The sequence below is a fragment of the Saimiri boliviensis genome, chromosome 9 (assembly GCF_048565385.1).
Source record: "Saimiri boliviensis isolate mSaiBol1 chromosome 9, mSaiBol1.pri, whole genome shotgun sequence".
Taxonomy (NCBI): Eukaryota; Metazoa; Chordata; class Mammalia; order Primates; family Cebidae; genus Saimiri; species Saimiri boliviensis.
In genome coordinates, this window is record NC_133457.1 from 68,245,526 (window position 1) to 68,374,366 (window position 128,841).

The 128,841-nt window shown below is 51.5% G+C and overlaps 2 protein-coding genes and 1 long non-coding RNA gene across 5 annotated transcripts; 1 reads left to right on the plus strand and 2 right to left on the minus strand.

Moving 5' to 3' along the window:
* Positions 1 to 19,368: 19,368 nt before the first annotated feature.
* Positions 19,369 to 66,564, plus strand: MUC4 (mucin 4, cell surface associated). Of its 2 annotated transcripts, XM_074406124.1 has the most exons (25): positions 19,369 to 19,512; positions 34,331 to 42,067; positions 42,717 to 42,869; positions 43,957 to 44,090; positions 45,047 to 45,211; positions 45,952 to 46,107; positions 47,144 to 47,274; positions 48,823 to 48,911; positions 50,154 to 50,333; positions 50,482 to 50,610; positions 51,313 to 51,432; positions 51,770 to 51,978; positions 52,439 to 52,529; positions 52,756 to 52,923; positions 53,287 to 53,388; positions 53,808 to 54,041; positions 55,091 to 55,228; positions 57,296 to 57,477; positions 59,855 to 60,014; positions 60,918 to 61,097; positions 61,472 to 61,545; positions 62,122 to 62,186; positions 62,270 to 62,496; positions 64,614 to 64,776; positions 65,762 to 66,564. In XM_074406124.1, exons 1-25 carry the CDS (start codon positions 19,431 to 19,433, stop codon positions 65,955 to 65,957), a joined length of 11,265 nt encoding a protein of 3,754 aa, XP_074262225.1. In that variant the 5' UTR covers positions 19,369 to 19,430; the 3' UTR covers positions 65,958 to 66,564. The 2 variants fall into 2 exon arrangements, with proteins under 2 accessions (XP_074262225.1, XP_074262226.1); XM_074406125.1 differs by lacking the exons at positions 61,472 to 61,545; positions 62,122 to 62,186; positions 62,270 to 62,496; positions 64,614 to 64,776; positions 65,762 to 66,564 and having other exon boundaries at positions 60,730 to 61,058.
* A 5,404-nt stretch (positions 66,565 to 71,968) lies between these two features.
* MUC20 (mucin 20, cell surface associated) lies at positions 71,969 to 89,869 on the minus strand. Of its 2 annotated transcripts, XR_012519277.1 has the most exons (5): positions 89,669 to 89,869; positions 86,852 to 88,156; positions 83,481 to 83,572; positions 75,688 to 80,820; positions 71,969 to 74,840 (listed from the first exon to the last, which is right to left on the minus strand). XR_012519277.1 is itself a non-coding variant. In XM_010341430.3 (4 exons), exons 1-4 carry the CDS (start codon positions 89,742 to 89,744, stop codon positions 80,752 to 80,754), a joined length of 1,542 nt encoding a protein of 513 aa, XP_010339732.3. In that variant the 5' UTR covers positions 89,745 to 89,869; the 3' UTR covers positions 75,210 to 80,751. The 2 variants fall into 2 exon arrangements, 1 of the variants encoding a protein (XP_010339732.3); XM_010341430.3 differs by lacking the exon at positions 71,969 to 74,840 and having other exon boundaries at positions 75,210 to 80,820.
* An 11,524-nt stretch (positions 89,870 to 101,393) lies between these two features.
* Positions 101,394 to 104,195, minus strand: LOC101036322 (uncharacterized). Its single transcript, XR_745265.1, has 3 exons — positions 104,061 to 104,195; positions 103,499 to 103,593; positions 101,394 to 101,682 (listed from the first exon to the last, which is right to left on the minus strand). It is a non-coding gene; the product is annotated as an uncharacterized LOC101036322 (long non-coding RNA).
* Between the last annotated feature and the right edge of the window lie 24,646 nt (positions 104,196 to 128,841).

Consider the following 128,841-nt stretch of genomic DNA (forward strand, 5'->3'; position numbering starts at 1 on the left):
GTGACCGACCCGCCCGACTTCATTTCACAGACGAGGAAACTGAGCGGCGGAGTGGGGAGGAGCCAGCAAAGGCCGCGCGGCAGTGAGACCGTGCACGTTTGGGGATCGAGGCCGCGCGGCAGTGAGACCTTGCAGGTTTGGGGATCTCCGTGACCTCCCCGACCCGAAGCAGCACCCACGATACAAATCAAAGGTCAAGTCATCCAGCCTCCTGCCTCTAGGTGGTGGATGACAGCTGCCCTTACCCTCCGCTGTGTTCAGGGACCACCCAGCCTCCCAGGCTGCCCACGGGCGAGTCCCACCCTTCCTCCCGGGCCCCCAGCTCCGACAGCACGCTCTCAGACTTTAGATAGGTCATGGGGTAAATGCATCACCTGCACGAGCATCAGGGAAAGGGGAAGAACTTCCCATACACGCCTCTCACAGGGTGTTGCCAAGCCAAAATGAGATTCGGAGGCAGACGTGTAGGCTGCAGGGCCCCACAGGGTTGTGGGGTGTCCCTTATGCTGTGCTGAGGTGCAGGATCTGAGAAGGAAAGAGGACACTGAAGAACTGGGGAAGGGCATCTGGACTCGGGAGGCCACGCCAGCTGTGGGCAGAGATCAGCGAGAGCCCCCAGTGCCCAGAAGCGTCTGTATTTATTAGGTACAAGCAGGGGGCAAGGTCCTGAGTGAGGTCATCATCTATAGGCTTAGTGACAGGGCATACATAATCACGTGAGTCACAAGTGAGGGGACCACCCCATTATGTCACCTGGGCAGAGGGGTGGGCCGTGCGCAGTAGGGGGCCGTGCCCTGCGCCGTAGTAGAGGGTCGTGTACAGAAAAGTGTCCACCCCCATTAGGTCACTGAGGCAAGGAGGTGGGCTGTGTGCAGCAGGTGTCGTGCGCAACACTTCTAATCTGGGGCTGCAGACTTCAGAGGATTTCTAATAGAAGGATATCGTAAGCCAATGCAGTGGGAGCCGACAGACCTGTGCCCTTCTCTAAGGTATTTATGGGAGGATGATTTGAGCTAGCACAGAAATGAGAAAAGACTGACAGGGTGTCCAGCCGCCGTTACTGGTCGCACCAGAGGGTTCTTCTCCCTCGGTTACTTCCAGGATCTCAGGCCCGAGGCCGACTTTCCACAGGAACTGGATGCAAGGCGCTACAGCTCCTTTATCAGGAGGAGAGGCTCTTGCTCCAAGCCTGCCATACAGCGTACGCCCTTTCAGGCAGGGATGCGACCACCTGGGTCTTGGGTTCTTGTCCTGGTCTGGCTGTTTTCCCATGTACTGCTTCTGTTCTGTGACTGCTCCAGGCATTCCTCCTACTATGAACTACTATATGGTTATATAGAAGGATTCTATAAATCAGCATTGAATGTGTCGGTACAGCTCCAACTACAATACCTGTATGATTATATAGAAAGATTATATAGAACTAAGTATGCTAGATATAAGTACTAAGTATGATTATATAAGCTGGATATATGTAAGCAGTGTTATGCTTCAGGCACTACTTCTATAAACTAGTATACGATTATATATAAAGATTATTTAAAGGAAATAGCTGAGTAGTAACACCATAAACTAAGATATCCTTTAGGCACTAATTGTGCCCAATATCTGGACAGTTCTCCTTCTTCGGTGCCCATGGGGGTGTCACCCACACAGACGCACTTGGGGAGGGGCCCGCCAGCCTCTGCTAATGCGAAGGGAAAGGGAGCCTCGTCACACACATCACTGGCTCTGCTCAGGCTGCCGGCTCTGGGGCCACCTTGCCCCATGTGGGCTCTGGCGTTGCTGACCCCAGTGCACTCGTTCCTCTGGCCCTCAGTGCACTCGTCTGACAGAGGGTCTGATGTGCCATCTTTAAGGAAGAGATGGCGGCCTGCTGGCTTGGAGTCAGACCAAGGGGGTCCAAATCCTGCCTGCGCCAGTCTGCTGAATGGCTTTGGGTGCAATCGCTTCTCCTTCCTTAGAAAAAGGCCCAGACCCTTCAGACGGCCAGTAGGACCCCTGAAGTGCCCTCGTCCGGCCACCTGCCTTGGTACCGCTTGGGGAAACAGGTCCCAGCACAGACTTACAGGCTGAGGCTCCGTGGAGGGCGGGGCCCGCCCCATGGCCTGTGCTGAAATCAGCTTCCTCAGGAGATTCCGGTGCCCAGGGAGCTTGGAAACCCGAAGAACCCGACTCTGCCCGGCTGTCCAAGCGTGCCTCACTCATCCTACTGCCTCTGCCCCAATCCCTCTGGACTTCTGTCAGATCCCTGGATGGGCAGAGTGTCTCTCCACCTCAGGCCCTGGCACATGCCACCCTCTGCCCACAGCAGCCGTGCCAGCCTCTGCCTGGCTAACCTCATGCTCCTCCTTTGGCCCCTGGTCAGGCGTCCCTCTGCCAGCCTCTTGCCACCAGCTAAGTCAGTGTCCCTGCTGCATGTCCCTAGATTGTCCCTGCTCTCCCTTCATAATGCTTACCATGTGTTATCTGCTTCCAGACCAGGCTGGTGGCAGCAGGACCTTCCTCCTCACAGCCTTTATTTATGCTTTTAGCTCCACCACCCCCCAGCCCCCCCCGCACAGAAGGCACTTAATAGACATTGTTTCAACAAAAAATGAGCCTTTTAGTTTAATTTTCTCATCTGTGAAACAGGATGTTAACATCTACTTTGTAACGATTCAGGCCAGGCGCAGGGGCTCACGCCTGTAATCCCAGCCTGACAACATGGTGAAACCCTATCTCTAATACGAATACAGAATTCACTGGGTGTGGTGGTGTGTGCCTGTAGTCTCAGCTACTTGGGAGGCTGAGGCAGGAGAATCACTTGAACCCAGGAGGCAGAGGTTGCAGTGAGCCAAGATCGCGCCATTGGACTCCAGCCTGGGCAACAAGAGTGAGACTCTGTCTCAGAAATAAATAAATAAAGTTTCAATGAGTAGAGATAATATATATTTTTTAACCGCTGTAACTTTTTAAAAATTATTTTTTAAAGCCGGGCGCGGTGGCTCAAGCCTGTAATCCCAGCACTTTGGGAGGCCGAGGTGGGTGGATCACGAGGTCGAGAGATCGAGACCATCCTGGTCAACATGGTGAAACCCCGTCTCTACTAAAAGTGCAAAAAATTAGCTGGACATGGTGGCACGTGCCTGTAATCCCAGCTACTCAGGAGGCTGAGGCAGGAGAATTGCCTGAGCCCGGGAGGCGGAGGTTGCGGTGAGCCAAGATCGCGCCATTGCACTCCAGCCTGGGTAACAAGGGCGAAACTCCGTCTCAAAAAAAAAAAAAAAAAAAAAAAAAAAAAATTATTTTTTAATTGACCGAGATGATCTATATTTATAGCATACAACATGGTAGATTTTCTCAAATTTTTAAAATTTTTGTCTGTTTATGAGAGAAACGGGCCTCACTATGCTACCCAGGCTGGTTTTGAACTCCTGGCTTCAAGCAGTCCTCCCACCCTGACCTCCCAAAGTGTTGGGATTATAGGCATGAGCCACCATGCCGGCCAACACGGTGTTGATATATGTGTACATTGTAAAATGACTAAATCAAGCTACTGAACACAGGCATTACCTTTCAAATTTATGGTTTGTGTGTGTGTGGTGAGAACTCTTAAAATCTACTCTGTTAGCCATTTTCAAGTGCATGATATACGAACCATAGTCACCATGAGGTACAATAGACTTTTCAACGGATTCTTCCAGTTTAACTGAAATTCTGTGTCCTTTGACCAACGTCCCCCCAATCCCTCCAGCTTCCAGTGACCAACGTTTTACTCTGTTTCTACTGAGTCTGACATTTTAACATTCTGCATATAAATGAGAACATTTGTTATTTATCACTTAACGTAATGTCCGCCAGTGTTAAAGGCTCAATAGTATTCTATTGTATATCTATTCCATATTTTCTTTATCCACTGATTCACTGATGGACAGTTAGACTGATTCCATATCCTGGCTATTGTGAGTATTACTCCAGTGGACATCGAAGTGCAGATATGTCTTTGACATACTGATTTTAGCTTGTTTATTTTTCTATTGCTGCTGAACAAATTAATGTTTTATTTTGTTTTTAGGGGCAGAATCTTGTCTGTCACCAAGGCAGAAATGCAGTGGTATGATCATAGCTCACTGCAGCCTCGGACTCCTGGGCTCAAGTGATCCACCTACTTCAGCCTCTGAGTAGCTGGGACCACAGGCATGCATCACCACATCTGGTTAATTTTTTTTCTTTTTTTCTTTTTTTTTGAGCCAGAGTCTCGCTCTGTTGCCCAGGCTGGAGTGCAGTGGCACTATCTCGGCTCACTGCGACCTCCGCCTCCCAGGTTCAAGCAATTCTCCTGCCTTAGCTTCCCAAGTGGCTGGGATTACAGGCGCCCACGACCATGCCTACCTAATATTTTGCATTTTAGTAGAGATGGGATTTCACTGTGTTACTCAGGCTGGTGGTGAACTCCCGAGCTCAAGTGATCCTCCTGACTTGTCTTCCCAAAGGGCTGGGATTACAGGTGTGAGCCACTGCACTCAGCCGACCGCTGTTTCTATATACTTCAGATTCCACCATGTAGTGGGGTTGCTGGATCATATGTTTGTTCTATTTTTAATATTTTGAGGAACCTTCAAACTTTGCCATAACAGCTGTGCTGATGTGTACAAGGGTTCTTCTCTCTTCCCCGCCTCACTTTTCTTTCTGTGAAAAGCCATTCTAACAGGAGTGAGATGATATCTCATTGTGGTTTCTCGTTTGTTTGTTTTTTCTTTTCTTTCCTGTAAAATCAAAAGCAATCCTTGTGGTTTCAATTTGCATTTCCCTGATGGTTGGTGATATGGAGCGTTTTCTCATAAACCTGCTGGCCTTTGTATTTCTTCTTTCGAAAACATCCATTCAAGTCCTTTAGACATTTTTAAATTGAGTAATTTGTCTTCTTGCTATGGAGAGTTGTTTGCACTCCTTACACATTTTGGAAATTAATCTCTTGTCAGAAGCACGGTTTGCAAACACTTTTCTCCCTTTCTGCAGGGGTCTCTTCATTGCTCCCTTGGCTGCGCAGAAGCTTTTTAGTTGATGTCATCCCATTTGTCTGTTTTTGTTGCCTGTGCTTTTGGGGTCTTGTCCAAAAAATTAACTGCCCAGACCAACGTCACGGAGTTTTCTGCTGTGTTTTCTTCTAGTAGTTTTACAGTTTCAGGTCCTACGTTGTCGTTAATGCATTTCTAGCTTGCTTCCGTGTATGGTGTGAGATGAGAGCCTCGTTCATTCTTCCACCTGTGGGTATCTTTTCCCAGCAGTACTTCTCACCGAGGCTGCCCTTTCCTCTTTGTGTGTTTGACATCTTCGTTGACAATCAATCGACCGTAAATGCGTGTATTTATTTCTGGATTCTCCATTCTGTTCCATTGGTCGATGTGTCTGTTTCGATTATATCGTTCGTAGCAGATTTTGAGAAAGAGAGAGAGCTAATATATTAAGATGCCAAACACGAGAGATGCTCGATGGATGGAAACTTTAAAAGTAACAACAAAGTGACATGACAAGTGAAGCACGTGGCGTGGAAGTCCCTGACCGAGTTCGACGTAGCAAGTGATGGCTCCGGCTCCTGCCCTGAGGCATTCTGGAAGCCTGGACGGGGCCAGCGGGGTCGGAGGTCCACAGGTTCCCAGGCTGCCTGCTGGAGCCACATGTCCTGACTGGGAGCCGGCCTGGAGGAGCAGCGGGGCGGGCGGCAGGCAGGGGCCGTGCAGGGAGGCCGGCTCCTCTCAGCTCACGGCCACAGTAAGTGTCAGCCCCAGGCCAGTTCTCATGGGCACCACGGCTTAGTGGCAACCCACATGACCTGGGCCAACTTGCCTCACCCCACCCGTCGGGGGGCTCCCCAAGGCAGGGGGCTGGGCCTTTTTATTCCTTGGGTGTCTCTGCTGCACCCAGCACAGTGCTGAGAACACTGAAATGAACCTATGGGTTAATGAATAAGCAAAATGGCCTGGCTTGGTGCCTCGGTCCTAGGGTGGGGTTCATATTTTAACGGACCAGGTGGCCTGGGTGTGGGGAGGGTGTCCTCAGAAGAGGCAGGGGCTCCACACTTAGTGGTAGAGGGGGTTAAGGAACTGGGGGTGGGGATGGGGAGGCAGGCCTGGACTTGGGGTGACATGGTGGCTGCCTCCCAACGTCTGAGCTGCTGCCCCAGAGACGGGGTGTGGGGAGCTGGCTGGGCGCGGCAAGGAGCCAAAGCTTGTTAAATAAAAGGAAAAAACGCCTGACAGTTTGTATTGCTAAGAAACATCATAATGTTCGGGAGTGCTCGAGTTCTCCATCACTAGAAGGGCTCAGCCAGGGCTGGGCAGTGTTTGGCGGGGGCTCCCGTAGAGTCGTATTTCACAACTTTTTTTTCAACTACAACTCATATAAAAATACATTTCAGGCTGGGGCACGCCGGCTCATGCCTGTAATCCCAGCACTTTGGGAGGCCGAGGCGGGCGGATCACGAGGTCAAGAGATCGAGACCATCCTGGTCAACATGGTGAAACCCCGTCCTAACTGAAAATACAAAAATTAGCTGGGCATGGTGGCGCATGCCTGTAATCCCAACTCGGGAGGCTGAGGCAGGAGAATTGCTTGAACACAGGAGATGGAGATCACGTCATTGCACTCCAGCCTGGGTAACAAGAGCTAAACTCCGTCTCAAAAAAAAAAAAAAAAAAAAAAAGAGAGAATACAGGATATAATACATAGACCAAATATGTGTTAATTAACTCTTTACCTCACCAGCAAGGTTTTGGTCAACAGTAGGCTATTAGTAGTTAAGTTTTTGGGGAGTCAAAGGTTATATATGGATTTTCAGCTGCATGGGGTGTTGGTGCCCTTTAACCCCTGTATTGCCCAAGGGTCAAGTGTATGCTTCCACAAGATCAGTTTATTTACTATTTATTGTTATGATTATTATTTGGGACAGGGTCTCCCTCTGTCACCCAGGCTGGAGTGCAGGGGTGCGATCTCCACTCACTGCAACCTCTGCCTCTGGGGCTCCAGAGATCCTTCCACCTCAGCCTCCTGAGTAGCTGGGATTATAGGCTTGCACCACCAAGTCCGGATAATTTTTGTGTTTTTAGTAGAGACGGGGTTTCACCGTGTTGACTAGGCTGGTCTCGAACTCCTGTCTTGGCCTCCCAAAGTGCTGGGATTACAGACACGAGCTGCCACTCCTGGCCACCCACAAGATCATTTGTAATGAATATCATATATTCCATTGCACGGATGTGTCACAATAATCAAACTCCAATAGTCGGCCACCAGGCAGGTTCCAATTGTTGCCATGTGCATACATTTTTTATACTTGGCTGTGTATTTCCTTTGAGTAAATTCTTAGAGCAAATTTTAAGGAGTAGACGTAAAATCTTAAGACTTTCACCACGTCGTGGCCAGTGCAGTGGCTCACCCCTATAATCCCAGCATTTTGGGGGGCCAACATGAGCAGATCACTTGAGGTCAGGAGATTCAGACCAACCCGGCCAAAACGGTGAAACCCCATCTCTATGAGAAATACAAAAATTAGCCAGGTGTGGTGGCTTGTGTGTGCAGTCCCAGCTACTCCGGAGGCTGAGGCAGGAGAATGGCTTGAACCCAGGAGACGGAGGTTGCAGTGAGCCAAGATAGTGCCATTGCACTCCAGTCTGGGCAACAGCGTGAAACTCCATCTAAAAAAAAAAAAAGACTTTCACTGTGTGTTAGCAAATTACTTTCCAGAAATGTACCAATTTATAATCCCAAGAGCAATGTGAATGTTCATTTCCCACATGCTCATTAATTCTAGGTGTCATTTATTTCAGATCTTCAGAAATTTGATCTTTAAAAATGGCTGCTTGTTTTAATATGCATTTCTTTTTTTTTTTTTTTTTTTTTTTTGAGACGGAGTTTCGCTCTTGTTACCCAGACTGGAGTGCAATGGCTCGGCTCACCGCAACCTCCGCCTCCTGGGTTCAGGCGATTCTCCTGCCTCAGCCTCCTGAGTAGCTGGGATTACAGGCACACGTCACCATGCCCAGCTGATTTTTTGTATTTTTAGTAGAGACGGGGTTTCACCATGTCGACCAGGATGGTCTCGAACTCTCGACCTCGTGATCCACCCGCCTCGGCCTCCCAAAGTGCTGGGATTACAGGCTTGAGCCACCGCGCCCGGCTAATATGCATTTCTTTAAATACTAGTGAGATTGAAAACTTCTTTGTATTTATGTACTTTGCCCCCACTTTTACTTTGTCTTAAAGTGTTGACATTACTATCTTGTAAATGCTCATTATATATTAAAAGACATGATGTTTTAAAAATACGTTGCATATATGTTTTCTTGGTTATTTAAAATTGTCATTCACGTTAACTTAACGCTATGTTGAACAGACAAAGTTAACTGCCTTTTGAAATCTTGCCAAATACATTCAGAAGTCAAAAATGTTCTGATTTTGGGTGTTACTTTCCCTCCTCACTGTCCTCTCTGCCTCCTCCATTCCTACTATGCACACTTCAGGAGAGTTCTTTTTTAAATTTTTATTTATTTGTTTGTTTGTTTGTTTTGAGACAGAGTCTTGCTGTGTCACCCAGGCTGGAGTGCAGGGGCACAATCTCAGCTCACTGCAACTTCCGCCTCGTGGGTCCAAAATTCTCCTGCCTCAGCCTCCTGGGTAGCTGGGATTACAGGTGCGTACCACCATGCCTGGCTAACTTTTGTATTTTTAGTAGAGATGGGGTTTCACTATATTGGCCAGGTTGGTCGTGAACTCCTGACTTCAAGTGATCTGCCCACCTCCGCCTCCCAAAGTGCTAGGATGACAGGCGTGAGTCACCGCCACTGACCTCTTTTTTATTTTTATTTCTTTGAAAGAGGGTCACCTAGGCCAGAGAGCAGTGGTGCACACACAGCTCAGTGCAGCCTGGAATTCCTGGGCTCAAGCGACCCTCTTCCCTCAGCCTCCTGAGTACCTGGGGCCACAGGTGTGCCACCACACCTAACTAATGTTAAAAAGTTGTTTTCTGAAGACAGTGTCTTGGTATGTTACCCAGACCGGTCTCACACGCCTGGCCTCAGGCGATTGTCTGTCTTGCCTTGGCCTCCCAGAGTGCTGGGACTACAAGCCTGAGCCCCAGTGCTCGGCTGACCAGGGAGGGTTCCTGTGATTAGTGAGGCTTATCCTATTTTCCAGTCTCTTATTTTCTTTGCCCATCTTCAGGTCGGAGTAAGGGTTATGTAGTTAAACAGAACGGTGCTGGGCGAAAAGCCAAGCCTGGACACAGGACATTCCTCTCCTAAAAACTGGAAACCACACCGACGCCCACACTTCTGCCCTGCCAACTCTGCCTGGCACGGGACAGAGGGGTGCTGGTGGCCTGGGAGGACTCTCACGTGCCTCCTGGTGTCCCCGCCCCCACCCGGCCATGGAGGAGCGTCTCAGGAGCCTCCAGAGTGGAAAGACACGTGGAAGGTCCCAGTCCATCACTGCACTTCCCCTCCGCAGATGCGATCTTTCACAACAAACCTCCAAACCCTAGCCAGCTGCCTTCGGGCCTGGGCCTCCCCGGCGGCACACGCTCTTTCAGTCTGTGAAGTTGCTTTTCCCCGTGGGGAGTGGTAGGGGTGAAGGGGCTGTGAGAAAGACGGAGCCGCGCTCTGGTTCAAGCCGTGCCTGCCAGTGGCAGGTTCCGTACGGGAGACTACCTCAGAGCTCCCAGCACACATGGCTGGGTATCCGCACGAAAAGAATTAACTCCCAGGCCGGGTGCAGTGGCTCATGCCTGTAACCCCAGCACTTGGGGAGGCCGAAGCAGGCAGATCAACCTGAGGTCAGGAGTTCGAGACCAGCCTGACTAAAAGGGTGAAACCCCATCTCTACTAAAAAATACAAAAATTAGTGGGGCGTAGTGGCGGATGCCTGTGATCCTAGCTACTTAGGAGGCTGAGGCCCGAGAATCGCTTGAACCCGGGAGGCGGAGGTTGCAGTGAGCTGAGATCGCGCCATGCACTCCAGCCTGGGGAACAGAGCGAGACTGTTTCAAAAAAAATTAAAATTAAAAAATACAGAAATTAGCTGGCGGTAGTGGTGGATGCCTATAATCTCAGCTACTCAGGGGACTGAGGCAGGTGAATCACTTGAACCTGGGAGGTGGAGGTTTCAGTAAGCGGAGATCACACCACTGCACTCAAGCCTGGGGAACAGAGCAAGACTCTGTCTCGAAGAAAAAAAATAATAAATTAGCTCCCATATATGACAAAGAACACTGTTAGCTGCTGTCAATGAACAAAAGCAAAAACAGGATTTTTTTAAAGAGGGAGGAGAGAAAGAGTAGTCCAGGAAGAGTAATTTCGGTTTTTACATTTTTTTTAGCCAACAGGTGGGCGGCTGGGCAAGGGGCCCCGAGGCAGTGTGCCTTGAGCAGGCTGGCGGGGTCATGGGAGGCAGCACTTTCCTTCTGGATCCTCTGGGAAGCCTGGAGAGCTCAGCCACGCAGTCTCTCAGAGTCCCTTTCTTCGGCCACAGCCCCTCACCGGGTGGGTCCTCAGCATCCCTCCGGAGAATGGCTCCCAGTAACTCCCTCCTGGGGTGATGACCGTGAACAGTACACGTTCCAATATTGCTCCACATCAGAACACTGCAGGCTTCTGCTATGACTCTTGTTTCAGAAACACTAGTTTGTCCCAATGCAATTGGCAGAATAGGGAACAATTGGAGCAAAGCGTAAATTTTGCAATGATTTATGAGCAATTTCATTTTCGGTGAAAGAAGAAATCTGTACCCGGCTGAATCAAGCCCCACAGGAATACGAAAAACCCTGCACGTGTATGTTCCTCAGGAATTTAGTTCAGGCTGGGCAAACATGGCCCGAGCTTTGTTTAGGGGCCAGGCACTGTGCTGGCCATGAAGGCCTGGGCCATGGGGGTGGATACACCCAGGACAAAACCTGCACCTGGTGGGCTGGGCTCGCTGTGGCCCCTGCGCCTGGTGGGCTGGGCTCGCTGTGGCTCTCAGCTGTCGGGAGACAAGTCTTCATTGGTTCCCCACATTTCTGCAAATCTCGGGAGCAGCTGTACTGACGGCCTTTTGCTCTGGACTCTCTGGTCAAGGGCGTTTATCCAGCGAAAGGCTTGGCGGATGGCGACAGCGTCTCCCTCTGGGGCAGAAGGAGATCTGCTTGCCGTTCTGTGGAATGAAGACATCTCCCACCAGGAGAAAGAAAGGTTGGGCAGGTTTGCCTCGCAGCCCCTGCTGAGAGACCACCTCGGCGGTGAGGCAAGCCCCCCACATCACTCAAGCCACGTAGCTGCCTCTGCGCGGCCCCGTGGGGTTTGAGGAGCGAAGGGCACTGAGGTGAAGAGGAAGTTCATTCGAACTGAACGCATGTGCCGTGAGTGCTGGAGCCCTCGGCCCTGGCCCGGGGTATCTTGTCTTCTGCCAGCGTCCACGCAACCGTGGCAGGTTCGCTTGAGAGCTAGCAGGCGGGGAAAGCTCGGGCCTTCCCAGATCTTGATAACAGGAGGTGGACGGTGAAGCGATGGTGTTCAGGCTGACCCAGGAGGGAGCTGCAGGGGAGGCGAGGCTGGGCCCCAGGCTCCCATAGGTCTGTGCAGGAAAACCCAGGGCAGGAAGGCAGGTAAGGAAGTCAAGGTTTGCCCGGCTTAGAAACAGCCCCGACAACTCCCCGAGCAAGAGTCTCCTCTTCTCGGAAGAAGGAAACCTTGAGGAGGAATCCCTGGAGCAATGTGAGGAGGGGCCTCCTCTGGGCAAGCAGGTGCCTCCAGGGCTTCCTGAGGGGCAGGAAGGTGACAGCGAGCCTGGCAAGGCAGGGCTTGATCTCGAGAGGAATCTCTGGGGGCCAGAGGGAAGCTGGAAGTGTCTGGCCAAGGGCCAAGGCTGCTCCTGCAGAAGCCCCTCTCCCGGGACAAGAACTTGCCCTTCTGCTTCCTACTCACCTCGCTCATTCCCCATCAACTCAAGGTCCCCATTTCAAGTAGAAAACAGCTGTCCCCAGAAAACCCCCAAACACAAGAGCCTCTGCACAGCTCCTCCATACCCACCACCCAGCCCGCGAGATGGGGGCCCTGCACTCTTCTCAGGAACATTCCTCTTTCCCAAGGCCGCCCTAGCAGCACCTGGACTCCAGCCACGTTCCCAAAGGACTCCAGCCACGTACCCAAAGGACTCCAGCCACGTTCCCAAAGGACTCCAGCCACGTTCCCAAAGGACTCCAGCCACGTTCCCAAAGGACTCCAGACACGTTCCCTGGAATTCTGGTGAGTCAGCACCAGCACGTGTCACCGTGCTCACAGCGCCGTGCAGGGTGGCTCACTGAACATGCGCCCTGCCAAAGGGACCCTGGTTTCACAGCTTCATTTATTCTTGTTACTGTGCCCTCCATGCCCTGGCCTGGGCTGAGTTCACGGCTGCAAGCTCCTGTCTGCCTCATGGAGGCAGGTGTGGCCCGCACCACCTGGACTCTGCTTTTCTGCTTTCTCTACTTTTCTGTGGCCCTCCTGGGCCGAGGAGAGGATGGTCTCAGCATGGGCCTGATGAAGCCCAGCTGGGGGCTCCTTGGGCCACCCTCTGCCCAGGAAAACCATCTTCCCATTCCCTGGGGGCTCCTGGGGCCGCCCTCTGCCCAGGACAACCATCTTCCCGTTCCCTGGGGGCTCCTGGGGCCACCCTCTGCCCAGGACAACTATCTTCCGGTTCGCGGGGGGCTCTGCGCTCTCCATGGTTTCTGAGTCCCAGGTCTGGCCCGCACTCCTAGACCCCGCTGTACACTCGCTCAGCACTTCCCTCCAGCCCTCCCCACCTCCTACTCGCCTTCTTCACCCTCTGTCGGCATCTGATGAAGGACCATACCTCGGGTCCTGAGAAGGGTAAAGGAAGTCACTGCTTTTAAATGCATTGATCATTTTATGTAGAAACACAGACTCATAGACACAGATAAAAACACGTGAGTTTTCGTTTTGCCTCCTGCTTCTGCAGAGGCTTGAATCAAAGAGCAAGAATTTGGGTTTCATGTTTCTAATACCTTAGGCAAAGTACAGTGATCTTTACTCTGGCAGCATAGGAGGTGGGGTGTCTTTCCCACACCAGGTTCCTCTGAAAGCTGGGTTTATGGGCTGAATGTCAACATCTTGTTTCTTTGGAGAGCCGCACTCAGGCCCCTCTGCTGGTTAGGGCCGGTCTCCCGGCAGAGGGGCCAGAGTAACTGAGGGTAGGTGGTCTCATTGTCATCACGTGACCAGGGGTTTGGGGGTTAGTGGCCCATGCAACGTTAAAGGGCATCAGACATTCAGGGACTCCCCAGGCAATGACGGCTTATGAATGTCTTCAAAGCATTTTTTTTGAAAGTGAATCTCAGCCGGGGCAGTGGCTCACACCTGTAATCCTAGTACTTTGAGAGGCCAAGGCGGCTGAATCACTTGAGGTCAGGAGTTTGAGATCAGCCTGGCCAACATGGTGAAACCTCACCTCTACTAAAAATGCAAAAATGAGCTGGGTGTGGTGGCGCCTGCCTGTAACTTCAGGTACTCGAGAGGCTGAGGCAGGAGAATTGCTTGAACCCAGGAGGCAGAGAGATTGTTCCACTGCACTCCAGCCTGGGCAACAGAGCAAGACTCTATCTCAAAAAATTAAAAATAAATAAATAAATAAAAAGACCAGCCTAGGCAACAAAGTGAGATCCTATCTCTATAAGAAATAAAATAATTGTTTTTAAAAAGTGAATCTCACACTTAGATAAGGCTAATACAGTAACTGTGTTGTATGTAATAAATGCTATGATATAACATCACAATATATTGATCATGAGGTACTAGGTATCAATTACTATCATGTAGATATTGGAGCCCACGTTTAACTCTTCCCACGCAGTCAGCCTGCATGCGGGTCTGCAGGCTTTGACAACCTGGAGAGCATCGGAGTATTTGGAAAGCCCTCCAACCCAGGACCCTGCTTCTTTGCCCTGATGTGTCACGCTCGGCAGTGGCTGATTCAACCTCATTGCTTCTGCTTCTGAAAACCGCATTCCCTCAAACAGGCTTGTCTCCTCATCTGGAAACCACAGGGCTTGAAGAACTTACCACCTTCGAGAACTGCTGCATGAAACAACTCACCTGTGAGAAACACCAGCTCACCTGATGCAGCCAGTTTGCGAGGACCCTTGAGGGGACAGCAGCCTCCTGAGCCTTGTGGCCAGACCAACCCCCTCACTCCGTCTCCCTTCCAGAATCACTCACTCAGCCAGAATCAGTGACCTGGCCTTCCACCCAGAACAACCCCAAGACTCTCCTTCCAAATAGTTTGTTTCTCTTCCCATGCCCACGTTCCCGGGCGGAGGCGGGGGAGGGAAGAACTAACATTTGCTGAGAACCCATGATGCACTAAGCTAATAGGAATTGCATCCCCTCTCCCAGCTGTGCAGATGTGGAGACTGAGGCTCAGCTAGGAAGGGCTTCCTCCCCGCAGTAACTCCAAAGCTCCTGCCCTTCCCCCAGCACCCACCCTGCCTCCTACAGCTCAGCAGCAGCCCCTGTCACACCTGCTCCTCCAGCAGGACCAGGGGAACCAGGTGAGACGCTGCCCAAAGGCTCGCCTCCTGGGCCTCGCCAGATCCTGGCAGCCTATGCTGCCCCTGGCCCCTTGGAAGCAAAACCGTCTCCGGATCCCGGAAGCTGAGCTTTCATTTCATGGCAATGTCCATGCAGCCTTATTCATCATCATCCTCCTGCCCCCTCCTCCAGCTCCAGGAAGTATGCGTGAGAACTGGGGGCAGAGGAGTGAGAACATTCCAGGTGCACCTGCGGAAGCAGGTTCAAGCGGGTGGGGCTTGGGAAGAAGTCCCTTTTCCGCTAAAGGGAGAGTCTGGCATGGTCCGGGCTGAAGAAGTGTCCAGGTCTAGTTCCTCCCCACCTGGAGGGCATGCGGGGGTCACAGGCAGGTGAGGAGCGGGCGGACACACCTGTCCGTGGAATGCTTGAGGTGGAGGTGGGGTACATCTATTTTTAGATATACTGTCCTCTCTCCCTCCCCCCTCCCACCCTTACCCTCTTCTCTGGTTACAGAAGGAAACTAGGGAGTGTGATGTCTTCCAGTCGGTAGCAAGTTCACCTTTAAGAGAGCAGGGCTGAGATCATGGAGGCAGGTGTGGCCAGCACTGCCTGGGACCTGATCTCCTGCCCTGTGGGCAGAGGAGCTGTGGTCTCAACGTGGGCCTGATGAGGCGCAGCTGGGGGCTCCTGAGGCTGCCATCTGCCCAGCTTCATGACCTAGAGAGTTAGATTGAGGGATAGTCAAGCTGGTCCCTTGGTCACACAGCCTGGCTCCTGACTCAGTGGGACGAGAGCAGAGATTTGGGGCATTTCCAGGCCAGCCCAGGGCGACATGGGCTCACCTGCTGGTCCTCTCAAGTGGGTCATCATTCGGCAAGAAGCATCTGTTGTAATGACCCATACACCTACCCTTCCCCAAATTTTCTTCAAGGAGGTTGTACTGGGGTGAATAAGTGTCCCCCAAGATTCACGTCCCTCAGACATGATGAGGTTATTAGTTCAGTTAAACTGAGGCAGAGCCTAATCCAGTGACTGGCATCCTTGTAAGAGAAGACGGAGACACTCCCACAGGGGAGAAGGCCACGCGACGTGATGAGTGGGGAGGGGAGACGGCCTGTTTCCCCACCCACCTATAGGATCCTTAATCTACCCATCATTTTTAGGCCACCTGAGTAATTATTCCGTTCTGTTGTGGGCTTTGCCTCCACCATTAGACCATCAACATTAAAAGAGTAATTGACCACAAGTGTCCAAAAAAGTGCCCAACATTCTGGACAGAGCGAGCTCATGTTCATGGACTTTCGACTGTAGGATAAGGAGGGTCAGAGCTGCCGATCAGAACACACCTCCCCTGCTTCCAGGTCCAGGAAATGAGCCTAAACACAGAGGGCACTTTGGGTACAAAGCCTCTCATCTGGGCGTTACCTGTAGCAGGGGTGACCGCGAATAACTGTGTCCGAGTGAGTTCAGATACAATGGCTGTCGGTGGAATATCACGTGGCCTTTAGAGAAGTGCGAATACAGCCGGGCGCGGTGGCTCACGCCTGTAATCCCAGCACTTTGGGGGGCTGAGGCGGGCAGATCACAAAGTCAGGAGTTCGAGACCAGCCTGACCAACATGGTGAAACCCTATCTCTACTAAAAATACAAAAAAAATTAGCCAGGTGTGGTGGCACATGCCTGTAATCCCAGCTACTCGGGAGGCTGAGGCAGGAGAATTGCTTGAACCTGGGAGGCGGAGGTTGCAGTGAGCTGAGATCGTGCCATTGCACTCCAGCCTGGGTGACAGAGTGAGACTCCGTCTCAAAAAAGAGAAAAAAAGGCAGAGCAGCAAGGCCGAGAGGGTGTCGTGAGCGCTCCGCCCAGGTGACTGCCCTGCCTTTGCTTTGGGGCCAGGCAGAACAGAGCTGAAGTTCCAGCTTTGCGGTTTATCGTGTGGCCCGGAAAACTGTGACTGGGGAGTCAGCACTCTCGTTTCCCTGGATCACCCAACCTGCCCGTGACTCAGGGCGACAGGCGCCCCTGTTCATCTCCTGGAACCTCAGGTGCTCACGTGTGAGGTGGGCAGTTCTTCGGAATTCATGGGGTCCTGGCACTCCAGTGACCTACTTCATGCTGGGTCACCGACTAGAGAACCCACAGGCCTTTTCAGTCCAGACTTTGTAAGCATCCAGCTTCCTGCCCCATCTCAGCCTAGTTGTTCTACGTCGGACCAGATTGAACTTTATTCACAGCACAAGGCAAAAATGATACGGAGGTAAGCAATTTTAGGGGACCCGGAAAGCTAGGGTCTCCCGCTTGGGTAGCTTAGAAAGGGAACCTCCCTTGGAGATCCTGGCTTTGCTGCGCCAGCCCCAGGGGTCTGTTCCAGCCCAGCATGGGAAAAACTCGTGATCCTGTCCCCGCTCCAGTCTGCTCACACCGCACCTCCACACAGAGCTGCTTCTGCCTCCCACGGAATATAACTCACGCCTGACTTCAGATTCATGCCCCCAGGCAGAGCCGGCAGTATGTGGGCCTGGGAGGTTTTCCAGCCACGTGGAACTAGAGAAGCCACTCATGTTGCTCCCCCCATTCACCCCACTCTGTCCCCATCAGATGCCTTGGGAAGGGAGAAGGAAGGACAAATGGGTGTCCTGTGAGCCAACCCAGAGGAGGGAGAATCATTTATCACAGAGACCGAGACGCAACCTCACTCTGGAAAATGGGCCAAGGGAGGGGAGCTGGAAGGCAGAAGACGTGGGCAGGGAAGAGGTGAACAGGAGTACACACGCCCAAATCGCCAGGATCTCACGCTCCTAATCGGGATCCTGTAAAACTCAAAGGGGATGCAGGAAAGACCTGGGCCTGGAAATTCACTTCCCGACGCCCCCTCGTCCCTGGCTTGCCTCATTTGCATCTCCCACGTTCCTCCACAGGTGTCCTGGCACTCCCGGAACACCTCAGCACCTGTAAGGCATTATTATCCCCATTTCACAGATGAACGAGGAAAGCTCAGCTCGACGAGGCTGTGACTTTGTGACTTGACTCAGTGGCAGATATGGGATCGAGCACACCGGGAGTCTCGGTCGTCACTGCGGCCTCCGGAGACCGCTCTGCGCCTCTGGCCCTCCTTGCACTGGAAAGTGCTCAGCTGCCTGTGTTTCGGTCAATACAATGTCCAGCTCCTGGTTTGGTCTCACCTGGAATGCTTCTTTCTCCCCATAGATGGAAAATCGTAGTTTGAAAGCGTCACCAGACAAAACATACGGAAAGGTAATGGGGGACCATGAGCAAGAGCTGACAGAAAAATGATCATGAGCCAGGCGTGGTGGCTCATACCTGTAATCCCAGCATTGTGGGAGGCCGAGGGGGGCAGATTGCCTGAGATCAGGAGTTCGAGACCAGTCTGGCCAACATGGTGAAACCCCGTCTCTACTAAAAATACAAGAAACATGAGCCAGGCATGGTGGTGGGTGCCTGTAATCCCAGCTACTCGGGAGGCTGAGGCGGGGAATCGCTTGGCCCCCAGAGGCAGAGGTTGCGGTGAGCCAAGATTGTGCCATTGCACTCCAACCTCAGTGACAGAGCAAGATGACATCTCCAAAACAAAACAGAGGCCACGCTGGCCTGGGTCTGCAAACTCCCTTCAGCAGTGCCCTCCTGCCGCCCTGCCAGGTGCCCACAGGATGCGCCACACCCCTCTTTACGACTAGAGCAGGGTCAGCTCATCCATCAAGAGCTGGAGGGACGGACGGGGACCATGCACCTCTCCACAGTGTCCGCATTGTTCCGGCCCAGGCTTCGACCTCGGAAAGTGGTCACAGGACCTCCACGACCCTTGGAGACGGCACCACAGTGTCCGCTGGGGACTCTCACTGACGAGGCTGGCTCTTCCTGGGAATGCAGAAACCCTGAGTGCTCATCCTGGGTTCCACGGTGTCTGAGAGCCTAAGGTCCCTGCTCTGGGACCAGTCACTCCACAGACACCCCACATTCAGGAATCAAGTCTTGAGGAACCAGAAGCAGAGATTCACACTGGCAAAGAGGGGTGTAGGCGGACTCCCTGTTTGCTTTCAGAGAGCTACATTAACGGCTCTCTTTGCCTTTACAACCCTGCTTGGGGTCCCTGCCCCTCCTTGCCTGTGCCTCTGAGTTCCAACAGGTCAAACCGGGTGAGCAGAGCCCCTGGGTCTCCAGGAGCAGCTCCACTTCCTCGTCGGTGACAGCTGCTCCCTCCAACCACTGCCCAGGCCAGATCCCTCTGGCTACTCTCCCAGAGGGTCCCAGGCTCCCTGCACCCCAGCTTTGGCTCCCTGCACCCCGGCTTTGGCTCCCTGCACCCCGGCTTTGGCTCCCTGTCCTGGAAAGAACTCCGCTGTTTGGTTGGGGTCGACCATGTGTCTGCGCTGAGCAGATCTTCTAGGCACACCCCCTTCCTGCCCCTCACCTGAACCGTTCCGTTCCGGCTTCCCTGTTCCCCGGGGTCTCCTTAAATCTCACTCTCTCCCCCATTCATACACCCCCAATGTTGCTCCCTCTGGGGCCCTTTCTTCCCCATTCTCCCCAGCAGCCCAAATGTCTGGGGGGACGGGGCAGCCCCTGGGAGGAAGGAGAGGGCCCCGCAGGAGGGTGGCCCACCGTTTCCCGTGTGCCTGTTCCCACTCCCGTGTCGTCTCCTGCCCCTCCCCCCACTTGGCTCAGGCCGATGAGGAGCAGAGCAATGGGTGTATTGGTGTTTTCTTTCCTGGTGGGGAGTGGGGTGGGGCTGAGGAAAGAAAGGGTGACTGGCGTGGGGCCCCGCCCTCTTTTGTCCTCTCCCCAGGTCCTCTGGCCCCTTCAGGGAAATGCACCTCGTTCTGGCCGCGGAGGGGACAGGCTCCTTCTGCTCGTCACACCACAGCTCCGGCCATGGGGCTTCCCTGCTGGAGGAGGGTCCCCTGGGTGTCCCTGAGTTGCCTGTGTCTCTGCCTCCTTCCGCACGTGGTCCTGGGTAAGTGACAGAGGGGGCAGGGGAGGCTGGCTGCTGGGACCCCATGGGGGAGCTGGGGGCTGTCAGAGAGAGAGGCCTGGAGAGAGAAGAGCAGAAAGGGAGACGGAGAAGAGGAAGAGAAGAGACAGGAAAAGAGGGAGAGAGAGATGAACAGGGCGAGATGGGGAGAAGGGGGAGACCCAGAGGGAGAGAAGAGGAAGAGAGGAGGGAGAGAGAGCGAAGGCGGGGGGAGAGAACGAAGTGGGGGGAGAGAGAACGAAGGAGGGGCGAGAGAACGAAAAGGGCGGGAGAGAGAACAAAGAGGGTGCGCGTCGGGGCTCACACCTGCAATCCCAGCATTTTGGGAGGCCGAGGCGGGTGTAGTCAGGAGGTCAGGAGTTCAAGACCAGCCTGGCCAACGTGGTGAAACCCCATCTTTACTAAAAATACAAAAATTAGCCGGGGGTGGTGACACACGTCTGTAGTCCCAGCTACTCGGGAGGCTGGGAGCATCTTTGCGGAATTTCTTGGGAGTGAGTGAGAAGGTGAATGCCCTTTGACGGCAGCAGGAGAAGCAAGGCTGGTGAAATGGGACGTTCCACCTTGAGGTTCTTCAGGACTTGGCTAAGCGCAAAGGGAACTACCGCCACCCCCCCACCCCAGCCCAGCCGCATGCCCCCGAGTGGATGCTCATCACGTGGTGAGGAGGTGGAGGCCAGAAGGAGCCACCACACACCCTCGCCCTGCGGTGGATGAAGGGGTCTCCATGGGAATCACGGCTCCCACAGGAAGGCTGGGGGTTGGGGTGCCAGGCAGGCGGCTTGGATTTAGGAGCCCCGGTGCCAAGTCCTTGCCATGAACTGTTCTGGCCCCTGTGACCAGGCCCTGCCCTGAGACTCCCCAGGCCCCTGGTCCCCAGTGTAAAAAAGCAGTGGTGAGCCAGGCAAGGTGCCTCACACCTGTAATCCCAGCACTTTGGGAGGCCAAGGCAGGCAGATCTCGATGTCAGGAGTTCAAGACCAGCCTGACCAACAAGGTGAAACCCCATCTCTACTAAAAATACTGAAAAATTAGCTGGTTGTGGTGACATGCACCTGTAATCCCAGCTACTTGGGAAGCTGAGGCAGGAGAATCTCGAACCCCGGAGGTGGAGGTTGCAGTGAGCCGAGATCGTGCCACTGCACTCCAGCCTGGATGACAGAATGGGACTCTGTCTCAAAAAAAAAGAAAGAAAAACAGTGGTGAATGGCTTGACCTCCTGACTCCTACGTTTTTGAGTTTCAGAATCCGTGATTTCAAGCTGACCCCAAATGTGTTAGGTGCCAGCTGGACACTCAGCCCCATGTGAGGGTCATCAAACTCCGCAGGAGCCAGGCAGCAGGGTCTGCAGCTAGGAGCCCAGAGGGGCAAGTCCTGGGGTGGGTGTGGAAAGCACAGGGCGGGGAAGGGGGTATGACCTGGAGAAGGTGTGAAGGACTCTAAATGTGCAAGGGCATCTCCGTGACAACCCGAAGAAGCTACAGGCAGGCCCCGGAGTGCGGAGTCCTTCGCGTTAAGGGGCCCAAGTGGAGCTGGGCCAGGGGCGGAGGTGGTGTGGCTGGGAGGTGGCACCTATACATCTGACGGGGCATTACCAGGTCCTTGGCAGGAAAAGCAGTCACCAAGGGTGGACGGGCAGCCCCCACCCCTCAGGGCAGCTTCTAGGGGATCGGCAGCCCCCACCCCTCAAGGCAGCTTCTGTAGACGGGCAGCCGCCGGCCCCGTCACGTCTGGCTCCCTGAGGCTGGCAGATGGTCTCCCTGTATTTAAGTCTCGGATCTGTTTGCAGGCTTGCTGGCAGGACCCTCACCCAGGCTGGGTCACACTGAAGCCCAAGGCAGAGGGAAAGCCCAGGGTTTCCACAAAGCAGCTGCCACAATGAGGGCTTCCTTAAGGAACAGCCCTGGCTCTCAAGGGTTAAAGGATCAGGCGCAGCAGGACAGAGGCTGGACAAGGACAGAAGGAACTTGGTGTCTACTGGTTGCTGGAGGCCGGAATGACTCAGAGGGAAGCCTGGCTGTCCTGATTCCACACCCCAGGCAAAGGCAGCATGGTTGAAATAAGCCTGGGTCTCCAATACTATCAGTGGCACAGTAACCCAGGGGCCACGGCCCCTGCAGCCACGGGGAGGTGACAGGACTGAGCAAGTGCAGAGCAGGGGAGGAGACGTGGCCACAGCGCACCTTGAGGGGAAGGGTTTCTAGGGGCTCCTCCTTGGAGAACCCCCAGTCTGTCTGCCAGTCTGGGAGAGGCCACCTCCACTTGCCACCAAGGACACCAAACTCTCCACAGACCCCTCTGCCCCTCCGGGAAACCCACTGTGCTCCAGGACACTGAGAAGGAAAGGATCCCTGGGCAAGAGGTCCCGCTAAGAAAATCAGCCAAATTCCGCCAAGGACCAGCAAGGAGCAAAGTGAGGAGCGGGGGCCGGACGGGGGAACCCAGCGGCGGACATCCCTTCGGCTCTGGAGTCTCAGGCTCTTCACCGGCAAGCTCAGCCCAAGAGGAAGGTTGTCATGAGAATGAAACGAGGCAGCATCTGGTGTGAAGTAGAAAAGCCGTAAGGGGCCGGGCGCGGCGGCTCACGTCTGTCATCTCAGCTCTTTGGGAGGCCAAGGCGGGCGGATCACCTGAGGTCAGGGGTTCGAGAGCAGCCTGGCCAATGTGGTGAAACCCCTCTCTACTAAAAATACAAAAATTAGCTGGGTGTGGTGTCAGGCGCTGTAATCCCAGCTGCTCAGGAGGTTGAGGCAGGAGAATCACTTGAACCCAGGAGGCAGCGGTTTCAGCCAGCAGAGATGGTGCCTCTGCACTCCAGCCTGGGATGAGAGTTAGGAATGGAGGCAGAGAGGGAGGGAGGGAAGAAAAAAGAAGGAAGGAGGAAAAATAGAAAGAAAGGAAAAGAAAAAAGGAAAGAGAAAAGCGAATCCATGCCATGAAGACGTGTTTGAGAGACAGGCCTGGGAAGATGGGGAAGGAGCGTGGTGGAACCCTGGTTGGCGTGGGCACTGGTGTGGGCGCAGGGTACATTCCTTCATCTAAGGATTCGTGTGCCTCTAAAAAGCCACCCCGTGCCTCCTGTGGGTGTATAAGGGCTGGCTAGGTGTATTCAGAATGTGGCTTACTGCATGAACTGACCCCCGAATGCCAGTCTTGGCCACGGAGCAGGGGCTCGCTGCAGCTGAGGGCACACTCCACTGCTCCCTGCCTGTCAACCCCTCCACGCCCTTGGTTCTGGGCTCAGCTATGGAGACAGAGCCTGGCCTGGCAACGTTTGGCATGCGAGTGATTTGTGTCTTCATTGCCAAGACAGGACAAGGAGTGGCTGGCCTGTTACATGTTCAAATGGGTGGTTTTGCTACGGCATCTGTTTTCTGGTTTCACGGTGCTGTTAAATGCTTAAAATCTGCACACAGTGTAGCTCCCAGAGTCACTCCTCCGAAGCCAGGAGGAGACCCGACAGCCTAACCCTCCCTCTCGATTCAACCTTTTACCTCAAATATACATCTTTCTATTAGGCTGAGCTCATGCCCCAGCGTGTTCCGAGAAATAGAGTCAAAATGAACTGGATCTGCTGGCACTTACAGAGGGTTTTGTTGTTGTTGTTTGCTTTTGGGGTTTGTGTGTGTGTTTGTTTTTTGAGTCACAGTCTCACTCTGTCACCCAGGCTGGAGTACAGTAGCATGATCTCAGCTCACTGCAGCCTCTGCCTCCCGGGTTCAAGTGATTCTCCTGCCTCAGCCTCCTGAGTAGCTGGGGTTACAGGCACCCGCCACCACGCCCGGCTAATTTTTGTATTTTTGGTAGAGATGGGGTTTTACCACGCTGGTCAGGCTGGTCTCAAACTCCTGGCCTCAAGTGATCTGCCCACCTCAGCCCCCAAAGTGCTGGGATTACAGGCGTGAATCATGGCATCCGGGCCTGCTTCACAGAGGTTTAAATACTTTTTCACCCTTTTCCGTGAGACTCTGAAGAGGCCTCAGGAACGGGCATTTGTGTTGTACACGAGGCCCTGCCACGGCAGCCCTGCTCAGAGGAAGGGCACTGGCCCGTGTTGTAGGCAGCTCCAGCCCCATGTGTGCACATTTAAGGACCAAAGAGACATCTCCTCTCTGAATAGATAACCCCTACCCTGCCCAGGTCGCACCGCAGTTTGGGTTCCAAAGTCCAGTTGCCAGTGGGTTTGGGGGAATTTGGAACAAGAAAGAGCCTAGACTTTAGAGTTATGCGTTCACTTGCAGAATGTCTACTCATGCCAGCTGCTCTGGACACGAAGATGACTAAGACAAGGTCCCTGCTTTTCAAAGCTCTCTAAGTTAAGTGACTTGTTTAAGGTCATAGAACCCATCAGTGAGGCAGCCGGGACTAGAATCCAGTCTCCTGACTCCCTGTAGCCATCTTCAAACTGCCGGGCCCACCAATGGAAGGAAGAACAGAAGCACTCACACACCCTGCTGAGACAGTCATTCATTCATTCACTCATTCTTTCATACATACATTTATTAAACAACCACTTAGGAAATGCCTACCTTGAGTTCCTGGCATTGTTCTAGGGCAGTGCTGGATGTGCACAGTGAAGAATGAAACAGACGTGGCCCAGTCTCTCGGCGCTGAAATCCTGGTGCAGACAGACATTAAGTAATTGCAGAAATGTTCCCAACTGCGTATGTGTAAATGCAACGTGGAAAAGCACAGGAGGTGGCAGCTGCATTTGGACTAGAGAGGAGGGGCTGCATGTGGATGGACGAGTCAGCAAGGCCTCTGTGAGGTGCTGTGCCAGCGAGTGAGGCTGAGGCTGAGGAGAGCCAGGTGGAGAAGGTGCCAGGTGGAAAAGGTGCCAGGCCTGAGCAGGCGGACGAGGTGCACACGGAGAGGCAGGGAAGAGACAGGCAGGTGTGAGATTGTACAGGGCCTTGCAAGCTGTGGAATAGATTATGGAGTTTATTCTATTTTATTTATGTTTTTGAGACAGAGTCTCACTGTGTCACCCAGGCTGGAGTGCAGTGGTGTGATCTCGGCTCACTGCAACCTCCAGCTTCCAGGTTCAAGAGGTTCTCCTGCCTCAGACTCCCAAGTGGCTGGGATTACAGGCATGCACCGCCATGCTCTAATTTTTTTATTTTTAGTAGAGATGGGGTTTCGCCATGTTGGCCAGGTTGGTCTCGAACTCCTGACTTCATGTGATCTGCCCACTTCAGCCTCCCAAAGTGCTGGGATTGCAGGCATGAGCCACTGCACCTGGCCCAGATTATGGATTTTGAGTAACTAAAATGGACAGACAAGGCCAGGTGTTGTGGCTCAAGCCTGTAATCCCAGCACTCTGGGAAGCTGAGGTGGGCAGATCACTTGAGGTCAGGAGTTTGAGACCAGCCTGGCCAACATGGTGAAACCCCATCTCTACTAAAAATAAAAAAATTAGCCGGGCGTAGTGGCATGTGCCTGTGATCCCAGTTGGAATCAGGCGATTCTCCTGCCTCAGTGTCCTGAGTAGCTGGAATTTCGGGCGTGAACCACCACATCCAGCTTCAGGTTGCCTGTTCTCCTGTGACTGTCACGGAAGTTCTGGGGCCAGGAGAGGCCAAAGCAATGGCTGTAGCCTGAGGGGTGTAAGCAGCACTGTGGCAGAGATCCTCACGTTCCTGAGGACAGCCCTAGGCTAGGAGGGTGTGGCTGCCTCAGGGGGAGCCAGGAGAGACGGGCGCCAACACCAGGATGGCGGAGCCTGGAGATGGAAGTTCCGAGAAGGAGGCACTGGGGAAAGACAGTTGAGCTGGGCTGCTGTGCTGTGGTCAAAGCCGGGTTTTGGTGCTTCCTGGCTTGGTGTTGGAGCTTCTGTGGCAATCACCAGAGTGGCTGGGTGCTGCCACCCCAGGTGCTGACAGAAATGAGGTCAAGTGACCTGTGGGGATATCCATGGTGAAGAAGTGCCTGGTGACAGGCATTGTTTGGGGCGTGACTTCGGTGGGCATAGTTTGAAAGAACAGATGAAGTTCTTGCCTTGGAGTCTGAAGGGTCTGAACCCGGGAGACGGAGGCTGCAGTGAGCTGAGATGGTGCCACTGCACTGCAGCCTGGGCAAGACAGCGCGACTCCGTCTCAAAAACGAAAAAGAAACAGGCAGCCTCACCCTCTCTCCAGCCTCAGCTGAAGAAACCGAAGGCAGGGACGGGGGCGCTCAGGAGTTCACGCGTTCCACGGAGGTTTGTGAAGTCATTCCTATACGCCAGGCCTCCTTTCAGGCGCTGGGGGTAACACGAGATCAGTGATTCCAAGCATTTGAGCTAGTGTCTCCTCATCTTGAATTCTAGGAAAAACACGCAGCGGGCACAACACGGGTCACAGTTGGTTCTGAGGCTGATACACAGTACTGCCGTCTCCCCACCTCGGGCAGCGGGACTGGGATTCTGCCTCGGTCCCGCGTCTGCACACCTCCGGGCGCCCACGGTCCGGGTGGGGGTGAGTGCTCTCCTCAAGGCGGTCCTTACGGCTGGGCGCCTCCCTTGGGCTTACACGGCCCGAGGCAGCCGGGCAAGGGGCCCGACCAGCCAGGAAGTAATGCCAGGAAAGTGGAGGGCTGTGGGCGACACAGTTTGTGGGTTCCTCACCTCCCGTTCCAGAAAAGACTCAAAACAAACAGACCAGATGCCAGGAGCGAGCCTCAGCCCACAAGGCCTGCAGAGCTGCAGGCCTGTTGCTTCTTCAGGGAGTGCCACTACCCACCTCGGGATGTGTCCTCCGCCATCGCCGCTCATGCTGCCACCACTCCTTCTCCCGAGCCAGCAGCACACCTGTCGCCTTGCCACACCTGCGGAGTCGCCGGGGGCCACCTGCTGTCCGTCCTTGACATCCCTGGAGCCCTAAGAGACGTGAGGCAGCTGGGGACATCTCCTGCCGGACACGGATCAGGAGGGAAAACAATGACCGTGGTGGGAGGTCTCCGGCTGACCTGAGGCCGACTCGATGCAGAGTCCGAGGACTCAGGTGTGAGGAGGGTCCCTGCCTCAGCACCCTCCGCGTCCCTGGACGGAGCCTCCTCCTCTGAGAGAACGTCTTAAAAACTATCCATTTTACTCGATGTCACACTGTGTCTTCTCACAGTGATCTTGTCACCTAAAGGGGTCAACAGCCTTCACAGCTCTCTCTGACACCATCCCAAAAGGAGAAACCAGGAGCACTGGCAGAAATATGCCAGCGTGGGCGGGCACGGGGCTCACGCCTGTAATCCCAGCACTTTGGGAGGCCGAGGCGGGTGGATCACGAGGTCAAGAGATTGAGGCCGTCCTGGTCAACATGGTGAAACCCCATCTCTACTAAAAATACAAAAAATTAGCTGGGCATGGTGGCGCGTGCCTGTAATCCCAGCTACTCAGCAGGCTGAGGCAGGAGAATTGCTTGTACCCAGGAGGTGGAGGTTGCGCGGTGAGCTGAGATCACGCCATTGCACTCCAGCCTGGGTAACGAGCAAAACTCAGTCTCAAAAAAAAAAAAAAAAAAAACCATAAAAATTAGCTGGGCGTGGTGGCCGACACCTGTGGTCCCACCTACTCGGGAGGCTGAGGCAGGAGAATCGCTTGAACCTGGGAGAAGGAGACTGCAATGAGCCAAGATCACACCAGTGCACTCGGGTGACAGAGTGAGACTCCATCTCAAAAAAAAAAAAAAAAAGAAATCCCAGTGTCGCCGCGTTCACCCCGAGAATGTGCCTGACCTGGCCTCAGGCTCAGGTCCCTCTGCATGCGGCAGTCCAGGAATTCTGGGCAGGTCAGTCCCCAACTCACCATTGCAGCCTCAGCTCTCCGTCCAAGCTCACAGCCTCACAGTGGAGGCTCTCACCTTGACCCCCACCCTGGGGCTTCCAGGGTGTAAAATATCGCTCGGTCTCTTCAAATCTCAATTTCCTCACCTGTGAAATGAGACCACTATTAACAAGGTAAGCTATAAAGCCCCGTACAAATACAGCTATGAAGATGTTTATTATCCGTCGAGTCACAGCCTGCCTACGAGAGAAGCAGAAAAGGAATCCCGCGTCTCTGGGTCTGTTCGTCACAAGTCAGCGGACACTCGGCCACCTGACGCCAAACGCAGCACGGATCCGGAGTCCCGCTGCTTGCGGAGTTTAATTAACAAGGTCTGGTCGGAAGAAAGTGAATTCGTTAGCCAAAACCAGTAAAGGCGAAGCAGCCAGATTTCCACTTAAAGTCGCCGCTTTGATTTTCAGAGGGGAAAGCACGGGTTTCAAAGGAAAGCCTCAGTAAGGAAGGCAGGTAGGAGTCAGGCTGAGTCCTGTGCCCACGTGTTGGGCTCTGGCGGCTCTTTTGGGTCCCGGCCCCATCCGGACCTCAGGCTGACATTATTTTAATAATGGCTGGATTTGACTGAGCTGTGTGGAAGTAATTTCTGGAATATCGCAGCTGGATTTCCAGATGTGGTTTGTCTCTTTCAAGACCAGCCCCTGAAACTTTTGGGAAGATACGTAATTATCTCCTCGCGTCCAGTCAGACGAATGGAAGGGAGAGTTTACGTACGGCGAGAAGAGGGAGGTGCGTGGCATGTATTTTAAGGCTGAGGAAAAAGGCCTTTGCAGTTGCCTTAAGGTTGTATTTAGAAACCCAAGAGAAAGGGGAAAAAGTTTAAAATGAATGTTGAAGTTAAGCTGCCGGCCACAAACCTGAAGACGATGTCTCCCACAGACACTGTAGAAATCCCGTGGCATGGCCGTTTCTTGTGGCAGAAGCTGTCCTGTGAGCAGACAGACGCGCTGGAAGGACTCTCTGCTCCGTCACAACCGGAGGAAGGTCGTGCTTGCCCAGTGGCCTCCCTCTGAGGACGCACGCCTCAGGACTCTGGCATCCATGTCACAGTGGCAGTGCCAGTCACCCGCCTCCAGCGACGAGACCCATGTCCCAGGACCTACGCAGGCACCTTCCAGGGCAGGCAATGCAGGACGCTTTCCAAAGCAATTCAAGCAGGAAGACAACAGCAGAAACTCTCCCTCTGGGTCCCCACAGGGGTGCGTTGGAGGCTGAGAGCAGGGCCGTGGAGCCAGAGTCCGCAGGAGCAGTGGAGGCGGCAGCAGACATCGGACTGATGGGGAGGACGTGACAGGGTAAACCCTTGGGAGGAACGCAACTACTTCCAACGACGACACTGGGGACAGAAGGAGAAAGGAATCGAGGGGGACCCAGAGCTCCGTGGCCTGGATGTCTGGGGCTGCTGATAGAACTGACGGTAGGAAGGCTGCAGGGAAAGTTCGGCTTGGACATGCTGCTCGGTGTAAGCGAGGCAGGAACCCCTGGGGAGGGAAGTCAGGGAGAAGGCAGAAAAGCGGATGCAGTGTGGCCAGAGAGGGAAAGGGCTGGAGGCGATGCCGCCTGGGCACGGAGTGGGGAGAGAGGCAGGGTGGGGCGTGGAGGGCCAGGGAACGTGGACAGTGGAGCAGGACCCTTCAGCTCAGTGAGGAAGAGGCTGGGTGACGGACGGCATGGGGCTGCTGGCCGGGGGAGAACATGGGGGTGGGTGCTCGATACACATCTGTCCAGTACGTGAGTGATAAATGGATGGGGCTGAAGTTACGGGAGAACGTTGTTTTTGCGCTTGGGAAGGACATTCTGGTGGCTCTGAGGAAATACTTGAGCAAAGTGACCGAGGTGGGGCGGAGCGCGCGGTGTGGGGAGAAGAGGCAGTGGTTGACAGCCTAGCAGAGGTCTGACAGTTGAATGAGTGAAGAAATGAATTTTTTTTTTTTTTTTTAAAGACGGGGTTTCACCATGTTGGTCACGCTGGTCTTGAACTCCCGACCTCAGGTGATCCGCCCGCCTTGGCCTCCAAAGTGCTGGGATTACAGGCGTGAGCCACAGCGCCCTGGGGGTGGGGGGGCAAAACCAATGACCGGGACGAGGAGGACACAAGACGGACAAGAGACTTGTTTTAGGCCCGGAGACGCCTGAACACATTCACAGGCGAAAGCGAAGGAGAAAGGCAGAGAGAGCACCTGAGACAGACGCCCAGGAGTGAGCCGCCCAGGAGGAGGGAGCACCGGGCCCTGGGGAGGGGCGGAGAAGGTTCTGGACGGCGAAGGAGGGCAGTGGCATGGCTTTGGTCCTTTCAGTGACGTAGAAAATGGAGTGTCATGGGGAGAGCGGAGAGAGGAGAGAGCCGTTTCTCTCCAGTACCAAGTCTTTACACTTAGAGCTCCAGCTGTCTGCTCTGCAAGTTTAAGCGTTTGGCCCCAGTGAGAACAGGAAGTCTCAGTTGTCTTGACTGTCTGATGGAACCCGAGGGGCGGGACCTGCATGCTGGTAAAAGTCAAGGTCAGTTCATTCTACCCCACACTTGAGCAGCAAGAACAAGGCTTGAATACGTTTTAGAATAAAACTTGCTCTAGGCTCCACATTTCTATGCCTTACAACTTCAGCAAGATTCTTAATCCTGAGTTCTAATTTGATTGCACTGTGGTCTGAGAGACTGTTATGATTTCAGTTCTTTTGCATTTGCTGAGAACCACCCGCCTCGGCCTCCTAATGTGCTGGGATTACAGGTGTGAGCCCCTGTGTCTGACCTGAAAATTCTTTTCTTTTAAGAATGTTGCGTGTTGGCCCACACTCTCTTCTGGCTTGTAGGGTTTCTTCTGAGAGATCTGCTGTTAGTTTTATGGGCTTCCCTTTGTAGGTGGCCTGGCCTTTCTCTCTGGCTGCGCTTAACATTTTTTCCTTTATTTCGACCTTGGAGAATCTGATGATTATGTGTCTTGGGTTGATCTTCTCATGGAGTATCTTAGTGGGGTTCTCTGCATTTCCTGAATTTGAACGTTGGCCTGTCTTGCCAGGTTGAGGAAGTTCTCCTGGATAATATCCTGACGTGTTTTCCAACTTGGTTCCATTCTCCCTGTCCCTTTCAGTTACTCCGATCAGTCATAGGTCTTTTTATATAGTCCCATATTTCTCGGAGGTTTTATTCATTCCTTTTCATTCTTTTTTCTCTAATCTCGTCTGCCTGCCTTATTTCAGCAAGATAGTATTCCATCTCTGACATTCTTTCTTCCACTTGATTGATTTGGCTATTGATACTTGTGTATGCTTCACGAAGCTCTCGTGCTCTGTTTTTCAGTTCCATTAGGTCATTTATGTTCCTCTATAAACATATTCTAGTTAGCAGCTCCTGTATCCTTTTATCAAGGTTCTTAGCTTCTCTGCATTGGGGTAGAACATTCTCCTTTACCTAAGCAAAATTGGTTATTACCCACCTTCTGAAGCCTACTTCTGTCAATTCATCTGTCTCGTCCTCCGTCTGGTTCTGCGCCCTTGCCGAACAGGTGCTGCCATCATTTGGAGGAGAAAAGGCACTCTGGCCTTCTGGGTTTGCAGGCTTCGTTGCTGTTGACTCTTTCTCAACGTCATGAGTTTGTCGCATTTAGATCTCTGAGGCTGCTGACCTTTGGATGAGGTTTTTGTGGGGCTTTTTTTGTCGATGCTGTTGTCATTGCTTTCTGTTTGTTTTTCTTTCAGTAGTCAGGTCCCTCTCCTGTAGGGCTGCTGCAGTTTGCGGGGGTTCGCTCTCCTGCCTCTGACGATGTCACTTGAGGAGGCTGGAAAACAGTAAAATGGGTGCTTCCTCCTTCCTCTGGGATCTCTGACCTTGAGGGGCACTGAGCTGATGCCAGTAGAAACACTCCTGTATAGGGTGTCTGACAACTCCTGTTGGGGGCTGTCACCCAGTTGAGTAGCACGGGAAGCAGGACCCGTTTAACCAGGCGCTTTGGCTGTGCCTTGGTGGAGGGGGTGTGCTGTGCTGGAGCCCACCCATCTGGGCTGCCCAGATTCCCTAGAGGTAGCAGGAGGAAAGACTAATCTGCTGGTCCACGGAGACTGTGACTGTCTTTTTTTTTTTTTTTTTTTTTTTTTTTTGAGACAAAGTTTCGCTCTTGTTGCCTAGGCTGGAGTGCTGGAGGGCACTGGCGTGATCTTGGCTCACAGCAACCTCCGCCTCCCAGGTTCAAGTGATTCTCCTGCCTCGGCCTCCCGAGTAGCTGGGCATGTGCCACTATGCCCAGCTAAATTTTTGTAAGTTTAGTAGAGACAGGGTTTCTCCAAGTTGGTCAGGCTGGTCTTGAACTCCTGACCTCAGGTGATCTGCCCGCTTCGACCTCTCAAAGTGCTGGAATTACAGGCGTGAGCTACCGCACCAGCGAGACTGTCTTATTCTTTATTGCAGAATCTTTTCTTCAAGCTTTCCTCCAGGCAACTCTCTAAACCACTGACCTGGAGCAGGTTTTATTGACCAGACCTGACCCTGGGGCTCATGTAGCAGCCATGTTAACTGGCCACCCTGATGCAGGCTGTGCCATGAGTCTGAATGTTTCCTTCCCTGCAGGTACTATTTCATCTCCACGGCAGGGACACTGCCTTCATCTTTTTGTACCTCTCAGGGCTGTTTTAAGGAGAGAAGTATTTGGCAACTTGAGCAAGAAAGAGTGGCCACTTCAAATCACATCAAATATATGAAAACTCAATTTTATTTCTAAATTCCTTGAAAACAGATTGATGGCACCTTTTCATTTGAAAAGGACATCCACGTTACAGGATTTTAAAAACAACTAATTTATGTCATTGACAGATTTACTTTTGAGGTCCTGAAGCTGTACAACACAGCCCTCCACCAGAGGGCTGGTAACTCTGCAGACCTGACTTTGTCGCCCAGGCTGGAGTGCAGTAGTGCGAACTCAGCTCACTGCATCCTCCACCTCCTGGGCTCAAGCCATCCTCCCACCTCGGCCTCCCTAGTAGCTGGGACCACAGGCACGAACCACTGTTGTATATTTTTTTGGAAGAGATGGGGTTTCATCACGTTGTCTAGGCTAGTCTCAAACTCTGGGACTCAGGCGGCCCACCCACCTCAGCCTCCAAAAGTGCTGAGATTACAGGAATAAGCCACCATACCCAGTCAGCTCTGTCATTTTTTAATAAACATTTTACTGTTTGTGGACAAACTTCACAAAAAGCTAAAAGTTTTTGTGGAAAAACTTCAATATGAACTGCCCAATCTAAAGTAAAATATAAAATGAAACTAGATTGTTATCCATGAATCTCTGTTGTGCCTATCTCCTTATCAATGTGCCTAGACTCTTGTTCAGACCATCTGGCAAAAGGGCCACCTTCTGACTTTCACAGGCCCTACACACTTACGTCTTCCTGGGCCCCTCCCTCTGTAAAAGAAAAACATTAAAAATTATGCTATGACTGCAAAGACTAACAATCAAGGCTGAATTCATTATTACTCAGATTTTTTTTCTTGTAATTGTAAAAGAAATTACATGAAAACATTTTCTGGGCTCTAACGAGTACCGGGGGTCACTATCCCTGTGGCCTCTGGGACTTGCCACTCCATCAGCCCTGCTGGCCATGACAAAGCGGGGCACCCTGAGAAGCTGCTCCCCAATGCTTGTCCTGAGCTCAGCCACCATCCTCCCCACGTGATTTTGAAAGCAGAACAGAATTCACTCACTTCAGTTAAAAAGAAAAAGGGATGCAGGAAGAAGTTCTGCATTGTAAGTAGAGGGAACCAGCAAGCAGCAAAGAGCCCCGCAAAGACCATCCACAGGGAAACCAAAATGCAAGACAAATAATTACATGTGTGAACGTAAGGCAGGGACTCTTCTGCCCCACCTCCCCCACCAAAAATAACATTATTCCAGAGGAGAGGGAGTGTCACTTTCACTTGAGTCTTCATCAATTCTCTTCCATAATTGGGCATGCGCTCCCCATTACTTTACGCAGAATGAACAAACGTGCTTGAGCAAATGCCAACAGGACATGGATTCAGGCAGGCAGCACGTGCACATACACAAGCTCACAGCTCTTCCTTCTCTCTGTCCTGCTGGGGCAGCAACGTTCCTGGGCTTTTCAGGTGGGAAAGAGAGAGAGAGGAGGGGGAAAAGGAGAATCACAAGTAAAAAACTTGAGAGGATGGGATTAGGAGATGGGTTGAGAAGAAAAACTTACAGGAGTGAGCACAGGACTAAGGAGAAGAAAAGATGGCAATGAAAAAGGAATCGGGCTACTCATCCGCTGGGCAGTGTTTGGAAAATATGTGTATAGGACATAAGGGTAATTTCATTTTTTTAAATGCATGATATGTGTGTATTTTAGTTAAACATTTTTGTGAGACTGAAACACGTGAATCTTGGCTTTTAAGCTTCATAAGGAGAAAGTACAAGGTGCACTCAATCAGTAATTCCATTATAGTTCTTCCAGAATAGGCTGGGAATGGTGGTTCATGCCTCTAATCCCGGAACCTTGGGAGGCTGAGGCGGGAGGATTCCTTGAGCCCTGGAGTTCAAGACCAACCTGGGCAACATAGCAAGACCTCATCTCTACAAAAGAGGATTAGCTGCGCATGATGGCACATGCTTGTGGTCCTAGCTACTTGGGAGGCTGAGTTGTGAGGACTGCTTGAGTCCTATAGGTCAAGGCTGCAGTGAGCCCTGAGCACACCACTGCACTTCAGCCTGGGTGGCAGAGCAAGACCCTATCTCAAAAAACAAAACAAAACAAAATCTTTGGAGGCAAACATCATGGAGGCAAAATATTGGCATATGTTATTTATTGCAATATTCACTATCAGTAGGTGCCTGCATATGCAGGCAAAATTCTTAGCTATGGTTAAATAAATAAATGTTTACATTCATCATTTTGTCACCTGGTGACACGGAGTGCTCTGGGTAAAAAATAGTTGTATAATAAAACCTTCAATTTCACTGAGCTTAAACTCTCATCTCATGAAGTTTTTCCGTCTTCTATTCAAAGGAACGACAGAACTGCTTCCCTCATCCTTTTCAAGTAGACATAGTTCTACAAAGAGCAATCCTTACGAGACATCTCCTTCAGGTGAAGCAACCACCTCACCCCATTCCAGTGTGAGAAGCACATTCTTGATGACATCACGGGTGCCACAAGTGACAACGTCCACAGACTCCACTCCAGGAACCACAGAGGAAACATCAACACCTGGAAGGGAAAACACGGCCCTCATCCCCTCAGCAGGCTCAGTAACAGCTACGCTAGCGGGACAATCAACAGCAACTTCTTTGAGAACCTCTAATCAGGAAATATCAGCTTCATCTCAGAACCACCAGACTCATGGCATGGAGACCAGCAGAGAAGCTCAAACCACCACCCTCACACAGATGTCCACATCACCTCTTTCATCTCCCCCAAGTGTACACAATGTGACAGCAGCTGTTTCTCAGGAGACAGCACCTCCAGGTGAAATAACCTCCTCATCCCCTGCCAGTGTCACCAACACGCCCGTGATGACACCAGAGGTGACAAGCTTCACAGACTCCACTCTTGGAAACATAGGGGAGACATCAACACCTGTTACTGAAAGTCTCAGGCCAGTCACTTCAGCAGTCTCAGTAACAGGTGAGTCAGAAGGACAATCGGCAGAAACTTCCTCAAGGTCTTCTATCCAGGGCACAACAGCTTTTTCTCAGAACCAGCAGAATCAGAGCACAGAGACCACCAGAGAGTCTCAAACCAGTACCCTCACACAGATGATTACATCAACTCTTTCCTCCTCCCCACGAGTACACAGTGTGACAGGGACTGTTGCTCAGGAGACATCCCCTCCAGCTGAAAAAACCACCTCATCTCTTTTCAGTGTCAGCAACACACCCATGATATCAAAGACTAGGATAATGACAACCTTTACAGAGTCCACTTTTAATAACACCGAGGAGACATCAACACCTGGAACTGTAAGTTCTACCCCAGTCCCCTCAGCAGCCTCAATAACAGCTGAGCCAGAAGGACAATCCACAGCAACTGCTTCAAGGACCTCTACTCTGGACACATCATCATTTTCTCAGAACCACCAGACTCAGAGCATGGAGACCACCAGAGACGCTCAAACCAGCACCCTCTCACAGAGAACTACATCAACTCCTTCCTTTTCCCCAAGTGTACTGAATGTGACAGACACTGTTTCTCAGGAGACATCCCCTCCAGATGAAAAGACCACGTCATTCCCCTTCAGTGGCAGCAACACACCCATATTGACATCAAAGATTATAACAATGACAACCTTTGCAGAGTCCACTTTTCATAATACTGAGGAGACAACACCTGTTACTGAAGGTTTTAGGCCAGTCACTTCAGCAGTCTCAATAAAAGGTGAGCCAGAAGGACAATCACCAGAAAATTCCTCAAGATCCACTATCCAGGGCACAACGGCTTTTTCTCAGAACCACCAGACTCAGAGCACGGAGACCACCAGAGAATCTCTAACCACCACCCTCACACAGATGCCCCCATCCACTCCGTTTTACTCCCCAAGAGAACATAATGCGACAGGGACTGTTTCTCAGGAGACATCTACTCCAGCAGAAACAACAACCTCATCACCCTCCAGTTTCAGCAACACGCCCGTGATGACATCAAAGCATGTAACAATGACAACCTCCACAGACTCCACCCTCGGAAACACAGGGGAGACATCAGCACCGCTTCCTGGGAGTTTTATGCCAGCCACCTCAGTAGTCTCAATAACAGCTGAGCCAGAAGGACAATCATCAGCAACTTCCTTAAGGACCTCTGCTCAGGACACATCAGCTTTTTCTCAGAACCACCAGTCTCAGAGCACGGAGACCACCAGAGACGCTCAAGCCAGCACCCTCTCACAGAGAACTATGCCAACTCTTTCCTCTTCCCCAAGTGTACTGAATGTGACAGACACTGTTCCTCAGGAGACATCCCCTCCGGAGGAAGTGACCACCTCATTCCCCTCTAGCGTCAGCAACACACTCATAATGAAATCAAAGACTGTCACAGTGACAACCCTTACAGAGTCCACTTGTAATATCACTGAGGAGACATCGGCCCCTGGAACTAGAAGTCCTACCCCAGTCCCTTCAGCAGCCTCCATAACGGCTGAGCCAGAAGGACAATCAGCAGCGGCTTCCTCGAGGACCTCTATCTGGGACACGTCAGCTTCTTCTCAGAACTACCAGACTCAGAGCACAGAGACCACCAGGGAATCTCAAACTAGCATCCTCACACAGATGATCACATCAGCTCCTTCCTTCTCCCCAAGTGCACACAATGTGACAGGGACTGTTTCTCAGGACACATCTCCTCCAGGTGAAACAGCTACCTCATCCCTCTCTAGCGTCACCAACATACCCATGATGATATCAAAGACTATAACAATGACAACCTTCACAAACTCCACTCTTGGAAACACAGCAGAGACATCAACACCGCTTCCCGAAACTCTTACGCCAGTCACCTCAGCATCCTCAATAACAGCTGAGCCAGGACAGTCACTAACAACTTCCTCAAGGACCTTTCACCAGGACACAACAGCTTTTTCTCAGAACCACCAGAATCAAAACATGGAGACCACCAGAGATGCTCCAACCAGCACCCTCCCGCAGAGAACCACACCGACTCCTTCCTCCTCCACAAGTGTATCTAATGTGGCAGGAACTGTTGCTGAGGAGACATCCCTGTCAGGTGAAAAAACCACCTCGTCTTCCTCCAGTGTCAGCAACACATCCATGATGACATCAAAGGCTATGACAATGACAACCTTTACAGAGGCCACTCCTAAAAACACTGAGGAGATAGCAACACCTGGAACTAAAAGTCCTACCCCAGTCCCCTCAGCAGCCTCAGTAACAGCTGAGCCAGAAGGACAATCACCAGCAACTTCCTCCAGGATCTCTGCCTCGGACACTACAGATTTTTCTCAGAACCCTCAGAGTCAGAGCATGGAGACCACCATAGCATCTGATACCGACACCCTCACACAGAAGCCTACGTTAAGTCTTTCCTCCTCCCCAGGTGTACTGGATGTGACAGAGACTGGGTCTTGGGAGACATCCCCTCCAGATGAAATGGCCACCTCATCCCCAGACAGTGTCAGCAACACACTCATGATGACATCAACAATGCCATCCTCCACAGAGTCTACTCTTAAAAGCACAGAGGAGATATCAACACCTGGAACTAAACTTCCTTCTCTAATCATCTCAGCAGCCTCCATAACAGCTGAGCCAGAAGGGCAATCACCAGCGACTGCCTCAACGTTCTCCACCCGGGACCCAGCAGCTTTTTCTCAGAACCACCAGACTCAGAGCATGGAGTCCACCAGAGAATCTCAAACCAGTGCCCTCACACAGAGAACCACATCAACTCTTTCCCCTTCCCCAAGGGTACTCAATGTGACAGAGAGTGTTTCTTGGGAGACATCCCCTCCAGATGAAATGGCCACCTCATCCCCATACAGTGTCACCAACACGCCCATGATGACATCCAAGACCATAACAATGACAACCTCCACAGACTCCACTCTTGGAAACCCAGAGGAGACGTCAACACCTGGAACTAAAAGTCCTGCCCCAGTCACCTCAGCGGCCTCAATAACAGCTGAACCAGAAGGACAATCAATAGCAAGTTCGTCCAAGGCCTCTACTCAGGACATACCAGCGTTTTCTCAGAATCATCAGACTCAGAGCATGGACACCACCAGAGAATCTCAAACCACGACCGTCACAGGAGTGGTGACATCAGCTCCTTTAACCTCACCACGTAGACACACTCCGACAGGAAGCTTCTCTCAGGAGACAGCCCATCCAGATGAAATGGCCACCGCCTCCCTCTCTAGTTTCAGCAACACGCCAATGATGGCATCCAAAGTTGTAAGGAGGACAACCTCCACACGCTCCACTCTTGAAAACACAGGGGAGGCATCCGCACCCGTTACAGGAAGTCTCATGCCAGTCACCTCAGTAGCCTCAATGACAGCTGAACCAGAAGGAGAATCACCTGCAACTTTCTCAGGGACTTCTACTCAGCACACGGCAGCTTTTCCTCAGAACCAGCAGACTCACGGCATGGGGACCACCGGAGTATCTCAAATCAACACCCTCACGCTGGTTGCATCGACTGTTTTATCCTCGCCAAGTGGACTCAATCTGAGTGGAACAGTTTCTCAGGAGACCCTCCCTTCTGGCGGAACAACCACCTCGTCCCCTTCCAGTGACAGCAGCACATTCCCGGCAGCGTCGGAGGTGTCCGGAACGCCAGCCTCCACAGAGTCCACTCTTGGAAACACAGAGGAGACATCACTATCCGTAAGTGGATCCATCTCTGCCATCACTTCTAAAGTTTCGACCGTATGGTGGTCAGACGCACTGTCAACGGCACTGTCCCCCACGTCTTTACCTCCAGAACTATCCACAGCTCTCCACACCCACCTGAGTGAAGGTGCAGAGACCACAGGACGGCCTCACGAGAGCAGCTCAGTCTCTCCAAGCGCGTCTCAGGAGACGTTTACTCCACGTGAAGCAACATGGACTTCTTCACTCTCCAGTGAAGGCAGCACGACTTGGTTACCAAAAGAGCTGCCCTCAACACCACCAAGTGCTGCCACTGTGCTTGTCACAGGAAGTCCAGCTACGTGGACAGCTGGCACTATTCCAAGAGTCCCTTCTGAGGTCTCAACAACAGGGGAACCAGGACAGCCCGCCACACGCCCCTCCCATAGCACAACTCTCCCAGAAACGACAGGGGCAGGTGCCCAGACACAATGGACACAAGAAACAGGGACCACTGGAGAGGTTCGTGTCCACAGCCCAAGATACGGTGTGACCCAGATGACAGAGGCAGCCACATCCCCATCTTCCTCACCTATGCTGGATGGACACACACAACAAATTACGATGGCACCATCGACGTATCGTTCAACAATACACCCCGTAAGCACCTCTCCTCAGAGATCATCGGCTGTTTCCCAGAGTGGTCACACTCCAGCCTCGAAGACCACACGGGAATCCCAAACCACGAGGTCCATCTCCCCCGTGACTGACGGCTTCCAGACAGCCACCACCCCAGCTTCTTCCTTCACAGCCAGCCAACACCCGCCCTCAGAAATGGCTCCTCAGGACGCATCCACCATAAGTGCAGCAACAACCTTCACCCCAGCGCCCACCAGGGACGGTCACACAACCCAGGCCCGAACCACAGCACTGCAGGCGGCACCCAGCAGCCCCGACGCCACCCTGGGGCCCTCAGGAAGGACATCGCCTTCCATCACAGGGGCCATTCCTCCGGCCACCTCTGTGGTGTCAACACCAGTGGGCGCAGAGGGACGGTGGACAGCAGCCTCTGCCAGCGCATCACCCAACACAGCGCCAGCTATGACCCAAACCCACCAGGCTCGGGGCACAGAGGCCTCTGGAGGAACACAGACCAGCCAACCAGCCTCCTCAGGGTCAGGCACCATCGCGGCTGGCTCGGCCACCCCTTCCTCATCCAGGACGAGTGGCACAACACCTTCAGGAAGCCACGGAATGTCCACCTCAGGCGAGACCACGTGGTTCTCACCAAGACCGTCCAGGGACACTCACACCCCCCAGTCAACAAGTGGATTGCCGTCCCCCTCAGCCAGTCATGGTGTCACCCCAGAAAGCACGGGAACGGGGTCCCCCTCAGCCAGTCCTGACGCCACCCCGGCAAGCACGGGAACGGGGTCCCCCTCGGCCAGTCCTGACGTCACCCCGGCAAGCACGGGAACGGGGTCCCCCTCGGCCAGTCCTGATGCCGCCCCGGCAAGCACGGGAACGGGGTCCCCCTCGGCCAGTCCTGACGCCACCCCGGCAAGCACGGGAACGGGGTCCCCCTCATCCAGTCCTGACGCCACCCCGGCAAGCACGGGAACGGGGTGCCCCTCGGCCAGTCCTGACGCCACCCCGGCAAGCACGGGAACGGGGTCCCCCTCGGCCAGTCCTGACGCCACCCCGGCAAGCACGGGAACGGGGTCCCCCTCGGCCAGTCCTGACGCCACCCCGGCAAGCACGGGAACGGGGTCCCCCTCGGCCAGTCCTGACGTCACCCCGGCAAGCACGGGAACGGGGTCCCCCTCGGCCAGTCCTGACGTCACCCCGGCAAGCACGGGAACGGGGTCCCCCTCGGCCAGTCCTGACGCCACCCCGACAAGCACGGGAACGGGGTCCCCCTCGGCCAGTCCTGACGCCACCCCGACAAGCACGGGAACGGGGTCCCCCTCGGCCAGTCCTGACGCCACCCCAGAAAGCATGGGAACGGGGTCCCCCTCGGCCATTCCTGATGCCACCCCAGAAAGCATGGGAACGGGGTCTCCCTCGGCCATTCCTGATGCCACCCCAGAAAGCATGGGAACGGGGTCTCCCTCAGCCAGTCCTGACGCCACCCCAGAAAGCATGGGAATGGGGTCCCCCTCAGCCAGTCCTGACGCCACCCCAGAAAGCATGGGAATGGGGTCCCCCTCAGCCAGTCCTGATGCCACCTCAGAAAGCATGGGAACGGGGTCCCCCTCAGCCAGTCCTGATGCCACCCCAGAAAGCATGGGAATGGGGTCCCCCTCAGCCAGTCATGACACCACCCCGGCAAGCACAGGAACGGGGTCCCCCTCAGCCAGTCCTGATGCCACCCCAGAAAGCATGGGAACGGGGTCCCCCTCAGCCAGTCCTGATGCCACCCCGGCAAGCACGGGAATGGGGTCACCCTCAGCCAGTCATGACGCCACCCCAGGAAGTGGGGGAACGGGGTCCACCATGGTCCCCTTTTCTCCCACCCTCTCTCCGGTCCCCACCGCAGGGAGACCCCCAGGAGAGGCCAGCCTCACCTCTCCCAGCCCAGTCTCCTGGGCGGTGCAGACTCGGGGGACAGGAGACGGCCGCGGTTCCCCGGCGACCCCCGGCTCCTCCACGCCCACAGCCGTGCCTCCACGGTTCGCATTCAGTGGGCAGACATCGCCACAGCCCGAGGCCCGCACTGGGTCCCCTTCATGGTCCCGCAGAACCCTCAGCACGGCCCTCGTGGGCGACAGCCGCGGCCCGTGGACAGCAGGACCAGCCCAGTCCCCTGAGGCCAGTCCTAGCACCCTGCGCGATGTCACCCCTCCTGCTCCCTCCACAGTGGTCTCCAGCAGGGAGGGCCTTGCGGCCACCAGCCGGAGCTGGGTCATCCGTGAGACTGCAGGGGTGGCAGTCCTGACCCCGGTCCACGCCGGCCACGGCGCCCTGACCATGGCCACGTGGGCGCCTGCCTTGTCGGGGGGCGTCTCAGGCATGCCCAGCCCTGAGCACCCTCCAGCCACTCAAGGGGGGGCCCCCGCGACCAATCCCACCGCCAGATCCACGCATAGGAGCTCCACACGTGATTACAGTGACGCAGCACGTGCCACGCCGACTCCGTCAGTGTCCCCAGTCCAGACCACTCCAGAAGCTTCCTCGGCATCTCAGCACCCTGAGAGCGCAGATCCCACTCCACCGCCATCCGGAGACGTGGCCCCCTCCAGTCACACAAGCCCAGCTCGGACCACACCGGGTTTCTCTCCCTCCGGCAGCCACTCCTCATTCTCTCCAGCAGCCCCTGGCCCTGCTGCCACGCCCAGCTCCGCCACCCGGTTCACAGGCCACGCCACCCCGCTTCCTGTGACCAGCACCTCCTCGGCATCCACAGTGTCCTCGGGGCCAGCTCTGATGACGGAAACACCTGGTAGCTGCCCCCTTCCTTGCCTTGGTCTCTCCCAGTGACCCCCTGGGTTCAGGGGAAGGCACCAAGGAGTCTCAGCCTTGAGAGCATTGGTGAATTACCTGGTGGGGCTGAGTTAGGTCCCACAGAGGAGGCAGCCATGGGTGTGGTGGGCGACAGGCCACCCTCCTCCCTGCCCCCATAGAAAAGTGCTTGTGTCACAGGCCAGGCGTGGTGGCTCATGCCTGTAATCCCAGCACTTTGGGAGGCCAAGGTGGGTGGATCACGAGGTCAGGAGTTCAAGACCAGCCTGGCCAACATGGTGAAACCCTGTCTTCACTAAAGACTCAAAAAATTAGCTGGGCGTGGTGGCTCACACCTGTAATCCCAGCTACTCAGGAGGCTGAGGCAGGAGATTTGCTTGAACCCAGAAGGCAGAGGGTACAGTGAGTGGAGATTGCACCATTGCACTCCAGCCTGGGTGACAGGGCAAGACTCCACCTCGAAGAAAGAAAAACCTCTTACGTGGAGAGTGGTTTGGATATGACCAGTAGGTAGATAGACAAGGAGGTTTCTAGCTCTCTCTTCCAGCTCCTGATTTCTTTGAATCTCTCTGACTCTGCTGTTCTCTGACTGTAAGAACCACCCCTGTCTTCTCTGTTCACATGTCCAGGAATGACGACACCCTCCCTTAAGACAGACAGTGGGAGGAACACAGCCGCATCACTGCCCCCAACAACCTCCCGAACCATCACCTCCGCCATTCCCAACACTTCCACAGACACCCGATCCACAGCTGCCCCCGTCCCCATCCCATCTGGGAAAGGTGAGTCATGCCGTGGAGGTGTGCCCCATGCCTTTTGAGGGGTGACATAACTAAAGGTTCCTTCTCAGCCTGCTGGCCCATGGTCTCTGCTCTCTTGGGTGGGAAGGGCCTTTCCCGAGGACAGGGAGACTGCATCAGAGTCGCTGTGTAGGCGGGCTTTGTGCATGGAGCTGGAGACAGAGAAATGAGCCCAGTGCCATTCAGCAAGGGACAGATCACTATCTGGTAGAGGCAGTTAGAGGATTAGTCCTGGGATATAAGCACACACAATGGAAAATGCCTCAGGGACGTGGACCAGGGGCCGGGAGGAGGGTGGGAACAGCTGGAACAAAGGTGTGAAAGGTATGGCAGTGAAAAGTACTCCCTGCCCTGCATGGGGAGGGGAGCCCCGAGCCTTTGGGGTTGCTGAAGATGAGAAGAAGAGGAGCCAAGTGCGGCTGGCATGCGGGAATCCTGTGGGTCAGGAGAGCCAGGGAGGACTCGGTTAGATTTGCATTTTACAAACCGCACCCATGGCTGGACTGGTCAGATTGACGGGGAGTGAGGAGGCCAGGAAAGCCTGCCGGATTCCAAGCAGGACCAGGGGAGGGCCCCAAGGAGTCAGCAGCTGTGAGAATCGTTTGGGACAAGGTTTCTCAAACGGGAGCCTAAGGGCCTCTAGGGCGGTCTAGGCTAAATTGGAGGGGTCTTCAAGTTTCTCTGGAGAAATGCCATCTTAGGAAACAAGTGTCACTTCCTGAAAAGGACATGCAGTTGCTCAGCTTCCCTGGGTTGGGCTTTTGTCTTTTAACCCTGAAAAGGATCGGGACTGCTGTAAGAGACTGAGAATCGTTGCTGGCATTCTGACAGCAGGACCCGTTTTTCTCCAGGCTGGGGAAGGATACCAGGCACAGTGTAGGGAGCAAAATGACGCGTTCAACGCGGGTGGAGAGGGAGCAAGAACCCTTGACGGCTGGCAGGGCCTCTGGGGCACCGGGGAACAGAGGGCAGGTGCAGGGCAGCCTGGGGGGAGTCTCTGGGATCCCTTCCAGCCCTAAAGAAGGCCCAGGCCCACCTGGACTTCCTGCTCTTCTTTGTCCTGGCCCAGGAGTTTCCCTCCTCCCCTACGGGTCGGGCGCTGGGGACCTGGAGTTCGTCAGGAGGACTGTGGACTTCGCCTCCCCGCTCTTCAAGCCCCTGACTGGCTTTCCCCTCGGCTCCTCTCTCCGGGATTCCCTCTACGTGAGTTTGCCACTGCCACCGCGCAGCCTGAGCTCCCTGGGCCCGCTTCTCTCTCCAGCTTCACGATGGAACCCAGGAACTGGCAGTGGAAGCAGCCCTGGCTGGGCCCCTGGTTCAGTTCACCTCCTCCAGCCGAGCAGCCGGGAGCCGGGAGCCAGGCGAAGGCTGCCCGCCCATGTGCCCTGCCCCCAGCTCGCCGCTCCTTCTGCGGGGCCTTCTTCTAAGCAAAAAACCTGCACTTGGGAAACTTGAATTCCTGTCGTCCCCATGTTCTGTGATTAGTCTCTGGCCCCTGGGTCCCTGTCTCCTGGAGCAGAGTTGGAAGGGCAGTCCTGGCTCCTTCACCTCTGAGAGGAGTGAATACACCATCAGAGGGTGACTCAGCGATGGAGAGAGGGCTGCACCCCCACCAAGGGATGAGTCATAGAGAGAGCTCTCCACCCCCTGAGCAAAGGAGACAGAGTTCTCTACCCCTTGAGAGATGGAGAGACATCTCCACCCTCTGAGTGATGGAGAGAGAAAGAGATCTCCACCCTCTGAGCGATGGCGAGAGACATCTCCACCCCCTGAGCAGTGGAGAGAGGTCTCCACCCCATGAGTGATGGAGAGAGGTTTCTACCCCCTGAGAGATGGGGAGGGGGTCTCCACCCTCGAGCATCACCTGATGTGTCACAAGCTTCAGGATGAGGCCCAGAGGACTGGCCAAGAGAGGTGTGCCTGTGAGGGGCTGGTCCACACCAGGGGTCTGCACTGAAACAGGACCAAGCCCATCACCTGAGGACCCAAGGGACGACCCATTCGGAAAGGTCTCTCCCGAAGTCAGGACATAGGACATGACTTCAGGGGTTGTTATAGTCCCTAACGCTCTACCCAGAGAGGCCCCTGGGGGTCGGCTTCTGAGGACGTTTCCTTCCCACCTCCCTCCCTGAATGCTCTCACAAAACCCTTGTGCTCAGTTCACAGACAACGGCCAGATCATCTTCCCAGAGTCAGACTACCAGATTTTCTCCTACCCAAACCCGCTCCCAACAGGCTTCACAGGCTGGGACCCTGTGGCCCTGGTGGCCCCGTTCTGGGATGATGCTGATTTCTCCAATGGTCAGGGGACCATATTTTACCGGGTGAGCCTTTCAAAGCCTGGCAGTCAGGATCCCCCAGCAGCTGGCAGGGGAGGCAAAGAGCTGTGTGGAAGGCATTGCCAGAGTTACTGCTGCCACAGCCAGGGCCCCTGCAGGCAGAGGACTGAGGCTTAAATATGGGTGTGGAAGGAGGCAGGCAAGGGATATTAAGCTGATTCTGGAATACCCCAACCCAATCATGAGAAGACCTGCAGCTGTCAGGGGTGGGGGCTAACAGTGCAACACTTGATTGTAAAATAAGGCTGTAGGTGTCGACCCTAACAGGAGGGGGTCCGGCAGGGCCCCTCCTGTGCTCCTGGACTGGGTTAATAACGCCAATCAGAGGAAGCCTGTGAGGAGGGCTGCTGCAGCAGTGTGGACAGGGCAGTGCAGAGACTCCGAGGTGGAGAGAACCGCGCCTGTCCTCAGGCAGCTCAGATTAGGCACGGGAGGCAGAGGAGGGCCCGAGTGGCTGTGCCCTCTGAGACAGTTTGAGCTCAAGTGCAGAGGTCTTGGACGTCGTGGCTAGGACCCTGCACCCCGCACCCCGCAGGCCTTCCTGCAGCCCAGGTTTGAATTGAACTTTGCTTCAGAAAAGCTGATGGTAAAAACGCAGGCCTGGGACAGGGGAGGGAAGGCCACGTGGGTGGGCTAAAGTGGGCAGGATCCCCAGGCCGAAGGCAGGAGCCCATGGTGGGAGTGGGACCCTCGCTGGCTTGTTCTCATCCACTCTCCTTTCCCAGGAATACGAGACGCTGTACGGTGAACACAACCCGCTAGTCCTGCAGACCGAGTCTTGGATTAGAAAGATCACAAGCAACGGGGACTATGAGGCCAGGTGGACCCTAAAGGTCACGTGGGTCGGCGCCCATGCCTATCCTGCCCAGTGGAGCCTCGGGGTGAGTGGGCCCATGGACAGCTCCCTGGGAGCCATCTGGGACTCAGACAGCCTCCAATCCTAGGCAGGGGCTACTCTTCCAAGGCCCGCTCCTGCTCCAGGAAAGATTGCTAGTCATAGCAAGCCCGCCCCACCCGCCCACTGCACCGCTGTTGGCTGAGCACTTGGCCCTTTGCCTATTTGCCTCCCAGCAAACCAGGTGTTATTAGGTTGAAACATAGCAAGTGGCATTTCTGTAAGTCAAAAATGTCTGGCTATCGGCAGTTTCATGTGGCTCCATCTGGTATTATTATCCACATTTTAGGGATGAGGCAGATGGTGGTTAGAGAGATTAGTAACTTGCTCAGTCACGAAGCCGGCAAATGGCTATGCCAGGCCTGGAGTGGAGGCTCTTCTGACTCCAGCCTCTGGCTCTTAAGCACAAGGCCATTCAACTTTGACATGGGGCTCATGGCGCCCTCTCCTCTGTCCTCCCTCTCAGGACCCCGCTCTTGTAGTCACAAAGTTCTTCCTCATGCCTGGTCTAAAGTCACTCATTTCTTCACTCAACAAAAGTTCACTGGTCACCTCCTGTGGACAAGGCGTGTGCCTTCAGCAAACCCCAGTGTCACCTGATTCAGTCATCCACGCTGTTCAGGTGGAGGGGACAATTTGGGCCATGTCCTTAAATATCTCCCAGGGAGCTGATTAAGTCCCCTCTCGAGCTCTCTGGTATCTTGGCTCAGCTCTCAGGTGCTGGTACCTTTCCCTTACAAACACTTATCTAACTGAATTACAACCCAGAACCCTTTATCTCCCCTCCTGGAAGACAGTCACAAAAAGGCAAATACACGGTGGTAAGTGCTTTCATACCAGGCGGAAGCTGCCCGAACTGACCTGAAACTTGCCAGCCTTTTGGGGCCCATGCCTTTGCTGTGGGCAGACCAGAACAGGTGATGTGCACGTCAAAGCAGGGCTGTGGGATGGGTGGGAGGACGGAAGAGAGGAGACCCCCGCTCACTCACGGGCACCCTGTGTTTGCTTCCACCCACCCCCAGACCAACACCTACCAGGCTGTCCTCTCCACGGACGGGAGCAGGTCCTATGCCCTGTTTCTCTACCAGAGCGGTGGGATGCAGTGGGACGCGGCCCGGCAGGCAGGCAGCCCGGTGCTCACGGGCTTCTCCAGGTAGGATGTCAGGAGGGTGCCGAGGGGTCTCACTGCACACACACTCCCTCCCGGCTGATGCTTCCGACTCACACGGGCGCCAGCTCCCACTGGGGCCGGGCATCTGGCTGCTTCACATGAAAAGATCACCCATTTGTCCACACTCCCTTTCCCATCCCAGTCCTCGTCGTTGTAATAATTCCCAGAGCTCTGGCTGCCCTGATTTCCACTGACTTCAGCCTGCCTCTCTTCTCCACTATCACGATCACGGCATCCAAGGCTGACTGCACTCACACTTCATGCACATTGTTGCGTTTGATTATCATGGCCACCCGCGAGGCAGATCCTGTGTATTATCCCCACTCTATGGATCGGGCCACGGAGATACAGGTAGACCAGCAATTTGCCTCAAGTCCCAGGGCTGGGAAGGGGCAACGTAGAGGTTCGAACCCAGACATCTGAGGCTAGAATCTGCCCTCCTGAGAATTACTCACGAACCCAGGGGGCACCCGAAAGCTTAAGTGAAGCCGGAGGTGAAGGGAGAGAAGAGGCAGGGGCTGTGGGTGGTTGAAATGAGGATTCCCCTGTCGCGTGGAGGAGGCTCTTTCCGCCGTGACAGCGCCCCGCTTCTGTTCCCAGAAGCTGGTGTGTGGCAATCAGTGCGAGGGTCACATGTCTCTTGTTCTTGATAATTGCACACGGTCTTCCCTTACGTCAGGTGTGTTCAGGTTACCCCTTTAATCACACTGCTTTCGCTAGTTTTTTGGTGTGCTATGAAGGAGTAAGGACTGGAAGTACCCAACTACCTAGCAATGTCACACGGTCCAAGTGCGCCCGAGGGAGGTGCCACGCAGGGGGGCATCATCCCGCTGCGTCAGGGAGGAGGAAAAGCCCAGGCACCTGGAGTGCAGCTGCAGGCGGCCGCTCCAGGCTTTCCTCCTTCCCGAGCCGTGCTCAGACCCCACACCTGCAGACGGTGATGGAGATGGTGGTGGTGCTGGCAGCACCTGTTGTATTGAGGCCCCACTCAGTTCTGAGCAACTCGCAGGTGTTACTGCATTTAATCCTCACAATACTGCAAGGTAGGTGCTACTGTAATCCCTTTACACAGATGTGAAAACTAAGACTCAGAGAGGGTCAGTAACTTGCCCGTGGTCACCAGGCTAGCTGAATCCGTCACTGTCTAACTCCAGAGACTGGCTCTTAGCATCACAATACACTATCCCTACAGACTGTCCCTCTCCAATCTCTCTGTTTAAGGGAAACAAGCAGAACGGAGGCCTGAACTCTGCTGTTTCCACACTCATGACCAAGCTGACCTGCCACTTCCTTGCAGCTAGCTATCAGATGTGGCATCGGTTAGAGCCTCCCAACTCTGCCCATCCCTCTTGTCTCCTCTCCTGCTCAGTGCTGGGACTCAACGATGGGGGTCAGATGACCAGCTGCCCCACCGACTGCCTAGCCGGTTGACCAGCTGCTGACTGGCTAGCAGAGTGAATGGCTGCCTTGCAACCGAGAGGCAGGAGCCTATGTCTGGCAGAGGCCTGAGCGTCTTTCCTTTGCCTGCAGCGGAGATGGCTCTTTCGAAAATAGCCCACTGATGTTCCAGCCAGTGTGGGAGAAGTATCGCCCTGACAGGCTCCTGAATTCCAACTTAGGTAAAAGTGCCACCTTACCACACCTGAGCTGGTCTCGAGGCCTCGTTTGTCCTCCAGCCCAGATGCCATCGCAGTCCTAGGGGGCAGCTCCCTGGTATCACCACCATCTTGAAGGGCATCCCCCACACAGTCCAACCTCCTAGAAGTCTAAGTGGGACATGGCACTGCCCAGGGAGCAGCTGGCACCTTCTGCACCCCTGGATGCAGCACAGTCTCAGAGGGGGCTGCATCTCCTCCCTCGGATGTACCAACCCAAGGGGGCTCTCAGGGGGGCCCAGCTCCTGGAAGTGAGGGCAGGGTCTTGTGGGAGGTGGGATATAAATGGGTAGAATGGACAATACTCCCAAGTGTCCTGTCCAGAGCTGGAATGAGAACCGAGGGGAGATCCCTTAAAATCTACTGCTGGGCAAGGTGGCTCATGCCTGTAATCCCAGCACTTTGGGAGGTTGAGGTGGCAGATCACTTGAGGTCAGGAGTTCGAGACCAGCCTGGGCAACAGGGTGAAACCCTGTCTCTACTAAAAACACAAAAATTAGCCAGGTGTTGTGGTGCACACCTGTAATCCCAGCTACTCAGGAAGTTGAGGCAGGAGAATCGTTTGAACCTGGGAGGGGGAGGTTGCAGTGAGCCGAGATCTCATTACTGCACTCCAGGCTGGGTGGGTGACAGAGCAGGACTCTATCGCAAAAAGAAGATCTACCAAGGAGAGTCCAGAGGTCTGAGGTTCATTATCGTCATTTACTGAGCACCTGCCGTGTGGTAGACACTGTGCTAACAGCCAGAAACATTTTTAAAAGGAAAAAGACCAACTATGTCTGCTCTCAAAGAGCTTTCATGCAGGTAAAAAGACAGGTGTCAGGAGGCAAAGGATGGCGCCTTCTCCATGACTCAGTGTCACGTCCAGAGGCCACAATGGGAAAGAAATCAGTTTTCAAAATGGGATAGGACAAAGGACATTTTAGCCCTAGGAACCAGCCACGTGAATGGTGACGTGTAAATCCAGTTCTATTTGTTCCGTGGCAACCACTTTGGTAATCAGAAACAGACACTAAGTCAGTGGTGGGCGTTGGGAGGAATCGTTGCCCATCTGAATTGGGTCCCATCCCTTGAAGGTGTCCAAAGAGGTGAGAAGTGGCACAGGGGGTGCATTCGTGAGTTTTGGTTGACCCTAAAGCTAAGACAGGGCCTGCAGCCCCAAGCCCTGGGATAAGCCCTTTTTTCCTCCCCATCCCCCAACCCCAGGCCTCCGAGGGCTGCAGTTCTACAGGCTACACAGGGAAGAAAGGCCCAACTACCGTCTCATGTGCCTGCAATGGTTGCGGAGCCAGCCTCAGCGGCCCAGCTGGGGCTGGAACCAGGTCTCCTGCCCTTGTTCCTGGCAGCAGGGACGATGGGACTTACGATTCCGACCCGTCAGCATAGGTGACACCTTCTTCCCGTCCCCCACAAGCCCACCCACCATCCTCTCTGCTCATGCCCTCAGCCTCTCCCCAGAAACAGCCCCCTGCCTGTTCCCGGCCCACCCCCGGCAGCCCCGGCCTGGGGCTGAGCGCGGCTGGACTTGTTTCAGGTCGGTGGGCCCCCGGCAGCAGGCAGCTCTGCAGCTTCACCTCCTGGCGAGGGGGCGTGTGCTGTAGCTACGGGCCCTGGGGAGAGCTTCTTGAAGGCTGGCATGTGCAGAGTCCTCAGCAGTTCGGTGGTGAGTCCACACAGCTCTCAACCCCACCTTCCCAGCCAAGCAGGGACCCTCAGGGTGAAGCCTCTGTCCTCATTCCTTCCCAGGCCCTTCCCCATCTGGGCCTCCATTTCCTGATCTTGTAAAGTGAGGAAGATTCCAACATCCCCACCAGCTAACATTTGGGGATGAAGGAGCTGAGTGCCTCTTCCCCATCTCCACCTGGCCCTGTAGCCCCAGGCCAGAGTGGAGGCAGCTTTCCAGGCAAGAAGAGAGCGCCTAGCCTGACCCCATCCCTGTCGACCCAGATGAGCAGGCTGTTTGGGGGAAGACTGAGTCAGCTCCCGCAGAGACCCTCCAACAGCTGGAGAACACAGGGACCGGGGGTCACGGTGGTCTGTGTCCTCTCGTTCTCTCCCCCGTCCCACGGCAGTTTCCACAGTTCCCGGACTGTCAGCCACACCCTCGCCACTCCCGGTATTTCTTGGCTCTCCACCCTCAAGAAAGGAGATTTGCTTAGCTCCTACCATGTGCTCTGCTGCACAGTCCCCTAGTGCCTGCCAAAGAGACAGCACCCTGTCCGCCGTGCAAGGGCTATGAGAAGGGCCGTGCTGGATTCCAAGGCCATGCTCTTGCCAGTAACACGTCCCGCCCTGCCACGCTCTCCAGCTGGGATCTCCAGGTCCTCGGCCTCCCGGCCTCCCGACTCACTGCTCTTCTCCGCAGCCCAGGAACTGGAGCCGCAGAGCTGGTGCTGCCGCTGGAATGACAAGCCGTACCTCTGTGCCCTGTACCAGCAGAGGCGGCCCCGAGTAGGCTGCGCTGCGCACAGGCCCCCGCGGCCCGGTGAGGGTCAGGTCCAGGCTCAGGCAGAGCATCTGGGGAGGGGAGCTTCTGGGCCTCCGGGACGACGTCTGGAGGAGGAGTAGGGGCAGAGCTGTGGCCACAAGGGAAGACGGAGAGGCTGCCAGTGATGGGGCTGATGGCAAATGGAGGCCCTTTGTACCTGGTGCTGGGGAAGGAGTGAGAAGGGGGGCACGAAGGGGCCTTGAGGGGAGGATTCTATGAGAACATCTCCCCAGCTGGAGCCCACCTGGACAAGTGCCCTAGCCAACTGCAGCAGGGAATCTCAGCCCGACCCATGGTGTGTCATGCTGATGTGCTACCTCTTTTTTCCTTCCAGCCTGGATGTTCGGGGACCCCCACATCACCACCTTGGACGGTGTGAATTACACCTTCAATGGACTGGGGGACTTCCTGCTGGTCCAGGCCCAGGACGGGAACTCCTCCTTCCAGCTGCAGGGCCGCACCGCCCAGACGGGCTCAGCCCAGGCCACCAACTTCATCGCCTTTGCCGCTCAGTACCGCTCCAGCAGCCTGGAACCCGTCACGGTGCGTGAGGGAGCCTGGGACCTCCTGCATCTCACCACAGGCACCTTCAGCCGGATACTGAGGCCCAGGAGAAGGAAGAGGAGAAAGAAGGGGAAGCCGGGCAGGACGGAGGGAGGTCACGTTCCACCCTCGCAGCTGTCCCGGAGTAAATCCTGGGGATGGCGGGATGAGGGCTCTGGCGCCACGGTCTCCCAGCTGTTTGGTTTCAAAGAAACTACTTGGTTTCTTCTAGTAGGAATGGGGATAATAACATTACCTGCCTCGCAGGCTGCTGTGGGAGTTGAAGGAGATCATCTGAAAACTGTGCCTGGCACAGAGCCTGGCCCTGCAGAGCACGCGGTGGGCGTTGGTGGGCACCACCTCCGGCCGAGCCTCCAGCACCTTCCTCCCAGCCCCTCTGCTTCCCTGGGCATCTGCTGCACCTGCGGGTCGGGCTCAGATCCCCTCCCGTCCCCTGCAGGTTCAGTGGCTCCTTGAGCCTCACGACAGAATCCGTGTTCTGCTTGATAACCGGAATGTGACATTTGAACCTGACCACGAAGACGATGGAGGTAGGGCGGGAGTGGGGCTGGAACGGAGCAGCGAGCCGTGCGGGGAGCCGTGGCCGACAGCCTTTCCCGGGAACGGGCTCTGAGCTCCGGCCTCCCTTCCCCGCCTCCAGTGCGGGGCCCTCCCTGTGTCAGCTCCGGCGAGGCAGGTGGTGGAGCCCGGCTGGCAGGTGTCTGTCGGGTCCGCGGGTGGATCTGGCTTCCTCTTGGCTGCCTCCCTGTGTTCCAGGCCCGGAGACGTTCAGCGCCCCCGGAGTCCTCCTGAGCCGCAGCGGCCCCGGGGTCTCGGCCAGCTTCGATGGCTCTGCCGCGGTCTCAGTGACCGCGCTCTCCGGCGTCCTCCACGCGGCCGCCAGCCTCCCGCCGGGGTACCGGGGCCGCACCGCGGGCCTCCTGGGTGAGGCGGCTCAGACCGGCCCCGCGCGCTCGGCTTCCCTGTCCCCGCCTCCCGCAGCACCGAGCGGGCCTTGGGGGGGACTCCTCCCGCCTCCGCGGAGGCTCCTTCCTGCCCCCATCCCGCCCTAAGGGAGCCTCAGGGGTGCGCCCCGGCGAGGCGGGGTGGGGGTTCCTGCGTCCTCCTCCTTCCTCCCTGCCCCCTACGTCCCTCCCGTCCCCGGCATCTGCCCGCATTCCCTGCAGACCCAGCAGGTGCAGAGGCAGAGGCCGCCGGTCCCTGGCCGCTCCTCCCTGCGTCCCCCGATGCTCCAGGAAGGGGACAGCCGCGAGCCCAGCGTGGCCGACCTCCCACTCTGTCCCTCAGGGATCTGGAATAACAACCCGGAGGACGACTTCAGGATGCCCAATGGCTCCACCATTCCCCCAAGCAGCTCTGAGGCCATGCTTTTCCACTATGGAATGACCTGTGAGTCTGGGCAGAGTCCTGGGGCAGGTGGGGCAGATGGGGCAGGTGGGGCAGGTGGGGCAGGTGGGGCAGGTGGGGCAGGTGGGGCAGGCCAGGCTGAGGGGAGCTGGCATGTTCCTGTCATCTCCCTGGGGCCTGTAGGAAGCAGACCGTCTTTCGCAAGGTCTGAGGAATCTGTGCTACCCAGGCCTGTCCCCTCCACGGCCAACCCACCTGCGCCTCTCCACCTGGAGGAGGGAAGGGCGGCTGGAGGGGCCTCTCCCGTTGCAGCAGGCGTTTCCAGACTCAAGCTGGAAGCCGCTCTGGGCCTGCACTCCCACAGCCGCAAGCCACGTAAAGCGAGGGGTAGGGGTGGACACGGACAAAATGAGGCTGAGTGCCACACCTGATACCCGACCGTCGAGCCCTGTGTGTTACAGGGAAGATCAACGGGACAGGCCTCCTGGGCAAGAGGAATGACCAGCTGCCCTCCAACTTCACCCCTGCTTTCTACGACCAGCTGCAAACAAACAGCTCCTGGGATGAAGACTTGATCTCCAGCTGCAGCGGAGACAGATCCTGCATCTACGACGCCCTTGCCACGCGCAACGCAAGCATCGGACTTCACACGCTGGCGCTCCGTAACACCTACGAGCGGGTGAACGCCACCCTCAGTAAGTGGCCCGAGGCCCCAGGAGGCCTCTTCAGAGCCGGGAGCCGATGAGGAGCAGCCTTCCCTGACCCTGCATGACCCTGCGCATCTGCATTCACCAAGCAGATTCTTCCTCTGCTCAAATCCTCCAGTGACTTCCCGGCTCTCTCCATCCTTACGGTGGCCTTAGGCCTGTTCAGTCTGGTCCCGCCGCTTCCCAGAGATCTTCTCCTCCTGCTACACCCCTTCCCAGCTCCCTCCACTCCAGCCCCGAGGGCTCCTCTGTGTTCTTCAGACACACCGGACTTCAGACATGCTGCTCTCTCACCTGGACAGTCACATGCTTGCCCCCTCCCACCTCCTTTACGCCAATGTCCCCTCCCCAGCAAGGCCTCTCTTGGCCACCCTAAAATGTCACATTCACCCACACTTCCTGTTTGCCTTCCCCGCTTTAGTCTTTTCTCTTTAGCATTTATAATTACTCAACATATTTTATAATTTTCACAGGTATCTTTTTTATGACTCACTAATGACTGTACCCTCACTACCCAGACAGTGCCAGCCACTTAGCTCAATAAATCTTAGTTAAATGACTGAATGGTTGAATGGGTGAGCAAACTGAAATGGAAATGGCAGGGCTCCAAGAAACAGGCCCAAGAAAGGGTTTCCGGACCGCTGTATTTCTGGACAAATGCAATGTCCGTGTAGACGGTCCCCGCCAGGCTCTCAGCCCTTTGCCAAAGGCACAGCTCTGTGATGGTCTAAACAATTGCTCTGCAATTCACTTTTTGTCACACCCCAGCACAGCACTGTGTTCAGGAAAGATTATGAAAGGAAACTTTTTGAGGAGGTGTGGGACAGAAGGAGAACTAAAAATTTGGCTAGGTGGGCAGCACAGTCCCAACCTGCTGTGTTTCGGTCTGAGAGCAGGTACACAGAATAGTTCCTTCTTCCCGAGCTGGGTCCCAGTCCTGGGAACGCCTCACGTAGACTGTAGCTGAGAAAGAGACGAGGCTGATGAAGCAGGAGACTGTCCTGCCTTGGAACCCCCATCCCCTCTTTGTGTTTCAGATCAGTACCCACCCTCCATCAAGGGCAGCCGTGTGGTTGAAGCGTACAAGGGGCAGACCGTGCTGATTCAGTACACCAGCAATGCTGAGGATGTCACCTTCATGCTCAGAGACAATTGTACTGACTTGAAGCTCTTCAGTAAGAATGTTTGACTGGGGAAAGTGGGGAGGTGGGTAGGGGATGAGGTCAGAATCAGACTTTGGGATTTTTGCATCACTATACCCAGCAAAACTTCCTGTCACTCTTTCATTTGAATATCCAGGACTGGCATTTCTTTGGAACGACACCTATAACTCAAATAGGTGCCCTCCAGGCCAGGTGCAGTGGCTCACACCTGCAATCCCGCACTTTGGGAGGCTGAGGCAGGTGGATCACCTGAGGTCAGGAGTTTGAGACCAGCCTGGCCAACATAGTGAAACCCTGTCTCTACTAAAAATACAAAAATTAGCCAGACATGGTGGTGCATGCCTGTAATCTCAGCTGCTTGGGAGGCTGAGACAGGAGAATCGCTTGAACCTGGGAAGTGGAGGTTATGGTGAGCCAAGATCGTGCCATTGCACTCCAGCCTGGGCAACAAGAATGAGACTCCATCTCAAAAAAAAAAAAAAAAAAAATAGGTGGCCCCCAGTAAGTAGTAATGACGGGCTTATGGTGAATTTGGCCAGATAGCTAGAGTGACTCTGGGCACACAGAACAGATTCAAGGCTGGGCGTGGTACCTCTCAGACCTGTCATCCCAGCACTTTGGGAGGCCAAGGTGGGCAGATCACCTGAGGTCAGGAGTCCCAGACCAGCCTGGCCAACATAGTGAAATCCCTTCTGTACTAAAAATATAAAAGATAGCCAGGCATGGTGGCAGGCACCTGTAATCCCAGCTACCTGGGAGGCTGAGGCAGGAGAATCACTTGAGCCCACGAGGCAGATGTTGCAGTGAGCTGAGATCGAGTCACTGTACTCCAACCTGAGCAACAGAGCAAGACTCCACCTCAACAAAAAAGGAACTGATTCAAAGATTGTCTCATCTCAATCTGATCATATGCAGTCGTCTTTAATTACTATGCATTCACCAAATTATTAGAAAATCAAGTGCAACAGTTTAAAAGTACCAATTACAACATTTTTATACCTATTAAAGGAAGCATCTAATATAGGACAAAATTTAAAGAAATATAAAAAATACTTTTGTTTACTACCTTTCTTGCTCTTTTTATGTGTGGTAACCATGTTTACGCAGCTGTGTCTCCTCGTCTGGTTTCCTGGACTAGGGCCCGGTAAGGCGTCGTGGGTCCCTCTCTGTAAAGGTGTGAGAGACTCCGAGGCCTGCATCCATGATCAGGGCCAAAGGGTCAAAGCACAGGGGACGCCGCTGTCTGTCTGTTGCCAGCACTAATTCTGCGGGGGCTGTTCTTGGCCAAACCAAAGCCCCCAGGGAGCGTGTTCTGCATTCCCTTTGCCTCTGCCTGAGTTTCTTTCTCTCCGTGTGTCAGAAGGGACCGCTGTGCCTGCACCCCCTTTGCCCACGTGTGTCCTCCCAGGTGTAAGACAATGGCACTGGGAGATTTTCTTCTCCACCGGGCTCCACCCTTGAAGAATGAGGGTCTGGAAATTACGTTCGTCTGTCACTTCCTTTCAATCTGCTGTTTTAAGGAGACTTTCCTATTTTCTTGAAAAATATAAGTTTGATCAGAAGATGTGTCGCCGTGTTTCCCTCTAGTCCGGTGTCTGAAGCGGGTGTCTGGTCAAAGGTCCAGGAAGTGGGGGTGGGTGAGAAATCAGGGCGAAGGCTGGGGCCGCTGTGACACTGAAGCCAGTCTGACTGGCAGCGTAGCCTGGGGAGGTGTCTGGAGGATCCTGGCCTTATCCTGCATCCCCTGGATGGCCCATCCTAGTGCAAGCCCAGGCGGGGCTGCCCTTTGGGGTTTCTTCAGGGGAGAACTGCTCTCCCCTCTGTGGCGTCCCCTGCTACAATCAGTAAGTTGGGCTGGTGCGACCTCCTTCCAGCTGGGGGTGTGACCAGCATTACCCCTGCATACCAGCCTTGCTCAAAGAAAATGACCAGTGAGATCTGTCTGGGGCAGGGGGAGGGTGATCTGAGAGGGGTGGGGGAAGCCCGCATCAGCAATCGGGGTGTTAGATGCCAGGAGGCATCAGACCGCAGAGCAGAGGAGTCTCCCAGCTCTCAACGATCTCATTTTCCCCGGGGCAGAGAATGGGACATTGCTGTGGACACCCAAGTCGCTGAAGCCATTCTCTCTGGAGATTCTAGCAAGAAGCGCCAAGACCAACCTGTCGTCTGCTCTCCAGCCCAGGACCACGGTCTGCCACTGCACTGCGAAGAGCCAGTGTTTGTACAACCAGACCAGCAGGGTGGGCGGCTCCTCCCTGGAGGTGAGCGTCGGGAGGAGGGCGGAGGAGCTTCTGTGCTGAGGGGCGAGGAAACGGGAGGTGAAGGGACGCTGTGTTTCCGCCTCTCCTGGGCATGTCTGTGCTGGGAGGTGGCTGGAGCTGTGGTAGATGCGTAGAGTGGATACGGGTCTTAGGCCATAAACTCACCTGGGAAGAAAGAGAATCTTTTTTTTCTTTGAGACAGGGTTTTGGTCTTGTCGCCTAGGCTGGAGTGCAATGGCACAATCTCGGCTCACTGCAACCTCCGCTTCCTGGGTTCAAGCGATTCTCCTTTCTCAGCCTCTTGCGTAGCTGGGACCACAGGCACCCGCCACTATGCCCGCTAATTTTTGGTATATTTAGTAGAGACGGGGTTTCCCCGTGTTGTGTTGACCAGGCTGGTCTCGAACTCCTGGCCTCAGGTGATCCGCCCGCCTCAGCCTCTCAAGTGCTGGGATTGCAGGGGTGTAGCCACCGCCTCCGTCCTAGAGATCTTTCTTTATTGCTCATAGTTGAACTGAATGTTTATCTCCCACCTCCCATTCTGCTAGGTTGGCAGGAAACTTCCACCTCCATCTTTCTCACAGTGCCCAGTGGTTCCCAGTTCCACAGTTCTGCGGCCAAGCCCAGCAGAGCGCCCTGAGGTGTGAGGTGGGAGGTGGGCATGGGTCCCTGGGCATGAGTCCACAAGGTTTCCATCACAGCTCTGCCCTCCCTCCGTCTCCCCTTCAGACCCAGGGAGATGCTTTGCCCTTCTGCGCCTTGCTCAGACACAGGAAACCATTTACGAGGCCGCTCGTGGTCCCGTCTGCCTAGAAGCCCCTCACAGCATTTCTCCCTGGATACCATCATCGCGGTGCTGGGGAGAGAGCTGCGGGTCCCCTCTCTCCTGGCAGCTCCAAGCCCCTTTGCTTTTTCTTTCACTCTCTCCTTTCAGCTAAAAGAAACATCTTTTCCAGTTTGGAGACATTACTTTTCCATGTTTCCAGCCAAGATACTTGGCCTCATTCCGCAACTCTTGTCCTATCTGCGTTTTTATTTTTGTTTTTGGTTGTAAAGAAAGAGCCAGAAAGGAAAGTGTTTATCTGGCAACACAAGCCACCTCCTTCACCCCTTACACACACACACACACACCCTACCCCCTTCTGAAGCATGAGCAGAGAATGAGCACTTGAAAGGGATAGAGGCAGGGAGGGTTGGCGAGTAAACTACACAGTGGGAAAAAGAGAGATTGAGATCCATATGCTATTCTCTATGTCCCCAAATAGCCACTCTTGGGAGTAGAACGTGTTAGAGGTTCCACTTTAGGGAGATTCCCTGAGTCATTTCAGTAAGGGAGTTAGAAACGGGGTCAGGGAGCTTGGGGGAACCACATACAGCCTTTGCTGGGCTATTGTTCTGGTTGCTGCGTTTTCTTACGGTGCTTAGCAGGGAGGCTCTGTTTTCCTGGCTTGGGAGTCAGCAAAGGAGGTCAAAACTTCAGCTTATATGAAATCCAGTTTGCAGGCCACATGGGAGGCTGAGGCAGGCAGACTGCTTGAGCTCAGGACTTAACCAGCCTGGGCAATATGGCCAGACCCCATGTCTACTAAAAATCAAAAAATTAGCTGGGCCTGGTGGCACATGCCTGTAATCCCAGCTTTTCGGGAGGCTGAGGCACAAGAATTGCTTTCATTCGGGAGGTGGACATTGCAGTGAGCCGAGACTGAGACACTACACTCCAGCTGGGCAACAGAATGAGACTCTGCCTCATTAAAAAAAAAAAAAAAGAGAGAGAGAGAGAGAAATACAAAAAGTGGGCATGATAGCACACGCCTGTAGTCCCAGCCCCTCCCTAGTGGGAGGCTGGGAGGTGGGAGGACAGCTTTTGAGCCTGGAGGTGGAGGTTGCAGTGAGCAGAGATCGAGACACTGCCCTCCAACCTGGGTGACAGACTGAGACACTGTCTCAAAATAAATAAATAAATTAGGAATCCAGTTTTCAGGCAATAGTAGAGCATACATGCATACATACACACACGCACACACTCATTTCAGTCACGCATTCAATCATTCATTCATCCCCTGTCTTACTCTAGAAAGGATTTCAGGCAAGGACCTAGAGTGCGAGAGGGAAGAGGCCGAGCTCCTGGTGCAGGACCAGGCAGGGGTCAGGGTGAACAATGACCCAGGGAGGCCCACTGGGCAGCGCTACCGTGTGGCTTCAGGCAGGGCCCTGCAGCCCCCAGGCGTGGTCAAGACGGTGCTCAGTAGGGGCTGGCGGAGCTGAGACATGACTCAGGGTCCACAGGTTCTCAAGCCAGAGGGATCCGTCAGAAACGCCCAGAAGCCCTTACTAGTTTGGTTTCCTGGCCGCCCTGTGATCAGCAACCTTTCTCCAGGTGGCTGGCTGCAAGTGTGACAGGGGCACCTTCGGCCGGTACTGCGAGCGCTCTGCGGACGCCTGTGAGGAGCCCTGCTTTCTGAATGTCAGCTGCATTCCCGGGAAGGGCTGCGAGGCCTGCCCTCCAGGCCTGACTGGGGATGGGCGGCACTGTGCTGGTGAGCTGGGAACAGGGCCTGGAGGAGGGGCTTCGGCGACAGCTGGTAGCTCAGTGTGGAGATCGCCAAAGGCTGTCCCTTTCTCTCCCTTTTCCAGTACGCTCAGAATGCTCAGGCTAGGTAGGTATGGGAAATGTAGGCAGGCTTGGAAAGGGGGTGGCAGATGGTGTGGGGCTGAAGGAGAAGAGGTTGTACAGGCACAGGGGCGGGGACAGCACTCAGCATCCCTGAGACATTGATGGGGAAAAGACTGAAGATGGTCTGGTGAAGAGAGGGGACTTCAGCGGCCAGCGAACCGGGAAAGCTGGGTCCTTGGGCTCCCTAGGCGTCTTCAGAGACGGGAGGCCCAGGTCTCTGCATCTCACAAATCAGGACATTTGGGGGTGCTGGCATGGGGACCCAGCAGTAAGGTGCCTGATTTTCCCTTTGAGTCCTCCCCGCCATCTGTCCCTCCCGCTCTGAGCCACCATAGTCTGATGAGGGAGATCAAGTGAGGCCTTTACCCAGCCCCCTAAGGCACCCACATAAAATCTAGAGATCACTGTGTCTTCAGATCCAAGGCCAGAGTGGGTGGGGCTGCAGCTTTGATAAAGGCAGAAAAGGAGACAGAAGTGAGGGGGAGAGTGTGAGGACAGCCGACTGGGCCCCTCCTCTGCCAGCCTTTGGGGTCCTTTCTGAAGCAGAGGGTCTGAGAAACACTCCACTCCCGCTGCAGAAGTGGAAGAACACCTGCCTGGCCGAGGAAGAGTGTTTCCCTGCAGAGAAATGCCTGGAAAAGGGGAGGAGGAGGGTTTGGGGTTCCGAGTGGCCCACGGCAGAACATGGCAGGAAAGAAGCCAGGCCTGTCCCAGAGCGCGTTCCCTCTGCCGCCCGCTGCTGCTGACCTCCCTGCTCCTTCTGCAGCTCTGGGCAGCTCTTCCCTCTGTCGGAACCAGTCCTGCCCCATGAATTATTGCCACAATCAAGGCCACTGCTACATCTCCGAGGCTCTGGGCTGCCGGCCCTCCTGCACCTGCCCCCCAGCCTTCACCGATGGCCACTGCCTCCTGGCTGGAAACAACTTCACTCCGACCGTCAGCCCAGGTACCACCGGATGCCCTGCCATCCCCGCCTTTGGGGAAGATGGGGAAGCTCTGGGGTCACAGCACAGAGCTCCGGGTTTCTCTGGGATGCTGTAAGGTGTGGGCTGCGGGAGCTGGTGAGGGCCGCTGTCACGGCGAGGACCATGGGCCTGTGGACCTACTGAGGAAGGGTGGAGGCAGAGACCTCATAGCTGGCTCAGGGAGGCCCTGACCAGAATGGAATGAGCACTAGGGTGAGGATCACTTCTCCCGATTTCTTCAGTGACCTTCTGTCACTGTGGAGTGGAGTAGTCTCCCTGGGCTGGCCCAACAAACTTCTTGGGTAAGTCTGGGTAAACCATGGGGTGATGATGAATTTCCTTCTCCCATCTCCAGAACCTCCCTTAAGAGTCATCCAGCTCTTGCTCAGCGAAGAGGAAAATGCCTCCATGGCAGACGTCAACGCCTCGGTCAGTGCTGCAGGCTTCGCTCGGGGTGGCAAGGAGAGCTTGGGGGTTCAGGCCGGGGCCGAGCCATCGCCTGGCATCCTTCATCTTGTCATCTATCTGGATTCAACTGCCAGAGGAGGCCGGAGCCTCTTGCCCCATGGGAGGTGCAGGTGGTTAGGAAGTGAGGAAGGGCCGGGCGTGGTGGCTCAAGCCTGTAATCCCAGCACTTTGGGAGGCCGAGGCGGGTGGATCACGAGGTCGAGAGATCGAGACCATCCCGGTCAACATAGTGAAACCCCGTCTCTACTAAAAATACAAAAAATTAGCTGGGCATGGTGGCACGTGCCTGTAATCCCAGCTACTCGGGAGGCTGAGGCAGGAGAATTGCCTGAACCCAGGAGGCGGAGGTTGCGGTGAGCCGAGATCGCGCCATTGCACTCCAGCCTGGGTAACAAGAGCGAAACTCTGTCTCAAAAAAAAAAAAAAAGGAAGTGAGGAAGGCCCAGGACAGAAACCTCAGAAGGGGCTGGAGTCACCAACTCGTCATGAGCAGAGGCCGGGGTGCCAAGTCACCCGTTCCCTCGTCCTCTGCCCTAGGTGTCATACAGACTGCGGACCCTGCGCGTGCGGGCCTTTCTCTACAACAGCGAAGTGAACCGAATGTAAGTGGGACGGTGACCCCTGAGCCCCCAGGTCTTCTTCCTCACCGGCCCCCGGCCCCCCTCACCGTGGCCCTCCCGTGCAGCGATTCCCCGGCACCGGCCTCGGGAAGCCCCGTTCGATACTGGACGGTCACGTCGCAGTTCCAGTACCGCCCTGGGGGCCCTGTCATCCACTTCCTGAACGACCAGCTGCTGGCCGCGGTGGTGGAGGCGTTCTTACACCAGCGCGTCCCGCGCAGGAGTGAGGAGCCCAGGAACGACGTGGTCTTCCAGCCCCTCTCCAGGGAAGACGTGAGCGACGTGACCGCCCGTGAGTCAGTCCAACTGGGGACAGTGTGGGACAGCGTGGGGGGCGGGGAACCGAGCGTGCCTCAGCCCACGCATACACGTCAGTTTAGGTTTTGTTTGTTTGGTTTTGAGAGAAAACGCGAACATTTTATCCAGTTGCTTTTTAGATTCAAGAGCAGCAGCGCCCAGCGCTGCTGAGGCAGCCATGTGCATACGGCTCCCGCGGAGCGAGCACTCCAGCCCCAGCCCTGCTGATGGCGGCTGCTCAGGAAACAGCAGCAATTCATTTTCATAAAATTGCTGCTGGTTTTCTTAAAGTGCCATTGCACTTAAACAGGCACAAGGGCATCCCATCGTCTCTGCCCTCCAGCTGGAGGACATGAAGCTGGAGACTGGCCAGGGAAGGGTGTGCAAGCACTTACCCCAGGCCAGGCCTCAGTACCCCTGCTGAAAATGAGGTGGGATTTCGGAGCCGCCTTTCAGTGCTGACAGTCCAGCCCCTGTTCTCCGGGAACAGGGATAAGTTGGCGAGCTTGTCAGAGAAAGAAAAGAATAACGCACCTTATTTTCTGGATGGGGCAGAGAACAGAGCAGTGGCCATCCCAAACACAACAGAAACTGCTGTTTGACAAGAGCTTCTTCTAGAATCCAGGTTAAGCCCCCTCTCTTCTGGAGGAATAAGATGAAATCCCTCAGAACTACTATACGTTGGCGAGTTGGGGTAGGAGGAGCAGGAAGGAAGCTCTGATTGTGCTATTAAAGAAAACCTTGGCCAGGCACGGTGGCTCACGCCTGTAACCCCAGCACTTTGGGAGGCCAAGGCGGGTGGATCACCTGAGATCAGGCGTTTGAGACCAGCATGGCCAACATGGTGAAACCCTGTCTCTACTAAAAATACAAAAATTAGCCAGGCATGGTGGCACGCAGCTATAATCCCAGCTACTCAGGAGGCTGAGGTGAGAGAATAACTTGAACCCGGGAGGCGAAGGTCGTGGTGAGCTGAGATTGTGCCACCGCACTCCAACCTGGCAACAGAGTGAGACTCTGTCACAAAAAAAAAAAAAAAAAAAAAAGATAACCTGTAATTTTTTTTTTTTCTTGAGACAGAGTTTCCCTCTTCACCCAGGCTGGAGTGAAGTGGCATAATCTTGGCTCACTGCAAACTCCACCCCCCAGGTTCAAGTGATTCCCCTGCCTCAGCCTCCTGAGTAGCTGGGATTATAGGTGCATACCACCATGCCCAGCTAATTTTTGTATTTTTAGTAGAGGCTGGGTTTCACCATGTTGGCCAGACTGGTCTTGAACTCCTGACCTAAGGTGATCCACCCGCCTTGGCCTCCTAAAGTACTAGGATTACAGGCATGAGTCACCGTGCCTGGCTGAAAACCTAAAATTTTTATTATATAAGTATCATATGTTTATTGCAGAAACTTTAGGAAACATACATTTAACAAAAAGAAGAGAGAAGATAGAAAAACCTGTAATTCCAATCCCCAGAGACAATATTTTGTACATATCCTTCTGAACTTTCTTTTATGCCTAGGAACCTTCACACACTGGTTTTTTATTGAAGGATCAAATCGTTCCTAATGTTTGATAACCTCCTCCTTAAACAGTTGTGAACAGAGTATCTCATATATTGTGTCCATATTCCCATTGGACATATTGCCTTATAATGGTATGTATGAATATAGTGGCATATTTTAAAATGTGTTATAATAGTCATTTCCATTTTTTGAGTGTTTACTGTGTGTTGGGCAGTGTACTAAGTATTGTGGATATATTATCTCATTTAAATCTCACAGCAGCGTAAGTTCCTATGCTTTTAAACATAAGGAAACTGAGACTGCACGAGGTAAGGAATGTTCCCTGAATCACACAACTAGTTACGAGCAGAGTTTGAGTTTCGACTCCGGTCTGGCCACCTTCAAAGCATTTTCCATAGGAAACTGTCATCCCTTGGTAGCGATATGCAGTAGTTTATTTAACCAGACCCCACTTCTGAAACGTTCTCACCATTCTCCAGCGCGCTGATCGGAATGTCCAGGGACGTATGTATCTGCATGTCTCTGGTCGTTCCTCAGGAGGATTTCCTGTTCACCGGCTGCTCTCTGTGTTCACCTGTGTTCCTCCTGACAGTGAGCGTGAGCATGCTGAGGGCTTACTTCACATGCAGTGGCTATGAGGGCTACGACCTGGTTTACGACCCCCAGAGCGGCTTCACCTGTGTGTCCCCGTGCAGTAGGGGCTACTGTGACCATGGAGGCCAGTGCCAGCACCTGCCCAGTGGGCCCCGCTGCAGGTGCGTAGGGCCACGGCCAGGAGGTGGATGAGTGCTGGGGAGCCCAAGCTGGGCCAGACCCTGCAAGGGCCCAGGAATTAGGATGGCTCCCTTTGAGATCGGAGAGAAATCGGAGACCAGGGAAGAGGGGACAGTGGAAGAAAGGAGGGTTGTGAGTGCCTGCTTTGTGTGGAGAAGAAAGGCACTATACCACCTCTGAGACCCAAAGGAGCCACAGTGGGGCACTAGAACCATTTCCAAGATGAGAACATGGCAGCTGAGAGCTGGGAAGGAAACTACCCGAGGGCCCAGTAGGTTAAGAGCAGGGTATGGTTTCTAAAGCCAAACTTTTTTTTTGTTTTTTGAGACTGAGTATCTCTCTGTCACCCAGGCTGGAGTGCAGTGGTGTGTTCTCAGCTCACTGCAACCTCTGCCTCCCGGGTTCAAGTGATTCTCCTGCCTCCACCTCCCCAGTAGCTGGGATTACAGGTGCGTGCCACCACGCCTAATTTTTGTATTTTTGTTTTTTGTTTTTTGTTTTTTTGTTTTTAGTAGAAACGGGGTTTCACCATGTTGACCAGGATGGTCTTGATCTCTTGACCTCGTGATCCACCCGCCTCGGCCTCCCAAAGTGCTGGGATTACAGGCTTGAGCCACCACGCCTGGCCTTAATTTTTGTATTTTTAGTAGAGATGGGGATTTCACCATGGTGGTTCAGGCTGGTCTTGAACTCCCAACCTCAGGTGATCCACCCGCCTTGGCCTCCCAACGTGCTGGGATTACAGGCGGGAACCACCATGCCCGGCCTAGGCCCATGTTTTAAAGCCTACACCTGCCTCCTTTGCCCAGTGGTCTCTTCAGCATGACGTCAGGGCTGACTCAGTCTCTCTCCAGAGAGTGGGGCGAGCTCAGCCTCTCCTGGAGAACCTCCTCTGCCCCAGCAGAAGAAGAGAGGCTGGGAGGCTGAACACCGCCGTGACCACACTGTCTCTCTCTCCGTCCCCAGCTGTGTGTCCTTCTCCATCTACACGGCCTGGGGTGAGCGCTGTGAGCACCTCAGCATGAAACTCGAAGCGTTCTTCGGGATCTTCTTCGGGGCCCTCGGGGCCCTCTTGCTGCTGGGGATCGGGATGTGTGTGGTCCTGCATTTCTGGGGCTGCTCCAGGACCAGATTCTCCTATCCTCTGGACACGGAAAGCTGAGGCCTCGCCTTGAAGGGGCAGCTGTGGCCTAGGGTACCTCAAGACCCACCCCATCCTCACCACACACCTAAGACGCCATTGCTTTTGGGAGACTGGAAAAGGGAAGGTGACTGAAGACTACTGGGATTCTTCAAGGAGAATGAATACTGGGCCTCAAGACAAGACTATGCCTTGTGGGTAGGCGCAGGGGCACATGGGGAGGCCATAAGGACCAAACGTGCATGATGGGTCCTCACACAGACACACCCACACCCACAGGAGGACACTGGCCTGTGCCACACACACGCATGCACACACCTACACACACACACATACATGCACATGCACACACACGCATGCATGCACACACCTACACACACATACATGCACACACACACGTGCACACAAACACGTGTGTGCATGGATACACACGTGTGCACACGCACACATACATGCACATGTGTGCACACACAAACACATGTACACACACGGACACACGTGTGCACACACGCACACATGCACACACGCATGCCAGGTTTCATCATGCAGGGATGGCTCTAAGTTAACCAAAAGGCTTCTGCACACAAAACTCTCTGGTTTACTTCTAATTAAAGTCTATTTAAATAAAGTCCCTCTGACTTTCTTTGGTCTTCAAACGCAGGGATTCTACTCCTGATTTTCTTCTGGTGGCCAAAGGGCTGAACACAGGCTTCTCCCAACCATCTGAGGGCACAGGGTGTGGAGGTGGCGTGCTGGGCAGGTGGTAGAGGAGTGGGGGCAGCTGGTCCAGCCCTGGTCAGCCATTGGTTACCCATGTTGGAAATCCTCCGCTGCTCCCCAACCTTGCCTTATGCTCCACATTACCTGCTTCTTCCCCCACCCAACACAGGCCAGAGTTTCACCCTCTAAGGAGGACAGAGATACCCCAAGATGGAGTGCCCCAGACTCTCTGTCCTGGGACCCCTCCCTGCCTGCTTGTCCATCAATCTCACAAAACTGTAAAAGGGATAAATGCAGTGTCTTTTCCTGTCTGGTGGCTGTCCCCACACCCATGTGTCATGGAAGAGGGATTAGACCATTTTGGCTCCCTGTCCAGGAACCAACTCAAGAAACGTGCCCCTACCCACCTTTAGATCTGGAGGACCTGATCCCTAATAGACCTCCTCCGTCCTTTCCGGGACCCCAGATGGAGTGCTCTGAGGTTCTGCATCCCACAGCCCCTCAGCCCTACCCTGCCTCTAGTCCCCAGCAACCTGATCAGCTCCCACATAATACTCTCAGCAGGCAGGACTCTTAAACCTATCTGGTGTAGCAACTCCAACACAGTTGGTCCGCAATTCCTGCAAAACCTCAATTCCAACTTTATGCAGAAACTAGGTAGCTACCTCTTAGTTCTAAATTCCAAATCCCTGAAGAGAGAATCTGGTTGGTCCAATTTACATCAATTGTTTATGCCTGGTCCAATAAAATGCAACCATGGGGTGAGAAAGGGGGTCACGTGGTGCAAAGTCGATGTTCAAGCTCACTCTTGTAGGTGCGTAAGTGGTGTGAAGGAAGCACCCAGAGATATATGATCTTGATTGGGTGCGGTGGCTCACGCCTGTAATCCCAGCACTTTGGGAGGCCAAGGCAGGCGGATCACTTGAGGCCAAGAGTTTGAGACCAGCCTGGCCAACATGGTGAAACCCTGTCTCTACTAAAATACAAAAATTAGCCAGGCATGGTGGTGCATGCCTATAATCCCAGCTACTGAGGAGGCTGAGGCAGGAGAATCTCTTGAATCTGGGAGGTAGAGTTTGCAGTGAGCTAAGATCATGCCACTGCACTCCAGCCTGGGTGACAGAGCTCGCCTCTCTCTCTCCATATGTGTGTGTGTGTGTGTGTGTGTGTGTGTGTGTGTGTATATATATATAAAACCTCTGTACTAGGGTTCTCTAGAGGGACAGAACTAATAGATGTGTATACGAAGGAGAGTTTATGAAGGAGTGTTGACTCACATGATCACAAGGTGAAGTTCCACAACAGGCCGTCTGCAAGCTAAGAAGTAAGGAAGCTAGTCTGAATCCCAAGACCTCAGAAGGAGGGAAGCCGATGGTGCAGCCTTCAGTCTGCAGCCAAGGGCCCGAGGGCCCAGGGCAAACCACTGTGTCAGTGCACGAGTCCAACAGCTGAAGAACCTGGAGTCCGACATTTGAGGGCCGGAAGCACCCAGCGAGGGAGAAAGATGAGGTTGGAAGACTCAGCAAGTCTAATCCTTCCATGTTCCTCTGCCTGCCTTGCTCTGGGCATGCTGGCAGCTGATTAGATTGTGCCTACCCGGATTCAGGGTGGGTCTGCCTCCTCTGGTCCACTGACTCAAATATTAGCCTCCGTTGGCAACACCCTCACAGACACACCAGGAACAGTACTTCGCATCCTCAGTCCAATCAAGTTGACACTCACTATTTGCCATCGCAGTCTTTGATCTGAGCAGACCCCAAACTGTCCGCTCTATATGGAGAATGACTTCTCCCAGTAGTCGAAGCCACTGTCTTACGTACAGAGCTGTAGCTTTACCATCAGACTCCTCAAAGTGTAACGTAATGAAGTCTCCATACAAAACTACAGTCACAGCATTCATTTACCAAGAATTAAGCACACAACACAGAGGGGTTCGCTGGTGAATTATACCAAATATTTAAGGAGAAAATAATACCTATTTTCTGCAATCTTTTCCAGAAGACAGAAGCAGGACTACTCCCTAAGTCATTTGTCACTCTAATACCAAAACCAAAGACATCACCAGAAGACTACAGACCAGTACCTCTCACAAAGATGCAAAAATTAGCAACAAAATACTAGCAAATCAAGTTCAACAATATGTAAAAAGAATTATAGGCCATGACGGCCGGGCGCAGTGGCTCACAGCTGAAATCCCAGCACTTTGGGAGGCCAAGGCGGGCAGATCATGAGGTCAGGAGATTGAAACCATCCTGGCCAACATGGTGAAAAATACAAAATTATCTGGGTGTGGTGTGGCATGCCTGTCATCTCAGCTACTCCAGAGGCTGAAGCAGGAGAATCACTTGAACTTGGGAGGCGGAGGTTGCAGCGAGCCGGTATCATGCCACTGCACTCCAGCCTGGTGACAGAGCATGACTCTGTTTCAAAAAAAAAAAAAAGATTGTAGGCCATGACCAAGAGGGATTTATCCCAGGTGTGCAACTGGTTCAATATTCAAAAATCAGCTAATACATCAACGGGCAAGAAGAAAAATTACATGATCGTATCAGTAGATGTAGGAAAAGCATTTGACAAAATCCAACCCCTGTTCATGATAAAAATTCTCAGTAAATTAGAAATAAGAACTTCCTCAACTTGATAAAGATTATCTACAAAAGCCTACAGCTAACATCATCCTTAATGGTGAGAAACTAGATGCTTTCCCCTAAGATTAGGAAGCAGGCAAGGATGTCCCCTGTCACTATCGCTTTTCAACATCACACGGAGGTCTTGGCCAGTGCAACAAGGCAAAAAAGGGAACTCAAAGGCTTATAGAATAAAAAGGAGGAGATAAAACTGTTTTTGTTCACAGATGTCACAGTCATCTACGTAAAAGAATCTAAGAGCTGACAGAAGGAAAAAACCCTAGAACAAAGAAACAATTTCAGCCAAGTTTCATGATGTAAGGATAGTGTCCCAGCGTTAACAGATTTCTTGTGTGCCAGCAAAGAACAATTGGAATTTAGAATTTAAAATATTTGAGCAAGACAGGAAACAAAAAAAAAAGAAAAAAGAAAAGAAAATTTAAAATACATTACCATTTACATTAGCATCCCCCAAAATGAAATACTGAGACATAAATGTAACAAAATATGTACAAGATCTATATGAGGAAAACTACAAAACTCTGATGAGTATCAAGGAAGAATTTCATAAATAGGAAGATATTCTATGTTCATGAATAAGAAGACTCAACTTTTTTTTTTGAGACAGAGTCTCCCTCTGTCACCCAGGCTGGAGCGCAGTGGCACCATCTCAGCTCACTGCAATCTCCGCCTCCCAAGTTCAAGTGATTCTCCTGCCTCAACCTCCCAAGTAGCTGGAATTGCAGGTGCCCACTATCACACCTGGCTAATTGTTTTGTATTTATAGTAGAGACAGGGTTTTGACATTTTAGCCAGGCTGGTCTCAAACTCCTGACCTCAGGTGATCCAACCACCTCTGCCTCCCAAAGTGTTGGGATTACAGGTATGAGCCGCTGCACCAGGCCAAAAGACTGAACGTTATCAAGACAGCAGTTCTCAACATTAAGACAGCAGCAGATCAAGATAGCTAACTTGATCTACAGATTCTACATAATAACACAATCTTCATCAAAATCCCAGAAAGTTATTTGTGGATATTAGTAAACTGGGTCTAAGTTTATGTGGAGAGGTAAAAGATCTAAAACAGTCAACTCAATATTGATGGCGAACAGTCACAGGACTAGCACACCTGACTTCAAAGCTTACTCTAAAGCTGTAATAATGAAAACAGCATGATACTGGCAAAAGAATAGACAGATAGATCATTGGAACAGGATAAAGAGCCCAGAGTATTAAAAGTAATATTTCTAATAGACCTATATAAAATGTGTCAACTGATCTTTGACAAAGGAGCAGAGGCCACACAATGGAGCACAGTGTTTTCAACAAATAGATGCTGGGACCACTGGACATCAACACACGAAAAAAAAATCTAGACACAGACCTTACACATTTCATAAAAATGCAAAATGAATCATAAACCTCAGTAAAATGCAAAACTGTAAGACTCCAGGAAGATAACAGGAGAAAACCTAAATGACCTTGGGTATGGTAATGGCTTTTTAGATACGATAGCAAAGGCGTGATCCACGAAGGAAATAATTGATGAGCTGAACTTCATTAACATTGAAACCTTCTTCTCTGTGAAAGGCAATGGCTAGAGAATGAGAAGACTAGTTGCAGACTGGGAGAAAATGTTTGCAAAAGTCACATCTGATAAAAGACTGTTATCTAAAATATACAAAGAGCCGGGTGCAATGACTCACACCTGAAATCCCAGCACTTTGGGAGGCCGAGGGGGGTGGATCACTTGAGATCAGAAGTTCAAGACCAGCGTGGACGATATGGTGAAACCCTGTTTCAACTAAAAATACAAAAATTAGCTGTGTGTGGAGGCACCCGCCTGTAATCCCAGCTACTTGGGAGGCTGAGGCAGGTGAATTGTTTGAACCCAGGAGGTGGAGATTGCAGTGAGCCGAGACCATGCCACTGTACTCCAGCCTGGGTGACAGAGCAAGACTTTGTCTCAAATAATTAATCAATTATACAAATAACTCTTACAACTCAACAATAAGAAAATGAACAACTCAGTTTTTTTAATGGGCAAAAAAAAAAACCCTGAACATACATGTCACCAAAGAAGATATTCACATGGCACATGAGCATCTAAAAAGATGGTCAGCATCATATGTCATTAGGGGATGGCAGACTGCACGATGCCAATACATGCCTATTAGAATGACCAAAATCGCCAGGCACAGTGGCCCACACCTATGTTCCCAACACTTTGGGAGGCTGAAGCAGGAGAATCACTTGAGCCCAGGAGTTTGAGACCAGCCTGGGCAACAAAGCAAGACCCCATGTCTACAAAAAATTTAAAAATGATATGGGCATGATAGCACATGACTGCGGTCCCAGCTACCCTGGAGGCTGAGGTGGGAGGATTGCTTCAGCCCAGGAGGTTGAGGCTGCAGTGAGCTGTGATCACACCACGGCACTCCAGCCAGGGCAACACAGTGAGACCCTCAAAAGAAAAAGAAAAGAATGACCAAAATGCATAGCACTGAAAACTTCAAATGCTGGTCAGGATATGGAGCAACATGAACACCCCTTCTTTGCTGGCAGGAGGGCAAAATTCTACAACCACTCTGGAAGACAAGTTGGCAGTTTCTTACAAAATTAAACCACACTCTTACTATACAGTCTAGCAATCACACTCCATGGTATTTAACAAAAGGGACGGAAAACTTTTTTGTCCACACAAAAACCTGTACATGGATGTTGGTAGCAGCTTTATTCATAATTGCCAAAACTTGGAAGCAATCAAGATGTCCTTTAGCAGCAGGTCTACAGAACATTCAGACAATGTGATATTATTCAGTGCTAAAGTGAAATGAACTATACAGCCATGAAATCCATACAGAAAACTTAAATGCATGTTACTATGTGAAAGAAGGCAATCTGAAAAGGCTACTTACCTTATGATTCCCATTATATGACATTCTGGAAAGGGCAAAATTATGGAGACAGTAACAAGATCCGTGGTTGCCAGGGGTTGGGCTGAGCAGGTGGAGCAGGCTGAACAGAGGAGTTTTAGGGCCCTGAAAATACTTGTTATTCTGTATGACACTACAACGGCAGAAACATATTTTATTTTATTTTTTGAGATGCAGCCTTGCTCTGTCGCCCAGGCTGGAGTGCAGTGGCGTGACCTTGGCTCACTGCAACCTCTGCCTCCTGGGTTCAAGTGATTCTCCTGCCTCAGCCTCCCAAGTAGCTGGGATTACAGGCACACAACACCATGCTCAGCTAAATTTTGTATTTTTATAGAGTTTCACCATGTTGCCCAGGCTGTTCTTGAACTCCTGACCTCAAGACATCTGCCTACCTCAACCTCCCAAAGTGCTGGGATTACAGGCATGAGCCACTGCGCCCGGCCAGCAGATACACTGCTGAGTGGAGAATGTCCGACACCAAAAGTGAATTGTAGACTCTGGACTTTGAGTGATGAGGATGTGCTGCTGTGGACGCGTCGGCCGTCACAAACGTACCGCTCTGGCCGGGATGCTGATGGCGGGGGAGGCTGTGCGTTTGTAGATGATGTGTGGCAGGGGTACACGGGAAATTTCTGTATTTCCCACTCAGGAAAATTTTGCTGTGAACCTAAAACTGCTCTAAAAAAGTAAACTTTATTATTTGAAAGATGATTTTTAAATTAACATATTTAAATTTTTTAAAGGATTAAGCACACACGGCACTAAGGGAGCAGCTTGGGAGCCAACCACCCGTTCGTTTCGAGGAAGGGAGACGCCCTCACCCGGCCACCAGAATCCCAAGTCCACGAGGGCTTTGTCATGCGACTCAAGGTCAGAGACAGCAGAAGGTCCAAATGTTACAATTCATCCAATATCCCCAAAGACCGTTGGCAAAGGACTCACCCATGCACGGTTAGACGTGTGACTGCTGTAGGCACTGTGTGCCATCAACCGTGGAGAAGGGAACCCAGGAAGAGCAGAAGCAACGTGGCAAGTAGGAAGCAGGCCCGCCCCGAACCCAAGGCTCCTCCTCCCCATCCATCTTCAGACACTGAGCTTCCCCTGCTCCACTGAGCCATGGAGGAAGCGGGAGGACAGAGTTCATGTGTTTTCCCGAAGCAGACAAGAGATCCAGTGCCAGGGAGAATGATGGGGGCTTGCTACCACTGAAGAAGCCCTGCAGATTGGAGAGAAGAGAGGAGGTGGGGACCCTGGTGGGAGAGGATACATGAAAAGAAGGGCTTTCCGGGCCAGGCGAGGTGGCTCACGCCTGTAATCCCAGCACTTTGGGAGACCGAGGCAGGTGTTTGAGACCAGACTGACCAACATGGTGAAACCCCATCTCCACCAAAAATATAAAAAATTAGCCAGGGGTGGTGGCGCATGCCTGTAGTCCCAGCCACTCAGGCGGCTGAGACAGGAGAATCCCTTGACCCCGGGAGGCAGAGGTTGCAGTGAGCCGAGATGGTGCCACTACACTCCAGCCTGGGCGAGAGTGAGACTCCGTCAAAAAAAATAAACTCATAAAAGTAAGGCTGTCTGATTTAGTAAATGAAAATACAGGAAGGCCAGCTTAAATTTCAGATGAATCACAAATAATTGGTTTACTATAAAGATATCCCATGAACCATTTGGACATTCTTGTGTTTTTAAGTGTTCGTCATTTATCCAAGGTTCTAATTTAACTGGACGTCCTCTGTTTTCTTGGTGAGCCCAGTCAAAGCTACTGAGGCCCTGACTGCGAGGGAGGAAGAGACGTCACAGGAAAGGAGAGGGCGCCTGGGGACACCCTTCTCTAGCTGCACAGGGAGCTGCCCCTTCATGAGTGGGACAGTTAGAGGACAAGGGTGCACCACGCGTCTTCCTCAGCTTACTCCCTGGCTCTGAGTGGTCTGGGTTCTGTCCCTTTGGGCCTGGAATAAAAGAACTGACCAGCTCTTCTCCAGGGTGCCAGGTATGAGTCTACTTGGCAGAGAGAAGGACGCAGACCCCTGTCCCCTGCTGGTGGCAGGCAGCTGGAACACCTTCAGTGGGCTCAGGAGTGGCAAAGGGAGCTATCTGGGACAAAGCTTGGCCAGAGACAGAGATTCCCCTGCCCATTCTTCCCTGCTCTTGAAGGAGCCTTTCAGAAACTCCCCGCCGGCCTGAAGTAAGTGATGACCAGGATGATGGGTAATAGATAACTGGCATGATATGCCCCTTTAAGCATTTACTGGCCCCAGAAGGTGGTATGCTGCCCACTCATGAAGGTGCGGGGCATGCCCATGGAATTGGCGTCCATTCACTGCTTTGCATGATTTGGCGGCCGGTCCCCTCCCAAAGGATGAAGGCAGGACTGGCTGTGGCAGAAGCTTCCGATGAGCTGTCTGGGCAGAAAAGTCCCACCTCATGCTGTCTTCATAACTGCTGTGGAGTTTCACCGACTCAGAGTCCACGCAGAGTCGCAGGGGATGTTGGACGGGCTGTCCAGTTTAGGGCTGCGCTTCCCTTCGTCTTTATAAAACACGCGACAGTTTCAGCTCACACGCACATGCCTTTAGGATCAGAAGTCGCTGGAGAGTTTTCTCCGGTGCTTTTGGCTCCTGTTGGTTTGGTAATATAACTCCTGCTAAGTTTGATCATCTCCAGGAACACACACACAAACACACACACAGACACACAGACACAGACACACACACAGACACACAAACACACACACACAGACACACACACACAGACACACACACAGACACACACACACAGACACAGACACACAAAAACACACACATTCTCTCTTTCTTCCTCTTTATTGTCCCTTCTCAACATGCAATCATAATTATACACTTTAGTTCCCAAATGCTTCTGATTTGTTTTGTTGTTGCTGTTTTTGTGTGAGACAGGGTCTCGCTCAGTTGCCCAGGCTGGAGTGCAGTGGTGTGATCTCAGCTCACTGCAACCTCTGCCTCCCGGGTTCAGGCAATTCTCCTGCCTCAGCCTCCCAAGTAGTTGGGACTACAGGCGTGCACCACCATGCCCGGCTAATTTTTCTATTTTTAGTAGGGATGGGGTTTCACCATGTTGCCCAGGTTGGTCTCAAACTCCTGGCCTCAAGCAATGTGCCCCCCTCAGCCTCTCCAAGTGCTGGGATCACACTCAGCCTCTAATTTCTATATTCCTTATTTTACAGATTTTTAAAGGTTGTCAAATGTCACAGATTTTTGACTTCCAAAAATAACGATAATCAGCGTTGTATGCACATGCGTGTTCTCATATGCAGTAATTAAGGTGACATGAACCACTGTATTAGGTACCACCAATTTGAGGGGGTACAAAGCAAGAGAAGAACCAAGAATTGGGTTCATGTAACAGTGGTGGTGTCACTCCTGCAAACTGCTCTCCATTCAGACCTGATCATAGTGCAGCTTCATGACAATTCATCATTCAACTTACATCTTGTTTGACTTCAATACTGAATTCCGTTTTCTTAACTTTCAGAGCTCACTGCAAGTTTTGGGGTCACCTGCTCACATGGCCCGCTGTGCGTCTGTCACTCAGCCAAGACCTCGGCGCCCTCACGTGGAGGGCTCCATGGCACCTTCCGTGAAGACCGGCGAATGTAACAAACTTGTAAATAAAATAAGCACATTGTAACACAGCACGTTCAGTGTTATAACAGAAACACAAGTAAAAAGATCAGGAAATCCGCACCTCTGCGGGGAATCTGACAAAGTCATGGAGAGGTGCCATCTGAACTGGGCTTTGAGGAGTGAATAGGAGTTTTCCAGGGGAAGGGACAAGGGGGACGAATCATGGCGGGCAGAAACTCCAGATGAAAGGAGGTGTGCGTGGGGTTAGCGAGATGCCCCCTGTGGAAGGAGCACAGGATATGGAAGATGGGGTCACAGAGCCTGGAGCTAATGAAGCTGGCTGAGGCCAAACCTTGAGGGCCCTTGCACACCAAGGTGGGGATTTCATCCTGGAGGTGGGAACAGGAGTAGCTTTGATTTGGGAGAGAAAAGCTCTAGACATAGTGTAAAAGGTAGCTTGGAGTTTAAAAACATTTAAGTTCCATTTTAAGAAAATAAGAGAAGATAAAATAACATTTCATGAACTTCTTTCCATCTTAATAGACACGTTTCCACACGACTTCTATAGACTGCGTAAAATAACACTGTATGTTTAACCAAAGTGTTATATGGGGGGATTTTAGGTGAACTGTGTTTCATTTTGTCTTTTTCATCTACTGGTTGTTATAAACAGGCACAGATTATTAATTATTTCCTTAAGGTAAACCAGTAATGAAACTTCGGAATTAAAGGTATGTATATTTGTCGGGCTTTAAATAAATCAGTTAAATTGTCCTCCAGAAAGGCTGCACCAATTTCCTTCCTACTAGGCATGTTTGAGATGCCCCTTCGCCCAGCACCCAGCTGGATCGGCACGAGACACACAGTAAGCACTGTCTCACTGTATTCCCTGACCTGTTTCTGCTGAAGTCAAACGTTCTTTCTCATGGTGGGGTGGTGGCAGGAGGAGAGGATGCTTGTATTTCTTCTTTTGTGAATTGCCTGCTGCTGTTTATCCATTTTTCTGCTGGTGTGTCTGCCTTTTCTTCCCTTGCTCTGTAAGAGTTCTCTATATATTAAAGGCAACCTGTTGCTGCTATAATGCGGTGTAAGTAACTTTCAGTTTGTCATTTCTGTACATGTCTAACTCTAATCCCTGGCAGAAGAAACAGATTTGAATCCTCCGAGGCACACAGCTCAGTCTCTCTTCTGCGGCAGGCACTCAACAGACGTGCCAAGATGAGTGGATTATTTCTGTCCAAGCTACTTTATGAAACCCCTTCTGCCCTACTCCAGAACATTCACACCCCCTGTGCTCACAGCAATGTCAATGTTGTCTCATTGTTTCTTTCATCCATCCAACGAATGTTTACTGAGCCCCTGATATGTGCCAGGTGCCATTCTGGGCACTAGGGTTACCATAATGGGCAAAATCTTTCATTCTGGTTGGGGGACTCAGATAATAAAGAAAACAAATAAAACATGTATGATGTTCAATTGTGATCAGCACTATAATGTACATCAAAATACAGAAGGGGAGGCCCGTGGCTCATGGCTGTAAAACCAGCACTTTGGGAGGCCAAGGCGGGTGGATCATCAGGCCAGGAGATCGAGACCAGCCTGGACAACATAGTGAAACCCCGTTTCTGCTAAAAATACAAAAAATTAGCCAGGCATGGTGGCAGGCGCCTGTAATCCCAGCTACTCGGGAGGCTGAGACATAATTGCTTGAACCAAGGAGGCAGAAGTTGCAGTGAGCCAAGATCGTGCCATTGCACTCCAGCCAGGGTGACAGAGCAAGACTCCATGTCAAAAATAATAATAATAATACAGGAGTGGAGACTGAATCTGTAAGCAGTATGGTCACGGTGGACCTCACTGAGAAGGGAAATGAAGGTGGGCATAGAGGGTTGGCCCAGTGGATATCTAGAGGAGAAGGCTTCTGAGCAGAATGAACAATGTGCAGAAAGGTCCCAAGGCAAGAGCAGGCTCGGTGCATTCAAGGACAGGAAAGGCATTGGTGTGGCTGCAGCACAGACAGCGAAGGAGGCAGGGAGGGTGCAGGTCACGCACTGCTTTGCAGCCCTTATCAGAACTCTGCTTTCCTTCTGAGTGAAATGGGAGGACTCGAGCAAAGATGTGGTGTGGTCTGCTTATGTTGTAGAAGGACAGCCCGGTTACACACTGGGACTAGACTGGGGAGGAGGCAGAGGTGGAGACAGGGAGCCTGGCAGTGGTCCAGGTGAGAGATGCCGGCATCGTGGACCATCTCGGTGGTCTAGGTGGGAGATGCCGGCACCGTGGACGATCTCAGGGGTCCAGGTGAGAGATGCCGGCATCGTGGACCATCTCGGTGGCAGCAGTGGTGATGCTGAGGAGGGGCCACATTCTGGGTACAGTTTGATGGAGGTCAAGCCAACAGAATTTCCCAGTGCAAAATGTGAGAGAAAGAGGAATGAAGAACAGTGCCGAGGATGTCAGCTTGAGCAGCTGAAGGACACAACCGACATTATCTGAAATGGTGAAGACGCAGGTGGGGCAGGTGCAGAGGAAAAGGTCAGAACTTCGATTTTAGAAATGTGGAGGCCGGCTGGGCGCAGTGGCTCACGCCCGTAATCCCAGCACTTTGGGAGACCGAGGTGGGTGGATCACCAGGTCAGGAGCTCAAGACCAGCCTGGCCAAGATGGTGAAACCCTGTCTCTATTAAAAATACAAAAAAAAAAAAAAATAGCTGGGCGTGGTGGTGGGCACCTGTAATCCCAGCTACTCGGGAGGCTGAGGCAGAGAATTGCTTGAACTCAGGAGGCAGAAGCTGCAGTGAGCCAAGATTGCACCACTGCACTCTAGCCTGGGTGACAGAGGGAGACTCTGTCTCAAAAAAAAAAAAAATAGTGACTGTAAGATATGCATTTTATTAACATCCAAGTGGAGAGATTGAGTAAGATTTGAATACACAGTATACACTAACAATAGCTGTATCTAAGGCTGGGCACAGTGGCTCATGCCTGTAATCCCAGCACTTTGGGAGGCTGAGGCGGGAGGGTTCTTTGAACTCAACAGATCCAGACAAACCTGGGCAACATGGTAAAGCCCCATCTCAATGAAAAAAGACAAAAGGCAGCCAGGTGTGGTCCCAGCTACTCGGGAGGGTCACTGAGCCTGGGAGGTCGAGGCTGCAGTTTGAGTGACAGAGTGAGGCCCTGTCTCAATTTAAATTGTTGGCCAGGCACAGTGGCTTACGCCGGTAATCTCAGCACTTTGGGAGGCCAAGGCAGGCGGATCACCTGAGGTCAAGGGTTCGAGACCATCCTGACCAACATGGAGAAACCCCATCTCTACTAAAAGTAAAAAAATTAGCTGGATGTGATGGTGCATGCCTGTAGTCCCAGCTACTCGGGAGGCTGAGGCAGAAGAATTGCTTGAATTGGGGAGGTGGACGTTGCCGTGACCCGAGATCACGCCATTGCACTCCAGTCTGGGCAACAAGAGCGAAACTTCCACTCAAAAAATAATAATAATGCCGGGCGCGGTGGCTCAAGCCTGTAATCCCAGCACTTTGGGAGGCCGAGGCGGGTGGATCACAAGGTCAAGAGATCGAGACCATCCCGGTCAACATGGTGAAACCCCGTCTCTACTAAAAATACAAAAAATTAGCTGGGCATGGTGGTGTGCGCCTGTAATCCCAGCTACTCAGGAGGCTGAGGCAGGAGAATTGCCTGAACCCAGGAGGTGGAGGTTGCGGTGAGCCGAGATCATGCCATTGCACTCCAGCCTAGGTAACAAGAGCGAAACTCCTCCTCAAAATAAATAAATAAATAAATAATAATAAAATAAAGTAAACTGTTGTATATAAGAGGTGGGATTATAGACAACTCTTTCTTTCTCTTCTTCCTACTTCTTACTTTGCTTGGTCTTTGAAATTTTTTTAAATTTTGAAATCATAAGCAAGTTTTACTTTTCATCTTTATTCATTTATTTTTTGGGTCTCACCTTGTCACCAGAGTGCAGAGGCGTGATCTCAGCTGACTGCAATCTCCATCTCCCGGGTTCAAGTGATCCTCCCGCCTCAGTCGCAGAGCACCTGGGATACAGGTGTGCACCATTACAGCCCGCTAATTTGTGTATTTTTGTAGAGACGGAGTTTCACCATGTTACCCAGGCCAGTCTCAGACTCCTGAGCTCAAGCGATCCCCACACCTCAGCCTTCCAAAGTGCTGGGATGACAGGCACGAGCCACTGCACCTGGCCAAGTTTTACTTTTATAATAAAAAGTAAAACACATTTAATTTTAAAACATAATAACATGTAAGTTATAAGACATGCGAGGAATAATTGAGTATTGTAGACTTTCTTTTAAATCTGCTTGTGTCCAGAACTTGAAATTCAGGTCAATTCCACATTCTCTGCATCCTCACCACAGCCTCGATGCCCTGCTAGCTCAGGGGACACTGAGATGAACAGAGGTGGCCTCTGCCCTCCTGTCACTCACCATCCCACCGGCTGCAGGCCAGTCTCAGTAAATGCTTAATCAAAGTCCAGAGCAAGACCTGGGGCAGTGGACGGAAGGAGGGAGCCGTGGGCACATACACGGCCCCTAGACTGCAAAGACGGCGAGAGCACACAGCTCAACAGACAGCCTCTGGGCCATACTGAGTGAAGTTTAAGTGGAAGCACAGGTGGGTGATCAGGTCTCTCTTTACTGAAACACAGAACATGTTCCCTCTGGGAACAGGTGAAGCCCCCTCCCCACACATATACTCCAGTACACAGGAGCTAGGGTCCTGCTGCCACATCTCGGGTGAGGGGCTTGGGCCGGCTGCCCTTCATGAGAAACTTCTGGGTACCTCTCCACACAGCAACGCAGCTCCAGTCTGCTGGTGGGGGCCCAGGCCATGGGCAGCCCCCTCTTTTGGTATATGCAACATGCCTGGTTGCAGCCGATGTCCGCTAGCCTCTCCTGACGCGCAGTAAGGAGACTTGGAGGAGAGGCACGTGGGCGTGGAGTTCACGGCGGACCTGGAGAGCAAGGGAGCCGGTGGTCCTTTCCGCCCATCTGGCCCGTGAGCTCACCACAGGCAGCGGACAGGAAGGGACAGTGGGGCAGAGCGCATGAGGAGGACGGCAGGGTCCCAGCCCGCGTGTTCCCACCATCTCACCAGCAAGAGTGACCATGTCCCAGCCAGTGTGCTCCCACCATCTGACCAGCAACCCTTCCCGGGCCTCCCACATGCTAGACTCCGGCCAGGGGCTTCACACGCGATGTCATCTAAACTTCACAGCAACCGTACAAAGCAGGTGTTACGATCCTCACATTGTAAGGGATGAAAGTCACACGGGATCACTCATGCAGGACCACACAGTTAGGAACCAGAATTCACACCCAGATCTGGCTGGTTCCAAAGTCCATTGTCTAATCCCTGAGCCCAAACTGTCAGCTGTACCCGGACAAGAACTGGCGCCAACCCCCATATGGCCTGGTGCCTGCGCCTCAGCTGCCCGACCTGTTCCAGTGTCTTTCCGATTCCTGAAATCATTTCCTGTTTGGGGGTTCAGACCTCACAGTCAAACCTGGCTCCCTGGCCGGGCACGGGGGGCTCACGCCCATAATCCCATCACTTTGGGAGGCTGAGGCAGGTGAATTACCTGAGGTCAGGAGTTCAAGACCAGCCTGGCCAACATGGCAAACCCGTCTCTACTAAAATTACAAAATTATCCAGGTGTGGTGGTGGGCACCTCTAATCCCAGCTACTCAGGAGGCCGAGGCAGGAGAATCACTTGAAGCCAGGAGACGGAGGCTGCGGTGAGCCAAGATCACGCCATCGCACTTCAGCCTGGACAACAGAGCGAGACTCTGTCTCCAAACAATGAATAAAAGGAAACAAAACCAGCCTCCCTCTTCAACAAGGATCCACACCTGCTCCTTTGACTACCATGTGCCGAGGGCATCTGTCACTTATTTGGCCATGTGGCATCAAATCCCCGTGCCGTGTTCAGGGAACCCCTCACAGTGGGAGTCGTTGCCATTGAGAGAACGTCAAGGACGCAGATAACCCTTTCCCATCCCCTGAGAACTAGGTGTGTGCTGTGGGAGCACAGAGCTAAGCTCCGCCTATCGAATGTTCCCACTCAGGACTGTGGTTCTGACAGGTGACCCCGAGACAAAAAGGCAGAAGAACCCATGTGAAATGTGTGCGTAGGCAGCATGAGGCCCATCAGCTGTGGCAGCATCCAATAGTGACCGACCAACAAGAGCGACCCTGTCCCAGCCAGGGTGTTCCCGCCATCTGACCGGCAAGAGCGACCATGTCCCAGCCCGTATGTTCCCACCGTCTGGCCCCCAGAGCCCCTGGGGTCCTGCTGCCTTTCCCCAAGCCTGCTGTCCTGACATTCCTTTGATTCTGGGCACTCAGACCCTGCCAGCAAATCCCCCTTTTACTCATGACAGACAGAGGTTTTCTTTTGCCTGCAGCAAAGGGTCCCACTCTGAATGGACATACCTTGCTTCTGCCTGCTAAGGGCGATCGTTTCACTGTCCAGCCTGGCTATGAACTCTGCACCTGGCATAAGACCCCCCCCCCGCCACTGCCCCAGCATCTCTGCTAGGGTTTCCTGCAAAGGATGGCAGTAAGGCTGAGCCACTGATAAGCAGTGTGGCACCCATGGACTGAGAGGTGCTAAACGCAAGCTCCAGGTATTGGCAAGTGCGCATCGAACAGGCGACCCCCGTCACGCTGTGTCCTGGGCTGCTTTCCCTGGTCACACCTGCAGAGCTCAGGCTCCATCGGCCACTTTGTCCCGCACGGTGGGAGAACCATCCACGCCTGAGAGGCCAGGCCCATGAAATCCACACTGCGCTAGCCGAGTCCAACCCTCCAGCAAGCCACGCCGTCCCCAGATGCCCTGATGCCCGAATTTCACCATTGGAAGTCCTGTCCAATGGGTTTTAGGAGAATTTTCCCAACTTGCACCACCACTCCCCAATCTCGGTCCCCACCTGGAGTGCACACCTGTGGGTCTTTTCTTCTGCCTCGCCTCCCACGTTCCCTGGGGCTCGTCCTTCCTCTACGGGACCCGGATTGGGTTGTCAGTCACGGTGGCCCTTCCAGGCTAAGGAGACCTGTCCTTCCCCGGATGACATGAAAATTTGGGGAGGGAAGTGCCTTGTGAATCTAGGGCTAACAAGGCCGCGTTTTCATACGTATGAAGAAAGACTGAAGAATGAAGGACGTACAGCTAAGGCAGGCAGAGAAAGAAACCCCATGGCCACGTCTGAGCTGCAGGGTCCAGCTGTAACTGAAGGTAGAAGCCGTAACTGAAGCTTCTAGGTTTCTCAGACCCTGCCTGTTGTTTCTATAAAATGCTATAACGTGGGTTTCTGCCATTTGCAACCAAGAGTCCTGCCTACCCTCCCTCCATGTCACTGACCTTCTTCTCAGGGGCCAGAAGGCCAGGTTTCTGAGGACCGGAAGGAATTGGGGTTGTGAGAGTCGTGTGTTTACATTGCCAAGAAGGAAATGCGGGGCTCGGAGAAGGCCAGCTAGGCCAGCCAGGCAGGGGCCTCCGACCCAACCCTCATTCTCTGTGAGAACCAGACGCCCTTCCAAGTGCAGCGGCTGCTCCCCTGTGCCTGGCACATCTTTCCTGCACCCCTGCGAACCTCACACCTTCCTACTCACCTCCTGCACCAGCCTCTCTGCCACTCTGGGGTCGGTGAGGTCTTCCAGGGAGGCCACACTCAGCCTCAGGAGAAGGAAACCTGCATTTTCACCTGCAAATGGAGGACAGTAAGATGAAATCGGGGCCAGGTGTGGTGGCTCACACCTGTTATGCAGCTACTCAGGAGGCTCAGGTGGGAGGATCACCTGAGCCCTGGAAGTGGAGGCTGCCGTGAGCCGAGATTGCGTCAGGCTATTCAGCTCCAGCCTGGGTGACAGAGCAAGACTCTGCCTCTAAAGAAAAAAAAGAAAAGAAAGATGAAAATTGGTCGGGTCAGTTTAGGGATCAAGACAACTTCATCCTGCTGAGGTCCCCACCCTCACCGCTCACACGGCATTCTCGGGCATGAATGTGTCTGTATTCCTACAGATTCTACATTTACTTGCTATAAAAAGAAAAGGATTCCTCTAGGACCTTTAGGGCCACCATAGCATCCCCCCAAGAAGAGGGAAAGAAATAGTGGCTTAGGACACCACTTACATTTAGAGAATTCAAAAGAGCAGTGTGAGGAAGGGGAAATGAACGTGGATCTAGAATGTTCTCAAGGCCGGGAGGTCCTAGATGGAGCTGTGGGAAAAGAGCCCAGCCACAGAGGGTGCCGGAGAGAGGCTGGCTCTCCGAGGGGTGCCCTCGGCCAGCGTGAAGTTGGTGGGGGCTGAAGAGGTCTAAACCAGCTGTCCTGGATCAGCAGCTCTGCAAGAAACTTCTGCCACTGAAGCCAGATCTGCTCGGCTCCACCTGCACCTTGAAGTCATTTCTTCCTATCACAATACTATTAGCATTGATCAAGCAACCGCACTTCTGGAAGCGTATTCTACAGAAAACGACACTCACTAAGAAGGGTACTATTTGCTGCAGTGCTGTTAGTCATCAGGAAATGCCAGAAACAACGTTAAGAGCCCATCCATACAGAACTGGTTACGTAAGTGACGGTAAAACAGAATGGAATCAAGAAAGAAGAGCTCTGGGAAAGACAGGGAGACGAAGGCGCTGTCCAGGGGATAAAATTTCAGTGACGCAGGATGAGTCAGTGCTGTGCCCTGCGTCCAACATGGGGCCTGGAGGATTGTTACAATCCTGGATTGCAGCAGTTAAGAGGGCAGATCTCTAGGCCAGGCGCGGTGGCTCACACCTGTAATCCCAGCACTTTGGGAGGCCGAGGCGGGTGGATCACGAGGTCAAGAGATCGAGACCATCCCGGTCAACATGGTGAAACCCCGTCTCTACTAAAAATACAAAACAGCTGGGCATGGTGGTGCGTGCCTGTAATCCCAGCTACTCAGAAGGCTGAGGCAGGAGAATTGCTTGAACCTGGGAGGCGGAGGCTGCAGTGAGCCGAGATCACGCCATTGCACTCTAGACTGGGCAACTGAGAGAGACTCCGTCTCAAAAAAATAAATTAATTAATAAAAAATAAATAAGAGAATAAAATCAGTTGAAGAGACAAAACACGAGGCCATAAATATGGACTTAAAATACAAAGTAAATGAAAACCTTTTCTTCTGAGTTTGTCATTTGCTCCACTGGCACAAAAAATGAGGATGAGACAGACACATTTCATGGGCAGAAAATTACATACAAGAAAGAGTCCCAGCTGGGCGTGGTGGCTCACGCCTGTAATCCCAGCACTTTGAGAAGCCGAGGCGGGTGGATCACCTAAGGTCAGGAGTTTGAGACCAGCCTGACCAACATAGTGAAACCCCATCTCTACTAAAAATAAAAAAAATCAGCCAGGCATGGTAGTGCATGCCTGTAATCCCAGCTGCTCGGGAGGCTGGGGCACAAGAATTGCTTGAAACGGGGAGGCAGAGGTTGCAGTGAGCCAAGGTCATGCCACTGCACTCCAGCCTGGGCAACAAGAGTGAAACTCCGTCTCAAAACAAAACAAGAAAAAGAAAAAGAAAGAATCCCACAGGTTACATGTGTGAAGAGAACTGGGTGGGGGCTAGCCAGGGGAGGAAGACATTTTATGGTGTACCTTTTGGTACCTCTCAATTTCACATGTGAACATGTTATCTAATCAACATATAACAGAGGAAAGTACTTTTCTTCCCAGAGCAGTTTAGCTGCCATCTCTAACCCTGTCGGATGGGGTCGTGTTGCCCACCTCATACGGCTGTTTGAAGGTTAAACAGAGGACACAGCATATGCAGAGCTGGCGGCATGCTGCCTGGCATCAGAGAACATTCAGCTGGTGCCAAGGCTCACTGGGTGTGAGACATTTTTATGTCACCCTGCCTACAGCACTATAGACACTCAACAATATCTTTATTTATTGGGTGGTTGTCATTAATATTTGTATTCCCACCTCCTCCAGAAAGGTGGGAGCAGCTGTGGGTACACAGAGGTGAGGCCCAAGGACAGAGTGACAGGAGGGGGAGGGCTGGCCGGAGGCTGGGCTGACCAGGCAGCCTCTGGCACGAGTTCTCACTGAGGAGTCCCCGTTGCCTCAGAGATACAGCTTTCAACTCCCATGACTTAACCGTATTTATTTGTTTTATTATTATTATTTGAGATGGAGTTTCACTCTTGTCACTCAGGCTGGAGTGCAGTGGTGTGATCTCAGCTCACTGCAACCTCCACCTCCTGGATTCAAGCGATTCCCCTGCCTCAGCCTCCTAAGTAGCTGGAATTACAGGCATGCACGCTACACCCGGCTAATTTTCGTATTTTTAATACAGACAGTGTTTCGCCATGTTGGCCAAGCTGGTCTCAAACTCCTGACCTCAGGTGGTCCATCCTCCTCGGCCTCCCAAAGTGCTGAGATCACAGGCATGAGCCACCGCGCCCAGCCGTATTTATTTTTTAAGTCGCTATCTATGGCATAAATCCTAGGAAATGAATCCAGAGGGCCCCACTCTCATGGGGTCCCAGCCCGTCAGAGAGCAGCAGCTTCGGCCTGATGCCTGCATGCTGCTCCTCTGTGGGGCTGCGGCTGGAATAGAAGCTTCCAGAACTGCTCAACAGTGAACTTCATAGAAGTTCAGAGCGGAAAAGGACTTCAGTGCCCATCCCAAGCCTCTCCTACTACAGGTGGGGAAACTGAGGCCCAGAGAGGGAGACGGACTTGGCCGAGGCCACTCGGGCCATCGGAGGCAGAACTGAGACGGCAAACCGTTTCTCCAGACTTCCGTCTCCACGCTCTCCATACAACCCTCCATCTGCCTTTTCCTGATTTCGCCAAGAACCACTGGAAGACCACGAAGAGGCGACGTCAGGGGCCCTCCAAATGGGCCCTGACCCTCCCTTCCTCTCCGCTCCCCAAGCTCGGAGATGTCCTGGAAACGCCGCATCCCAGGTCCCCGAAGATCACCGTGCGGGAGCCACTTACCTGTGCTGACGTCTGTGGTCTGCCCCAGCGGAGCGGTGCGGGACGTGGCTGCTAGGGGCTCCCGCGGGGTCTCGGCTGAGGTGCTGTTGGTTCCTGGGCTGCTGCCGGCTGCAGTCAGAGGGACAGAAGGAAGAGGGTCTCTGCTGCCGGGGGAGGGCCGCGTGGCTGTGAAGTCCGTGGTGGCCTCTGAAGGGGTGAAGTTCTGGGTGGTGGCTGCTGCTGAGGGGCTGTCGGCTGAAGCGGAGGCCCCAGCAAAGGATGTTGTTCTGTCCACGGCTGACCCGGCCTCTGTGGACGCCGAAGCTGCCCCGGAGACTCCGACATAACCAGGTGTCTCAGCAGAGAGGGCTGAGGGCTCTTCCAAGGGGCTCCCGCGGACGGTCGCCAGAGTCCCACCGAGCGTCGAGGCCCTGGGTGCCGTCACGTCTCCTTCTGCGGAACTGTGGGTGGGGAGTGGGGTCTTCACTGTGGCATCAGGTGTGGCTGACTCTGTGGCGCTGGCTGTTGACGGGGTCTCAGCAGAGGCCGTGGCCTCCGTGACGTGTGGTTCTGTGGCAGTGGAGTCGGGCAGAGCTGGCAGATGGGAGGTGGGCGAGGCCTTCACTGCTGCTGTGGGGCTGTGGTCTATGTCTGAGGCCCTGGGGATGATGGCAGTGGCTGTTTCTATTTCCACGATGCTGCAGTTGACAACCTCCACGTGGGTGACGGTCACCAGCGCTTCGGTGAGGACAGTGACGTCAGATGCCCGGGTCTGTGAGGTGGTAATGACTGGCGGGAAGCCGTGGGAAGAGGCTCTGCTCCCCGAGGACCGGCCCTCTGCTTCCGTGGAGGTGCGAGCCAGCGGCAACAGGGCACCAGTGAGTGTCTCTGCCTCTTCAGAGCTGTGGGTGCAGAGGGTGTCAAAGACGGGGTCCTCAGGGTCACCGCCTGTGACGGTCTCAAGGGTGGTCGTTCCAGCTCCTGCGGGGCTGCCGCTGGTGACTGATGTCCCCATGGAGGTGGCGATCACCACCACGACGTCGGGAGGTATGATTTTTGTGACGATCCTGGTCTCTGTTGCAGGGGAAATGGTCTTGATTGCCCTGGTCTCTGCTACTGGAATGGGGCCAGCTGGGACTGAGGTCCTAGAAGAGGTCTCAGTGCTCAACGTGTGAGTTTCCCAAGCAGCGTGGCCGGGTGCTGAGGTCTCGGTAAGGCCAGGGGTGTGGAGCGCTCCCTCTGAGCTGGTCCCGGCGCCTGGAGTCATCGCAGGCACTTCTGTGGCGTCTGCTGTCACCGCAGTTTCTGGTCTGCTGGTGCCAGGGCCTGTGGTGGTTAAGAGTGACTCGGTGAAGCTGAGTTCCAGCAGCCTTCACGCAAGCTACTGCGTTTATACCCCGGGGCACCTCTGGGAGGAGGGTGGGGACGGGCGGTGCTGTTACCTCGTTTTTCATCTGCGTAAGCAAAGGAGGAGGCAGTCCTGGGAGGCCCAGGCCCGTGCGGCAGCCATGGAGCCGGCGCTGCCCTGCCTGGCGCCCTCCGAAGCCCTGACAACCCGCTTGGGGCCAGCAAGCCCTGGGATCCTGTGGCTCCTGGCCTGCGGCTTTGAGAAGGGACGTGTGGGGCCAGCGTCCACCTTCCAGGGTGAGCCAAGAAGACAGGGCAGTGGCCAGGACTCGAGGAGCTTCTGAACCTGTGTCCCCTTCCTGGGATACTTTCCCCATCTACCACACGCCTCCCCACGGAAGCAGAGTGAGGGGAGGAGCCTCCAGAGGCAGCCACGGAGCAGGCAGGGTCCTTGGGGCTCCAGCAAGGGAAGCAGAGCCCTCCCCGCCCGGCCGAGGGCCGAGAACCACAGAAACTGGCCAGGCATTTCCCACACGACACGGGGCCAGCTCAGGCAAAACCTAACTTTTCATTTATTTTTTATTTTTTCAAGATGAAGTGTCACTCTTTTTGCCCAGGCTGGAGTGCAGTGGCGCAATCTTGACTCACCGCAACCTCCGCCTCCCGGGTTCAAGTGATTCTCCTGCCTCAGCCTCCCAAGTCGCTGGCATTACAGGCATACGCCACCACGCCCAGCTAATTTTTGCATTTGCAGTAGAGACGGGGTTTCACCATGCTGGTCAGACTGGTCTCGAACTCCAGACCTCAGGTGATCCACATGCCCCAGCCTCCAAAGGTGCTGGGATTACAAGCGTTAGCCTCTGCCCCTGACCAAAACCTAACATTTTAGAAAGGGGCTGCTGGCACTTCTGCCTAGAGCAGAGGCCTGTTCCCTTAACTGGCCCTCAGGTCACAGGAATGGAGGGCTCTTTTTTTAAAAATGTATGTGATTAGTTTGGCACAACTATTAGTGACAGATCAATGCTAGTTCCTGTCTTTCTCAAAAGCCCTGCCTCTCAGCACCCACCCTTCCAAAGCAGTTTGTGACAGCCGACCTCTTCACACGAAATCTGTATTGTGAAGGAGATCCATGCTAGGGAATAAACTTACAGAAGTCAGAATCTTGTTAAGCCGCATTCTTCAGCTTTCTGCAAAATGATCGCCAGCCGGCCCCTCCCTGCACCCCGCTTCCCCGCCAGACCTGCCCTCCCACATTCACAAACACGAGCTCACAGTGGCGGTGCCGCGGTTTATCTGCGTGTACTGCAGTGCCCTGCACGCTTACACTGACACACACCATTATTTGCACACTCCGTGAGCAATAAAAGCCCTTCACGTGGTTCATTCCAATCAACCCGAGAGCCTACCCTGCCCATGAAAGGCTGCCCATACTGAAATTCACTCCCGGACCCCACTAGGGAAGAAGCCCACCGGGACGTCTGGCCTCCTTACCTGCAGCGCTCCCAGAGACCCCAGCCTCCCAGCAGAAAAAGAAAAGGGGCAGAACCAGACCCCAGAGAGAGCCCATCCCGGCCGGGCGACACCACTGCTCCGCAGACCTGTCTCCGCAGACGGCCGCCTTTTCCTGCTTCCTTAAACCGGAGAGGAGGGGCCGCCTCCCGCCCAGGCGTGCAACTGCAGAGTTTCTGAGGTGCAGCCAGGTGATCACAGACGTGCAGGCTGAGCGTGGCAGGTTGGGGCTGTCAGCACGCTGACCCCGCTGCCTTCCTTGCCCAGTAATTTCTCCTCCGAAATTTGATTTGAAGATAGGAAATCACTAAGTTCTTGTTGTTTTTGTTTTTGGTGGTTTTTTCTGAGATGGAGTCGCGCTCTGTCGCCCAGGCTGGAGTGCACCTGGAGCTTGGGTCCCCTAACCCTAGGCATGATCAGCTCTATAACCCAGGGCAAATTAAAGAGCCATTCCAAACCTTAATTTCCTGCTCTGTGAAATGGACCATCCCTACCTCACTAGGCTTTGTTGTGAAGATTACATGAGATAGTAAAACTCTTACACAGGGCCTGCAACACAACTGATGCTCATCAAAAATACGCACCCCTTAGGTGCTCAGTGCATGAGCGAGACCCTTCACGTCCACTCCGATCCTCAGGCACTGGGGAGAAGAGGCGGCTCCCCACTGTGGAACAAGACTCCAGTTTCTAACACCCTTCCATCTTCCTCATCCTTTGATTCTGTATCCCAGCCAGAGCCAGGAACATGTTCGTCCCCTGGCCAGGCTGAAGGTACAGGGGTGCGGAGGGGACCGGCCAGGAAGAGGGAAAAGGCGGGCGTGCTCATTGGAGTCTCAGGGCCTAGGAAGAGAGGACGCGGGGAGGGGGTGACGGCTCAGCAAAGCTAGAGATTCAGCCATGAGAAGGGAAATGACGTTCCCGAACGTATTTCCAAACACCCTAGGGAAGAATCTTACCCCCTCAGTGTGCCGAGGACATGAACGATTATGGCCCCTGGCAAGTGGCCAGACAAGACAGCTTGAGAATTTCAGGGCAGGAGGCCTGAAGAAAGCAGCTCTGGGGTAGAAGAAAGCCTGTTGTAGCTGCCTCAGAGAATCACATCTCAGAACTGGAAAAAACTTTAAAACCAGGCTGGGCACAGTGGCTCACGCCTGTAATCCCAGCACTTTGGGAGGCCAAAGTGGGCAGATCACCTGAGGCCAGGAGTTCAAGACCGGTCTGGCCAACATGCCAAAATCCCATCTCTATTAAAAACATAAAAAGTAGCTGGACGTGGTGGTGTGGGCCTGTAATCATTGCTACCTGGGAGGCTGAGGCAGGAGAATTGCTTCAACTTGGGAGGCGGAGGTTTCAGTGAGCTGAGATGGTTCCACTGTACTTCAGCCCGGGCGACAGAGCAAGACTCTGTCTCAAAAAAGAAAAGAAAAAGAAATGGGAAGGTCCAGGTTCCATTTCCAGCTGTCTCCTTCACACTGACCCGGGAGCTGTGTGAACACACAGGTTATTTGCCCTCTCTGGGCAAATATGAACTGCACGGTCCTTTTGGCCCCGTGATCCGCGATTCTGCACTGGGCCTGTGACTTTGTCTTCCAGAAATTTCCCCTGCCCTAGGCTGTGCTGCTGGGAAGAAGTGGGCCGTGGGAGGAGGAAGACTCCCCAGAAGAGGCTGAGGGGATCCACAGGGCACAAAACCCAGCACTTGGGGTCACGATCTTGGACACCATTGATCTGCGGGCTGAGCACCCGCCACGCAGCCCCAGCTCTTGGCTTATCAAATGAGACAAGGACTCCCTCGGGAGGTGCCGGGTGTGGGGGGAGGCGGGGACCACAGCAGGGACTGCATCCTCTAGGCCAGGCGTCCCCAGACTTTTTACACAGGGGGCCAGTTCACTGTCCCTCAGACCGTTGGAGGGCCGCCACATACTGTGCTCCTCTCACTGACCATCAATGAAAGAGGTGCCCCTTCCTGAAGTGTGGCGGGGGGCCGGATAAATGGCCTCAGGGGGCCGCGGGCTGTAGTTTGGGGACGCATCCTCTAGGCCCTATCTAGTGGCTGTGACCCAGGGTGAGGCTTACCCCAAGAGAAGGTGGAGAAGGGGACCAGCAAGAATGCAGCTCCTTTCAGCCACTCCGAGCCCTCTCCGCCCCACCCCACAGAGATGCGGGCTTCCTCATTCCAGCAGCAGAAAAGTCCCCAGGCCAAGGTGAATCTGCAGCCGGAGCCATTCAGGTTGTCTTTTTCACCCCAACTGGGACTCGCCCCTCCATTTCCTTTTTCTTTTTGTCATTGGAATGATCAATAGCATCACTCCAGCCTGTTGCAGATGAGGAAGCCTGGCTGAAAGCGTCCCTGGATTTGCTGAATTTTGTCTGGACCATTTTCCTCGATATTTGGGGACATTTCCAAGACTGTTGTCGGTGGGGGGCGTAACAGTCTTATGCTGAAAGTTCCTGAACCATAGTTTCAGCCAAACTCAGCTCCCACCCTGCTTGAGCATAGGAGGCTAGTTCATTGATGAGCACACACGTATGGAATACCTTCTATATGCCAGACACTGCTCCAGGCACGTGGAATATGTCACTCAGTAAAGGAGATCCCGGCCTTCACAGAACACTTTCCTAGTGAAGAGGGACAGCAATGTGAACCCTGAATAGCTGAGGCAGGTTTCAGTTAATTTAGAAAGTTTACCTTGCCAAGGTTGGGGACTCGCACCCATGACACTGCCTCAGAAGGTCCTGGCAACATGTGCCCAGGGTAGCCAAAGCATAGCGTGGTTTTATACATTTTAGGGAGACAGGAGACATCGATCAGCATATGTAAGGTGAACACTGGTTCAGTCTGGAAAGGCGGGACAGCTCAAAGCGAAGCAGGGAACGGCTTCTGGGTCACAGGCAGGTAAGAGAAAAATGGTTGGACTCTTTTGAGTTTCTGGTTAGCCTCTCCAGAGTTGGAACTCTATGCAGCTATCTCAGCGAGCAGAGGGGTGACTTTGAATAGAATGGGAGGCACGTGTGCCCTAAGCAGTTCCCAGCTTGACGTTTCCCTTTAGCTTAGTTGATTTTGGGGGCCCCAAGACATCTTCCTTTCGTATTTCCACCGTTTTCTTTTCCAAAATCTTTTGGAGAAAGCGTTTTAGGAGAAAAGAGCCTCTCATCTCAGGTTTCGTCTGATCTCTGTGGTTAGGATAGTTCATTCCTAGACCACTAGGTCCCAAGTACTTAGGGAAGCTCATATTTAGAAGGTTGTGAAGTCTCATGTCCTATGAAGAGAAAATGCGGGAAGGAAGAGAGAAAACAAACAAACAAAAGAACCATCCTGGAAAATGATACGGGCCGCGTTACTGAGGTCCATACATGGGTAGGCAGGTATGAAAGTGGTACATGCATGTAAACAGGTTGCTTTTATTTCTTCTGAAGTTTAAGCAGGCACGCTTCGGTTCACAGGGCTTTACAAAAGCACAGCTTAGTTTTCAGTGACTCCAAATTAAGAAACACGAGGAAAAACAAATTTAAAAAAAATTGAAAAGATTATTTTGAAGACTTGTAGCCAAACAAATTAAAAATTTGGTTCAAACCGTAGAAAATAATAAATTTTTTTAAAAATTAGTTAAGATTCGGATCTTAACAACAGGGGTAATTTCTTGTGAATATTTGGCCAATCGTTAGTGACAAAATTAAGTTTCAACATTCCCTGCCCAAGAGGACCCTGAAGACCTAGACCAGCACGTTCCCTGCACGTTTCCCAGCGAGCTGCTATTGTCCCACCGGGGACCCTGGGTGGGAAATCTCTGATCCGCTGTCGGAACGTTTTGGGTGGGGTCACGTTCCTGGGCTCCCACAGCAGCTCAACGGATCATAACTCCTTCTTCCCCAGAAGAGGGGAAAGGGAAGTTCTGAATATCTCTTTTTTTTTTTTGGCTGTATCTAGCGTTTTCCCCATTTTTAGGGTAAGGCTCAATTTCCCTTACCGGCAATTTCTCACCTCCCCTACTACTGGAGGTTTAATCCCCCCACCCAATGAAGATGTCTCACCTCTTTTTAACCTCCAAGCCACCCCGACTAAGGAATACTTCACCGCCGCCCCCAAAGGCTTTCCTTGCCTTGGTATATGCTGACCAAGGAATGACTGACTGCCCCCCGCCTGGCTGTTCTCACCTCGGTCCCCACCACCAAGGAAATAACTTTACCGGCTCCCTCGGTGTCTTTTCTCGGTCTGCGCACAGAGCTTCTTCCCTGCCCGGCATGCGTGTTTTGTTTTGTTTTTCCGAGTTGCTGAGAGGCTTGTTCCTCCTATCGGGTGGGTCTCGATCCCTTACCGACGAGGCTGCGATGAAGCAGCAGGACGCGCCTCCTCCCGAGAGACGGCCCCAGACCACCCGGGGCAGAAGGACGAACCCCAGGCAAGCCCCCAGAATTGTTAGAAGTAAAATTTCCGTGCCACAAAAGAAGTAGCCCTTGAAGATAAATCCTCTCAGCAAGGCCGTTGACTTCTATAGAAAGGTGCTGGGTGAGGGACGGAGCAACGGTGGCTGCACACTTGGATCAGGGTGGGGGAAGGGGTACTTATGCCTGACAGGGGTCACCCCTACTGCTGTGTTGTTCCCCTATTGGTTAGGGTTAGACCACACAAGCTAGACTAATCCCAGCTGGCTATTTTCAAGAGAGCAGGGGTCTGAGCTGGAGTGGCAGGGTGGGTGTTTTGGTGGGAAGGACGGTTATGCGTGGGTCAGAGCAGGTAGTGAGGGGCGGCCTAGGTCAAAGAAGGTGATCAGAGCACGTCATTGGAGCAGGTAACCAGGATGAGTCAAGATAGAGCTGGGGCCAGGGGAACAGATGTGAACTACTTATTAGAACTGGTGGAGAAGTTGTTTACTGGAACTACAAGGAAGTTAAACTTTAAAATAGAGAATTGAAGAATAAGAGAGCTGAACATACTGACATGCTGATTCTCTGAAGAGAAACTTGGGGTTCACTACAACATTTTGGTTTGGGTTTTTTTTCCCCCTTCTTTTGCAGCTGCAAGGACTTTTACCCAAATTAGAGAGTCTTTGTTACTCGTAATTTGGAATTCTCATTTGGATTTGACCAAGTCAGGTAGAGTTGGTCAAACCTGACTGTAAGCTCTGACTGTGCCAAGGATGGTATGGTGACCCCTCTGACCCCCATGTACGCCTCTGGGGGGCCTTCCAGAATCAGAAAACCTGAAGTTGCTGGAAAATCATGAAAAACAGCAGGACGATCAACTCCTGCAGCGCCTACGGAACCTGAGACCTTCTCTCCTGTTTCTTGTTCCGGCTTCAGTTGACAAGGCCATTGGACCTTGTAACCAATCTTGGCCCAACCTTGTGACTCCACACGCTATGACCCCCTCCCAGCTTGCAAAAAACCTCCCCAGACTGTAACTTCTATAACTTGCCTTCCCCACAACCTATAAATCCAACTCCTATCCCACGGCCCTTCTTCTCTTCTCGGACTCAGCCCACCCACGTCCAGGTGAATAAACAACCGTGTTGCTCATGCAAAGCCTGTTTGAGGGTCTCTTCATTCAGAGCACACTGATGGGAGAAAGACCAGAACAAACAACAGATAAAAACCAACAATGTGATCACCGAGTGTGCTCATGGTAAGGAGAAATTAAGACCAACTGGTGTTAAACTTCAGACAAGACAAAACCACAATTCAGCTACTTACCTCGGGATGAGTCTCAGGCTGAAGGCTGCTCTCTACCATCCTAGAAGCAGGAAAAAACATCAACTTTTCTTTCCTGCTGGGAGGTTCAAGCTGAAGCTCCATAAAGGAGTTGCTGCCTTCCATCATCATGGGCGCAGGAAATCTTGCCTTCTTTGCTGGAAGCAAGTAAGACTCCAAAAACGGGGAGTTGTACAGCAAAATAAACTTTAGATCACGACCAGATTTTGGGAGATCAGGGATTCTTTGGAAGGGGTGCTCCCGGACCTCAGCCATTGTCCCATTGGTTTGAGCCCTAAGGTTAGCTCGTGCAGGTACCAAGCACCAATAGATTTGCCCAAGGGCAGGGGCATCTCCAGGCAGAATCCCTTCACGGTCACCAAAATGTGAACCCCAAATGTCTGAGACAGGTCTCAGTCCATTTAGAAACTTATTTTGCCAAGGTTGAGGACGCACACCCGTGATGCAGCCTCAGGAGGTCCTGGCGACGTGCGCCCAAGGTAGGCGGGGCACAGCCTGGGTTCATACGTTGTAGGAAAACACGAGACATCAATATATGTAAGAGGAACATAGGTTCAGCCTGGAAAAGGTGGGACAGCTGGAGGCCAGTAGCAGGCTTCCAGGCCACAGGCAGAGAAGAGACACAGGGCTGAGTGCTTCTGAGTTTCTGATCAGCCTCTCCAAAGGAGGCAACTCAACATGTGTTACCTCAGTGAGCAGAGGGGAGACTCTGGACAGAACAGGAGGTGGGTCTGCCCGAAGCAGTTCCCAGCTGGACTTTTCCCTTCAGCTTAGTGACTTTGGGGCCCCAAGATTTATTTTCCTTTCACAAAACAATAAATGTCATAAATCAGTGAATTATTGAAAGGTGAAAACTATGGAAAAAAAAAAAAGAAAACGGGAGAAAGAATCATGAACACTGACGTGAGATTTTTCCTCTGAGCAGCTTCGAGTCATCGCTCAAATCTCATGCCAATACATAAAACCCCAAGTCAAGGGTCAGACGGGGTGCTTGGATCGCTCAGCTTGCCCACGTGACTCTCTTCCAAATGTGCTTCCTTTCATGCCTGCTCTAAAATGTTGTGTATGTATTTATTTGTTTATTTATTTTTGAGACAGAGTCTTGCTGTATCGCCAAGGCTGGAGTGCAGTGCTGCAATCCCAGTTCACTGCAGCCTCTGTCTCTGGGAGTCAAGCGATTCTCCTGCCTTAGCCTCCCAAGCAGCTGAGATTACAGGTGCTGCCACCATGCCTGGCTAATTTTTTTTTTTTTTTTTTTTTTGTATTTTTAGTAAAGATGGGGTTTCACCATGTTGGCCAAGCTGGTCCTGAACTTCTGACCTCAGGTGATCGGCCCACCTTGGCCTCCCAAAGTGCTGGGATTATAGGTGTGAGCCACCTGGCCCGGACCCAGACAACTTCTTAACCCACTTCCACTTCTGCTCTAAAACATGCTTGGTCTCCCACTTGGCCTTAAACCCTCGGACACATTCCTTCCTTCCTGGAGGCAAGAACTGAGTTGCTGCAGACCCACAGGGATACCCTGCTGCTCACAGTTTCAGAAGGATCTCCCTGGCTGCTGTGTTGAAAATAGAGGAAGCAGGGCTTAGGAGGCGTTTGCCCTTGTTTAAGTGAGAGAAGGAGGTGGCTCTGACTGTGGGGTAACAAAGAAGCCGGTAAGAAGTGGTCTGATTCTGGATGTATTTTGAAAGAAGAACTGACACGATATCTTTCCAAATCAACATGAGGTGCCAAAGAAAGAGAGGAATAAAGAACTACAAACTTTACAGCCTGAGCACCTGGAAGGGGAGCTGTCCCTAGCTCTGCCTGGGCCCTGCAATCCCACAGGTGTTTGGAAGAGCCCCCTCCTCACTCCTGTCCCATGAAACCAGGGCGTGTGGTAGGGACAAATCTGACTGCTGGAGACAGGGGTGTGGAGTAAAGCCCAGAGCACTGGCCTGCTCAGGCCCGGGTAGAATTGTTGCTTGTATAAACAAAACATACAATTCAAAGGCCCCCAACCCCAACCATCTGAATGGACAACCCCCTCGGCCAGGGCACTCCAAATGTAACCTGAAAGATTGGTTCCGGCCATGATGGGAAGCAGCCCTGGTAGGGCGTGGGCCCACCGCCCTTTGGGAACGCAGGAAAAGTCACCAGCATTTCACATTAACACAGACCTGAAGTCTTATAAGAAACATTTACAGTCTTTCCTCTCTGAGGCCTGCTACCTGGAGGCCTCATCTGCATGATAAAACCTTGGTCTCCACAACTTCTTATCATAACCCAGACACTCCTTTCTATTGATAATAACTTTCAGCCAATTGCCAATCAGAAAATCTTAAGTCTGCCTGCAACCTGGAAGCCCCCGCTTTGAGCTGTCCCACCTTTCTGGACTGAACTAGCGTGTATCTTACATGTATTTGATTGGTGTCTCTCTAAAATATATAAACCCCAGATGTGCCCTGACCCCCCTGGACACATGTTCTCAGGACCTGCTGAGGGCTGTGTCACAGGCTGTGGTCACTCACGTTTGGTTCAGAACAAATCTCTTCATATATTTTACAGAGTTTGACTCTGTTCATTGAGACTTGGTAAAATGTCCCTGAAATACAAGGTTATGGATCTGCTATACCTTAGCTCCTCGGGCCACCACAAAGGCGCTCTGGATTCACTGAGTGGAAAACCTTCTTCCTCTTTCAACCTGGGCCCAGTGCTTGGAGGCCTGCAGATTAGCTGAGACAAAATAGATTAACAGGAGGGAGGACTGACCGTATTTACACATGGTGAGAGGTGTTCTGTAATGAGCAACTCACTGAGTACCCAGAAATAAAGGGTTGTTTACCAAACTCCACACCAGGGAAGGGTTAGGGCTTCAGTGGGAACGTGCGGAAGGTTGCACTGGGCTTTCTGGTGCTAACCGCAATGGCCAGTGTGTCTCCAAGGCAGCGGAACTGGCAGGGAACTGCCTTGGCCTCTGCGTTTTGGGGAGGCTCTGCTTTAGTCAGGAAAGAAAAATTCAGACAAGATTTCTTCCTGCATCTTCTGTAGCTCAAATGTTTTCACATTTATTTATTTGTTTGTTTATTTAAGACAAAGTCTCACTCTGTTGCCCAAGCTGGAGTGCAATGGCTCAGTCTTGGCTCAGTGCAACCTCCGCTTCCTGGATTCAAGTGATTCTTCTGCCTCAGCCTCTCAAGCAGCTGGGATTACAAATCTGTATCACCACACCTGGCTAATTTATGTTTATAGTAGAGACAGGGTTTCACCATGTTGGCCAGGCTGGTCTCGAACTCCTGGCCTCAAGTGATCCACCCACCTCGGCCTCCCAAAGTGCTGGGATTACAGGCGTGAGCCACCGCACCTGGCTGGTTTTCACTTTAAAATGATCTTTAATACCAACTCTTGGGTCTGAATGGGCCCCCACTCGTTTCAAATGTTGAGCATGCACAGATTATGTGGATGAGAACTGGCCAGGCGGGATTACAGACGCTGACTTGGTAAGAATCACCTAAGTCAGCCAGGTGCCATGGCTCACATCTGTAATCCCAGCACTTTGGGAGGCTGAGGCGGATGGATCGCCTGAGGTTAGGAGTTCGAGACCAGCCTGGCCAACATAGTAAAACCCTATCTCGGCCGGGCGTGATGGCTCATACCTGTAATCCAAGCACTTTGGAGGCCAAGGCGGGCGGATCACCTGAGGTCAGGAGTTGAAGACCAGCCTGACCAACATGATGAAACCCCGTCTTGGAAAAAAACAAAAAGAAACTCTATCTCTACTAAAAATACAAAAAAAAAAACAAAAAACAAAAAACAGCTGGGCATGGTGGCAGGTACCTGTAATCCCAGCCAGTTGGGAGGCTGAGGCAGGAGAATCACTGGAACCTGGGAGGTGGAGGTTGCAGAGAGCTGAGTGAGATTGCACCGTTGCACTCCAGCCTGGCGACAGAGTGAGACTCCACCTCAAAAAAAAAAAAAGAATCACCTAAATTTGCAAGGCCCTGATGACAGGTGCTCTCCACACCGAGGCTCATTTCCATGGGTTGCAGAAGAGGAAGCTTCACTCACTTCTTGTGTTGTGTGTAACCCACATGCTATAAACCATGTCCCTCTGAAGTAGCGTATAGCCTCATGAATGTTTTCATCTGTAATGTGTAGATGCCCAGGATGTATCCGACACTCAGGTCAGGATTTAGAATGTGCTCAGCGCCTCAACGGTTCCCTCGCGTTCCCTTCCAGTCAGGCCCCACTTGCTGCTACAGAACGGAACAATCATTTTTGGTTTTTAGAGAAAGGGTCTGGCTCTGTGTCCGAAGCTGGAGTGCAGTGAGTGGTGCCATCACGGTTCACTGAGGCCTCTGCCTCCCGAGTTCGAGCAACCCTCCCGTTTCAGTGTAACCACTGTTCTTACCTCTATCACCACAGATGAGTTCTGCCTGTCTCTGAATTTCATGTAAACGGAATCGTGCACTTATATGCTCTTTTGTGTCTGGATTCTTTGTTGACACTATGTCTGCCAGACTCAGCCATGTGCTGTTGAACTATTTTACTTCATCCGTTTTTGTTGTTGGGTAGTGTTCCGTTGCATAAATATAACACGATTTATTTCTCCATTTTCCTATTGCTGGGCATTTGGATTATTTTGTTTTTCACTATTTGAATAAAGCTGCTATGAACATTCTTGCTTATGTCTTGGGTATACAGATGGTCCCAATTTACAGTGATTTGACTTAAAATTTTTTGACTTTATGATGGGCTTGTCAGAGTATTAAATGTTTCTGACTTACAGTATTTTTGACTTATCACTTGTTATCGGGACAGAATCCCTTCCTAAGACGAAGAACCGAGGAACATCTGTATGTACCAGAATCCTGTGGAGCAGCTTGTAACTCATGAGGAGTGGGAGCCGACAGATTCACTCCCAGGACAGATAGTTCTCAGACACGTCTCATGAAGCTTCTTAGAAGATGGTACAGGATCAAGCAACCAGCCAGCCACAGCAGGGCCAACCGGAGACGCATCTTTGCACGGGCGCTCCCTCTGTCCCTGTCTCACCTCTCCTTTTCCTAACCTTGCTCTTTGAGACTATGTTCCAAAATAAATTATTCAGAGAAATGGAGCTAAAGCTGACCCATTAGCCAACAGCTGGGTCCCGCGCTAACAGGGCTTCTGTGCTGGAAACGTTTACTGAGGAACCAGTGTTCCCTCTCGGATAATGGTCGTTCCATTCAGATGCAGCATAGGAAGGGGGTGGGGCAGGGGTTAGCAGGAGACAAGACCAGAAGTGTGCCCCGGGGCCCTGCTCATGACTCTTTGCGCCAAGCGTTGGCGTTAGCCTTTATTCTGTAGGTGACGGGAAGCCAGTTCCGGCTCGGGGTTTGAGCAGGGAAACAGCAGTGCCAGAGCTCTGCTTGGGCGGAGGCCAGGAAGGGAAGAGTTAGGTCAAGAGGACCAGGTAGGAGGCTGTGACCTAGGACTTCAGCAGTGGGACTAGAAAGGGGATGGATATGAATGATATTGCAGAGTAAAACTAGAGAGACTTGGCAACTTGCAGAGAGAAGCAAAAGATGACTCTGAGGTCTGGAGTCCAGGAAGCCAAGGACAGGGAAGCCATCCACAGAAACAGGCAAGGGCAGGTGTGGAAGGGAAAGTGATTGGTTCATCAGACCCCACAGCCCCTGGCAGCCCCCTCCTCGATCTCAGAAATCCTGTGCACCCCAGGAGACTCCCAGAGGCCCACTGGGCTCACTGGAGAAAGGCCGGCCGCCTCTCCTTTCATCGCTGGGAGAGGAAGCCTGAACCATAAGGCCTGGACTACGGGCTCAGACCAGAATATTTCCAGACTTAAGGGCAGTAATGTGGAGCCCAGGAAGGAATATTGAGGAGACAGCACAAATTCCTTAGCTAAAGGGATGCTGGGTTTTTATTTTCTACTTTCAAGAAATGTTTGCTATAGTAATGACAACCATCACAAAGCAATGAATGATACCGTGAGCCAAACAGGTTTCATAGCTTCTCACTGATTCGACGCACATTTAAACGTGTTCATGACAACTGTAGATTTCAGTTTTGCTCTGGCTAAACCAATGTGAAAGTATACAGGATGTGAGCTGAGAGACAAGCACCCCTGGCCCAGCAGTTCTGGCCTCAGCCGGCCACGCTGGGGACAGATGACCTCTGCTCCATGGATCCTGCTGGCTCGGGGTGGGGAAGGGGCCTCAGGAGAGGAGTCAGGCTTTCTTCTTGATCCCCTCTATGGCCATGGAGAATGGTATTCCTGGGAGGCTGGTTTGGAGAAGCCGCTGAACCTAAGAGAGCAGGAAGTGAAGCTCTGTTCCCACCTGTGCTGTGTTTCCAAACCACAGCTGCCTCGTGGGGACACTCACCAGGAGCCAGGCCCCCTCCACGCCTGACCTCAATCAATCCTCCCTCGTGGGGACACTCACCAGGAGCCAGGCCTCCTCCACGCCTGACCTCAATCAATCCTCCCTCATGGGGACACTCACTAGGAGCCAGGCCCTCTCCACGCCTGATCCCTATCAATCCTCCCTCGTGGGAACATTCACCAGGAACCAGGCCCCCTCCACGCCTGATCCCTATCAATCCTCCCTCATGGGGACACTCACTAGGAGCCAGGCCCCCTCCACGCCTGATCCCTATCAATCCTCCCTCGTGGGGACACTCACTAGGAGCCAGGCCCCCTCCACGCCTGATCCCTATCAATCCTCCCTCGTGGGGACACTCACCAGGAGCCAGGCCCTCTCCATGCCTGAGCTCAATCAATCCTCCCTATGGCCCTATCAGGCAAGCTCTAGGATACACATGAGGAAACTGAGGCTCAGAAAGGCTGAGAAAGTGGCTTGAGGTCACCCAGGCAGTAAGTGGTAGAGCTAGGAGTTGAACTCAAATCCATCTGACTATCAAGCCCACTCTCTTTCCATTGCACTATCTGCTTTTCTTTCTGCCCAAAGCCATAATATGCCAGGAAGTGGGCCAAGGCCTCTCCTCCAGTGCTGGGCAGAGGGCTCTGGACAGCCTGAAGCCAAGATGTTATCCAGTGTAATGCCTACGTGACCTCGGCGAATATCTACCCTGCCCGAACTCTGTTTATCTTTAGGAAACGGAATGCCTGAGGTCAGAACTTCTCCTTAGCTGGTGATCAAACCAGCTAAGACTGGTGGAATCCAAGATGGTGGCTCACTTGACCTCTAACTTCATTATAATCTAATTTCCATGCTAAATCACACTTCCACTAGCACCACAACAGTAATCAACCACCATGACAATGCTGGGGGGGCAAAAACATAAAAAAAACAAACAGGAAGGTGGCACTCTGGTTTTGAAAACTTCTCCACCCAGACCCAGAAAACACAATTCCTCCCTTTGCTTTTTTTTATTTTTATGTTTGTAGAGATGAGGGTCTCATTATGTTGACCAGGCTGGTCTCGAACTCCTGGTCTCAAGCAATCCTCTCATCTTGGCCTCCCAACGTGTTGCATTTATAGCAGTAAGCCGTTTGGCACCTGGCCACTCCTCCTCTTGCTTTTAATGCTCAGCCCCTTTTCTATATCTGTGACTTCCAGAGTCTCACAAGCAGAAATGTTGATTTGCGAGCCAAGCTCTCACTTCTCAGTTCCATGGCCACCAAATAAAGCCTGCCCTGCTTGACACTCATTTTCGATTTTGCATATTGGCTTCATGGCACCAAACGGGGAAAGACCTCATTTCAGGGGGAGTGGCTTTGTCAGTAACAAGGACACAGAAGGAAAGCAGAGAATGGAGGATGACTCATGGCAGAGGTCAGCAAACTGCAGTCTATGGGGCAAATCTGGCCACTGCCTGTTTCTGTACAACTCATAGGCTAAGAATGGTTTCTGTATTTTTAGATGGTAGGAGAAAAACATAAAAGAATAATGTTTTGTGACACATGAAAAGTATATGAGATTCAAATTTCAGTGTCCGCAGACAGCAATCCTGGCTCCTACCCCAAACCGATCATCACAGTGGAGCTCTGCTAAGGCCCCTTTCTCCCTCTGGTTCCCTGACTTTGGGGTCTAGAGGCCACAAAGGCAAGGAGCAGGCCGCCATCCACACCCCTTCTTGGAGAACTTCCAGGGAGCTCACCGTGCTCTGCACCCAGTCTAGATGGCTCCTAGCAGGGCTGGGTGGGTTCTCCATCTTCAGCACCATCTGCAGCCCCATCTTGGTCATCTGAGAAGCTGAGAGAAACACAGGTGAAAGCTCCTGTCATCATCTCTGCCTCCCACACCCACTGCTGCTGCCCTACATCCACAGCATCTCTCTGCAGACTCCTGTCTCCCCTCAAAAGTCTACCTGCACTGGTCAAGAGACATCCACACTGCAAGAGAGAGCGTTAAGTGGGACCCAGCCACCTCTTTCTCCTCCTCATCTCTACCACAGACAGCTTAACCTCTCTCTGTGGAACCTGAAAAAGTAGCTCAGAGAGGAGTAGCAGGTGGCAAGGAACATCAGGAAACAAAGCTAGAAGGAACATGTAGGCACCTTTGACCTGAAATAGGATGCAAGATCTCAGGATTGTCAGGGACCTTAGGAACCATCCAGGGTATGTCCTGGCTTTGGCCTGACATGCAGGCAAAGGACTCGCCTCTGCCAACCACAGCATCCAGCTTTGCTGTGGGTGGAAACAAGCCTACATGTGAGTTACCAGGGTTGCAGAGGACACTGTGGTCTGGGCAGCAGTCTGGTACCACATGGCAGAATTCATCACAGTAGCAACCTCCCCTCTTGCAGTGGTGATCTGTTCCAAGACAGCAAAGGCGCTGGGGTTGGGAGCAGCTGCCTGGAGAAAAAGGAATATTTTTTTAAAAATAGATTAAAATTAGCCAGGTGTGGTGGTGCATGCCTATAGTCCCAGCTACCCAGGGGGCTGAGGTAGGAGGAGCACTTGAGCCTGGAAGCTGAACTGAGCCATGATCGCACCACTGCACTTCAGCCTAAGTGACAGAGCAAGACACTGTCTCAAAAAAAAAAAAAAAAAAAAAAAAAAAAGAAAAGAAAAAAAGAAACAAAGAAAGAAAGAAAAAGAAACAAAGAAAAGAAAAGGTAGATTTAACAAATGGTGATTGGTCAGCTGGATAAGCACATGCAAGAGAATGCATTTGGACCCCTGCCTCACACCATATACAAATATTAACTTGAAATGTACCAAAGACCTAAATGTAACAGCTGAAACTGGCCAGGCATGGTGGCTCACACCTGTAATCTTAATACTTTGAGCCAAGATTGCACAACTGCACTCCAGTCTGGACAACAGAGCAAGACTCTTTCAAAAAAATAAAAATAAAGGGGGGTAGCTGGCAAGATGGCCAAACAGGAACAGCTACAGCCTGTAGCTCCCAGCAAGATCAACACAGAAGACAGGTGATTTCTGCATTTCCAGCTGAGGTACCCAACTCATCTCACTGGGACTGGTTAGACAGTGGGAGCAGCCCATGGAGGGCAAGCCAAAGCAGGGTGGGGTGTCACCTCACCCCAGAAGTGTAAGGGGTAGGGAACTCCCTCCCCTAGCCAAGGGAAGCCATGAGGGACTGTGCCACGAGGAACAGTGCACTACAGCCCAGATACTATGCTTTTACCATGGTCTTCACCACTCGCAAACCAGGAGATTCCCTCAGGTGCATACGCCACCAGTGCCCTGGGTTTCAAGCACAAAACTGGGTGGCCGTTTGGGCAGACACTGATCCAGCTGCAGGAGTTTCCTTTCATACCCCAGTGGCACCTGGAATGCCAGCAAGACAGAACCGTTCACTTTCCTGGAAAGGGGGCCGAAGCCAGGGAGCCAAGTGTTCTAGCTCAGCAATCCCATCCCCACAGAGCCCAGAGAGCTAAGACACTCTGGCTTGAAATCCTTGCTGCCGGCACAGAAGTCTGAAGTCGACCTGGGATGCTCAGGCTTGGTGCAGGGAGGGGCATCTGCCATCACTGAGGATTGAGTAGGCGCTTTTCCCCTCACAGTGTAAACAAAACCGTGGGAAGTTTGAACTGGGTGGAGTCCATCACAGCACCTCAAAGCCATTGTAGCCAGACTGCCTCTCTAGATTCCTTTTTTCTGGGTAGGGCTTCTCTGAAAGAAAGGCAGCAGCCCCAGTCATGGGCTTATAGATAAAATTCCCATCTCCCTGAGACAGAGCACCTGGGAAGGGGCAGGTATGGACACAGCTTCAGCAGACTTAAACGTTCCATGGCTCTGAAGACAGCAGTGGATCTCCCAGCACAGCACTCAAGCTCTGCTAAGGAATAGACTGCCTCCTCAAGTAGGTCCCTGAGTCCCATGCCTCCTGACTGGGAGACACCTCCCAGCCGGGGTCAACAGACACCTCATACAAGAGAGCTCCAGCTGTCATCTGGTGGGTGGGCCCCCCAGAGGGGGACAAACCTTCCAGAAGAAGGGACAGGCAGCAATCTTTGCTGTTCTGCAGCCTCTGCTGGTGATACCCAGGCAAACAGGGTCTGGAGTGGACCTTCAGCAAACTCCAGCAGACCTGCAGCAGAGAGGCCTGACCGTCAGAAGGAAAACTTACAAACAAAAAGGAATAGCATCAACATCAACCAAAAGGACGTCCACACAGAAACTCCATCCAGAGGTCACCAACATCAAAGACAAAGGTAGATAAATCCACAAAGATGTGAAAACACCAGCACAAGATGACTGAAAATTCCTAAAACCAGAACACCTCTTCTACAAAGGATCACAACTTCTCACCAGCAAGGGAACAAAACTGGACGGAGAATGAATTTTATGAACTGACAGAAGTAGGCCTCAGAAGATGAGTAATAACAAACTCCTCTGAGCTAAAGGAGCATGGGTTCTAACCCAGCGCTAAAAACCTTCAAAAAAGGTTAGAGGAATTGCTAACTAGAATAATCAGTTTACAGAAGAACATAAATGACCTGATGGAGCACACAGAACAAGAACTTCATGAAGCTACAACAGTATCAGTAGGCGAATAGATCAAGTGGGATAAAGGATTTCAGAGACTGGGGATCAACTTAATGAAATAAAGCATGAAGACAAGATTAGAGAAAAAAGAGGGAAAAGAAATGAACAAAGCCTTGAAGAAATATGGGACTATGTGAAAAGACCAAACCTACGTTTGATTGGTGTACGTGAAAGTGACAGGAGAATGGAGCCTGGAAAACGTCCTTCAGGACATTATCTAGGAGAACTTCTCCAACCTAGCAAGACAGGCCAACATTCAAATTCATGAAATACAGAGAACACCACAAAGATACTCCTTGAGAAGAGAAACCCCAAGATACTTAATTGTCAGATTCACCAGGGTTGAAATGAAGGAAAACCTGCTAAGGGCAGCCAGAGAGAAAAGTCGGGTTGCCCACAAAGGGAAGCCCATCAGACTGACAGTGGACCTCTTGGCAGAAACCCTACAAGCCAGAAGAGAGTGGAGGCCAATGTTCAACATTCTTAATGAAAATAATTTTCAACCCAGAATTTCATATCCAGCCAAACTAAGTTTCATAAGCAACAGAGAAATAAAATTATTTACGGACAAGCAAATGCCAAGAGATTTTGTCACCACCCGGCCTGCCTTACAAGAGCTCCTGAAGGAAGCACTAAACATGGAAAGGAAAAACTCTTACCAACCACTGCAAAAACATATCAAATTGTAAAGACCAATGACACTATGAAGAAACCACATCAACTAACAAGCAAAGTAACCAAGTATCATCATAATGATAGGATCAAATTCACACATAACAATACTAACCTTAAATGTAAATGGGCTAAATGCCCCAATTAAAAGACAGACTGGCAAATTGAATAAAGAGTCAAGACCCTGGCTGGGCGCAGTGGCTCACACCTGTAATCCCAGCACTTTGGGAGGCCGAGGCGGGTGGATCACGAGGTCAAGAGATCGAGGCCATCCTGGTCAACACAGTGAAACCCTGTCTCTACTAAAAATACAAAAAGTTAGCTGGGCATGGTGGCGCGTGCCTGTAATCCCAGCTACTCAGGAGGCTGAGGCAGGAGAATTGCCTGAACCCAGGAGGCAGAGGTTGTGGTGAGCCGAGATCATGCCATTGCACTCCAGCCTAGGTAACAAGAGCGAAACTCCATCTCAAAAAAAAAAAAAAAAAAAAAGTCAAGACCTGTCGGTGTGCCATATTCAGGAGACCCATCTCACCTGCAAAGACACACATAAGCTCAAAATAAAGGGATAAAGGAAAATTTACCAAGCAAATGGCAAGGAAAAAAAAGCAGTGGTTGCAATTCTAGTCTCTGATAAAACAGACTTTAAACCAACAAAGATCAAAAAAGACAAAGAAGATCATTACATAATGGTAAAGGGATCAATGTAACAAGAGCTAACTATCCTAGATATACATGTACCTAATACAGGAGAACCCAGATTCATAAAGCAAGTTCTTAGAGACCTACAAAGAGACTTAGACTCCCACACAATAACAGTGGGACACTTTAACACCCCACTGTCAATATTATATCAACAAGACAGAAAATTAACAAGGATGTTCAGGATTTGAACTCAGCTCTGGACCAAGTGGACCTAATAGACATTTACAAAACTCTCCACCCCAAATCAACAAAATACACATTTTTCTCAGCACATCACACTTATTCTACAATTGACCACATAATTGGAAGTAAAACACTCCTCAGCAAATGCAAAAGGATGGAAATCATAACAAACAGTCTCTCAGACCATACTGCAATCAAATTAGAACTCAGGATTAAGAAACTCACCCAAAATTGCACAACTGCATGGAAACTGAGCAACCTGCTCCTGGATGACTACTGGGGAAATAACAAAATTAAGGCAGAAATAAATAAGTTCTTTGAAACCAATGAGAACAAAGACACAATGTACCAGAATCTCTGGGGCACAGCTGAAGCAGTGTTTAGAGGGAAATTTGTAGCACTAAATGCCAACAGGAGAAAGCAGGAAAGATCTCAAATGAACACTCTAACATCGCAATTAAAAGAACTGGAGAAGCAAGAACAACCCAATTCAAAAGCTAACAGAAGACCAGAAATAACAAAGATCAGAGCAGAACTGAAGGAGCTAGAGATACAAAAAGCCTTTCAAAAAAATCAATAAATCCAGGAGCTGGGTTTTTTTTGTTTGTTTGTTTGTTTGTTTGTTTTTAAGATTAACAAAATAGGTAGACCACTAGCCAGACTAACAGAGAAGAAAAGAGAGAAGACTCAAATAGACACAATTTAAAAAAATGATAAAGGGGATATCACCAGTGACCCCACAGAAATGCAAACATCAGAGAATATTGTAAACACTTCTACACAAATAAACTAGAAAATCTAGAAAAAAAAAAATGGATAAATTCCTTGACACATACACCTTCCCAAGGTTACACCAGGAAGAAGTCAAATCCCTGAATAGATCAATAACAAGTTCTGAAATTGAGGCAGTAATTAATAGCCTACCAACCAATAAAAGCCCAGGACCAGGTGGATTCACAGCCAAATTCTACCAGAGGTACAAAGAGGAGCTGGTATCATTCCTTCTGAAACTATTCTAAACAATAGAAAAAGAGGGAATCCTCCCTAACTCATTTTATGAGGCCAGCATCATCCTGATACTAAAACCTGGCAGAGACTCACACAAAAAAAGAAAATTTCAGGCCAATGTCCCTGATGAACATCAATGCAAAAATCCTCAGTAAAATACTGGCAAGCCAAATCCAGCAGCACATCAAAAATCTTATCCACCACAATCAAGTTGGCCTCATCCCTGGGATGCAAGGCTGGTTCAACATACGCAAATCAATAAATGTAATCCATCACATAAACAGAACCAATGACGGAAGCCACATGATTATCTCAATAGAAGCAGAAAAGGCCTTTGATAAAGTTAAATACTCCTTCATGCTAAAAACTCTCAACAAATTAAGTATTGATAGAACATATCTCAAAATAGTAAGAGCGATTTATGACAAACCCACAGCCAATATCATACTGAATGGGCAAGAGCTGGAAACATTCCCTTAGAAAACTAGCACAAGGCAAGGATGCCCTCTCTCACCACTTCTATTCAACATAGTATTGGAAGTTCTGGCCAGGGCAATCAGGCAAGAGAAAGAAAGAAATAAAGCATATTCAAATAGGAAAAGGGGAAGTCAAACTGTCTCTGTTTGCAGATGACATGACTGTGTATTTAGAAAACCCCATCATCTCAGCACAAAATCTCCTTAAGTCAGCAATAATAGACAAACGGAGAGCCAAATCCTGAGTGAGCAATGCTACAAAGAGAATAAAATACCTAGGAATACAACTTACAAGGGACGTGAAGGACCTCTTCAAGGAGAACTACAAACCACTGCTCAAGGAGATAATAGGAGACACTAGTGAATGGGAAAACCTTCCACGCTCATGGATAAGAAAAATCAATATTGTGAAAAAGGCCATACTGCCCAAAATAATTTATAGATTCAATGCTATCATCATCAAGCTATCATTGACTGTCTTCACAGAATTAGAAAAAAAAAACTACTTTGTATTTTATGTGGAACCAAAAAGACCCTGAATAGCCAAGACAATCCTAAGCAAAAAGAACAAAGCAGGAGGCATCACACTACCTGACTTCAAACTATACTACAAGGCTACAGTAACCAAAACAACATGGTGCTGGTACCAAAAGAGAGATATAGACCAATGAAAGAGAACAGAGGCCTCAAAAAATAACGCCACACATTTACAACCATCTGATCTTTGACAAACCTGACAAAAACAAGTAATGGGGAAAGGATTCCCTGTTTAATAAATGGTGCTAGGAAAACTGGCTAGCCATATGCAAAAAATTGAAACTGAGCCCCTTCCTTACACCTTATACAAAAATTAACTCAAGATGGATTAAAGACTTAAACATAAAACCTAAAACCACAAAAAGACCTAAAACCATAAAAACCCTAGAAGAAAACCCAGGCAATACCATTCAGGAAACAGGCATTGACAAAGATTTCATGACTAAAACACCAAAAGCATTGGCAACAAAAGCCAAAATTGACAAATGGCATCTAATTAAAGTCAAAAGCTTCTGTACAGCAAAAGAAACTATCATCGGAGTGAACAGGCAACCTACAGAATGGGAGAAAATTTTTGCAATCTATCCATCTGACAAAGGGATAATATCCAGAATCTAGAAAGAACTTAAATTTGCAAGAAAAAAACAAACAGCCAGGCACAGTGGCTCATGCCAGTAATCCCAACATTTTGGGAGGCCAAGGTGGGTGGATTACAAAGTCAGGAGTTTCAGACCAGCCTGGCCAATATGGGGAAACCCCATCTATACTAAGAATACAAAGATTAGCCGGGAGTGGTGGTGGGCACCTGTAGTCTCAGCTACTTGGGAGGTGAAGAATCTCTTGAACCCAAGAGGCAGAGATTGCAGCGAGCCGAGGTTGCACCATTGCACTCAGCCTGGGTGACAAAGCAAGACTCTGTCTCAAAAAAAAAAAAAAAAAAAAATCAAAAAGTGGACAATGGATATAACACACTTCTCAAAAGAAGACATTTATGTGGCCAATAAACATATGAAAAAAAGCTCATTACCACTACTCATTAGAGAAATGCATATCAAAACCACAATGAGATACTTTCTCACATCAGTTAGAATGGCAATCTTTAAAAAGTCAGGAAACAACAGATGCCGGAGAGGCCATGGAGAAATAGGAACGCTTTTACACTGTGGTGGGAGTGTAAATTAGTTCAACCACTGTGGAAGACAGTGTGGCGATTCCTCAAGGACCTAGAAATAGAAATACCATTTGACCCAGCAATCCTTTACTGGGTATATACCCACAGAATTATAAATCGTTCTATTATAAAGACACACGCACATGTGTGTTTACTGCTGCACTCTTCACAATAGCCAAGACTTGAAACCATCCCAAATGCCCATCAGTGATAGAGTGGATAAAGAAAATGTGGCCTATATACACCATGAAAATACTTTGCAGCCATAAAAAAGGATGAGTTCTTGTCCTTTGCAGGAACATGGATGAATCTGGAAGCCATCATTCTCAGCAAACTAACACAGGAACAGAAAACCAAACACTGCATGTTCTCACTCATAAGTGGGTGTTGAACAATGAGAACACATAGACACAGGGTGGGGAACATCACACACTGGGGCCTGTTGGTGAGTGGGGGGTTGGGGGAGAGACAGCATTAGGAGAAATACCTAATGTAGATGACAGGTTGATGGGTGCAGCAAACCATCATGGCAGGTGTATACCCATGTAACAAACCTGCACATTCTGCACATGTACCCCAGAACTTAAAGTATAATAAAGTAGTAATAATAACTAAAATTAAAATAAGTCAACCAAATTTAAAACTAGACAAAGGATTTAAATAGACATTTCTCCAGAGAAGATATACAAGCGGCCAGTAAGCATGAAAGATGCTCACCATCCTTAATCACAAGGAAATGCAAATCCAGATCACAGTGAGATACCACCTCACATCCGTTAGGATGGCTAAGATAAAAAATAAAATGCAAGTGTTGATGAGAATGTGAGAAATTGGAAACCTCATACACTACTGGTGGAACTGCAAAATGGTACAGCCACTTTGAAAAACCATTTGGGGAAGTGAGGTGGCCGCAGAAGAGAACAAAAAAAAAAAAAAGAGAGAGAGAGAGAAAAAGAAAAACAATTTGACCGTTTCTCAGAACGTTAAACACAGAGTTGCCACAGGACCCAGCAGCCCTACCTCTGAGTATATATTTAGGAAAATTTAAAACACATGTTCACAGGAAAACCTATAAATGAATGTTCATAGCCGTGTTATTCGTAATAGACAAATAGCAGAAACAATTCAAATGTATCTCAACTGATGAATTGATAGAATCTGGTATATCCATGCAATGGAATATTATTCAGCCATAAAAAGGAATGAAATACAGATCTATGCTACAGCAACAATGAAACTTGAAAACATGCTAAGTGACAGAAGCCACTCACAAAAGGCCATGTATCTATTATTTCATTTATATGAAATGTTTAGAATAGATAAATTAATCAAGATAGAAAGTATATTAGCGGTTGCCAGAGGCTGGTGAGATGTGGGGAACAGGAGTGCCTGCTCATTGGCACACAGTTTATTTGGGGAGTGACAAACATGTTCTGAAATTAGACACAGGAGGTTGGGTGTGGTGGCTCACACCTGTTATCCCAGCATTTTGGGAGGCCAAGGCAGCTGGATCATTTGAGTTCAGGAGTTCTAGACCAGCCTAGCCAACGTGGCAAAACCTGTCTCTACCAAAAAGTACCAAAAATAAATAAATAAAATAAAATAAGATAGCAGTGATGGTTGCGCAACTAAAAACCACTGAATTGTACACATAGTGAATTGTACAAAGGGTAAATTTCATAGTATGTGAATTATCTCTCAATAAAGCTGTTATTAAGAGGAAAGTCTCCAGGAGCCCAATTTACACACCAGTTCTGCCGGCTCTACCCTCGGCCATTTCCCCAAATCACTTAGCTTAGTGGTGATCTGGTCTTGTTCATTCCCACCAAGATAAGGGGGTGCATCTTTTTTAAGAGTCAAGGCTGCTGCGTCGCAGCTCACGCCTGTAATCCCAGCATTTTGGGCGGTCGAAGTGGGTGGATCACGAGGTCAGGAGTTCAAGACCAGCCTGGCCAACATGGTGAAACCCCGTCTCTACTAAAAATACAAAAAATTACCCAGGCATGGTGGCAGGCGCCTGTAATCGCAGCTACTTGGGAGGCTGAGGCAAGAGAATCGCTTGAACCCGGCGGTAGAGGTTGCAGTGAGCTGAGACTGTGCCACTGCACTCTAGCCTGGGCAAGAGTAAGGCTTCATCTCAAAAAAGAAAGTCAAGGCATGGGGCAAACAAGGTTTTGGCAGGAGGGACTATGGCCCCGTTACCTGGCAGGTCTATGGCTCTGGTGAGAAGAGGACCCAGCGGTTCTAACCCCAGGACTCTAAATGCTGTTCAACTACTTTACCTTGACCTTCCAAATTGCTTCCTATTAGGTTAACATCTGACTGTTTAGGGGTACACTGGAGGGCTTTGTTTAGAGATAAACTCGAAGGCCTTTCAAAGTTGACAAGATCAACAGGGAACAGGCCTCTAATCCCTGTGGGCCTGGGTGTGGCTGAGCCAGTCTGTTGTGGAAACAGGGCCAGCAGGTGTCTGGTGGACAGGCAGCAGTGGTCTGGGAGGTCAGGACTGACGGTGAGTCTGGGCTGGCTGGGACCACAGCCTCTGAGTCTGGCCTGGCTCCTGCCTCCTGTTGGGCTCAGGAGCCTTCTGCAAGTGACCACCTTCCCTTCTCATGCTGTCCCTCTTCCCCAGATCCCGGTCCTGTATCAGGTTGTCACTGAGACCGGGGATCAACCAGAAAGGGCTGAAGCAGAAATGGAGCTGCAGGAACCATCAGACTAAGCTTGCAAACCATTTGTGAGTCTGAGAGCAATTCAGTGGTCATAACCAACATTTATTTTAACAGGATGACGTTGAATGAAATAGAATAGGATAGACCCACATACACTGCGTGTAAAAGTAAACGGAGTTCTTTCTGAAGTTTTTGTTGGTTTTTACATACATGGATACACTTACTGGGTAAAAGTACATGTATTTATTAATGTGAATTGGGGCCAGAAACGTGTGAAAGCCATTGAGCTAGAGAGATGTCCTCATTGCATAGACAAGGGGAGAGCCCCTTGCCCGTGGTCATGCTTTAGTTGTTGACACAGCTGGGAGTCAAACCGGCAATCCTGACTTCTCCCTGCTTTCCCACCACGTTATGCTCAGGGTCCTCACTCCAAAAGCCTCTTGCTGCACGTGCTCCTGAGCCCTGCTGTTCTCTAAACACCCTACCTTCTCCTGCCTCTGAGCCTTTGCTCGAGCTGTTCCCTCTGCTTGGAAGGCTTTTCCCTCCCGTATCCATTAGAAGAAAATATTCTTGGACAGGCGCAGTGGCTCAGGCCTGTAATCCCACACTTTGGGAGGCCAAGGTGGGCAGATCACCTGAAGTTGGGGGTTCGAGATCAGCCCGACCAACATGGAGAAGCTCCATCTCTAGTAAAAGTACGTTAGCCGCGCGTGCTGGTACATGCCTGTAATCCCAGCTACTCGGGAGGCTGAGGCAGGAGAATCGCTTGAACCCGGGAGGCGGAGGTTGCGGTGAGCCGAGATGGCGCCACTGCTCTCCAGCTGGGGCAACAAGAGCGAAACTCTGTCTCAAACAAAACAAAACAAAGCAAAAAAATAGGAGAAAATATTCTTACACTTCAAGGCAGCATTTAAACCCAACCTCCCCCAGGGTGCTGAGGAGCTAGCTCATTATTATGAAAATGACAAATAAAGTATTGAATGTTCATTCAACCTTCACATCCAAGCCACATAGTGGACAAGGGAAAGATCCTCATGATAGAGAGACTTCAGCTACTGAGCGCAGAAGGAACAGCCGGAAAGCATGGTTGGCAACCCCTAACGACAATGGATCCAAGCGCAAATCATGAGTGATGGAGCTTTTACCTCGGGCACAGTATCTGGAGAATCAAGCTTAACCCCAGTAAAGGCGGGACAGCTTCCAGGCACAGCAGGGAGGGCCCACCTACAGATTCTTCCTTCCAAAGTAATCTCCAGTCCTGATCTCATCTCAACTACCAGATTTCAGGAAAGACAGGGGCAGAGGGACATCCACAAAGATTCAATCCGCCAACCCAGACGGTGGGCTACGCTGCAGGACACAGTACCTGATTTGTTCAGCAATTAAATGATGTGAAAAAGATGGCACTGATCCAGGTACAGATTTAAAGACATTTAAGAATATACCAGTTAAATGTGTGTGTGTATCTTGTCTGGATCTTGACTTGAATAAGCCAGCTGTAAAAAGGCTTCTTTTCTTTCCTTCTTTCTCTTTTCTTTCTTTCTTTTTTCTTTTTCTTTCTTCCTCTTTCTTTTTTCCTTCCTTCCTTCCTTCCTCCCTTTCTTCTTTATTTTATTTTATTCTTTTGAGACACGGTCTCCCTAAGTTGGGCAGGCTGCACTGCGGTGCTACAGTCATGGTTTGCTGCATCCCCAACCTCTTGGGCTCAAGCAATTTTCCCACTTCAGCCTTCTGAATAGCTGGGACTGCAGGTACGCACCAACACATTTGGCTAATTTAAAAAAAAAAAAAAAAAAATTGTAGGGACTGAGCCTTGCTATTGTACTCAGGCTAGTCTCAAACTCCTGAGCTCAAGTGATCCTCCCGCCTGGACCTCCCAAAGTGCTGGGACTACAGGCATCAGCCACCACACCCAACCTTTTTTTTCTTTTTCTCTTCTACTTTGCAGCTGAAAAAAAAAGGTATTTTTGACAAGTGGGGGAAATATGAACACTGATAGGTATTAAACAACAGTAAGTGGTGGTTTTATTTGTTTTTTGTTTTAGAGACGGAGTCTCGCTCTGTTTCCCAGGCTGGAGTGCAGTGCCGCGATCTTGGCTCACTGCAACATCCACCTCCCAGGTTCAAGTGACTCTCCTGCCTCAGCCTCCCGGCTAGCTGGGATTACAGGCATCTGCCACCATGCCCAGCTAATTCTTGTATTTTTAGGAGAGACGGGGAATTCACCACGTTGGCCAGGCTGGTCTCAAACTCCTGGCTTCAGGTGATCTGTCCACCCCAGCCTCCCAAAGTGTTGGGATTACAGTGCAGCCATATTTGTTTTAGCTCTGATAAGGTTTTGTGGTTATATTTTTTAAATACGGGGGATAAGAGCTTGCGCTGGGCATGGTGGCTCACACCTGTAATCCCAGCACTTTGGGAGGCCGAGGCGGGCGGATCACCTGAGGTCCGGAGTTGGAGATTCGCCTGGGCAACATGGTGAAACCCTGTCTCTACTAAAAACACAAAAAATTAGCTGGGTGTGGTGGCGCATGCCTGTAATCCCAGCTATTTGGGAGACTGAGGCAGGAGAATCGCTTGAACTCGGGAAGCGAAGGTTGCAGTGAGCCAAGATTGCGCCACTGCTCTCCAGCCTGGGCAACAAGAGCGAAACTCCATCTCAAAAAAAAAAAAAAAAACAATGTTGGCCATTTTGGAGCTGGCCAGCTGGTACCTTGGGTTCACTATTCTGTTCTCTCTACTTTTGTGTGTGTTTGAAGTTTTCCATAATAAATAGTCTTTAAGAATAAATTCATTCCATTCTGAGAGGCCTTCCTACATCCTCCCAGCTGAGATCAATCTTTTATTCTTACCTTAAAAGCTATGATTTTAACTTCTCTCATTGCATTCCTCCCTGTCTGCCTCACTGTTACAGCTTTTTTTCTGTAAGTAAGGTCTGTCTTCCCTACCTGCTTCTAAAAGCCAGGAAATGTGTCTGTATTTCTCATAACAATAATGCCAAATAATTTTTATTTAATTGAATACAAAAGATCTGGATTGGCCGGGCACAGTGGCTCACACCTACAATCCCAGCACTTTGGGAGGCCAAAGCAGGCAAATCACGACATCAGGAGATCGAGACCATCCTGGCTAACATGGTGAAACCCTGTCTCTACTAAAAGTACAAAAAAATTAGCCGGGCATGGTGGGCTAATCCCAGCTTAGGCAGGAGAGTTGCTTGAACCCGGGAGGCAGAAGTTGCAGTGAGCCGAGATCATGCCACTGCACTCCAGGCTGGGCAACAGAGACTTTGTCTCAAAAAACAGAAAAGTTCTGAATTGAACTTAAGCTCATACTTGAACCTGCACAGTATCCATGGGCCGGGAGAGAACTACAGTTATGAACAGTCCTGACTGGTATCATCAAAAAATGTTAGCACAGACGGGTGTGGTGGCTCACGCCTGTAATCCCTGCACTCTGGGAGGCCGAGGTGGGAGGATTACTTGAGTGCAGGAGTTTGAGACCAGCCTGGGCAACATGGTGAAACCCCATCTCCACCAAAAAAAAAAAAAAAAAAAAGCCAGGTGTTGTGGTGTGCACCTGCAGTCCCAGCTACTTGGGAGGCCGAGGCAGGAGAATTTCTTGAACCCGAAAGGTGGAGGTTGCAGTGAGCCGAGATTTCACCACTGCACTCCAGGCTGGGTAAAAAGGTTTTTACTCTGTTTCAAAAAAAAAATTAATTTAGAAAAATTAAAAGAAAAAAATTAATTCAAGGACATGTGAAGAAAAAAAAAAGGAAAGAAATTATAGCACATTAAGGGAAAAGAAGTTCATTCCCATGATGACCAAGCACCAGTTCACTGACTCACTGGCTCATGCATTTATTCATTTTGTTCTATTGAGTGAATAAAACGGTGCCATGGTGGATCACGCAGTCACATTCTGCTGCCCCGACTCCATCCCCCAGAAAAACACCCGACAGGTCCTCAGTCCAGTGAGCAGCACGTCCTCATGCTGTATGGGAAATGCTGTGCCACAGGCAGGGAGAGAGAGCCATGGAGCTAAAGTCCATCAGCAGACGCCTTCCTGGTGAGGTGATACCTCTGGTGACTCCTTTAGGACCATCCCAGTCTTCAGACCCTGAGGCTCACAGAAGTGCCTAGCTATGATACCTGCAACAGGCCCAAACAGGGCTGGACCAAGAACCCATGGCTAATTTGGTGCCTCTCCAGAGTCGTACTCTTTATCTTTTTTGAGACAGAGTCTCTCTCTGTCACCCAGGCTGGAGTACAGTGGCACGATCTCGGCTCACTGCAACCTCTGCCTCCCGGGTTCAAAGGATTCTCCTGCCTCAGCCTCCTGGGTAGCTGAGACTACAGGTGCGTGGCAGCACACCTGGCTAATTTTTTTTTTTTTTTTTTTTTTTTTGAGATGGGGTTTCACCATGTTGGTCAGGCTGGTCTCAAACTATGCTAAAAAATGCTATTTTTTCGCATTTTTCTTTTTTAGTAGAGATGGGGTTTCACTGTGTTAGCCAGGATGGTCTTGATCTCCTGACCTCGTGATCCGCCCACTTCAGCCTCCCAAAGTGCTGGGGTTACAGGCGTGAGCCACTGCGCCCAGCCCAGAGAAGTACACTTTAAATGTGTTTGAAAATTTGGTAGAGCAGAAGGTGAGGGCTGTTGGGGAAGGTGAGGGAGGGGTACACTGGGCAGCCTCTTCCAGTCCTCCACGGCCCCAGTGAGCCTGCTCCAGCCCCAAACCTGCAAACCCCGCTAAGCAAAACTAAAGTCATCACTTACCCAAAAGTTCTTTTTACAAAGCAATTGAATAACATGTCTGTTGCCACTTAGCATGCCCCTCACAGCTCCCACCCCAACAAGAAGTACAGTGTATCCCCCCCAACCCCCTAGACAGAATCTCCCTCTGTCACCCAGGCTGGAGTGCAGTGGTGAAATACTGGCCCACTGCAGCCTCCACCTCCCAGGTTCAAGTGATTCGCCTGCCTCAGCCTCCCAAGTTGCTGGGACTACAGGCGTGCACCACCACATCTGGCTAATTTTTGTATTTTTAATAGAGATGGGGTTTCGCCATGTTGGCCAGGCTGGTCTTGAACTCCTGACCTCATGATCTGCCTGCCTCGGCCTCTCAAAGTGCTGGGATTATAGATGTGAGCCACCTCGCCCGGCCAAAAAGTATGCTCTTGCACTACATAATGATGTTTAGACCAATGAGGTACCACATATATGACAGTGGTCCTGTGAGATTATAATAGGGCATATACAGAAACCCAATAGATGCCACTTGATACTGGCATTGTGGGTCAAGTAGGGGAAATGACTGATACTCAGTAACGAGACATTTTCTGGGACACTTGGCTTTTCATGTGGAAAACATACATATAAATAAAAATATATATATTATCTAGGTTTATGTAAACTCTGTTTCACTGCTGTGTGAACTCTATGGCGTTCATACAACAATGAAACCATCTGATGATGCATTTCTTAGAATGAATCTCCATTATTAACATTACTTGACTATGTTACTTCCAGTAACATCTAGTTATCTCCCAAGAGAGCTCTGGTGGCTCACGCCTGTAATCCAGAACTTTGGGAGGCAGAGGTGGGCAGATCACTTGAAGTCAGGAGTTCAAGACCAGCCTGGCCAACACGGTGAAACCCCATCTCTATTCAAAATGCCAAAAATTAGCCAGGCATGGTGCTGCATGCCTGTAATCCCAGCTACTCGGGAGGCTAAGACAGGAGAATCGCTTGAACGCAGAAGGCCGATGTTGCAGTGAACCGAGATCACACCACTGCACTCCAGCCTGCTGGACAGAGCAAGACTCTGTTTCAAAAGAAAGAAAAAAAGAGAAGTTCTATCTAGTAAATGCAAAGTAATTCACCCTGTTGTATTTCCAGGGATGTTTTAATAAACCCCATGCACTGGTGCCTGGCAACCGCCCAGCGAATCTGCCTATTAATCTGGAGCTGGGTTCTTCGCACCTGCCTTCCTCCTGTCCCGCCCGCCCCAGCTGCCCACGGTGCCCATGTTGCCCTCTATCTGAGGGAGCTTCCTCTGGATGCTCCATAGCTCCCCAGCCAAAACAGGCCCTTCCAAGCTGATGAGCCAAAGACATCTCACAGATATGAAGCTGGATACACAAAGAAGCCACATCGAGCATACAGTCGGTACCTCATAAGGGTCTGAATACATGAATTATTTAATTAATGAATTAATGAATGCTAGACCACAGGAGGTAGGTCTCGTCAGAGACAAAAGAGATTAATTGGTTGAATGACTGAGAGACCAGAGGTGGGGGTCTCCTTGACCTCTAGCACAGATCAGCCTAGCTCCTTACCTGTCTTCACCCCAGGGCTCAGCCACAGCAGGAGGAGGAGCCCCAGCCACATGGCAGCAGGCAGGAGCAGAGACAGCAGTGTTGCAGGGTCCAAGGCCCAGTCTTTAAATATCCGCCCATCCCAGCCAACCCACCTGGTTCCTCCCCAGCTGGGGAGGAACCAGCTAACACCTGGGCAGTCACTGACAGCAGGGGTGATGCAGGTGTCCCAGCTGCTTGGAATAGCTCAGTTAAGCAGGGATGATTTTCACGTCTGGGAAACTCCAGTCTCCCAGCGAAGAATCTGAAAAATCAGCGTGAGAGAGCCACGGAGCTCACAGGAACTTTGGAGATTATCTAATTTTTTTTTTTTTTTTTTTTTTTTTTTTTTGAGACAGAGTCTTGCTCTGTCACCCAGGCTGGAATGCAGTGGTATGATCTCAGCTCACTGCAACCTCTGCCTTCTGGGCTCAAGGGATTGTCATGCCTCAGGCTTCCCAGTAGCTGGGATTACAGTCCAACAAAGGACTAGTATCTAGAAAACATTTTTTTAAAGTGTCAAAATTAAAGAGTAACAAAACAAAAGGATCCAATTAGAACATGAGCAAAAGATACCATGCAACATTTCACTGAAAAAGATACATAGATGGCAAATAAACACATGAAATGATGTTTGATATCATGAGGGAAATGCCCGTTTCCACCGTAAGACATCACTACACGTTAGAAATCACCAAACTACAGCTGAGCACTGTGACTCACGCCTGTAATCCCAGCACTTTGGGAGGCCAGGGCAGGCAGGTCACATGAGGTCAGGAGTTCGAGACCAGCCTGACCAACATGGTGAAACCCGGTCTCTACTAAAAATACCAAATTAGCCTGGTGTATAAAAGCGCAGCACACACGATTATGTACAGTATATAATAAATATGTTGCTGGTTTATGTATTTACTACACTATACTTTTGATCAGTATTTTAGAGTATAGTCCTTCTATCTATAAAACAAATTAAGTGAACCAGCAGGCCCTTCAGAAGGTATTTTAGAAGACGGCATTGCTATCGTAGGTGACCACAGCGCCATGCGTGCCATTGCCCCTGAAGACCTTCCAGAGAGACAAAACGCGGAGGGGGAAGGCAGTGACACTGGTGGTCCTGGCCCTGTGCAGATCTAGGCTAATGTGTGTGCTTGTGTCGTAGATTTGAACAAAAAAGATTGAAAAGTTAAAATACCAAGTTTACAAAGTTAAAAAGTTACAGTAAACGAAGGTTAACTTATTGATGAGAAAAACAGTGCTTATAAATGTAATATAGCTAAGTGTGCAATGTTTGTAAGCCCACAGTGGTGTGCCATAATGTCCTAGGACCTCACAGTCTCTCACGACCCACCCACTGACTCCCCCAGTGCGGCCTCCAGTTCTGCAAGCTCCATTCATGGGAAGTGCCCAGTACAAGTGTAACATTTTAAACAATCTTTTATACCATATATATAGTTTTTAGACAGTCTCTCTCTGTCACCCAGGCTGGAGTACAACGGCATGATCTCAGCTCACTGCAACCGCTGCCTCTTGGGTTCAAGCGATTCTCCTGCCTCAGCTTCCTGAGTAGCTGGGATTACATGTGCACACCACCACACCCAGCTAATTTTTTGGGGTTTTTTGTTTTATTTTTTTATTTTTATTTTTTTTAAAGACAGGGTTTACCATGTTGGTCAGGCTGATCTTGAACTACTGACCTCAGGTGATCCGCCCACCTTGGCCTCCAAAGCGCTTGGATTACAAGCGTGAGCCACCGCGCCCGGCCAATTTTTTGTATTTTTAGCATAGACCGGGGTTTCACTGTGTTGGTCAGGCTGGTCTTGAACTCCTGACCTCAAGTCATTTGCCTGCATCGGCCTCCCAAAGTGCTGAGGTTACAGGCATGAACCGCCATGCTTGGCCCCGTATAATATTTTTTTAAGACAGGGTCTCACTCTGTCACCCAGGCACAATCACAGCTCACTGCAGCCTCGACTTGCCCAGACTCAAATGATCACAGGCAGGGGTGATTCCATTAGGTTGGTACAAAGGTAGTTGCTGTTTCTGCAATTAAAAGTTATGGCAGAAATTGCACTTACCTTTACGCCCACCTAATAATTTATCTAGGGGACTCTTTCTCCACAAAGCCCAGGACACTTGGCCCACTACTATATTACCACCCAGGGTTCTTTCCTATAGTTTTCTTGCCCTTCCTTATTATGTGCAATAGTCCCAACTCCAAGATTCTTCCAATAGTCCTCTCCCCCTTTATCTAAACCAGGTTGTCATGGGTTTCTGTCAGCTGCAATAAAGAGTCATGACTCTTAATAAAACAGGTGAATTTTACTACCTTTTTTGTTGTTGTTAAGGAAACCTTTGAGAGGAAAAACAAATGCACCTCATGTGGAGAGACAGGAAAAGTTGTTATATTAAGTCTAAAATCTAGGTCCCTGAGCTAGAAGGCACCTCGGATTCAGTGCTCTTGGAAGTGAGACCGTGCCTGGTAATCAAAAAGGTGAGGAATTCTAGTATCTCCTGAGGGTAGAATTGAGGAGAAGAGAAGTGAGAGAGGACAGTGGAAAGGAAAATGGGACAGAATGTGTAGGGCCTTTTTGGCCATGCCAAGGAGCATCGGGGAATACCTGAGCAGTCTTAAACAGATCAAACAGCAAGTCTGAAAAAAAATTCCTTCTATCCACTGTGTAGAGAATGTGTTGTAATTGGTTAGATAGGGGATATAAAGAACCCAATTAGATTATTGCCGTCATTGGAGTGATAGATGATGTTGATCTGTAATAGGGTAATGGCCATACATTTTAGGGGGAAAAATGTTTAAATTTAGGGGATAATTAGACATCTGCACTTACAGCACTTGGTGATACTTTTCCTGTGAGCAAAAAAAAGCTGGGGAGAGAGAGAGAAGGTGGATGCAGTCACTGACCTATGAGGCAGTGGAAGAGGGAGAGGCGGGGACAGGATGAGAATTATTTGGGACACACTGGGTTCGAGACGCCTGTGTGAGACAGTTTCATGAATATGTCCAGTAATGTATTGACGAAGCGAGTCTGATGGGAGCATCAGAAATGAACTACAGCATTTGGCTGTCATCACTATGGAGCCGTAAGAGGAGCTGAAAGCCCTGGGGAGAGTTTGTAGAATGAGAGGAGGAAATGGCCCAGCACACACAGACACAAGGAATACCGACACCTAAGGGCTGGACAGAGGAGGGGAAGCTCCGAGGGAGGGCTGAAACCAGAAAAGCACAGTGTCCTGGAATCAAGGCAAAGAATGTCACAAGAAGAGGAGAGTCCGGCTGCTTCAAAGTCTGCTAAGAAGTTAAGGAAGTTGCACGTGGAGTAGAGTCCACTGGGGTTACCGGTCAGCATGTTACCAGGACCCCCTTTGGCAGAAGTAGTTCCAGTGAAGTGGGAGTCGGAAGGTCGGGGCAGAGGTCAAGTGAGCGTGAGGAGTGTTTAGGAGTTGACGGAAAGTGTGTCCGCTTTTTTGAGACGTTTAGCCATGAAGAGGAAGAGACATGGGGCCGTAGGTGCCGGAAGAGATCAAATTAAGGGAACCTATGGAGTTTTAAAATGGAAAAACTTGATCCTGCTTTAAAGGCTCTGTTGTATGTCCCTGCTCCCTTTCCCTTGAGGGTGAGGTTAAATATGCAGAATGGAGACATCACTGATACAGCCAAGACCTCACCCAGGAGCGGTTCCAATTCAATCACAGAGGGAAAAAAGGATACATGGGGGTCCACGTACTGCTGAGGTTTGGGGGCAGGATTTGAAGGTGGTCCCGTCCGATAGCTTCTATTTCTCCTGTGAAACAGGGGAGACCCTGTGTGCTGGTTGTGATGTGCAGTGACAGTCAGGGATGAGGAGAGAAGGGGACAGGTCTGAAACCGTTAAAAATGGAAAAGGGAGGCTGAGCGGGGTGGCTCGCATCTGTAATCCCAGCGCTTTGGGAGGCCGAGGCAGGTGGATCACCTGAGGTCAGGAGTTCGAGACCAGCCTGGCCAACATGGTGAAATCCCATCTCTAGAAAAATGCAAAATTTAGCCGGGCATGATGGCAGGTGTCTGTAATCCCAGCTACTCTGGAGGCTGAGGGAGGAAAATCGCTTGAACCCAGGAGGCAGAGGCTGCAGTGAGGTGAGATCACACCACTGCACTCTGCACTCCAGCCTGAGCAACAGAGCGAGACTCCGTCTTGCCTCACCAAGGCCTGAGACCTGCTGGGGGTTAGATATAGGACTTGAGCTGACCTCATCTGTGTCTTGGTGCGTTTTTCTCCAGCAGGTCAGCCGTGTGAACGTTTGTGGGTTTCTAGAAGGTCTGACCTGGAGACAGTGCACGAAGGGGCTGAGACTCGCAATTGAGAGGTTATTGGCAGGATGGACAATGCAGGAGCTGGATGGACTGGAGGGGCTGAGTGATCTGCACTGAGAGATATTTGGGGTACCCAGCCCCAATCCCCAGCCCCAAACCATCACAGGGGACGGGAGCAGCAGGTGGGCCTGCGGGGAGCACGGGTGCCCAGGCGGTGGGATGTGCAGCGCCAAGGCTCTCTGCGCCCAGCCCCAGGTCCCCACCAGCGCCTCTGCCGCCCACCGGCTGCCTTGGCATCCCAGACCAGGCCTGTTAGAGGAAGGGCTGCAGAGCTGGGATCCCACTGACACAGGACGGGGCTAGGCTCTACGGCACTGGTAAACGGGCACTGAAACACAGTCATGCGGCTCTTGAGTTTAATAAGATTTTGGTTTTTGTTGCCATTGCTTTTGGTGTTTTAGTCATGAAGTCTTTGCCCGTGCCTATGTCCTGAATGGTATTGCCTAGGTTTTCTCCTAGGATTTTTATGGTTTTAGGTCTTACGTTTAAATCTTTAATCCATCTTGAGTTAATTTTTGTATAAGGTGTAAGGAAGGGGTCTAGTTTCAGTTTTCTGCATATGACTAGCCACAGTGAACAGGCAACCTGCAGAATGATAGAAAACTTTTGCAATCTATCCATCTGACAAAGATCTGATATCCAGAATCTACAAGGAACTTAAACAAATTTACAAGAAAAAAACAACCCCATCAGAAAGTGGGCAAAGGATATGAACAGACACTTTACAAAAGAAGACATTTATGCAGCCAACAAACATAGGAAGAAAAGCTCATCGTCACTGTTCATTAGACAAATGCAAGTCAGAACTACGGTGAGACACCATCTCGAGCCAGTTAGAACGGCAGTTATTAAAGTTGGGAAACAACAGATGCTGGAGAGGATGTGGAGAAACAGGAACACTTTTACACTGTTGGTGGGAGTGTAAATTAGTTCAACCATTGTGGAAGACAGTGTGGTGATTCCTCAAGGATCTAAAACCAGAAGTACCATATGACCCAGCAATCCTTTACTGAGTATGTACTCGATGGATTATAAATCACTCTACTAAAAGGACACATGCACACATATGCTTATTACAGCACTGTTCACAATAGCAAAGACTTGGAACCAACCCAAATGCCCATCAATGTTAGACTGGATAAAGAAAATGTGGCACATATACACATGGAATACTATGCAGTCATAAAAAAGAATGAGTTCATGTCCTTTGCAGGGACATGGATGAAGCTGGAAACCATCATTCTTGGCCAACTAACACAGGAACAGAAAACCAGACACCACATGTTCTCACTCATAAGTGGGAGTTGAAGAATGAAAACACATGGGCACAGGGAGGGGAGCATCACAGACAGGGGCCTGTTGAGGGTGGAAGGCAAGGGGAGGGAGAGCACTGGGAGAAATACGTAATGTAGATGACAGGTTGATGGGTGCTGCAATGGTGCATGTTCTGCATATGCATCCCAGAACTTAAAGTATAATTGAGAGAGAGAGAGCAAGAAGGAAGGAAAGAAAGAGAGAGAAGAAAGAAGAAAGAAAGAACAAAAAAAAAAAAAAAAGAAAGAAAGAAACAAAAAAGAGAAAGAAAGAAAGGAAGGAAGGAAAAGTTCTGGCCGGTCATGGTGGCTCACGCCTGTAATCCCAGCACTTTGGGAGGCTAAGATGGGTGGATCATGAGGTCAGAAGTTCAAGACCAGCCTGGCCAAGATGGTGAAACCCCATCTCTACTAAAAATACAAAAATTAGCCAGGCGTGGTGACAGGCACCTGTAGTCCCAGCTACTCAGGAGGTTGAGGCAGAGAATTGCTTGAATCCGGGAGGTGGAGGTTGCAGTGAGCCAAGATTGTGCCACTGCACTCTCCAGCCTGGGTGACAGAGTGAGACTCCATCTCAAAAAGAAAAAAAAAGAAACGGAGAGAATTTTGATATAAACTGCTCCTTGAGCCATTTGGAAAGCTGTATCTTCTGCAGGTTGCTTGGTGAGTGTGCAAGGTTCATTTATTCACGTTGAGAAGCGTTACTCTAAGAAGGTGTCCTGAAAGACTTTCTCCTGCGACAGGGACAGCCCTTGACAAGGAAGTCACTTTCCTTGGGCACACATAGACAGGCCCTTCAGACAACAGGTGGACACAGAATGCAGGCCTTGGCTTTTCGTGATGGTCCCGCGCAGCCCTGGGTAAGTCTCTCCAATTTTGGAGTTTATTCACAAGAAATCCATGTGCCAGCAAATCTATGTCACATTCTCCAGTATCAGCTTTATAAGGAATAAAGCCAATTTATTGTTCTTAAAAAAAGAAAGAAATATAGCCATAACTGTAGCTTAGCTTAGCCGTCATTCAGGTGCAAGCGAATGGTGACTGTGACTCACGCGGCTTACACGCACTGATCCGTGACCCTCAAAACATCCAGGCCGGACTCAGCGCTGTGCAGGGCACATGCTCCACAACCCAATAAACTTGTTTCTGCTGTTCTTGCTGTTTGGAAACTCCCTCTCCTATTTCCCCACTCTCTCTTTCCTATTCTGTTTTCTTTTCTGTTTTTTTCTTTTTCTTTTCTTTTCTTTTTTTTGAGACTGAGTCTTGCTCTGTCACCCAGGCTAGAGTGCAGTGGTGCGATCTCGGCTTATTGCAACCTTTGCCTCCCAGGTTCAGGTGATACTCCTGCCTCAGCCTCCTGAGCAGCTGGGATCACAGGCATGCGCCACTACACCAGGCTAAGTTTGTATTTTTAGTAGAGACCAGGTTTCATCATGTTGGCCAGGCTGGTCTTGAACTCCTGCCCTCGTGATCCACCCACCTCGGCTCCCCAAAGTGCTGGGATTACAGGCGTGAGCCACCATGCCTGGCCTTCTTTCCCATTCTTATTCCCCTTTCCCTGCCCCTATTTCTGTTTCCCTAAGCTCCACCTAATACCCCACGGGTGTCGCCCCAGCCCTTCCCCCACCTGCTGCAGCCTTACCATCCCCAACGTCCCTCACTCTGGGAATCACCAAATCTGCCTCTTTACCTCCAAGCTCTTTCCCGCTGTTCCCATTGCCCTGGGTCAGCCCCTTGCAGGAGCCCCTGTTTCCTCTCTTGATTTATTTTCATCTAGCTAACCTCTAATCCTGTAAGATTAGCTCAAATCTCTTTAGAGAAGTATTTTCTGAATCCAAGGAGGACCTAAAAGTCATTCTGCTCATCTCACTCGCCCCTCCCCAGATTATATTAATATCACAAGTCATTTTAAATCCTTTTGGTACAAGACGATATGAGCAAACAAGAAATACTCAATAGTTGCATGTTATTTGTGTACACATACCACCTGATTTCTTTAACAATACATCGCAAGAAATAAAAAGATGGAGAGAGACATATTAACCAGTTACAGTGTATGGAACATTCTGTTTTCATAAGACTGTAAAAAGGTAATGGAGGAAGGAGACCATCAGCTGCTGTTAAGGGGTTATTGTTACCTTTTTCAGCATGATAATGGTATTATGGTCTTTCACAGTCCTTATCTTTTAGAGATATATAAATGAGTATCCCCAAAATATGTACAGATATTTTATACCTGAAATGCGTACAGATGAAAGAATAAGATCTTTGAGATTTGCTTCAAACTCATCTTGGTGGGGGCAGTGGGTGAGGATGTAAATGAAACAGAATTGGCTGTAAGTTGTTAACTGCTGAAGCTGGATGAGGAGTAGCAGAGGGGTCAGTATACTACTCTCAGTATCTTTATGTATGTTTGCAATTTTCTATAATTACAAAAAGATTTCCATCGGTTTGTCCCTGTGAACACTGCAGGGCCTCACTGCAGCCCTGGGTGGCAGTGGCTGACCTGGCATTTGAGGTTCCTGTGGTCCAACCTCCCCTCTAACCAGCAGACTGTCCCTGGAACACTGCCCAAGGTCTCCTCGCCCCTGTGCTTTCCCACTGCCTCAACACCGTTCCCAGTTCCAGCTGCGTTTCATTTCTTGCTGCTCTCCTGTTCCCCTCTGCCCTGGGAGGTCTTTCCAGCTTCTTTCAGCTGACCCAAATCCCACCCAGCCTCTGGGAATCAGCGCTAGAACCGGAGGCCCTCGTGGCCTCTCCTGATTGCTCAGACCACGTTTGTCTCCCCCTTCTCTGACTTCCAGAATTCTGTCTTTATCTTTCATTCTGGTATGACACAGCGGGTAAGAGCAGGGTTTGGGTGCCAGGCTGCCTGTGTTTGGGTCCAAGCTCCATTACCACTGGCTGTGCCACTTTGGGCAAGTTACTCAAGCCCTCTGTGCCTGGTTATTTCTATGGAATGGAAATGATAATGGTACCTACTTCTTAAAGTAGTTGGGAGGATTAAAAGAACCATAAATACAAA

Bases quoted from the DNA above. Each gene is read 5' to 3' on its own strand.
- MUC4 (XM_074406124.1), top strand. From the start codon at position 19,431: ATGGGGCTTCCCTGCTGGAGGAGGGTCCCCTGGGTGTCCCTGAGTTGC. The intron at 19,513-34,330 runs GTAAGTGACAGA...TTCTATTCAAAG, and splicing joins CCTTCCGCACGTGGTCCTGG to GAACGACAGAACTGCTTCCC. The intron at 52,924-53,286 runs GTGAGGCGGCTC...TCTGTCCCTCAG, and splicing joins CCGCACCGCGGGCCTCCTGG to GGATCTGGAATAACAACCCG.
- MUC20 (XM_010341430.3), bottom strand. From the start codon at position 89,744: ATGGGCTCTCTCTGGGGTCTGGTTCTGCCCCTTTTCTTTTTCTGCTGG. The intron at 88,157-89,668 runs GTAAGGAGGCCA...TAACCACCACAG, and splicing joins GGTCTCTGGGAGCGCTGCAG to GCCCTGGCACCAGCAGACCA. The intron at 80,821-83,480 runs GTGAGTAGGAAG...CTTGCTCTCCAG, and splicing joins CAGAGAGGCTGGTGCAGGAG to GTCCGCCGTGAACTCCACGC.